General features: G+C 41.7%; 2 protein-coding genes across 2 annotated transcripts in view; both read right to left on the bottom strand.

The window, feature by feature from the left end:
- LOC308163781 (tudor domain-containing protein 5-like) overlaps nt 1-11,465 on the bottom strand; it is a gene marked incomplete at both ends in the record, with an annotated part of 19,000 nt that extends 7,535 nt beyond the window's left edge. Inside the window, 15 exons of the mRNA XM_080537969.1 lie at nt 396-548; nt 697-773; nt 1,050-1,154; nt 1,482-1,610; nt 1,890-2,090; nt 2,240-2,306; nt 2,688-2,897; nt 4,847-5,064; nt 6,849-7,051; nt 7,549-7,711; nt 8,051-8,107; nt 8,277-8,360; nt 8,745-8,935; nt 10,305-10,817; nt 11,237-11,465. Coding sequence (XP_080394095.1) covers nt 396-548; nt 697-773; nt 1,050-1,154; nt 1,482-1,610; nt 1,890-2,090; nt 2,240-2,306; nt 2,688-2,897; nt 4,847-5,064; nt 6,849-7,051; nt 7,549-7,711; nt 8,051-8,107; nt 8,277-8,360; nt 8,745-8,935; nt 10,305-10,817; nt 11,237-11,465 — 2,600 coding nt within the window. The remainder of the gene's footprint in view (nt 1-395; nt 549-696; nt 774-1,049; nt 1,155-1,481; nt 1,611-1,889; nt 2,091-2,239; nt 2,307-2,687; nt 2,898-4,846; nt 5,065-6,848; nt 7,052-7,548; nt 7,712-8,050; nt 8,108-8,276; nt 8,361-8,744; nt 8,936-10,304; nt 10,818-11,236) is intronic.
- A 44,440-nt stretch (nt 11,466-55,905) lies between these two features.
- Nucleotides 55,906-133,810, bottom strand: LOC308163780 (tudor domain-containing protein 5-like; the record flags this gene model as incomplete). Its single annotated transcript, XM_080537968.1, has 16 exons — nt 55,906-56,056; nt 122,726-122,878; nt 123,027-123,103; nt 123,380-123,484; nt 123,819-123,947; nt 124,241-124,441; nt 124,593-124,659; nt 125,041-125,250; nt 127,212-127,429; nt 129,194-129,396; nt 129,894-130,056; nt 130,392-130,448; nt 130,618-130,701; nt 131,086-131,276; nt 132,644-133,156; nt 133,582-133,810. The coding sequence occupies 16 exons, from the start codon at nt 133,808-133,810 to the stop codon at nt 55,906-55,908; spliced, it is 2,751 nt and encodes a 916-aa protein (XP_080394094.1).
- Between the last annotated feature and the right edge of the window lie 10,369 nt (nt 133,811-144,179).

Genomic DNA, 144,179 nt, shown 5'->3' with positions numbered 1-144,179 from the left:
GTGACAGTAGTGTGTTATGGTGTTGGTCTGTGACAGTAGTGTGTTATGCTGTTGGTCTATGACAGTAGTGTGTTATGGTGTTGGTCTGTGACAGTAGTGTGTTAAGGTGTTGGTCTATGACAGTAGTGTGTTAAGGTGTTGGTCTATGACAGTAGTGTGTTAAGGTGTTGGTCTATGACAGTAGTGTGTTAAGGTGTTGGTCTGTGACAGTAGTGTGTTAAGGTGTTGGTCTGTGACAGTAGTGTGTTAAGGTGTTGGTCTATGACAGTAGTGTGTTAAGGTGTTGGTCTGTGACAGTAGTGTGTTAAGGTGTTGGTCTGTGACAGTAGTGTGTTAAGGTGTTGGTCTATGACAGCGGTATGTTAAGGTGTTGGTCTGTGGTTGAGGTAGCCAACCTCTGGGCTCCAGACTGGGCCGTCTCAGCTAGCCGTCTCTCCAGGTTCTGGATCTTCTCCAGCGCTGCCTGGAGGGCCTCCTCCGCTTTCAGGGCCCTGACCTCTGAACTCTGGGCACCGACCTCTGAACTCTGGGCATGGACCTCAACCCCACTGACACACACACAGAAATACACGCTCACACACACAGTCTTGAAACCATACATGTCAACAAATGTGGAAGTACCATAATAATAATAATCTTGACATCATCATAAACAAACAGACATGCTGCATAAAAGTAATAAAAGTAATAACTCACAGATCCATCACGGTGGCCAAGGCATCAAAGGCTGTCTGAGTGCTGTCAGTGTGTGGACAGACAACCATCTCCTCAGCCTGACACAACAAACACACAAGTAAAAAAATAAAAAAATAATATGTTTTTAGGGCATTTCTGCTTTATTAGGATAGAGACAGTAGAGATTGACAGGAAGTATGGGTGAGAGAGAGGGGGGGGATGACTTGCAGCTGTCGATGGCCGGAATTGGACCAAGGACATGGCGATGATATGGCATGGATGGTTGACTTACTTATAATAGACATGCTTTATCTATTGTACACAATCTAACTCTTGTTCAATCCGAGGGCGTGATACAGGGTCAGAGGTCATACCTGGGCCTTGAAGTTGGCCTGTGTCACCCCGATGAACTCCAGCTCTGGGAGGTCAGGCAGCTGCTTCACTTCTTTTTCATTGCTCCCAACAGCAGGGTCTGCAGCCTAAAACACATCAGGGTTCGACAGTAACGCTTTTTTACTTGTCCGGAGCAAGTAAAACATTCGCCGGGTTTGTTTGCGCGAGCCCGACGACGCTGCTGGATCCTGGATATTTTTACCTGTGTGCAGGAAGAACAACAGACGGCGCAGGCGCCAGACTAGACTACATGATCGTGAGTGAAGATATTATCAAAGCGGATGGGTGATCGACAGGCGCGTGCGCTTTGATAATATCTTCACTCCACGATCATTAGTCTGCTACAATGAGAGTGTGATGTGTGTGTGTGTGTGTGTGTGTACTGTTAGAATTGGGAAAGGGGAGCTCCTCACCTGGGGTGTGGCAGGGGTTTGGGTGCAGGGCTCTGGGGTTTGGCCCACCACGTCCATGTCTACTTCCATCCCTTCAACAAACACACCCTCGCCCAGATACAGGGTCACAGGGTTGAACTGGTCACACAGCTGAAAGAAGAAATACGTTTGACACAACAAATGGATGGATGCAATGGATCATTGTTGTTGAATGGGATATATACAGTACATGTATAAGCAAGTGTATGTGTGTGTGTGTGTGTGTAAATGGTAAATGGACTGCACTTATATAGCGCCTTTTTTGCTGCTCCAAAGCACTTTACAACGGCCTCTCATTCACACACACATTCACACACCAATGGCGGCAAGCTGCCATGCAAGGCACTGGCCCGCTCACTGGGAGCAATTTTGTGTGTGTACATTACTGACCTCTGAGTTGACTGCAGAGGGACAGGAGAGCCCGTGGCCCTGGCTCTGCAGGACACTGTGAATGTACACGTCCTCCTCCGTGTCTGTCTCACACAGGAAGACCTGCAGGAAGTCTGCGTGGTAGCTGTGCAGAGCTGCCCACAGGAGGCGCTCACAGCACAGCTTCCGGAAGGAGCTGGTAGCGTTCAAACTCCAACTGCCCTGGAACACCAAAACACAGGCTTTTAATATGGAATGGGAGATAAGAGTGCTATCTGGAAGTCAATGGGACTATGGGAGCAATACAATGTTAAAAGCTTGGGGAGATTGGTGGTCAATAACAGTGATATGAGATGTGTGTGGAGCCTTACACCCATAGGCTTGATTCCACTGAGTGATGAGGGGACCGCTTGGGCCGGGAGCTCAGAGTAACAAGACCTTGGGGTGAGAAAGCAGAGAGATGTAGGGGGACAACAGCAAAACAGACAAGGAGGCCTAACACTTGTCGTTAAAATGACTGTCACATTTACAGGACATTGATTTTACACTACAATATGTGGCAAGAAGCGGTCTCCCACAAAAAACCCAAAACATTTTAGTCTAGCCGTAGTCAGCGACGAAAACTTTGACTGAGACTGCACTGGAATGTTTTTATCAACTGGAACTGGACTGGAACTAAGAAACATGGAGGTGACTTCTTCATCTAAACACCAATGACTAAAAGTGACTAAAAAGCCTGCCAATATTAACACTGGTCTAGTGAAACCTGCCCATTGACTTTCATTGCTCTCTGTCTGAACTGGACCAGAAGAAGCCTACTTGAGGAACTTGAGGCTGGTCCTGTCCACAGTGGTGAGGTCCCCGAAGTCCACGTAGTACACCTCCACCTGGGTCTGGCTGAGGACGCGGTGGATGACGACCCGGTAGAACCACTCGTCTCTGGGAGCCACGCAGCACACCTGGCCCTGACGCACGAAACGTGAGGGAAGGGAGTACCGCTCCGACACCTCGAGATAGGTGTAGCAACTCCTAAGAGGAAGAGGCGTTTCCCACAAACTCTGACATCATCTTGCAACTCGTTACATTACATTTTGGGCATTTAGCAGCAGACGTCTTTAACCAAAGCGAACTGACAACAAATAGATTTGTCTAAGTAAGTGAATCATATATCCATCAGTCATGGTAAGAAAACATAATCTATGCTAGGACCAGGAGCCATTGGCAGTCGCAATGCTAGAATAATTTTTTCTTTCTTTTTTATTCTATTCATGGTTCTATGTTACCACTCCAGATACAGGAATCTGACCGGATCATATGTGTGGTGGCCTGGGAAAACCCGTCGGATGTCGCTGGCGTTCGTGGCAAAGAGCAAAAATAGATGGAAATGTCCTATTTCTGCGATTTTGATATTATGTGGTATTCTAGTACTTTGAACTATTATGGTGAATAAACATTTTAAGAAAACAAAAGAGAAAGTATTTATTTTTATGTTTTTGTGGTGGGTAGTTTGCTAGCGAAACAACGTCACGTGTCTCATTCTCAGTTAAGCAACGCACGCACACATGAGCGAAAGGAGAGACGATACTTCCACCTGTGTTATTGCCAGTTTACTGATGCTCACAATAAGCATAAAGTAATAAAATCTTAACTAGAAGACACACAAATGGATCTGTCCCTCGCATACCGACGAGGCGAGCAGACTAACACCGCATCACAAGCAGACAAACGAGACCGGCCGATCTGCATAGGCTCCTCCCCCGACCCGGAGGAGAAAGGGGTCGGGGGCAGCATGGGGGCAGCATTTCTCACCTTTCACTTTTTTTGACATGATACATTAAAATGCTCATAACTTTTTTTAAATAAAGGGCTATCTCAGTCATTCAACCAGTTATGAATAGCTGAGAACTTCTAATTTATGGAAATATTAAAAAATGAAAATGTCAAAATGCCACCATGTGAAGGGTTTTCCCAGGCCACCACACATATGGTTACGTTCCAGGTCACCTAGGGGCTGCACAGATCAGCATTGTGCTTGCTGCTACTGTACATGTGGTTGCCTGAGATGTTAAGACTCAAGGTATTGTGAGATCTGATAATCTGCAGCATGACTACAATGAAGGCAACCATTGACTCTATATTCATTTCCCATTCCCAATGGGAAATTAAAGTAGAGTCAAAAAGTAGGGCTTTGGGGAGGGCCAGGGAGATCATGGCTGACCCCGCACACCCAGGCCACAGCCTCTTCGCCCCGCTCCCCTCAGGCAGGAGGTCACTAAAGACTGTGAAGGCCCGACACGCACACAGCTTTTTCCCCACGGCCATCCGGCTCCTAAATGCTGCTGCTGGTGTCCCCCCCCCCCTTGCACTATGATCAGGGGTGCAAACTGGTGATGGCCCAAAAAGGTGAAAACATTTTTGGGTGGCTAACCTTTGAATAGCGCTAGCACTAATGGTGTTAAATAGATACCGCTAGCACTAACGGTGGTCTAACAATGATGCATGTGTAAGTAGCGGCAGCCCTGACCTCAACACCTGCAGAATTACTTCGAAAACAGTTTACTGTGACTGTGTTCTCTATGCTGTCTGGAACTGTACCTAGCTCCCTGAAGCAAAACGTTATTTCAACTGCAGCAGAGTTTAGCAGACAGGGAGATTAGCTAGCTTGTGCATCATGTGACATGGATGAGACTTAGACCCCCCCCACCACACCCAAAACATTTTTTTGCAGATCTACACAATTCACATGGATGACCTATTTTGAGATAAAAATGGCTAATTTAGCAGAAAGGTGACAAGTTTGCACCCCTGAATGATGTTGGTTTGCACTGTCTTGTCCTGTCTTGCACCTGTCCTGTTGTAAACTGCGCTCCACTGTCCCAAACCAAATTCCTAACATGTTCACATGTCATGGCAATAAAGTCTTCTAATTCTGATTCAGTCATGTTTCCTCCCCGGTCTAAGCGGCACAGTCTCCTCACCTCATCTCCACCATAATGCTCTCCAGGGCGCGGGCCTCCCGGGTCTCGTGGAAGCGGATGTAGAAGTTACTGGGTGACTCCACGTGCTCCACCAGCACGGCTATCACCTCCCTAGGGTCCCTGGGCGTGGGCGCCCTCAGGCCCTGGCCCCGCAGGGCGTCCAGAGGAACCATACCTGCCATACACCGTACCTGCAGGGGAGGGAACTTGGCCACCATCTAGAGGAGGGAGAAACACACAGCCATGAGTGTCCACAAACACACACACACACATGAATGTGCGTGTAGACACACACACACACACACACGCACACGTACACACACACACATTTTTATTGTCACCACAAAGACACTTTGTGGATTGAATGGGTTGTCCTTGAACATTTACAATCACCAAAGAAGATGTACAGGAGGTGATCAAAGATGTACAGAAATCAAACAACATCTATTCTTGTGAAATGCGTTTCGGTTTCAGCCTCAATTGTCTAGTATGTATTTGGTCCAGCTGCCCCCAGGGGAAACAGAAGCTACGGACTGACCTTGAACAAAAGGGCAAGTAGGACCAGTTACTCTTCTTAGACCAGAGTCAGATCGTGAGTTTAGAACGATAAGGTTCTATCTCCGTTTAGGGTGGTTCCGAGATATTGAGCGTCAAAGTTTTTACATTCCATTATGTTTTGTGAGATGGAACCTTTGTATTTTATTAATTACTAGGGGTGTAACGGATCACGGATAATCCGAGATCCGTACGGATCGCCCCCCACGGTTCGGCACGCATGTGTACCGCGGATCAATTGCAAAATGTAACCAAGTAATAATATTACTTAATATTAGTTAATATCCCTTGTAAATCACAATGTAGAGTTGCCATGAAAAGATAGACGCGACAGTTGCGTGCTTTGTTTTACTCTAAAGCGCAATGATAGGTTGATAATGCAAAAAAAAATCTAGAACAACAAGGCTGCGTTCGTAAATTCGCTCTGGAATCTGATCAGCATTCATGGAACGCCTCTTGTCCAATCAAATTACTTGGTCCCTTTATGACGTCGGACCCAGTGTGCTCTCCGGCGCTCTCAGAGCAAATTTACGAACGCAGCCCAAGTGTTCATGGCGAGTCCTGCTAATGTTGGCGACAGAGAAGAACTCGAAATGCCTCCCTCGTCATTTAAATCCCATGTATGGGAGCACTTTGGCTTTGCTATCAATTATAACAATGAGGGACTGTGTTATTGGAAGTGTGGTCGATAAAAAAGTTACGGTGTTTAAGCGTTGTGCAACGAGAAAGTCGTACGAGCATGGCCACCCATTTGCCGTGACATCACCCTGGTGTGTTGATGGGAGGCACGAAAAAGTCAGCTTGACAACTTCTTATAATGTAGCCAATTTTTTCATACCATGTTTAAAGTAAGGTTTCACTTTATTATTTAGTTAAAAGTGGCATAAAACATGTTTATTTGTCTGCTTTAAAGAGCCCAGTGATTCACTGCTGCAACCAGGTGCCTCCTCCCTCTCTCCTACTGCATCATTTAAGTTGAATGTGTGTTTCTGTTTAATATGTAGCCTAATGTTTGAGTGTAGAATATGTTATGTATATGTATATATATATATACACACACACACATATATATATATATATATATATATATATATATACCAGTTTTGACATCTTGAATGTTGTTGGGTTTTACACAGTAAAAGTGGTGTTTTTACAGAATTCGAGGAAAAAGCTTTTTATTTTTATTTTTATGTTTTGTGTTGATCCGAAAAATGATCCGATCCGTGACTCAAAAACCGTGACACGATCCGATCCGTGAGTTAGGTGATCCGTTACACCCCTATTAATTACGAACTAAAAAATGTCAACATTTCATGTCAACACAGGCATTAATAAACACCCAATGGATCAGATTATGTAAAAAACTCAATTTTGGTTATAAAACCTTATAATTCTAACGTCACGACCTGTCTTCTCAGACCCGAGTCAGACGGGTCTCTTCTCTCACCTGTTGGAAGGTGGTGGTGGTGATGCGGAGGTCTGTCTCTGACATCAAGTCGTTGTCGGCGGCGGCCTCTCCGTCCTCCCCGTCCTCCTCCTCTCTGCGCCCCTCCCAGGGCGACTCCCCAGAGCTGAAGTAATAGCCCTGGCTGGAGGGGTTCAGCCGGTCACCCTGCTCAGCATCGCCGGGGGTGTCGGGCTCTACAGCCCCTGGCCAAAAACATCACATCAACAAACCTATGGACCTTTGGGGACAGAGCCTTCAGCGTGGCTGCACCTACCCTCTGGAACTCCCTCCCCATAGTGATCCGCAATGCCCCCACCCTGGACTCTCTGTTCTCCAAGGCCTTTGGCCCCTAGTCACTGTTTCAGTTTTGTTTTGTCCTGTTTTTGTCTGTCTGATCATTCCCTTGAATTGTAAAGTGTCCTTGGGGTTTCTGAAAGGCGCTATATAAATTAAAGTTATTATTATTATCAGGGTGCTGCGTTTATAGAATGCCATGAGCTATAAGATACAGTACTCAGTTCTGCCCCTCCTCTTCAAATGACCCTTCCCCCAATGGGACAAATGGCTGTGAACTCTCAATAATGTGGGAACGCAATGGTATTAGCTGAATAGAATAGATAGGATGCATTTTTTACATTTTAACCATTTAGCAGACGCTTTTATCCAAAGTAACAATACAAATTGAAACCATCGAGCTGACCTGGTTGCGTGTGGCCGGTGTGTTTGGTGTCGGTGATCATCCAGTGGGGGCCCTCTTCCCCTGCCATAGGCCGCAGATACAGCGTGTCGCTCAGCGCACCAACCATCTCCGTCACGCTCAGGAAGCCACTCTGGGCCACCGGGAGCTCCTCCCCAAACATCCTCTGTTGACCAGGGGGAAATGGTAAATGGTAAATGGACTGCACTTATATAGCACCTTTTTTGCTGCTCCAAAGCGCTTTACAACGGCCTCTCATTCACACATTCACACCCATTCACACACCAATAGCGGCAAGCTACCATGCAAGGCGCCGGCCCGCTCACTGGGAGCAATTTTGGGGTTCAGTGTCTTGCCCAAGGACACTTCGAAATGTGGCCAGCCGGGGATCGAACCGCAGATCTGCCAACTTTGTGATCATTAGGCGGCGACTCTACCTCCTGTGCCACAGCCGCTCCGTAAAGTAGAGTGGAATATGTGTAACAAAGGAAACTAGTATAATTACCTTGTATTCGGCATGAAGATCATGTATTGATATCCCTTCACTGTTCTGAGCAACAACCTAGAAAGAAGGAATCTTCACTGTCACCATCATGTGTGACTAGAACATTAGGAGTTTTCAATGATTTCGGTATCCACCCATAAAGGGGCAACTCAATAGTCTGGCTCCTGACTCATTTACTTAAACGAATGTATTGATTGTAAGTCGCTTTGGGAAGATGTAAACTGACCTGGCGAAGGTTGGCCTTCAGCTCCTCACTGACGGTGCCCGCATGGCCGTTCTCCAGGATACGCTGCCTGAGCTTCTCCTCCAGCTGCATCGTGGCCAATCAAACACAACACATTCACTAGTGGTGATTGGGTGAGTTCCCATTCATATAAATGTGAAGTGCAACGAGACCAATAATCATATCTCATTAAATGTTCTTCACAAAAAAACATGACTTCTAGTAGGAGTGAACTCTACAAGCATTTAAAGTAATGTTCAGGGGTGCAAACTGGTGATGGCCTAAAAAGGTGACAACATTTATTTTTTGCCTGAAAATGAAGAAAATTATCAACATGGTCGATTCACATGGATTTACTATTTTGTGGTAAAAACCGCTAATTTAGCAGAAAGGTGACAAGTTTGCACCCCTGAATGTTACAGTTTCACATACAGAACATTTACTATGAGGTAAAAAGAGAAACAGACTCACTTTTATGACACATTTTTCAAATAGCTGCCCCTGTTGGATGAGCTGTGGCTCAGGTTGTGTCAATTCCATGTCCTGGTGAATTCCATGTCCCCCATGGTCCTGGTGTCCCCCTGAGCTGTTAGGGACAGTGTCCTCAGGACCAGAGGCCATGTGATTCTGTACTGGAGTACCAGAGGGTTTTTCCACAGGAGCTGAAGACAGACAAAATGTTACATTAGTCACAACCAATACCAGATCACTACTGTTTACATTTTACAGTTACACCCATTTACATTTTAACCATTTAGCAGTTAAATTGTATAATAATGAAAATACCACCGCTCATCCGTGATCAGACTTAGCTGAGGTGCTGGAATTGAAGAGTATCAATAAAGTGCAAAAAAAACAGCATCCGTCCGCACACTCAAATCTGTGCAAATAAACCGTAGTTTATTGCACAAACTTTCAGTCATAAACCTTCTTCAGGCATAAAGCAGACAATTTCCCAAATTTCGGCATAAAGCATAAAGCAGACAATTTCCCAAATTTCGTTGTTTGGTACCTGTACTATATCAATGACAATAAAGACCATTCATTCATTCATTCAATTGAATGCAGTGGTATAAAGGCTTCAAACAACATCACTTAATTAGCCAATGCACAACATCTGTGTCAAATATTTCACCTAGTGGCTAGGCATCATGGGAATTGTAGTCCTAGATTTAGTGGACTACAAAAACATGTGTTCATGAGACAGGAAACACCTAAAAGTACATGAAATATTTACAATATATACTTAACAGAACAAAAAACAATTGAGAAATGCTACAAACATGCAGACATCAGGCAGTAGCCATCATATAGCATAGAACATAGTGTCTAAAGTCATTTATTCATAGCACAACACATGTAGAAATACTCATTCAAGCCTAGGCGTTGTAAACGTTCTAGGGTGTGGATCCAAAAAAGCTCTCTGGCATAACCTCCTGTCCGAGGGGTAATTTGCTCTATGCCGCCTGAACCATTTAGCAGTTACCATTTACCACTTAATTAGAGTTTACAGGGACAGTCTCCCTGGAGAAAGTTAGGGCTAAGTAACGTACTGAAGGGCACACTAGTGGTGGTGTTCCCAGGCGAGTCCAACTTATAGCCATGTATAGTTAAAGGTATAAAACAGGGATACTGAATGATAGCATGCCCATGGACACAAGTGCTAAATGTAGTCCTGCTCAGAAAAAAGCCTTCACATCAGGTGCCTCAAACGCATACATGTAAAGAAAAAGTAAATGTTAAAAAGAAAACGTGAGTTTAGAATTATACAGTTCTATCTCCGTTTAGGGTAGTTCAGAGATAATAATGAGCGTCAAAGTTTTTACATTCCATTATGTTTTGTGAGATGGAACTTTTGTATTTTATGAATTACTAACTCAAAAATGTCAACATTTTAAAAATAACACCACACAGGCATTAATAAACACCTAATGGATCAGATTATGTAAAAAACTCAATTTTGACCAAAAATGGAGATAGAACCTCATAATTCTAACGTCACGATCTGTCTACACTGTAGTACCAACCCACCTGTGTCTACCGCTGTCAAGGGGGTCAGCTGTGGTCGAGGTGGCTTTATCTGCCCCGTCCTCACCGCCGTCCCCCCACGCGATGCCATCAGCGCCCCACCCTGCGACGCCGTCAGCCCCATCGCAGGTGGCGCCACCTTCAGGGTCAGCAGGGAGCCCGTCCGGCTCTGCTTGATCGCCACCAGGTCCGCCGCGGCTGCCAGCATCTCCGCGACGGAGTAGAAGCCGAGGTTGAAGACGCGCAGCGGGTGGCCGAAGCGGCGGGCGAAGCCGTCCTGCAGCTCCGACAGGCCCATGGGCCCCGGGGCGAGCAGCTGCCGCAGCTGTGAGCGCAGCTGAGCGGGCAGGGCCGGGGGGGCGTGGCCCCGCCGGGGGAGGGGGCTGGCGGGGAACAGTTGTTTCCTGTAGTGCGGGGAGAAGAAGCCCATACCGCCCCTGTGTGGTTTGTTGGTCTTAGGGACACGCTGCCGGGCCACCATCTCCCCTATGCGTCGGGTGCTTTCGTCCATAACCGCTGCAGAGGGACCAAGGGATGGGAGGGAGGGGAAGAAAAAGCGAGGCAAAGAGTTGGGTTGGAATAAAGTAGTATTTTCGTGCATACGTGTGTAATTTTACTCTGTGCAGGTCATAGTACTAAAATGGTAATGGTAAATGGACTGCACTTATAGCAACTTTTTTGCTGCTCCAAAACGCTTTACAACAGCCTCTCATTCACACATTCACACACACACATTCACACACCAATGGCGGCAAGCTGCCATGCAAGGCGCCGGCCCGCTCACTGGGAGCAATTTTGGGGTTCAGTGTCTTGCCCAAGGACACTTCGACATGTGGCCAACCGGGGCTCAAACCGCCGATCTGCCAACCTTGTGATCATTAGACGGCGACTCTACCTCCTGCGCCACAGCCGCACCACTACTAGACTGGGCTTACCTTTCAACACCAAGCTGCCGTCTTCCAAAAAGTCCATCTTCACCACGTCAGGCATCTCCTTGATCATGTCCATCACGCTGTGGAAGCCGAGGGACCTCAGAGGCAGCGGATGGCCCACGATGCAGAGGTAGTCCCGTCTCAGGTCGTCCGGGGACAGGCCTAACTTGGACGAGTTGAGCACGGAGCGAACATCCTTCTTCAGGCCCCACAGTAGCTGGTCTTGGGTCATCATTATTAATGCCTGTGTGGTGTTATTTTTATAATGTTGACATTTTTGAGTTAGTAATTAATAAAATACAAAGGTTCCATCTCACAAAACATAATGGAATGTAAAAACGTTGACGCTCAATATCTCTGAACGACCCTAAGCGGAGATAGAACCTTCTCATTCTAAACGGAGATAGAACCTTCTCATTCTAAACGGAGATAGAACCTTCTCATTCTAAACGGAGATAGAACCTTATCATTCTAAACGGAGATAGAACCATATCATTCTAAACTGAGATAGAACCTTATCATTCTAAACGGAGATAGAACCTTCTCATTCTAAACGGAGATAGAACCGTATCATTCTAAACGGAGATAGAACCTTCTCATTCTAAACGGAGATAGAACCATATCATTCTAAACGGAGATAGAACCTCATCATTCTAAACGGAGATAGAACCTCATCATTCTAAACGGAGATAGAACCTCATCATTCTAAACGGAGATAGAACCATATCATTCTAAACGGAGATAGAACCTCATCATTCTAAACGGAGATAGAACCTTATCATTCTAAACGGAGATAGAACCTCATCATTCTAAACGGAGATAGAACCATATCATTCTAAACGGAGATAGAACCTCATCATTCTAAACGGAGATAGAACCTTATCATTCTAAACGGAGATAGAACCTCATCATTCTAAACGGAGATAGAACCTCATCATTCTAAACGGAGATAGAACCATATCATTCTAAACGGAGATAGAACCTTCTCATTCTAAACTCACGAGATAAGTACAAACCTAGTAAGACCATAGACATTTCAAAAATGTTAGTGACAAAATGAAAGCCACGTTTCTTAGGCTGCTAGCTAGTAACTACTCACGCCCAGTTTTTATTTTAAGGAGCAAGTTCAAGTTGGAAAAGAAAGTTATCTATTAATGTTGCTGGCGAATAATAGTGTCTTCTATGGATACAATGCAGTTAGCGAAGTCTGTTATTATTCACGAGAGAGGAGTAAATAACATCAACTAAAGACTAAAGATGTATTTAGGTTTCTAAGTCGCTGTTATCACACTTGAGCTAGTAGCCTAGCCTAGCATTTCAATTGACTTCAGCTAGCGAGCTAATTAGCTACTATGACGCGTCTGTTTTATCAACATTGTACGACAGTTACAGCTTGTAGAATACTTACTAAGCTGTCTATTAATATACAGGTTATTCATTTAGAATCGTCTACGTTCAGACAAATTAGATCATCGTTAATATTATTATTATTTACCTTAGAAAGAGAGGTTAGATACAGAAGAATGAAGTCTGGAAGTGGAGTCTTCAATCAGCAACGCGCGTGCAGGTGTCAATCAGGCATCACGTGCAGGCAGGGGCGCCGCTAGGGTGGGTGGGTAAATTAGGACGATTCTAAGGGCCCATCACTGACAGGGGCCGAAGAGAATCATATTTTAAAATATATTATATTTATAATAATATTATTATTATTATTATCATAAGGAAGTTAATGTAGCCGACTTCAAATTATAATTCTATGTATTAAAAAAAGTCACAAAAGAAACAAACTGGAGTTTTGTTTCTCTTATGTTTGACAAAATTAAGCCTTATTATTTACCCCCCTCTATTTATTCATTGCATGGTTCAGTCCACCGTTAATCAGCAGCGCACGTGCAGGTGTTAATCAGACATCACGTGGTGCCACGCAGCAGACTGACGTCATTATCACGTTGATTTCAGTCATGACCAGATATATACTCCTCAAAAAAAAGTTTGGAAACGTTATGTCTTGTAAGGATCATGCATTCGTGGAATGAGCAACACAGATAAACGTGTGGGTAGCGCCCCCCCCCAAAAAATTGCCAAAATCCCCTGCAATATGTGGCATAGTTGTGGCATGCAAAGTCATAGCATTTTTGGTCAGGGACTTTTTGAGCTATTTGACCAAAGCCAGGAAAAGAATAAGAAGAAGTAAACCACCAATAACAATACTACTACGTAGTAGGAATAATAATAATAATATAATTTGTATAATGATTCTAACTGGATTTGATTCCCCAATCAATTGTAATGTAAAAATAAATTACTTTTACTGAGTTTGGGGCCATAATGATAATCAATTACTTTCTTTAGAGGGACATGGAGGTCAATAACTAGTAATTTAAGTGTGTGTGGGAGAGGATGTGTGTCTTTCCTGGTCTGAAAACAGAGAAGAACTTACATCAGCAACAAACGTCTGAGTCTGCACATTCCCATGACGGGCACTGTGACTCCCAAGACATTTACAATACAGTTTTTTACGGTCGCTAAGTCGCAGTGTTCAATACTGAAGTCACAGAGTCACAACTCTTCATACAGTCAGCAAAGCAGAAGTCCATGTGGACCAAACTGCGACTCTTACTCTGTGATTTGTGCATTGCTTTCATACAGAATGCATTCAATGACCACGTTCTCCAAAACCCATAACACTTCTCTCATTCAAACTCCCCCACCTGCAAAACACTATGTATTTGCAACACATTTTTCCAATGTTAACATACTGTGTTCAAAACAGTGAAGAACACATTCAAAACAGAATGATTTGGTGCATTTTTGCAGTAATCATATTCCTATCATATATGACAGAAAGCTCGCAATAAACTGTTTTTTGCACAGTGTTTGAGTGTGCAGATGCTGTTATTTTGCACTCTATTGATACTCTTCAGTTCCAGCACCTCAGCAAAGTCTGATAAGGGATGAGCGGTGGTATTTTCACTATTTGCAGTAATCATTTTGAAATGTCTAGAAAATATTAGCAGAATATATACAATGAAATGAAATAGACTAGTTGCATTGCCAGGGAAGACATGAGATGTGACCAGATGCAGAACAGAGGGTGGACCAAAAATCTCAGGAGTGAGACATTTTTGGTGTGATTGCTATTGTATTGTAGCCCTGGAATTTCTTTTTTTTCTTTTTTGTTTGAACTTTGTGAGCATTTTCCACAAGTAAATGTAGTGTAAATGTATCACTAATGATAAAACCTCCGATGCTAATACTTTATTCCTGAGGGAACTTGCCTTTGGATTTGTTATGGAAAAGAGAAGAGACAATCCCAAGGATGAAGATTTGCCAGCTGAATGGATTTGCTGCTTTTCCTTAGTGCTATTTCTTTCTTCCCCCCCCCCCCCACACACACACACACACACACTTACACACACACACACACTTACACACACACACACACACACACACACACAGCCAAACCCACACACACAGCAAATAAATTAAAACAAATGACAGCCTTTGAGAGTCAAACAACATAACCCACAAAGTAGCCCGCAAAGACAAGAGTTTGACAGCCTCACAACCACAACAGATGTTGTTCCAAAGGGAGTGCGCTTTCTGTTGAGCAGGCACTGTTGAACACACATGAATGAAACTGAAGAGCCATTGGAAAATGTCATTAAGTTAGACTGTTAAATAAGCTTCAGAAATGCAATCATTGAGATTTATTCCTTGACATTTAATCCAGCCAAATTTTGACAAAGAACATAAAAAGTTGCCGGAAGCTAAATCACACAGTGAATAAAAAGGACCAACTTCATTGTGCCTAAACATAAAAAGATCAGCTGATATTGATCCATAATTTGGACAAGTGCCACGTTATTGACAGGAAGACAAAATATGTTAGGCTGACCATGTTAGGCATATTCCACCTAGCATACTTAATGAAAATGCAATGAGTCATTATGGAGGAATACCACATGGGAAGAGCCACACAGAACAGTGTCATGAACAGTGCTAACAGAAGGACACCAGTCCCTGCAGCCCCCCAAAGGCAACTCTCTGTTGGTGCAACTTAAGCTCCTGGCCGTCACAATGGCAGATGGGGTAAACCATGCCATGACGTGGAAAATAGACATCTTGTGTTTTTAATGGCAAAGAAGACTTCAAGCAAGACTATGCGGTCTGCCAAACTCACCAAAAGTGAAGCAGAGGCAAGTGTTGAAGAATTCTACCATGCCAGCCCACTCAGTGTGAACGCCGGTGTAAAAGCAATATTGAAATGGTATCATATAACCAAACTGATTTTATAATTTTAGTATAGTACTTTCATTTGCAATAACAGACACAGTCATGTTTAATTACTGATAACATTTTATTTATTTTTTAAAACATTTTTTATTTAAATTTCTGTAAACTGGATTAAACTGAAACTGTAGGCGTGACAAACTGAATGACGTCAAATTGGCATGACATAAGCTGAATCTTATGTTTGCGTACATCCCCTATAATAGGGGCCCGATTACAGGCACCTCTGGGACATGAGGATGCCTCTAAGGGTGGGGGTGCAAACATGTTTGTGAGGGTGGTAGGATGTCTGTAAACTGGAGGTATGTCTGTAGTGGAGGGGGCAGAGGGAGCTGCTGAACTACAGCTGTCTGCATCAGAGTCTCAGAGCCCAACATCACCCTGATCTGGAGCCTGCAGAGGTGAGAGAGAGAGGGCAGAGACACTACACACACACACACACACACACACACACACACACACACACACACACACACACAGACACAGACACAGACACACATATGTGGCTGTTATATACTCGCCAAATAGACCACTAGCCCATACCACCTAAAAACAAGTGAACTACATAATTGGCAGTTCATGAGAATACACACGTGAAATGTGAGAGATGAAAGCACAAGTAATGCGATGGAACCAGACACAGATTCTACCCAAAGTTGCTCGTTATTATTCGGAAAAAAGCTATGATTGACATGTCTGTGCGTCAGCCATTATGTTTCTTCAAATCGATTCATATCATTGTTGATGGCCACAAAATAAAAATGCCCATTTTGTTTGCAACATAGGACACTCAACTCACGATTCGATACGATTTTTCTTTTTAAGTCATTTTTTCTGAGTGGGGCAGTCCCACTCATATTTCTAATTTTATTGGACAGATATAGTGAAGACAGACAGGAAAGTAAGATACATATAAAGATAATGACATCTCTGTACACCTCTACTATCAGGGTAGAGTGTTGGGATCAGGGCAATATGCAATTGGGCAGCTATATTCTGTTTTACACTTGACATGTGTCTTACCTTGGTGTGAGCGTGGAGTCCAGGTGTTCTGTGTCCGTCGCTGGTCAAGTATGTCTAATAGCGGCCGCGGCAGAGTCGACCAATTCTGAAACTCCAGGAAGTAACTTAGCACCTCAGGATCCGCCTTCTTCAGCCTGAAACCAATCAAACACAACAGACGATGTAAAGCAGTGACATTAGCTTATAAGAGTTTGTGTGTGTGTGTGTGTGTGTGTGTTTCTTACATGATGGGCTGCAGGAAAAGGGAGGGCTCCAGTCCTGCCTGCAATAGAGCGGGAAGCCAGTAGAGAGCCGTCTGTAAGCCTGCGTTCAGCGCCACATACAACAGCTTACTCAACTCCTCTGGCGTGAACATGCTTCTGCTCTTCTCCTCTGGTCCGGATATGTTGATGCTCTTACTCAACTGCTCTGGTCTGGAGATACTCCTTTGCTGGATTATTTGCTGCAGCTGCTCGGGTTTGGTGCAAATGGCATATATCCATACCTTCTCATTTAAACTTGCCCCCGCAGCTAACAACAACCGGACAGATTCACTGAGACAGAGAGAGAGAGAGAGACACAGAGAGGGAGAGAGAGAGAGAGAGAGAGAGAGAGAGAGAGAGAGAGACACAGAGAGAGAGAGAGAGAGAGAGAGAGAGAGAGAGAGAGAGAGAGAGAGATGAGGGTAAAGGTAAGACTGGTGGAGTGCAAGGGAAGTGTGTGTGTGTGAGTAATCAATCCATGTCACTCATAGTGTGTGTGTGTGTGTGTGTGTGTGTGTGTGTGTGTGTGTACCAGTTATGTCTGCGTCCGAGGGCGCAGCATAGGGGTGACTCATAGCCAAAGACAGAGTTAGCGTTCTGGCCGTCTGGGCTGAAGCCCTCTCTCAGCAGCAGCTCCACAGCGTGGCTCTGTCCATTCAACACAGCCATGTACAACGGACTCACTGAAGACTCTCCACGGTCACATGCACGATCCGTCACAGTAATAAGCTTGGCTAGGATACTGCAAAGACAAAGACAAAAACACCCACCGACCCACCGACCCACCCACCCACACCACACACACACACACACACACACACACACACACACACACACACCCACACCCACACACACACAAACACACCCACACACCCACACACATGTGAGAAGATGCCATGTTTCTTTGAGTAGGAGAAAATATGTTTCAAATGCATGTTTGCATACCTGATGTGTCCGAACTGCGCTGCGGCGTGGATGGGGAGCCGTGGCCATTCGCGCTGGCAGGCTAGGTTTGGGTCAGCACCGTGGGTGAGGAGAACATCCACACAACCCTCATGCCCTCCTTGAGAGGCTACCATCAAGGGCGTAGCCAAGTCCCATGCCTGGGCATTAACATTCGCACCTACAACCAAGACATATATTAATATGCAATATATCACAGTATTTATAGGCAGTATATTGGCTCCCATAATATTTATATATATATATATATATATATATATATATATATATATACATATATATATATACATACATACATACATAGCATTGGATGCTTATCTTTCATCTTTTTTGTCGTGTAAACAACTGTAATGATTATGCACATGAAAAATATAAACAACTCCACCAGTAAGCCATCACACACAAGCAGCCATTTACAAAAAGCATACAGATGCAGAGCTGTGTACCTGCATCAATGAGGATTTGCAGGCATTCCTGCTGTCCGTACCGTGCAGCTACAAACAAGGGTGTGATCTTGTAGTTGTCATACACTTCAAGAATACACTTGCCCGCCAGGATACACACAATCTCCCTGTAACCCTGAGGAGAGAGTGGGAGTGAATTTCTGTGTGTGTGTGTGTGTGTGTGTGTGTGTGTGTGTGTGTGTGTGTGTGTACCTTGTAGGCAGCTTGGTGTAAGCAGGTCCATCTTGAATCATGTGTTCCATTGACCTCTGCCCCCTTCCTGACCAGCAACTGTACAACCTCCTTATGCCCACCATCTATAGCTATTCACAAATATACACAATGACATTGAGTAATCAAGCCTCATAGGGTGTGTGTGTGTGTGTGTGTGTGTGTGTGTGTGTGTGTGTGTGTGTGTGTGTGTGTGTTACCTGTGTAGAGAGGACAGGACAGGTCAGTGGTTGGCTGGTTGAGGTTGGCACCTGCTCTGAGGAGGAGTCTGACCACTCCTAGGTGTCCATGTTGTGAGGCCAGGTACAGAGCAGACTCACCCTCGTGTGTTACAGAGGCAACATAGTCACAATGACCGCGGGAGGAACCTGCTGCTCAGAGTCAACGGAGAGAGGGAATCTTAGGTGAGAGTGCACAAGGTCTACAGTCACAACAATAGGGAAGATTGAGAGGGGGAGTAAATATCGTGGCATGTTTCAACTACCTAATTTGGCACCGTCCCCTTCATCCTCTCTATTTCACCAGAGCATAAATGGCTAAAGTGACAATGTAAATATTCCATTGTAACACCAAGCATGCAGACAGCCATCATCGCAAAGCTCTCCCACTAATTTCTCACCTGCAGCCCTGAGGAGCACACGTACACACGCCGTTGCACCGAGCGCCGCAGCATCGTGGAGCGCGTTCCAGCCACGGTTGTCTCTACTGTCCACGCTGAGGCCCCTCTGGATCAGAGAACGCACCAGGTCGTAACACTCAGTTAAGTCCATCCTATCACCCTCAACCAAGTCTGAAATAAGAGAGGAGAGGTGGTGAAGTGGAGAAAGAGGAGATGGAGAGAGAGAGAGAGCGATGACAGGAGGGTTCAGAGAAGCAAGGAATGCAGGCTATGATAAAACAGACAGGGGTAATGATGATCGCTCAATTATACGTTTCCACACTATTCGTAAACTGTGAACACCTCATGTCATGTCCAATTCAATTCTGGTATCTGACTGATATAAGAACTACTTGGTTAGGTAGCCAGATGGCGAGCAGGCTAGGTGTGCGGTTCAATGATTGTCGCTTGAGCTCAATACAACAAGGCAATCACGTCTCTCGTAGAAGGTGGCTTATAGCAATGCAATACTTATTTCAGAGTTGTAATAAAAAGGAATTCATGTTAAATCAACGTGGGTTTACCATATGAATCCAGTTATGCAAAGTGAAGTGTTTGCCAGTCCTGTTTATTTGGCAACATCAACAAAACAAAACACAGATGTAGCCGCCCAATTTCAACAACTTCCGTATAATGTCACATGGTAGTTTAGGACCAATCAGAGCGTCTGCTTAGACCCTCCCCTTTTTACCTAATATGAACTCCGGCAGGCACGGGTTCACGTTCAAACTGTTTTATTTATCTGAATGTGCAAACAAAATGATGGTTATCCACACTAGGAGCAACAAAGACCTGGTCTTTAAATTGAAACATAGTGAAACTGACTGATAGGGAGACTGTGACGAAATGGACAATGTAGGAATTGGATAAATCCAGAAGGTGGCAGTAGTGCAACGCGAAGGATGCAAGCTGCCGTTAAACCCAACAGAAGAAGAAGAAGAAGGAACCGGATGTGAAACAAAGATGGTGGATCAGTAAACGTACACAGTGCTGAGACCGAAGACAACACGAGTCATTTATTAAGTTTATAACTGTGCCAGAGGGCAAACATTACAACATGTTCATTTTTTACACAACGACTGGGAAAGCGACACTAGCTTGAACAACAACGGAGGCGCCGACCTGACGGTAGGAGTTGCAAGTGTTGCTGTGAGGTAGCTTTGTTAGCTTCCGTCACTCACAGTGTTACCTCACAGCCTCGCCTAACCGCTGTTAAATTGCTGCTGTGTGTAAATGTGCTGCGTTATATTACAACATATTACATTATTATGATGATGTTACTACATGTTCACAGTGTAGCGAGGCAGCTGGCTAGCAGGCTGTGTTGGGACACAGAGCGTTAGCTAGCAGGCTAGCAGCGCTGCTCGGGGGGACGGGCTCGAGTACACAGGTACAAGAAAATCCGCCACAAGAGTCTAATCATTCTTAAACTTTGTAATACCCTCATACCATTTTCATATCATTTAATAAACAGAGATTAATATATTCAATAAAGTTTTTTTTTATATGAACATTTTCCTTATTTTTACTTCATAAAGGGGTTTGGACATCAACATTGCATGTCACGTCATTGGGCCAATTGCTTTTGGTCCCTTGAAAAGGAGGGGGCCACGTATTAAAGAGCTGTAATTTCTAAACCCTTCCTCCAATTTGGATGTGAATACCCTCAAATTAAAGAGGGTATTTGAGAGTCATATTCATTCTATAACTGTAACGTGAATATGTTTTGGTAAACAGCTAAAATAACAACAATTCTGTCAGTCCAAATATATATATATATATATATATATATATATATATATATATATATATATATATATATATATATATATATATATATGCACCTAACAGTAGCTTGGCCACTGTTTTCCAATTCTGGTAAAAAAATAAATAAAAAAGTATAATGTTTTGATGAAATTCCGTCACTGTTTTAATATTTTGATCATCTGTGTTGGTAGGATTCCCTGCACTGTTAACTCTCCATCTGGGCAGTGAGATGGATGCTTCTGCTTATTCAGTGTCAGAGAGCCAGAGGACACACCTTGGGTCCTCTGATGCAGAGACAGAAGGACAGAACCACCGGAAGGACAATCTTATTAGGCTCCAGCCACCACCACTACCACCACCTCCCACCCACAGTAGGAACCATCACTCTCCCAACATTAAAGAAGAGTACGACACACCGTGGGATAGGTTTTTACGGGACTACATCAAAAACCAAAAGGCCAAAGATGAGATGCTCAGCACAAATGCCTCAGGGCAAGATGCACATGCTCTTAAAGAGGGGCATCGACTCTCTGAAGCACCGAATGACATGGATAGTGACAGTAACGCCAGTTCAGAGGTCAAGACTAGAGGTCAAGAGGTCAAGATCGAAGAGTGCTATGGTAGGAATTCCTCTCAACAAAGGCCAACCACAGGCCGCGCTAGGGCGGACCAATCACATCCTGGATGTGAGTCAGGTGGTCACAAGAGCAGCTCAGTGATTGGATTACAGGAACAGCAGAGAAGGACAGCGGCAGGGCAAATCTCTGGGCAAACGAAACATGGTTGTGGTCATGACGAGTGCTACGTCCAGTGTGGGAAGAAATTAAACATGGCGGATATTGTGACAATACAGCAGCAAATTAGAAGACGAGAGCAACACCATTGTGCTCCAACTGATCAGTAAGTCACACACATGCTGTGAATCCTGTCCACAAGTATTGTGTTCAATAATTCACCATAGGGTGCCAGGTGTCAAGTATGCAAATGGTGGTCATTGAATTGATATGATGAATCATACTGCCAGTTACATGACTAATAAGTCGATTTGTAATTGAATTAGCTCAGTAACACATTTCAACAGCAGCTAAACAGTTGGTAATTAAAGGGCAGAACTATAAGCACATCTAATAGATGAATGTCATGTATGATATCGCAGCAAGCTAGCTTGAAAGGGAGCTGCCAGTCAAGCGTGCAAAGTCCACGCCCATACAGCCCTCGGAACTGTCTGACCAGGAAGTTGAGCCTAACAAGAAGCTTATTTCCATTTATTTTGTGTTAACATTTTTCCTGGAAACAAAATACAATTGGAACCATTTAATGTCTACTTTCCAGACCCTTTAATTACAACAAATGAAATCAGTAATCCATGTCCATTTGCAGGACGTGTCCTGTCAGTCTAAATGGGAGTTCAGTGAACTGTTTGTCTGTCATTTCTAATCGACCCTGCGTTGTTTGTGCCTCCAGTGTTTCTAGCCGCAGGTCCTCTTCAGCTCATGTAACCATGTATGAACCAGAATGCACCGAGTCCCCCGGATCTGGCTGTGGTTCTCCAGCCCTGAAAAGCCCACAGTGGGGTCCAGAGATGGTGGCAGTGAAGCTGGAGGAAGAAGATGTAGAGGAGTATGGTGTGATGGTAAAAGAAGAGGATGGAGGAGACCAAATGAGAGAGGAGGGAGTGATGGTAAAAGAAGAGGACAGAGGAAGAGTGGAGATGAAAGACAGTGAGGTGGATGGTAAGTCTTTGTTATTGGTGAGTGTAATTGCCCTGTTGTAAAGTCAGTGCTACCAGTGTATGGAAGCATATAGTGGACTTAATTCAAATGTTAATGCAATTTGAGATTGCAATTGCTTGTTCCACTTTTGCACGCATTCTTTCGGTCAATATTCAAAATCAAATGCAATCATATGATTTGCATTTTAATTTTCATGTAGCTGGTATGCAAGTTCATTCTGAAAAAAGTTCATTCTGAACTGAAAATTACTATGCAATCCCACAATAGCATTTTCCACTTTTTCCTGCATTACTTGAGTCAATATGACAATTGTAATGCAATAATGTGATTAGCGTTTGCATTTCCATGTTCTAGTAAACACATCCGCTTCGTAGCTGACAACATTCAAATGTTGACCATTTCATGCAATAATGGTATTGCATGAAACACACACGCTTATAGGCTAATATATTAGAATATATTATTCAAATGATCCCATTCTCATATTCTACCGGCCTGTCAGTCATTCTCTGATGCTCATGACAGAATAGAACTAATAATTGAAAATGTAGCTGAATTCTCTGCGATCATGAATAATGATAATCAGACTACATGCACAATCACTTCACTTCTACTAATACGGCTGGTTAGCTTCCGGTCCAGCGCTGTTCCCCACCAGCTGTTTACAGGAGCTCCGCAGAGTGTAACGGACGTTACGGACAAGCTTTTTCACAGCGGACAGTCAACCAGCTGTTTTCAGTAGCATGTATTCTGTCAAATTAAATTATTAATATTATTTGCTTTAGCTCTCGACTTTGGAAGTACAGAATGCCTGAGAGCCTTATATTGCATTATATTTTGAATGGTCATCTGGTGCCTGTATATTGTGTAATCCTTTACATAAATAATGACATTTCCACCATAAATTGATGCAGAAAAGGCACAAATTGGTGGAGGGGTGGGAGCCACCCCTCCTAAATTTCGTTGTTTGGTACCTGTACTGTAGCAATGACAAATAAAGTCCATTCCATTCCATATCAATTCACCAGAATGCAAGAAATTAAGTGTTTGATGCTCGTGTGAGGACCCCCAGACAGCCCCGCTTCATGGGTCCCCCCGATGTCAAACGCCTGTGGTACCACCTCCGCCTCATTTTGAGCCAGGAAAAACCCTGTAAACATACCGTAACAAAAGCTTTGGCTAGCTAAGCAGGGCTTGACGCTTACCTTTTCCCCAGGTAGCACTGTGCTACCATGTTGAAAAATTTGGTAGCACACCAAGAATTTCAATAGCACAATGAAAATTGCCAATGAAAAAAGACAATTTTCGTATGACGACAACAAATGATCATAATCATAACATATAAAAATGATCATAACCGGCTCTTGGCCGTAATAAAAATGGAGACTCACACAATGTAAAGGGGAAGTAAGAATATTAATTTCAGTTGGCCCACGGTTCGGTATGAGTGAAGCAAGTGAAGTGACAAAGAAAAACTATGAATGGGGATTTTCTCTGTAAAGCCTGGTACACACATAAAGATAATCTGGCTGATTTCCCTCCTTCCGACCAAGGACAGCAAATGCCCGATTATCGGATGGCTCTAAAGATTATCCTACAAGATTATCCTGTGGTGTGAGGTGTTTTAAGATTCAATTTCTCCCGACAATCTGCTCGGAAAGTGGTCGGGCCGACAATCGTAAATATTAAACGTGTTCAATGTTTACGATCAAAAGTCCTCTTGTGTGTGGGCAACTCCCGACTCCTGACAACTCTCGAGCAGGGTTGCCAGATGGGCTAGTTTTTTTTTGTGGAATTAGTGGTTTTAGACTGGTTATCCTAGAGAGTGTCAATCCCATCTGGCAACCCTGCTCCCGAGTCCGATTGTGTCGTGGATGGAATGTAGCCAATCATTTTGATTGAGAATTGATTGAGAATGTTTATTTTGGTCCCCTATACAATTCACAATACAGATATAAGAAAATGTACATAGTCACAATTTATAACATCAGGGCCAAAAAGGTGTAGGCTGAAGCCGTGGCTTATTGCACCTACCCTTGTTACATGTATGCATGTCCCCCCATGAATGCATAGTCAAAACATTGAAACTTTTATAAACAGAATGTCACTTACGCATGTCAACAAAAAGTTCAAAAAATAAAATAAAAATACCAAACAAAAACTATATTTAAACCTCTGTTTTATACTTGTTAATCATCTTATTTTTAAATAATTTTTTAAATCCTTTTAATGTACTACACATTTTCATTTCCTTTTCAAAAGTATTCCATAAATTAACTCCTTTAACTGTTATACATCTTTGTTTTGCATTTGTTCTAATCTTTGTTTTCATAAACATACATATTCCTCTGAGTTCATAATTACTCTGTCTAACTTGAAATAGTCTCTGGATACAGTCTGGAAGCATCTTATTTTTTACTTTATACATGACTTGTGCCATTTTGAAGTCCACCAATTCTTTAAATTTGAGATCATAGGTGTTTATGAATAATTTGTTAGTTGGTTCTTGATAGGCAGCTCTGTTTATAATTCGTATAGCTCTTTTCTGTAGTAAATAAATTGGATTTGTGATTGTTTTGTATGTGTTTCCCCACACTTCCACACAGTAGGTTATGTATGGAACTATTAGAGAGCGGTACAATATGTGTAATGAATTTGGATTAAGTATGTCTTTTGTTTTATGCAGTATTGCAATAGACTTTGATATTTTAGTCTTTAAGTAGTTTATGTGTGTTTTCCAACATAGTTTGTGGTCTATAACAACTCCCAAAAATTTGTTTTCATAAACTCTTTCAATTTCAACATTATCTATCTTGATTTGTACTTGATTATTTATTTTTCGATTTCCAAATATCATAAGTTTAGTTTTTTCTAAGTTCAATGACAACTTGTTTGTGTCAAACCATCGTTTTATAGTTTTTAGTTCCGTTTCCACTGTATCCAGAAGCTGCTCCAAATCTTTGCCAGAACAAAATAAATTAGTATCATCTGCAAACAAAACAAAATTTAACAACTTGGACACATTGCAAATATCATTGATGTATAGAATAAACAGCTTTGGACCCAGCACTGAACCTTGTGGGACCCCACATGTGACCCTTAGCAGTTCAGATTTATCATTGTTTATTTGTACATACTGGTGTCTATTATCAAGATAGTTTCTAATCCATAAATTTGCTAACCCTCTAATTCCATATCTATCAAGTTTTCTTATTAATAATCTATGATCAATAGTATCAAATGCTTTCTTTAGATCTATGAATATCCCTACAGTATAATCTTTACTTTCAATTTTTGTGGATATTTTTTCAATCAATTCCATCACTGCCATTGTAGTGGATCGATTTGCTCTAAATCCAAATTGATGGTCACTCAGTAGGTTTTGTTTTTCTATAAAATCGTCCAGTCTTACTACAAACAGTTTTTCTAATATTTTTGAGAACTGAGGAAGGAGAGAAATTGGTCTATAATTGGAGAAACTGTGCTTGTTTCCATTTTTGTAGATAGGAATGACCTTTGCTAATTTCATTTGGTTGGGAAATATGCCGGTTTGAAATGATTGGTTACAGATATGAGTCAGTGGCTTTGCAATATATTCTATAATATTTTTTACTAGTCTCATATCTATGTCATTACAATCTGTAGATTTTTTATTCTTAAATTTGGTTACCACATCAATCAGTTCCTTCTCTTCAATTTTCTTCAGAAATATGGTGTTGGTGTTTATATCAATAATATCTTCGTCTACACCGTCCTTCGTTATCGGGTCCACAATTTCATTTGCTAAGTTATAGCCAACATTGACAAAGTAATCATATCATATCACGTTTGATCACGCAATATTTCTGGCTTGGGGAACGAGACTCTAGACTGTCGTAACGACAGATCTTTATTAGGGATACACAATATGCATTTTTTCTAACCGATACCGATAACCGATGTTTACCCGCTTCCCTGTGGCCGATAACCGATATCATAAGCGATATGAGAACAGATATAATTTCACATTTGATAACCTGTAGTTCATGCACACCTGAAGGTAAGAAAGGCTGTCATCCAGGAAACCGGAAATAAATGCTGCTAACAGCTAGCGGCTAACAAAGCACAGCACTACGAAAGTTTCAACTGTATTTTAATAACATCACAACATGCTGATAGAACATCAACATGCTAAAAACACATAACTACACATAATTAGATGATCACACAGTCCTTGCTTTTGAACACGTCCTAAAACGAAAGTATATTTACAAGCCATGTAAACCGATAGCCGATTACCGATAGCCTCCGGACAACAATAACAATGAATCAATTCCTCAAAGTATACATATTAAGAGAGCTATTTATAGCGGTTTCACGTATGCGAGTGGTGTAGCCCATATATGCATTGTGCGCATATTATGTGCATATACGACACGCGTGAAGCATTTCTGCGACACGCGTTTCTGTTAACTGTTTTCGTTCCCTCATCGCTGTATTCAATGCCAAAATCATATTCCTTCCATACAGCGTGCTTGCAATGGTGAATCTTCAGGTGACTTATGAGATTCGTTGTGTTGTAACTCGTAGACCTTTGCCCTCCTTTCCGAACTTTTGCCGAACATGTATTGCAAATTGCAAACGCACTATCTGCCTCAGAAACTCTGAAAAATGTCCACACCGGGGAAGCCATGTTTCGCTCTCGTCTCTACTTTGCGTGGCTGTACGCAGGCGCAGCATCATGAGCGTGACAACCGGAACTGGAAATATTTCTGGCTTCATATTATCGGCTCTATATCGGCTAAAATGTAATAAAACGATAAATATTTAATAACATTAATTTCCCATAAATATCGGCGCCGATAATATCGTGCATCCCTAATCTTTATGTATGTGGTGTGCTGTATTGGGAATATCGGCGCACACCACACACACAATGGAATCAGTATCCTCATCCTCCTGGACCTCTCTGCTGCCTTCGACACCGTCTCCCACACCATCCTCCTCAACCGCCTCTCCACCCACCTGGGTGTCACTGGTACAGCCCTCTCCTGGTTCACATCATACCTCTCCAACAGGGAACAGTTTGTCTCCATCCACGGCTCAAGCTCCCCCCCAGCCCCAGTCAACCAAGGCGTCCCGCAAGGCTCTGTACTCGGACAGATCCTCCGTCGTCACGGCTTTAACTACCACTGCTACGCCGACGATACCCAAATCTACCTCAGCTCCACCCCATCCTCTCCGCTCCCCCCCCAGTCCCTCATCAACTGCCTGTTCGAAATAAAAACCTGGATGACATCTAACCTCCTTGTAGCACCCTATAATGTAATAATTTCCTGATAATGTAATAACACCTGATAATGTAATAAAATGTCCACTTAACTCCATCGGAAATGTAATAAAACCCAATAATGTAATAATTGACCAATAATGTAATAAAATAACCTGACTGATATTGTAATAACATTTTTACTGATAATGTAATACCTTATTACATTATTGGGAATTTCTTACACTTTCAGGTGGGTCTTTTTTGTTTTTAAACTGATAATGTAATACTTGACAGATAATGTAATACTATGTTCATTTTCAATCCAGAAAAAAATCCTTTTTTTTTTAAGAATCTAAGACTGTTGTATACACTGGATTTAAGAATCCAAGAATCTTATTTACACTGGATTTAAGAATCTAAGAATCTTATTAACACTGGATTTAAGAATCTAAGAATCTTATTTACACTGGATTTGAAATAACAGAATGACTACTGGGTTAAATGACAGACTTGCATATGTGCAGAGGAAGATGATGAAAGTGATATAATAACAATTTATGAGGGGATATGTAGGCCTATGTTTGTGTCAGGTGTCATGTAAGTGTGTATGTAGGTGTTGAATGAATGAATGCATATGGACAGTGGGTGCGGAAAGTATTCAGACCCCTTCAGTTTTCCCACATTTTGTTGTATTATAGAATCAATTTAAAATGGATTAAATTAAAATAATTTGCCATCAATCCACACACAATACCCCAGAATCACAACATGAAATCAAAAAATCTACAAAATTGTACTAAACGTAATGCTTTGTAGTAAAACCAAATAAACACATTTCCTGCAAAACACAATTATGGATACGAGAGAGATTATTTTTTACATTAAGGGATTATTTTTTGCCATTCGGTTATAGTCCAATTTTGTAGAGTGACTGGCATGATGTTGTCCCATCGGCTGTGCTTTTACCCCTCCACCATTCAACTTTTTTGTAAGTCTCCCCAGGCCTCAGGGTCACATTCCTGAGCAGTTTTGTTACTCTCCATTTTCTCAATGTTTTATGGCAACCTGATCTACACAGAGTCTCATTGACTCCTATGCAAATTAGAAACCCTATAAAAACAAATATGTTAATTCCAAAAAACTTATGGAGTCATTTGTTGATGACATTTTTGCATTTTAGCTTTTAGAGTGTCATAGCAAAGGGTCTGAATACTTTGTACATGGGGGGTTTCTAGTATTTCAATTTTAAAAAGTTTACTAACATTTAAAAAAACTGATTTCCTGTTGTGATTCTGGGGTATTGTGTGTGGATTGATGGCAAATTATGTTAATTTAATCCATTTTAAATTGAGGTTATAATACAACGAAATGTGGAAAAACGGAAGGGGTCTGAATACTTTCCGCACCCACTGTATACCCTCCTCAAATGAAGAGTTACCAAAGGTTTTGTTCATGTCCCTGAGTAATCTGCACATATGCAAGTCTGTCATTTAACCCAGTAGTCATTCTGTTATTTCAAATCCAGTGTAAATAAGATTCTTAGATTCTTAAATCCAGTGTATACAACAGTCTTAGATTCTTAAAAAACAAATTGTAGAACTCTGGATTGAAAATGAACATAGTATTACATTATCTGTCAAGTATTACATTACCTGAAAGTGTAATAAATTCCCAATAATGTAATAAGGTATTACATTATCAGTAAAAATGTTATTACAATATCAGTCAGGTTATTTTATTACATTATTGGTCAATTATTACATTATTAGGTGAAGTGGACATTTTATTACATTATCAGGTGTTATTACATTATCAGGAAATTATTACATTATAGGGCTTACACTCCTTAAACTCAACAGTAAGAAAACAGAGCTCATGGTTGTGGCACCCAAGGCGCTGCTACGGAAAGTTGGGGACTTCGACGGCTGCTCCATCTCCCCATCCTCCGAAGTCCGTAACCTGGGCGTCATCCTGGACTCCACCCTCTCCTTCCAGTCCCACATAAAATCCTTCACCAAATCCGCCTTCTTCCACCTCAGAAACATCTCCAGACTACAACCTTCCCTCACTGACTCCGTTGCCGAAACCCTCATTCACGCCTTCGTCACCTCCCGTCTGGACTATTGTAATGGAGTCCTGTTCGGTGTTCCCAACAAAGCCCTGGACAGGCTCCAGTACGTGCAGAACTCAGTTGCCAGGGTCCTCATCCACACCAAGCCCTGGCAGCACATCACCTCCACCCTCATTCACCTCCACTGGCTCCCGGTCAAGTCCTGCATCACTTACAAAATCCTCCTCCTCACCTACAAATCCCTCCACGCCTGCGCCCCCCAGTACCTCACTGACCTCCCCCAGCATACCCCTTCCCGGAGCCTGCGGTCCGCAGACATGGGCCTGCTATCCACCGCCCGCACCAACCTACAGACCTTTGGGGACAGAGCCTTCAGCGTGGCCGCACGAACTCTCTGGAACTCCCTCCCCTGATAGAGCTTTCACACCGGCAAAGAACCGTGCCGGTAGTCTGGAACCGGCCGGCGCGTTCAGACCGAAGCTCAATTGGTTCGGAACCTGAAAAGTTGGTTCGCAGCGGGCACCAAAAAATAGTGGTTCTCAAGCGCGAACCAAAACGTAGAACAGTCACGTCGTCAGTGGGTGTGTCCTATTCTAGGCTGCAGAGACCAGCAAGGAGGAAGTAGACAAAATGTAATCTAATCTAAATCTAATCATTAGTGATCAAAAACAATATCAAAAGTCTCATTATTCTCTCTATCTTCCTCACATGCTCAGCAAACAAACACACACGCACACGCGCGCGGACATGCGCGAACGCGAATTTCGTAAGCCATTTCTATTCCAGTAACGGAGCAGCTGATTAGTAAAAGAATGCATATAGAAAGTGTCTTTTGTTTTGTTTCACAGAAAATTGTGTTTATTTCAGATACTGTAGTGGAAGATATTATCCTCTTTTCCAGTGATGTAGCCGCCATCTAGTTGTGAAATGTTTGTTTATCCCGCCCCTTCATCACCCAGCGTTGATGACGCGGATGGTTCTGGTTACACTGGTATGAACGCGGGCTCGTTCGCCAGACAGCACCAACGTTCAGAGGTTTCCCAACGCGAACGCGAACCGGCACGGTTCTTTGCCGGTGTGAAAGCCCTAACAGTGATCCGCAATGCCCCCACCCTGGACTCGTTCAAATTAGCCCTCAAAACACATCTGTTCTCCAAGGCCTTTGGCCCCTAGTACATTTTTCAGTTTTGCTTTGTTTGTTTTCTGTTCTGTCTGTCTGATCATTCCCTTGAATTGTAAAGCGTCCTTGGGTTTTTTGAAAGGCGCTATATAAATTAAAGTTATTATTATTATTATTATTATTATCTTTCGACGCAACATGGGCTAAAATTACAGGAATGCCATGTTGCCACGCTGGCACAAATATACTGTGCTAATAATGTTAGCGCCGCGCAGGCAGGCTTAGCATATTTATTTATTTGTATTCATTTAATCTTTATTTAACCAGAAGGTCCCTTGCGATTAAAATCAATTTTTCGAGGCAGACCTGGCCAACAGCACAACAGTTCAAGTACAAGTTTACACAATTGGAGAATAAAACATAATAAAAACAGACAAGGGACGAGAGATAAATATGATAGAAAATCCATTTTAGGAATAGCAACTGTCTACTAGCACTCTACTGCACTCTACTGCACTCTACTGTCACACAATTAATCAGAGTTTTGAACTCCCCCAGGGAGATGAGATTATTAACACTACAACAGCCATGGGTGGGGTCATTTGACCTAGTAAGTAAAAAAATAATTAAACTCACCTTTTCAGGACCCACCTTTCATGACTTTCCCTAGATGCGTTCTACCACCCAGTATCCTTACATTTTTAAATCTACCTTGTATAAAGCTCTTTCTACAACAGGGTTTACCCAAGTTACATACGCAATAGTGATAGGATATTGTATGTCTATGTACAGACAATTATGAATGATGGACTGTACAGTAGGTCTCCCAGTTGAGTGTTGCACGCTATAGCTACCGCAGCAAAGTAATTGCAACAACCTACATTTGATTATGTCTGTAATCGTCAACGAATTTCCATGCAACATGGAACAAATAAAATTCCATTTATAATACAGTATATCATGTAATCAAGTGTATTTTTGCAGCTTGATAATGTATTTGATAGTGAGTGAGTGTGTGTGTGTGTGTGTGTGTGTGTGTGTGTGTGTGTGTGTGTGTGTGTGTGTGTGTGTGTGTGTGTGTGTGTGTCTGACATGGGTTTCAAACGATTTCCCCGGTACCTCCCTGCTCCAACATGACAGGTTGTCGGGTCAACAAGGTTCGGGAAGTAAGCCTGTTCCGCTAGATAGTATAGGTATGTAGATAGTATCGGCATGTAGATAGTATAGGCATGTAGATAGTATAGGTATACTTGATCTTGATGTATACCTTATCCAGTGTTTTTTCTCCTCTTGTTGCACATTTAACATGCTGATAGAACTTCGGTAGTACTACCTTCAGTTCAGCATCAATCAATCAGTGGCAGAGGAAATTCATTCGTGGCGGCCCGCCTTTAGCGCTTTGAATTGCCCCTGTTGTATCAAATGTGCTATACAAATCAACTTGCCTTGCCTAAACGTATATATTAAAATTAAACTTGCCTATGTAACCCTGTATATGTTCCTATTTTTACAGACCAGCAGAGCTCCAACCCAGGTTCAGACAGCGAGCCCAGCTCCACCACACCAGGAAACCATAAACAACACAGGAGCTCAAGGCGGAAGAATCACCATAAAACACACCCACAGACTAATGCAGGAGTCCTGAAGAACCATCAGAGAATACACACCGGAGAGAAACCATACCACTGCTCCCAGTGTGGGAAGAGTTTCAGTGGAGCAGGAGACCTGAAGACGCACCAGAGAATACACACAGGAGAGAAACCATACCAGTGCTCCCAGTGTGGGAAGAGTTTCAGTCAAGCAGGAACCCTAAAGGATCATCAGAGAATACACACAGGAGAGAAACCATACCAGTGCTCCCAGTGTGGGAAGAGTTTCAGTCGAGCAGAAAGCCTAAAGATACACCAGAGAATGCATAGAGGAGAGAAACCATACCACTGCTCCCAGTGTGGGAAGAGTTTCATTGATGCCGGTCACCTGAAGATACACCAGAGAATACACACCGGAGAGAAACCATACCAGTGCTCCCAGTGTGGGAAGAGTTTCAGTCAAGCAGGAACCCTAAAGGATCATCAGAGAATACACACAGGAGAGAAACCATACCAGTGCTCCCAGTGTGGGAAGAGTTTTAGTCGAGCAGAAAGCCTAAAGATACACCAGAGAATGCATAGAGGAGAGAAACCATACCACTGCTCCCAGTGTGGGAAGAGTTTCATTGATGCCGGTCACCTGAAGATACACCAGAGAATACACACAGGAGAGAAACCATACCAGTGCTCCCAGTGTGGGAAGAGTTTCAGTCAAGCAGGAGACCTGACGAGGCACCAGAGATTACACACAGGAGAGAAACCATACCAGTGCTCCCAGTGTGGGAAGAGTTTTAGTCGAGCAGAAAACCTAAAGATACACCAGAGAATACACACAGGAGAGAAACCATACCACTGCTCCCAGTGTGGGAATAGTTTCAGTGTAGCAGGACACCTGAAGTCGCACCAGAGAATACACACAGGAGAGAAACCATACCAGTGCTCCCAGTGTGGGAAGAGTTTCAGTCAAGCAGGAACCCTAAAGATACACCAGAGAATACATGCTTAACGTAGTACACCAGAGAACTATGCTTAACGTAGTTTTTCTATTTTTTAAGTAACTGTTTGATTAATGTGGATAGGCTCTTTGTCCATACAAAGCTTTTGCCGTGCATATAGTATGATATGCATTGTATATTTTGTGACTTGCATTTACAAATAAATACATTTATCTAAGTAAGTGAATTGTCTATCAATCAGCATCACAAGACAAAAACATCTCTGCTAGGGCCAGGGGCCATTGGCAGTCATAATGCTGGAGGAAGGAAGATTTGTTTAATGATTACAGTAGAGAAACTGTACAGGGGGGTTTGGGCAGGGTCCCACACTAAGGCTTGTTAGTGCATTTTATGTTCGGACAAGTGAAATTCCTCCTGCAATTGTCTGACGAATGTAAAAACAAAAAGAAATCAATGTGATGGCAGCTGGTGTTTGGAGCTACAGGCGCAGAATATAAAGTGGTCAAATCGGTCGTCAAACTATTTATGACCTAAAAGTCCGATTTTCAGGGGTTTTTACAACACACAACAAAGTTTTGAAGTACCCACTCAATATGTTTTAAAACAGTTTCACGATAATTATATTTGTGTACTTGATCAGCAAAATAAGCTTTTTTTCAGCCTGATTTCTCCCGGCTTGGGGGAGGGGGTGAATGGTTTCATTGTTTTGTCCAAAAAATCTACCTTTGCACTCGATCAAATGTCAGGACCCTCCTTTCATGACTTTTCCTAGATATGTGCGTTCTACCACCCAGCATCTTTACATTTTCAAAATCGAGTTAGTATTAAGCTGAGTTGTGTATTTGCCTTGGAATTCGGCTGCCATCTTTTTCTCCAAGGCTGCAATTATCTTTTATATCAGCAGAGGTAGCAAGGGGACACACACTGTGCTCAAACTTCAGGCTTCAGTGCTGAATTAGATACAGTCGATAAGACTGATAAGTATGTAACATAATGTGTTTATATATAGGCTATATATAGCAATAGGGATACATAAGATATGCGTCTTTGAGCCTCGGAAAAGCGCTATATAAATTTAATGAATTATTATTATTATGTACATTTACAGTTACATTTTTGGCATTTAGCAGACGCCTTATTCCAAAGCGACTTACAATATACATTTGAATACCAAGCATGTGAATCAGCAATCCACCATTCGTTGCAGGAAGAGTAATCTAGCTCGGGCCCGGGGCCACTGATAGAAGGAAAAACCTTCTCCCTATCGCCTTCTGCTAAAACATTTTATTTTATTTTATTTTTTTACTGGAGAAACAACCAGTACAAGGGGGGCAATAGAAGTTCTTAGGGACACAGAAGAGGGGAAAGCGGGTGTCTTTAGGAGACGTAGTGGTGAGGGTCAGAAGATGTCTCAGGAGGAGCAGTTAAGATGTAACCTGAAGAGATAGGTCTTCAGTCTACGACGGAAGATGGGTAGTGACTCTGCCGTTCTGACAGCCGTGGGGAGCTCATTCCACCAGCGGGGAGCCAGTGTTGTGAAGAGACGTGATCGGGCAGCCCGACTGCTGTGTAGAGGAGGTGGGGCCAGTTATGTATATGTACAGATAGTTATGAAAATGATAAACTGTACAGTTTGTACTATCCAACTGTATAAACTGTACAGTTTGTACTATCCAAGTTCCATGCAATAGTGATGAGATATTATGATATGTGTAGCCTATGTACAGTTATGAATGATACACTGCACAGTATGTACCTATCAAGTTGTGTGGTGCATGCATAGCTACCGCAGCAAAGTAATTGCAGTAGTCTACGTTTGATTATGCATGTACTCACCAACGAATATTATATAACAAACGGATATTTATGATATTGTATATAATGTCTTTTTTGTATATCACTGTAGAACACGGTGCTAGACCACTGGACCACCTCAGGCCACCAGTAATAACCATAATTGTGGATTACTATTTACAATTAGTAGTCTCCTGATCTCGCTACATTTTGAGACGAGTCTATAACTACTTTTGTTTCAGCCCATTCTTGCCTATAGACAACTTTACAATCATTCATAGTGAGTTTATTCACCCAATCAAGTAAAGATGAATAATACTGCCCTTCACCTTATTATCAGATGTTCAGTTATGATTAGACCTGTGTCGGCAATGATAATAATACACAACAGGCAAGACGGTTGTACCATAGATATACGGTACGCAGATTAATATTTGTAGATTCGTTTTCGAACATTAGATAGGCCTAGTTGATTTTGGCAACATTGTAGTAGCCAATTGCAGAGTGTATTAATTATGTTGTTTGTTTGAATCCTCACTGTGTTCATGTTATAATGTTTAGTGAACGAACAATTGTTGGGTGTTTGCCACAAATCGGAATTCTCTTGCTGTGAAATGTGTACATCAAATAACATGATGTCAGCGATCTACTAGAACTGGAGCGGGACGACTGCAATGTACCATATATATCTGCCATATCATACAGTTTTATATTGAAAAATATGATGGTAAATAAATACATGTGGGACCGATGTATGATATGGCAGAGGTGTGGTGTGTATCAGTGTGTCTCGTTCCAGCGAGTCAACTCGTGTTGACTCAATAAGACATTATGCGCTCTGCGCTGCGGGCTACATTTGATTATGTAATCATCAACGAATATTATATAACGAACGGATATGTATAATAGGCCTACAGTATATAATGTATTATTATTTTTATTCTGAGCAGTCCCACTCATAATAAAATACTGATGTTCTCATAATATAATTATAGATATAGCCTAGCTAAATCGTGTAGACTGCTATGGAGGCATATTGAAACATATTATGATAAATAGGCTACATGTGGGATGGAGGTAAGGTGTGGGATGGCAGATATATGTATGATATGTTATGGCAGTTTCTCGCGCCTGTCCCGTTCTGTTGTTCAAAGAATATAATATAAAACGTTAACTTTACTCTCATTACTCTCATGCACCGTGGGCTCTCGGAAAGCTGCGCATTGTTCATATTATGTATGAAAATAATGCAATAGGCTACATAGGAATAAGTGTGTTCATATGCAAACATACTCAATGGGATGTAATTAGTAGGCCATTGTTTATCAAGGATGAATCCTGACAATTGAATGCCATTTGAGATCGAGACTCTGTAGCCTAATAGTGATAATGAGTTCAATCTGTAAACTGTTATCATCTCAATAGGACGGCCAATGTAACGCATTGTTTTTTGATTTTGCATTCCTTGTTTCGTGGTAAACTAATCTCTTTCTGATCGTCCCGTTCACAAAAACCTAAGGTGCCTAAGTCACGTAATATGGCGAAATAAATGTTCGATCAGACAATACAAGATATATTGAAAAATATGATGATGAATACATGTGGGATGGAGGTACAGGGATGATATGTGGCATGTCCGCTCGCCAACTAAAGCCCATTCTTGCCTATAGACAACTGTACAATCATTCATATTGAGTTATTCACCCAATAAAGTAAAGATGAATAATACTGCCCTTCACCTTATTATCAGATGTTCATAGACCTGTGTCGGCAATGATAATAATACACAACAGGCAAGACGGTTGTACCATAGATATACGCAGATTAATATTTGTAGATTCGTTTTCGAACATTAGATAGGCCTAGTTGATTTTGGCAACATTGTACATTGTAGTAGCCAATTGTCTGCTCGCCAACTAAAGCACTTGGTTATAAACATACTAGGCTCTGTTTCTAACAAGTGGGCTTCTAACAAAATCACTGTATGGGACAACTCGTTTCTAAAAAGTGAGTTACAATCACTTGATGTAGGCCTAATGGTTGATGGGGAGGGTTGATGATGGCTCTCGATCGTTTCCGATCAACAAAGACAAAGACATCGGGTTTCCCCTGCTCCACCACGTCCCAACGGTGTGCTTCTGTAACCATTTTCTCCTCCTTGTTGCATTAAAAAAAATCAAGACTCGCTCCTCTCAGGAGACCACTATTTATAAATAATAATCCACAGATATGCACAGTCACAGTGCTACATGAAAATATCTAGCCACACACCACATATCATACCTCCGCCCTATGTATTTATCATCATATTTCTCAATATAAAACGGAGGTACGATATATGGCAGATATATGTATGGTATATTATGGCAGTTTCTGGCGCCTGTCCCGTTCTGTTCAAAGAATATTATATAAAACGCATCACATGTTTGTCATTGTGTGAACATTTTTCTGTAGTGAAGAACCTTGGTTCAATCTGGAGCTGATCAACTCCGGACGGCAATAGCTCGTTGTGGGTGCAATTGTGCAAGAATAACACTATTTACAGCGCTGTCATTTATTGCTATATTTATTACTGTTATATATAAATGTGAATATTACAGATACCTGGTCAACACAGCTTGGGATTCCAAGGAAATTACATGGAACTATGTGTGCCGCCATTGGTGTGTGAATGTGTGTGTGAATGGGTGAATGAGAGGCCGTTGTAAAGCGCTTTGGAGCAGCTTTGGAGCAGCAAAAAAGGCGCTATATAAGTGCAGTCCATTTACCCTTTACCATTTGTGAAAGGGACAACATTGCAATATATATTACAGTTATTTTTTAATAATGATAATCAACTTTCATTCGTTAGTAATGTAAACTCCCGCAGTCTCGATCAATCTCCTAGATCAATCTCCTCTCCACTTACGTTACATCTACAATGGCATGCATACGTTATTATATTATATATAATTATATATATATGTGTTCCTTTTCAGCTGACTCTCTGCTCTGTCCCCGCTTCTCTGGAACTTTATGCATTTTTAGAGGTAGTGTCTTGTCATTTTCTCTTCTTGTGTGACATCGCCATCCAGCGATTTTTGTGCGTCAGTACACACTCCCCCATTGTGAAGAGTGGTCGTGTGATTCGACACCTCTTCGCGCTAAAAGTAGGTAAAAAAACGTCGCTGTTCTAGTGTTAAGCCAAGGACACTGTTTAGTTTTAGGCCTATTGGAAGGCAACCATATGTAAATAAATAGCCTAATGTCTCACAATGTGGAATCTGAACAATCAAAGAATGTGTGATGACAATTTATACTTACTTTTTTCAATAAAGTGCAAAGGCTTTTTTCTCATTGACATTTTATTGTACAGATCTTTCTTTCAAAACTCAAAACATACCTGAATAAAAAATGGCACAGCAACAAAACTGGCATAAATCAAGGTCAACATTCTTGTGTATCTTCAAAAGCAGTTTCACTCATCAATAACACGGTGAACCTGAATACAAAATGGCACAGCCATAAAACTGGCATAAAACAAGGTCAACATTTCAACAAGTATCTTCAAAAGCAGTGCAACTGTATGAAAAAAAACAACGCTAACAAATAGTGTAAAGTAATTGTAAACAACAAATATAGTAAACAGTAGTGCAGATTTTGTAAACGCCTTGAATTACATGTCAATTGTCAGAGTCGCATAGCCTCTGAGTAAAAGATGGCTGAGGAACCTGAGGTGGCATCGGTATCGGTATCGGTAGATCTTGAGGAAAAAAATCGGTGATCGGTATCGGCCCCAAAAATCCAGATCGGAGCATCCCTAGTGGCATGTACTGAAGGTGGTGTGGTAGGGGTTGTGTTGGTGCCAAGGTGTGTGGGTGAGATGCATACATTGCTGCTGCTGCTGGATTATATGAAGTTGGTGATCTAATGTTAATTTCAGAGTCCTGGGCATCATACAGCAGTGTCATGATGTTTCTTTTGACCCTTGTTTTGATTGATAGGTCTTTTATTTGCCTAAGTTCAGTTGCAACCTGATTTCCAAATGAAGCCTCTGGATCATCGCGCTGCTTGGCACCGATAGCCAGGACTTTTGACGACATCTGCTTTAAGGTAGCAAGCGAGAAAAAAGTGTAATATGCCATCAAATGCTACATTCACAAGGTGACCGTGCAGACATGTGAAAGAAGTGTTTTGTGGTTCATGAGAGCTCTTGCTATTGTGTAGATTTTATACCAAGTGATGTTCTTTGAAATGCATCACTTTGTGTGACATCTCAGCAAAAACAAGAGATATCCCTTGAACCACAGAACGCTTGTTTCACATGTCCACACAGTCACCTCATGCAGAACACAGAGGTATAGGCCTATGTTACTTACGGTGGTCTCACTTGGGCGGTGGACAACATGTTTTTTGAGGAAGTCCATGATCCTCAAAAGCCAAGACTGCCTGGGTGTTGGATTCTTGGTCCCACTCCCACTTGCCTGTGGTTTCAGCAGACGTGTATATTGGGTCCTCAAAGATGTGGCCCTGGTCTTCACCTCCTCAACTGAAAAGAAAAAGAAAAACATTACAAGAGGTATTGTCATTGTATTTGCATACATGAGCGTTATGAACATAATTATGTTCCATCATCAGCCAAGTGCTCATTTCAAACAGAAGAATGGACAATTGGGGCACAGACATTTCTTTTAATGCACACGCTCCCTTGCCCTCCCTCCCTACCTCTGTCTCTCCCTCCTCCATCTCTCTCCCTCCCCCTCCCTCTCTCCCCCCCTCCCTCCCTCTTCCCCCCTCCCTCCCTCTTCCCCTCTCACTCCCTCTCTCCCCCCTCCCTCCCTCCCTCTCTCCCCCTCTCCCCCCCTCCCTCCCTCTTCCCCTCTCACTCCCTCTCTCCCCCCCTCCCTCCCTCTCCCCCTCTTCCCCTCTCACTCCCTCTCTCCCCCCTCCCTCCCTCCCACTCCATCCCTTTTTCTCCCTCTCTATATTGATTGTTTAATAATATTGTTGTTAGCTGTTACAGCTGGACTTTATTTTCATGCAAGCTGGGGTGGATAGCTGACATGTCAACTGTTGTTTTCATAGATCTAGATGTAGAGGTGGACATGTCTGACAAATGTAATAGTGATACAATTTCTCCAACCCTGCGGGCAGGCTCAAATAGCCTACTGCTCACGTGAAGCTATAGACTAGTGTTTAGCGAGTTTCGCTAGCTAGCTTGTTAGCTCACCTGGTTGTTGTAGGATCGTAGCAATTTCTCTCCAGCTCTTCTCTTTTTCGAGACGGTTGTGGTAGTCTGGGCAAGACAAGTCGAACAGGCACTGATGGTCCTGCCACAGTTCAATGAGCCTTCCTTCCATCTGTTCACTCCACCGAGCGCTGACAACTTTTTTCTGGTCGGCGACAGCTAAATCGGGGTTAAAATCGTCTAGTGTGTACTCGGCTTTAGCAGTTGGTAAAAGAACAGGATTAAAACAAAAATATCAGCAATAACATCGTGCTCTGTAGCAAGCACAATTACAACCCAACTGAAGCCACAATACTGGGACCATTCGTGACTGACAGTCAGTCAAAATACTAGGTGAATATGTAATAAACTTGGATTTCATGCATTTCAAGTGGCATCTTTGTAATCATTACGATGTAGTCATGTCTAAGAGGCAGACAAGGCTTCCCTTTAACTCCCAGAGGCTACGACTATGCTATGTCCTGTGCCTGGAGGACGAGGGTGTTACAATGACCTGCATCTCTGCCTCCCCCCACCTGTCTCTAAAGCAGAGAGAGAGGGGGAGAGAGAGACAGAGACAGAGACAGAGAGAGAGAGAGACAGAGAGAGAGAGAGAGAGACAGAGAGAGACAGAGAGAGAGAGATTGAGAGAGACACAGACAGACACATTAGCAGTGGTAGGCAGCTTACATATGATGCCAGCAACCCTCCAGTCACCACCAGCTCACATGACCTGCTGACCGATGGTGACCTGGCCTGACCGAGACTACCTGCTGTCACCATGGTGAGGAAAGGAGAAGAGGGTTATATCAATAGGCCGTCCCTGAATGTAAATCATCCCTCACTCTCGCATACCCTCCTTTCTGTCTCTCTCTCTCTCTCTCTCTCTCTCTCTCTCTCTCTCTCTCTCTCTCTCTCTCTTTACCTGAGGGTTTAGTCCCAGTCCCTCTCTTGGAGTCTGGAGGGTGGAAGATGTCTGCGTTGGCATAGATCTCATCCTCCATCTCCATGGTCCACCACAGTCTCAATGTTCACATGACTCTGCCAGGTGATCCGTGCAGCAGTCTTCTCATTGGAGAGACTGAGAGAGATACCCCAGTGAGACTTGTTATATAGGACTGGAGTCTGACAAGGCAGGCAGAGAATGTGATTGGCTGTTGGTAAGATATGGTAATCAGATGCGTCTGACCTAACACAACCCCCCAACCCCCCTCACCACCAGCTCAAGGGAAGTAAGAATAGAGATGTTGAGAACCTGTGGTTATATACCGTATGTGCAACTCAAAAAATTCGAATATCATGCAAAAGTTCATTTATTTCAGTAATTCAACTTAAAGGGTTAAACTTAGATATTATATAGACTCATTACATGCAAAGCGAGATATTTAAAGCCTTTATTTGTTATACATTTGATGATTATGGCTTACAGCTTATGAAAACCCCAAATTAAATATCTCAGAAATGTTTAATATTACATGAAATCAATAAGAAAAGGATTTTAAATACAGAAATGTCAGCCCTCTGAAAAGTATAATCATGCATATGTACAATGCAATGAGTCTATATAATATTTAAGTTTAACCCTTTAAGTTGAATTACTGAAATGAATGGACTTTTGCACGATATTCTATTTTTTTGAGTTGCACCTGTATACATGTGTAGATTGTGACAGCAGCTCTGACACACGGACACTGTGGTCCCCTGCAGTACTATTTTGGCATTCCACTCTTCCACTAGTGCTTCTAGTGATACTAGTTCACTTCATGAAATGGAACCACTTCTGCAGATTCTGACACTTAAAAGTACAGCAAAACAGAAGTCCAGATAATGTTATGGTCTGGACTTCTGTTTTGCTGTGCTGTTTTAAGGCCAGAATTTGTCAGCGCACTGACGGCACTTGGGACTCATTGTCCCGTCTTGACGACTGCAACGCACTCCTGGCCGGGCTCCCCGCCTCCGCCATCAGACCTCTGCAGCTCATCCAGAACGCTGCTGCCCGTCTGGTGTTCAACCTCCCCAAATGTTCTCATGTCACCCCCCTCCTTCGCACCCTGCACTGGCTCCCGATAGCAGCTTGCATCAGAAGTAACAGCTGCAACCAAACTTCCTTCCTTCCAAAGTATACATTTCCACACTCACTGTCCCACAGTCATTGACACATCATCACATCACTCTCTATCTGTTGTCATCAGCTTTCGAGTAGTTTTTCTAAAGTATTTATTAATGTTTAGGGTTTATAGGAGGCAGACAAACAAGGGACAGGTGACACAAATTCTAATTTGGTGCAGAGAAAATGATTAAATTGTGATACATTGATTTTATCCTTCGGTTGAAAATGCATTGATCTGAATGAGTACATGGACAGGCAAGAACATAATACAATACTGTGTCAGACTGAAGCAATAACAGTGAGATTAGACGATAGACAATTATTCCATCACCTTCCATCTGATACAAAACCCCAGGTTCAAAGGTCACATATGGAGTTAAAACTTGACTGATTACATGTTTAAAAGCATGTTCTTACTTTTTGACTCATTTCATGCATAATTGTTGTAAGGTCACTTTTACAGGATGTATCAGCTAAAGTGCATAACAACCAACAAATACTTGGCAACAGATTATACAAGACGAGTACAATTATAGAACCTTTAATTGAAGGTACTACACCCCTCCTCCACCCCTCCTACACCTCTACTCCTCCTCTCCTCCTCTCCTCCTCCACCAATCCTCCACCCCTCCTCCACCTCTACCGCTACACCTCTCCTACACCCCTACTACAACATCCCTTATTGGGGAAGGGTCCCAGTAGGGCCCCCAGCCTCCCCCGGACCCTGAGGTGGGAGAGGGGGTTGACTAGGTGGCAGAGGGGGCTGTGGGGGGGTCGACTCCCAGGAGCTGGCGGGTGGAGGACTCCCAGTCCCGGCCGAACTCCAGCCTGCTGCAGACACACGGGTACTGACGGTCCGCCCAGGAGGCCCAGTCCACCGCCCGCCTCACCGCCAGCCAGCACTCTGACCTGGGGACACACACACACACACACACACACACACGCAGACGCACACAGACGCAGACACACACACACACGCACGCACACGCCAGGGTTTCCGTTAACCGGTAATTACCGGTCTTTGTCCGGTAAAATTTGTTGAAGTCCGACAAATTGAAAACTCGTCGGACATAATGTCCGGTGAAAATAATTCCCTCTAAGCACAATTTGAATACAATTCGCTAAAGTTCACATTCTGATTCCTTCTATTTTAAAAAATCCCCGTATTCTCCAGTGTGCCTGTAACCGAATTAAAACTGCGGACCGAAGTCGCCATGTCTCCGCCGCCGACTGTCACTTCCACGATTTTTTCACACGCTGTCACACGTCACACGCTGCCGGTATCCAATCGTAAATCATCCAATCCCCGTTCTCTACAGACGACGCGAAATGATAAGGTGTCTCTCACCGAGTGCTGAGGGCGGGATGATTCAAACAAACCAGGAAGTGGATTATTCCGTCCGTTCGTGTTTGTGCCGCAGGTCGCGTCCGCTGTCTGCGTCTCTGTAAATGTTTTAGCCTACTCGGACCGCGAAGAGCTGGATGAAACGTAAGGATACAGTTGGATACAAGGCCGTTGGGAATGTCATACGCTTGCACCGGAGCTGGGGAGAGAGCAGGAGCTGCTCATCTTAAGCAGCGCGGGTAACCCGACACCACTAAGCCTATCGGACTGACAGACTGTTAAAAACTGTAAGTCTTGCGTTCGTTGTGTGGGACCGGGGTGAAGAGTGAAACTGTTTGGATACAATTGACTGTGATTGAGCTGAACTGAACTTTTGGGGATTTGATGAACTGTTGAATTGACTGTGATTGAGCTGAACTGAACTTTTGGGGATTTGATGAACTGTTGAATTGATTGTGAATCAGTGGACTGAGCATTTTTGAGTTTGTGAACTGGACACTCCCAAGTTACTGCTGGTTGCATATTTGAGCAAAATGTTATACATCTAGACATTGTGGTATTTCTTTATATACGTGTCCCTGCCTGCCTATCAATCGTTTCTCAATAAACAGTTATGTTCTCCTCATTAATAATAATAATAATAATTCATTGGATTTATATAGCGCTTTTCCGAGGCTCAAAGACGCTGACAATATGGGAAGAACGGAAAACAGAAACAACAAGCAACAGATAACATGAGCACATAGAACACAGAGGTAACGAACGGGGAAGGTTGTATGCATGTCCAGGGGGGGGGCGGGGGTGGCAGGGATGGGGGAGATGGCTAGGGGTAGGGGAGGCTGTAGGCGTGGGAGAACAGGTAGGTTTTGAGGTGGGATTTAAAAGTGAGGAGTGAGGGTGAGTCTCTGAGTGGTTGAGGGAGAGAGTTCCAGAGGCGGGGTGCAGCTCGTGAAAAGGCACGGTGACCGAAGCCTTTGAGTTTTGAGGGTGGGACAGTGAGGGGAACAATGGATGAGGATCGGAGGGTACGGGTAGGGCGGTGGGGGAGAAGGAGGTCAGTCAGGTAAGGGGGGGCCAGGCTATGGAGGGCTTTGTATGTGAGGATGAGGACTTTGAATTGAATACGTTCTTTGATGGGGAGCCAGTGGAGAGAGTGGAGGACAGGAGTGATGTGGTCACGGGAGCGGGTGTTTGAGAGGAGGCGTGCAGCAGAGTTTTGGACCATCTGGAGTCTATGGAGGGAGCGGGAGGTGATGCCGGTGAGTAGGGAGTTGCAGTAGTCGAGGCGGGAGGAGATGAAGGCGTGGATGAGGGATTCAGCAGCGGGGGGGGAGAGGCAGTGTCTGATTTTTGCAATGTTTCGGAGGTGGAAGTAGGATGTCTTGACAATGGAACTGACGTGGGGATCGAATGAGAGGGTGGGGTCCAGGATGAAGCCGAGGTTGCGAGCCAGGGGGGAGGGGGTGATGGTAGTGTCGTCAATGGTGAGTGTGATGGGTCCGGTTTTATTGAGGGTGGATTTGGTGCCGATGAGGATGACTTCGGTCTTGTCACTGTTCAGTTTGAGGAAGTTGTGTGTGAGCCAGGTTTTTATTGCGGAGATGCAGGTTTCGATGTGAGTGAGGGGTGGGTTCTGGGTGGAGTTTGTGGTGATGTAAATCTGTGTGTCATCAGCGTAGCAGTGGAAGTCCAGGTTGAATTGGCGGATGATGTGACCGAGGGGGAGTGTGTAGCAGGGGGCCGAGGACTGAGCCTTGTGGGACCCCCTGTGTGACAGAGGAGGAGGAGGAGGTGTGACCGGACAGGGAGATGAACTGGTGTCTGTTGGTGAGGTAGGAGGTGAGCCAGTCCAGGGCGGTGCCCTCAACACCCAGTTGGCGCAGCCTTTGAAGGAGGATGGAGTGGGGCACTGTGTCGAAGGCTGCGCTCAGGTCTAGTAGAACTAGGATGTTGAGGGCACCTGAGTCTGCAGAGGTGAGGAGATCGTTGATTACTTTGACCAGGGCTGTTTCGGTGCTGTGATGTGGGCGGAAGCCAGATTGAAGGGGTTCATACAGTTTGTTGGATTGGAGGTGGGAGTGAAGTTGGGCAGCGACAACGCGCTCTAGGGTTTTGGAGAGGAATGGTAGGTTGGAGATGGGGCGGTAGTTGGAGAGATTGGCTGGGTCAAGAGTGGGCTTTTTGAGAATGGGGGTGACAGCGGCAAGTTTGTAGCTTGAGGGAACGTGGCCTTGGGATAGTGACTGATTGAAGAGGGCAGTGAGGTGGGGGATGAGGGCAGGGAGGCAGGCCTTGGTCAGGGTGGTAGGGAGGGGGTCGAGGGAGCAGGTGGTTGTTTTGGAGGCGGTGATGATAGTAGTGATGAGGGAGGAGTCAATAGGGGAGAAAGTAGTGAGAGGAGTAGGGGGAGGGTAGTCAGGAGGGGGGAAGATGACAGCAGGGGGGGCGGGGGTGGTGGAGTTGGAGATGGAGGCAGTCAGTGAGCTATTGATGTGGGAGATCTTGCTGTTGAAGGCGTGGAGAAAGGAGTTGCAGAGGTCAGGGGAGGAAGTTGTGTTGTTGTCCGGGGGTTGGAGTAGTGTCTTGACAGTGGAGAAGAGGGTGCAGGGGTTTCGATTGGAGGTGTTGATGAGGGTGGAGTAGTAGGCAGATTTGGCAGCTTGGAGTGCGTCACGGTAGGAGGAGATATGTTGCTTGTAGACTTCGGCATGGACAGTGAGGTGGGTTCTATTGTGTAGTCGTTCAAGTTGGCGGCCGGTCTGTTTCATGGTGCGTAGTTCAGGGGTGTACCAGGGGGAGGAGGTGGTGAAGGAGACAGTGATGGTTTTCAAGGGGGCCAGTGAGTCAAGGGAGTCAGAGAGAATGGAGTTGAGTAAGGTGGCATAGTCTTCCGGGTTGGTGGGAGTGGAGTCAGTGGGGAGGGCAGAAGATATGGACTGGGATAGAGTGAGTGGGTTGACAGATTTTATGTTACGGAAGGAGATGGTGCGTTTGATGGGGTGGCGCGGTAGGGGCAGGGGGGCAGAGAAGAGGATGCAGTGGTGGTCAGAGAGTGGGAAAGGAAGAGGGTGGGGGTTGGATATGGGTAGGGAGGCAGAGCAGACAAGGTCGAGTGTGTGGCCTTTTACATGGGTGGGGAAGTTGATGTGCTGGGTGAGGTGGAAACAATCAAGGAGAGAGAGGAAATCAGAGGTGAGGTTGGAGTTGGGTTGGTCGACATGGATATTAAAGTCACCGGTGAGTAAGAGACGGGTAGAAAGGGAAGAGGCAATGGTGAGGAGTTCAGAGAGATCAGACAGAAAAGAGGGGTGTGGCCTCGGTGGGCGGTAGAGTAGGAGTGCAGTTATGGAGTTGGGGAGTGAAAAAGCGAGGTATTCGAAGGATGACATGGGTGGGAGGTTGAGGTCCAGTACAGTGACAGTTAGGGTGAGTTTGTGGAGAGCAGCGAGACCACCCCCTCGCTTGGAGAGGCGGGGTTTAGCGATGTAGGTGTAATTAGGGGGGGTGGCCTGGTTGAGTGAGTAGTAGTCCGAGGGTTGCTGCCAGGTTTCAGTGAGGAGAAGTATGTCCAGGTTGTTGTCCAGTATCAGTTCAGATATGACAGGGGATTTGTTGGAGAGAGAGCGAGTGTTCAATAGTGCAAGGGAGATGGATGGGGGAGCAGGAGGGAGAGAGCGGAGGTTTGAGGGGTCGGCGGTGCGGTGTGGGGTGATGACAGGTGAGCGAGAGTTAGTCCAAAATGAGGGGATGTTTGTGCCTTCAGGGTGGTGTAGAGTCCGGTGTCGATGTTGCTGGGAGCCTCGGTGGATGTAGCGGCGGCGGCGGAGAATGCCTGCCTTGGTGGCGGCGGTGGCAGCAGCAGCAGTGAGGCGATGGTTATGGTTCAGTGAGTGAAGGTCAGTGGCAGTATAGGTGAGTATGGTGGGCGGGGGTCCAGGGCAAAACGATAGGAGCAGCAGGAGGGTGAGTCCAAGTTGGAGATGAAACCAGAGTACAGGTGGGAGCAGTTCAGTGGATAGGTTGGGAGTGGCTAGTAGTTGGTGGGCAGTGAGTTGTGTAAACATGGCAGTGGACCAGAGTGACAGCGTGGTGTTGTTGTTGTTGTTGTTGTTGTCATCTGTATTGCCAGCCTGGGACTGAACCCACGCGGCCAGCCAGCCTAGCCGTGCCATGCCAGCGACCAAAACCTGCAGTAGTGAGTGAAGGCCGGGAAGGACTGACACTCACCTGCGGAGATGGCAACCCCCGAACCGGGGAGGGAGTGGTGGCTACCTCCCGGAACGGGGGTAGTAGCACAGCACGGCCAGGCTAGCGATGTCTGAGAGCGGCGCGCAGCGGGTCGGTCAGCAACACAAAGCCGGGGGACAGGAACGATGAGGCGGTGAATACTGCAGTCCGGTAGAGGAGGAGATGGATACTGTAATCCGGTAGTGGAGGCAGTGAGAGGCGGGAGGTGGCGGGTGGGAAAGCAGCGGAGGTCGGCGAAGAGTCAAAAATACTTGGAAAAGAAAAGAAGAAAAATAAAAAGCGGAGACCTCCGGGGGAAGACGGGCACACAAAACAAGGTAGACGGCGAAAACAAGAAACCAGGACAGGATACAAAAAGACAGGATACAAAAAAGACAAGACCGGGTGACAGAAGCGGCAGTCACAGCGCTTGACGCCAGCGTGCTCTGAACCCGGAAACAGCAAACAGCTACGGCAAACGCAACAGGACAATTTCGCAATCTTTGCCTCTATATAAAATATCTGCATGGGTTAGGGTGATTATTTCACTTCAGCTGTCTATTAAGTGTTGGTATGGTATAATGTGTTATTATGCTCTTATAATATTCCATAAAATTCATGCATTTGGACATTTCTAATCTAGCAACCTCCACGAGGATGAGCTTTAGCAGCGAACTCTGAGATGTGAGGGATCCCGCAACGAGAGTATTTGTCAGAAGTGACGGAGGTCAGGGAGGCCAGCATTAACCTCTAGGAGCCCATCTTTGTGCAGGGCATTAGTCACCGAGGGGAGGGGGGATGTCCTGGCTGTAATAGATTATTGACCAGCGCTCAGCGGCCTCAGCACACCATGTGGTCCTAGTGCTGCTGCTGACCTCTTCATCACAGATGGAGGGACCCACCTGCAGTCCAGAGGCAGGGTTGGTTGAGACTGGACCACACACTCCTCTATACCGCATACCAGTAGATATACCACAGAGAGGTAGCTCGTTCTCCTCAGAATGGACTAGAAGGTTGCTGAATTTGACATTTCCAAATGCATGAACTTGATGGAATAGTGTGATAACAGATTCCTTGGTTTCTACATTTTCTAAAGGTAGGCTATGCTGTAGTCTGAATTATTCACTAGGAGCAGAATAGAGAAGTAGAGTAGTATTCCATATTTGATTACAAAATTGTTAAGAGGACAAAGACCTGAAGGCACAAAGCAATATTCAATCAAAACTACAAAATAGAATTGTTGGCTCATCAAATTGAAAGTGCTAGGGAAAACAACATTGCATCCATGAACTACCTAATTAAGGGGAGGCAATTTCTCTCTCGCTCTGAGTTGAGCTCAGAATCTTTAATTGAAATGAAAACGAATACAACTACGAGAATACAACACCACAAACAGGAGGGGAGGAGTGTATTTGTGTTCTCAACAGATGGTAACCAATGGATTCAAGTCATATGTTCAGGGTCAGTTCACAGGACTTATTTTATTAATATTTAATACTTGGATCGGTAAGACACAGATGATATTTTGAGCCCATATGGAACAAAAGCTAATTCAAATTTTATTGCAGTACCAAAACTAGTAAAACTTAGCCAAAATAGTACAGAAAACTATAATAACAAGGATTACAAAACATCCCTTTAAGAGGCAAAAGGAAATAAAGCAACATAATGGACAAATTGACTTATCCCCCCAAAACATAACAGCATCTACAAACCATTGGCAATATCATCTGTCCCCTGTTTTTGGCTCAGCAAGGGATTTTTAATTGTTTGATAATTCATCTTGGAGCACTAATTTACCCCCTACTGTTAGCGTTGTATGTTCGACCATTTTGTGAAACATTCCACAGAATTTTAAATGAGCTGGTGGCATATAAAGTCTCTCTTCCGGGGAAAGCACCTATTTATGGACATGTTTGTTTGCCTTTCCATCAACATTAACCCTTTGGGCAAAGAATGCCCATATGCTGTCTTTTCTGAACATTTTACGAAAGTCCTTGTAAATGCTACTTTCATTTCTATTGTGCTGCATAGGCCGATTCTTCTTTTCCTACACTGATCAAAACAAATAATATGAATAACTATACATGTTCAACATTACTGCAACATATTTGTATTTATCTCATGTCTTAATTAACCAATTTAATCTTTCTGATCAGCCAAATGTAGTAGTATGTTTTGTCCCGTACCACACAGCAATGTCAACCTTGTACACCTGTTGTTTCTCTATTCTTCTACGGCTCACCTCACAACACAACGAGTTTCCCCATCTCTTCCCCCTTCAGTTATTTGAATGGTCACTGTTTCATTCATCAAGGACGTCTATCGTTATTTTGTATCCATTCTCATCAAACCCCAAAAAGCAGATCAACCGCACTAGAAGGATGCTTCTCTGGGTCAATAAACATACACCATGTTCCATTGTCTGAAGGCACTCTAATTAGAGGTCAATACATATAGATGTCAGAGTTGTCTGCAGAAACCAAATGGTGCTTCCAATGTGCAGTTGTGAGTAAGCCCCCCCACACACGCCTGAGCAGAGGCCTGAGAGTCTGGAGCCATCGGAGCTGGGCACATGACATTGACTGGTGGAGGTCTTCACCATTTAACTGGGGCTGCCTGCTGAGGTTTGCCTCCTCGGCAGACCTATAAGAGTGGGTAAGTGGTGGCGATGAGACACTGTCCCCTGTGCCTCCTTCAGCGCCATTCCCTTTCAATTGAAACAGAGTTCTGCAAATAAATGCCACATTCTGAGCCTGAAAATGCAGGAAAGTTGTTTTTCACATAAGCACCCGTTGGGGGATTGCAAAAAGCAGCACACCCGATCTGCTTTATTTTTGTGTGTGATCTGTATGGTAACGGGCCGCAGAGAGAAAGAGACAAAGCCCAGGGTCACACCGTTTTCACTTAGCTTGTCTTTACATGGTGCTCCTTTATCGGGCTACTGAGGTAAGTCATAGTTTTAGCATCTCATCTCCTCAGATGTGAGACACATTTTGTTGTGACCCAAAATCTGATTTAACGCAACCTCTACTTGTGCTCCCAATAATACTACCTTCTTTGAGAACAACCCACACAACAATTCACAGAAATAGAATGAAAACACGGCAAGCAATCCTGACTTTTGCCGTCGCAGAGATGGTGAAACTCGCACCTCTGGCTTATAAAAGCATAAAGCCTGTTATTTTGATGCAATGTCCCTGTCGGTATCAACACACATTGTTGTACCCCCTGTTCACTAGGTTTAAATGGTATCTCCCCTAAAGATTAATTGGAGCTGGAATAAAAGAAAATGGCTCCCAAGGGGTGCCCCACTGTTTGTTATTCATGTTGGTCTGAAAACGGCAACAGTAAATCCTCTAAATTGTTGTTAAGCTGGGGTGTATTAACATATGTGTGCTATTTTCATGGAGTGACAGACCCCTTGGATCAACTGGGGACTATTGATCCTGTAGCACTCCATTTCAAGTTAATTGTGCTTGAAATGAGGTGCACACACTCAAGCATACCTGCATTGGGAACCCTTTATTTATTTATATTTGTCAGGCTCCTGATGTCAGATAAACAGAAAATATTCAATGCATGTCTTATTTGGTTTCAGTCAAAAAAGCAAGTTCTGCTGTAGTATGTGCTGGAGGAGGTTGAGACAGATTGAAATAGACCGTCACTTTCCAGAAAGCAGTTTCCTGTCATGAGATATAGGCTAATACCCTAGATAAACAAAGCATACATTTGAACAATATCACATGTCATATTGACCGAAATAATACAATTAATTCATATTGCCAGTAAAAAAATAAATTAAAAAAAGAATACATTTTTAAACCAAGTTTTTTCAGTGGATAAAGAACCCATATGAATATCCTATAGTATGTGAACACCCTCTCCCCCATGGACTTGTATGGTTTTGCTATTGAAGGTGTCTTACAGCTCTTCTGCGATAGGAGGAGGGGTAAGTGAACCTGGCTGTAATATTTCAGGACAGGGTTGGGGTGCAACCTGGCCTCTTCATGACCCCTATTCCCTCCGACACTAACAAAGCGGGCTCCGGGGTAACCAGGCATGAAGAACCCAGCAGAAACGTAGAGAGGAGAGGCTAAAAATGCCAAGAACTCCTCAGCAGACATCCCACTTGCCCTTCAGCGTGATCATGTGCCAGATTATGACTCCAAATAAGCTGCTCAGTCAACAAATCATTTATCTCCTTCAAGAAAAGCAGGCTAAAGTGAATAAGAGAATAAAGGTTGAAGAGCAATAAATCTAGTGAAGGAGATATTTAAGCTATGAGATATATACTATACAAGAGGCAATGTAATGTGATGGCAATGAAACATCTGTTCAAAAGTGTAGGAAACAAAATAAGGTAATATTGGAAGGCAGGATACGTTCCCCTTACATTATTATGTGAGCAGTACAAAGTATTTTTCCAACATTGAAAAATTGCATTGCCTATTCCACAAGGGAGGACATTTTGACACATGCACAACAGCGGAAGGAGCTGATGAACTTCTCATTTAGTCACATTTAAAGGAAAATCTATCAATTAACTACATGACTATGTGTCATGTCATAGAACTAGATAAAAGAGGAACTCCTAGATTAAATGTTTAATGTTTCAATCCCACCACAATCCCAGACACGGAGAGAACCAGTGACAGTAGAGGCTGAGACTCTATCAGAGAGAAACATGACTGCTCCCTCCTCTGGACCCAAGGCCTATCTGCAGGGAGATAGCATTAGCTAGGCTAACTCTTCTCTTCTCTGCGTGAGCCCCATTTACTGAATAATCACCTCCCTCATGTAGGGGCCAGTTTGTTTATAAGCCTATTCTGTTATAATAATAGATATAAATAAGTGAAAGTGTGTAATGGGTCGCATTAAACAGGCAGGCATATTGAGGCAGGATTTAATTTGCATGCCAGATTAGCTTGCTATTGGTGGGGGCAGTGCCTTAGGGCACCCTATTCATTAATAGGATCTAGTCCTCCTTAAATCCATTAAGTCAATTGAACCCATACATAATCTGATTTTGAATACACCATGAAAATGGTGAACTGGTAGCCCCTGTTCTCGGGAGGTCCTGATCATTGCCTGCGGAAAGTTGGTGAGACTGCTCATGGAGGAAGCATCCAGCCTCTCAAATAACCAGGGGAAGGGAGATTACTAGGTCAAACAAACGAAAATATAGGTTATATTCAAAATGGACGGACAATCATAACATACTATGCTGAATGAATTTAGCACTTAAGAAACCGACCCTAGACCTGGATACCCTCGCAAACTACAGACCCATTTCTAACCTCCCGTTCCTCTCCAAGGTCCTGGAGAAAATAGTCGCCACCCAACTCCAACATCACCTCAGCAGCAATAACATTGCAGAAAAATTCCAGTCTGGTTTCCGCTCCGCCCATAGCACTGAAACAGCACTGGTCAGGGTGACAAACGACATTCTCATGGCAGCCGATGCCGGCTCTCCTTCTCTCCTCATCCTCCTGGACCTCACAGCCGCCTTTGACACCGTCGACCACACCATCCTCCTAGACCGCCTTCACTCCACTATCGGACTCTGCTACACTGTTCTGGACTGGTTCACATCCTATCTTTCCGAACGCACCGAGTGCATCTCCTTGGGAGGTGCAAAGTCCCGGACCCAGCCTGTCACCTGTGGTGTCCCCCAAGGATCCGTACTCGGACCCACCCTCTTCACCCTGTACATGTTACCCCTCGGCTGTGTCATCAGCAAGCATGGTATCCCCTACCATTGCTATGCTGACGACACACAACTCTACATTAAACTGGACCCAACCCCTCAGTCAACCTCATCTGCACTCACCATCTGCCTGGAGGAGATAAAGGCGTGGATGAGAGTTAACTTCCTTCAATTAAATAGCTGCAAAACAGAAGCCATCCTCATCGGCACCCCTCACCAGGTTAAATCATCCCCCATAACAAGCATCACTTTCTCTGGACAGGTTATCCCTCTGTCATCCGTCGTCACCAACCTTGGTGTTCGAATGGACCCCCACCTCAACTACGAGGCCCACATTAAACACATATCCAAAACGTCATTCTTCCACCTTAGAAATATAGCAAAACTCCGCCCCACCCTGTCTTTGCCCGATGCCGAGAAGTTAGTCCATGCCTTTGTCTCCTCCAGGCTCGACTACTGCAACGCACTTCTCATCGGGATCCCTAGCAAGAGCCTTCAGAAGCTCCAGTACATTCAGAACAGCGCTGCTAGGATCCTGATGAGAGTGCGCAAATACGATCACATCACACCCATCCTCCACTCACTACACTGGCTTCCCATCTCCTCTCGGATCATTTACAACATCTCACTGTTAACTCATCAATGCATTCACGGCAACGCACCCCCTTACCTCAAGGACCTGGTCAAATCCCACAGCCCCTCCACTCGCACTCTCCGCTCATCAAATGCAAACCTCCTCAAACCCACCAAAACCCACCTCCGCTCCATGGGAGACCGGGCCTTCTGCTCCATCGCCCCCGAACTGTGGAACGCCCTCCCTGCCCACCTGAGAGCACCACAGTCGGTCGACTCTTTTAAGAGCGGACTTAAGACTCATCTTTTTAACAAAGCGTTCCAGTAGCCAGATTTGTATTTTTTTTTTCTTTTGTTTTATGCCACAGTGTCTTTTTAACCTTTCTGCTTTTGATGTTTTTAGTGATCTTTATTGTGTTGTGCTGTTTTTGTTTCTTTTATTGACTGTAGCACTTTGAGATTCTTGAAATGTAAAGTGCTTTATAAATAAAATCCATTATTATTAAAAAAAAAAATATCATACCAAATACTTCTACTACAATCATTTAAACAACGGTGCTTTCTCAACCCTCACCATGGCTTGTCTCCGACACTGACGTAGACGACATATTTTTTTTATTTTTATATATATATATATATATAGCTTTTAATTTGAAACAGAGAGCGGAAGTGTTGATAAAAAATAAAAATAAAAAAGACATATTTACATTGAAACTGTAGTGTATGTTGCTGGTATGATGTCTTTCTTTCTTTCTTAATTCTTTTTTTTCTTCTTTTTTTTTCTCTTTTATTACTGATAACATTTTATTTTTTTAAAAACATTTTTTATTTAAATTTCTTTATTTTCAAATATGAATGACATTTTAAAATGTATGGACATCTTTGTACATTGTGTTGCAATCTTCTTATGTCAAATGTGGATTAGAAAAGACAAATGTCAAAACAAAAAATAACTCAATGCTACCATCTTGTGTTAAGTTTAGGTCAACCTTAAAGTTGTGCATTACACATTTAGTGCTAAGACAGCTTGCCATCATTCCTACAAACTCACCTCACAGCGCATTGTTGACAGATTGCAGTTCATTGACAGTTAAGTCTGCGTGCAGCATGGGTTCCAGTCTTTCCATTTTCTTATTGCAGTATAAGTAGTTACTGAAGACCGACAAGTTACCATTGTTGCTCCTGCCTGTCCGCATTTCATCAAACCATAAAGAAATGCAGCTGTCATAGCACTGAATGAGGTGAAACTGTAGGCGTGACAAACTGAATGACGTCAAATTGGCATGACATAAGCTGAATCTTATGTTTGCGTACATCCCCTATAATAGGGGCCCGATTACAGGCACCTCTGGGACATGAGGATGCCTCTAAGGGTGGGGGTGCAAACATGTTTGTGAGGGTGGTAGGATGTCTGTAAACTGGAGGTATGTCTGTAGTGGAGGGGGCAGAGGGAGCTGCTGAACTACAGCTGTCTGATGCATCAGAGTCTCAGAGCCCAACATCACCCTGATCTGGAGCCTGCAGAGGTGAGAGAGAGAGGGCAGAGACACTTGGTGTGAGGTCAGCCCAGGACCAGGGGTCCCCAGTCTACAGAGGTCCTGAGGACCAGGGGACCCCAGCCTACAGAGGTCCTGAGGACCAGGGGGACCAGGGGTCCCCAGCCTACAGAGGTCCTGAGGACCAGGGGACCCCAGCCTACAGATCAGCCGTGTGTGTGCGCGTGTGCATGCGCAGGGGTGATGAGTGAGCTGCGTAATCTCATGACCCATGTTGCTGACCAGGGGCCAGGCACTTACGGAAGGCAGTGGCAGCACCCATCTGACCTTACTTGCAGGAATTACCGATCCCGATTTGGTAATGAAACCCCATTGTTCTCCCTGGATGATTGGCAGTACCAGAACAAATTAATTAAAATTAAGCCCTACTTAAGCCCCAGGACCAGGGGTCCCCAGCCTACAGAGGTCCTGAGGACCAGGGGACCCCAGCCTACAGAGGTCCTGGGGACCAGGGGGACCGGGGTCCCCAGCCTACAGAGGTCCTGAGGACCAGGGGACTCCAGCCTACAGAGGTCCTGAGGACCAGGGGTCCCCAGCATACAGAGGTCCTTAGGACCAGGGGACCCCAGCCTACAGAGGTCCTTAGGACCAGGGGTCCCCAGCCTACAGATCAGCCGTGTGTGTGTGTGCGCATGTGGACTGTTGTTCTTTGTTCAGAAAAAAAAAAAAAAAAAAAGGGAAATAATGCAATGTTGTAATGCTATTGTTAATGTTTGGGATTGTTATTGTCAATGGAATTGCAGACGGAGATGCAAGCATGTCATTTGCAAACAGCTAAAGGAAAGGAGATGTTACATATAGGCATTATGTTAGTAGCCTGTGTTACAGGGACACCTAGGGGTGACCTGATAATGTTGCATGTAAGACCCGGATGTTGTATGTGGGCGTGCGCGGGAGGAACCGCAGTTTAATAAAAGTCAGTTTTGGGTCGCTCCACGCCAAAAAATCTCACTCCAAACTTTTGGTGAAACTTGGCAGCCCTGCAGATTCACCCAAGATGGCCGCCAGCATAACAACACAACCAGACTCACCTAAGATGGCCGCCAGCCTCACAACACAACCAGACTCAACTAAGATGGTCGCCAGCCTTACAACACAACCAGACTCAACTAAGATGGCCGCCAGCCTAACAACACAACCAGACAAACCTAAGATGGCCGCCAGTCTTACAGCACAGCCAGACTCACCTATGATGGCCGCCAGCCTTACAACACAACCAGACTCACTTAAGATGGCCGCCAGCCTTACAACACAACCAGACTCACTTAAGATGGCCGCCAGCCTTACAACACAACCAGACTCACCTAAGATGGCCGCCAGCCTTACAAACACTCTCCAAGTATATCCAGCTGCGGACATCACGCCTATCACCCGGACGCTTGATGGACCATATTTGGTTGGAGTGGTTGGAGCGCGTCATCATACCGCGCCTGCATATTTGCATATTGCGCCTGCATATTTGCATAGACTACGTCATCGCCTTACGACGGTATGTTTTTTTCAAATCATTTATGCAAGAAATGTTTATACTAAGGATAGTTGATTGTTGAAGTGACTGGATGAAAAGGTAATTTTGTGGCTTATATGCCTTGTTGTGATTTTAATAGATAGCTGGAACTCAGCCATATGTTTAACGTACCATTTTCTAGCATTGACTAATTTTAGATGCACTTGAATTCTACAGGGAAAGGTTTTCATTGCTGACCTTCATGTAACCGCAACGTGGGTCCAGCCCAGGGGCGGACTGGGATCAAAAAACAGCCCTGGCATTTGCGACACAACAGCCCTATTTCCAAACCCAACACGCAACACGGATTGTTAACATATATAAAGCTTGAGATAACCAGACTGACTAGAATCCAATGTAGACATTTGGAACACATAACACACGCAACTGACACACACTACAATCGCTGATGAATTCAGAGTGCCGACAACAATCCACAGTGACTGACTTAACCTGAACTGTGGCATCTATCTTAGCCAAAAGGACCTTGAGGTCCAGTTAAGCCTAATAGCTTACGTTAATATAGACTCGGTGTAGCTAAATGAAGCTGCTCTGACACGGAATACAATAACGTTAGCAAAAAAAAGCTACAGTTACATGAACCATCACATGTATGAGCCTAAACAATACACCAGCCACAGTGCATATTACATTTAGCTTCACCAAAGCAGAAAAAGAGCACTGCACAGCCACAGTGTAATAAATGTGTTTTACCTTCATGTAATTAGCAGACTACTAAGTAGTTTGTTTTTCTCTACAACCCTGTCAACCATTCTCTCCCTCGTCGTCTCCCTCTACCACAAGTTCAATGTTAGTCCTAGTGCTAGTTGAGGAGTGTTGCTGGCACCTGCTTGCTTCGCAAACAGATTTCTTTCTTATATTCTATTCTTCTTCTTCTACTCGAGTTATCTAGCTTTGCGTAGCAACGAGTTGATCATGAGAAAATTCGTTAGGCCCTGCCCTGGGCATACGCGCAGATCTGCACGGACGACCCGGGCCGATATAAAATGTTTTGGGCCGCGGTCTGCTGAAATAAGTTATTTTCAATTAAAATCACCAGAGACAAAATTACAAATATGTTATTCATTTATTTTTTATATAATACATTCTGAGCGGCCCAGAGTCTCGCGGCCCTCCTGGCATTTGCCAGGCTTGCCCGATGGCCAGTCCGCCACTGGTCCAGCCCCACAACTGTGATCCCATGAGCCATTTCCCAGTAAGTCAAATGATTGAGCCGGTATTTGAATAAGATAAACAGCTATGTAGACAACATTGTATCCAGCATTACAATTGGCATGCCCTTCCAAACAGACAAACAGACTGAAGAACTGCTTCTACCACAGGGCCGTCAAGGCCCTGAACACAGCAAAGGCCTAAGTTCTGGACGGATTGTATGGCAGCTAGTGCTGAGGCACAAACATGTACATTTCAAGCCTGCAAACTGTGACACTTTAAATAACGTAAAAAAAATAATTTTGTGCAATATGACAACCCTAGTTGACTATCTGTGCAGTATAGTACAGTGGATTGTGTACATAGCTTTTATTTATGTAAACCAGCTCCTTACCTTCTTGTGATTTTATTCTTTTTCTAAAAGTGTTTTTTTTCCCCCTTTCCTAACACCAGGGGAGCCACCCCTCCTAAATTTCGTTGTTTGGTACCTGTACTGTAGCAATGACAATAAAGTCCATTCATTCATTCATTCATTCATTCATTCATGGGACATCAGCACATTAGCTGTGTTGGTCCTAAATACCTTCTTTTTTTTTAAAAACTTGATTTCATCAAGGTAAATTAAATGGTTTCCTAACACTAAGCCAAAAAAACACTACATGTATGAGAAAGGACTTCATCAAATTATCATGTAATTCATAATCATGCACACCCCAGTTAAGTGTTGGATAAAAATGATAAATGCAGTACATGGTTTTGAACAGGAACATGCTGATCAGAAGGATGCCCTTATCCTTCCACTGTGGGTTCCAGGCCACTTTGTCCTGTGTGTAAGTGTACTATACCCATATATACAGCCCGTTCCAAATTATTATGCAAATTATATTTTTCTCAGATTTTCCTAAATAGTCGATGCAAATGACAATCAGTATAATTTTCAAGTCATCAACCGTTAGAGTATAATTCAAATTTTATTGAACAAACCTCCCAATGATAACAGTATTTTTTTTAAAAATAAAAAACTCAAAATCCACTGTTCCAAATTATTATGCACAACAGAGTTTCAAAACATTTTATAGGTTGTAAAGAACTAAAAATGGTAATTTGATGAATTTACGGTTAGGAGGTCATATTAGGAGGTCATATTTACTGAAATCAAAAGCTATTTCAAACAAAAACGTCTTAACAGGTCAAGTTACATGTTAACATAGGACCCCTTCTTTGATATCACCTTCACAATTCTTGCATCCATTGAACTTGTGAGTTTTTGGACAGTTTCTGCTTGAATTTCTTTGCAGGATGCCAGAATAGCCTCCCAGAGCTGCTGTTTTGATGTGAACTGCCTCCCACCCTCATATATATTTTGCTTGAGGATGCTCCAAAGGTTCTCAATAGGGTTGAGGTCAGGGGAAGATGGGGGCCACACCATGAGTTTCTCTCCTTTTATGCCTATAGCAGCCAATGACACAGAGGTATTCTTTGCAGCATGACATCCTGCATTGTCATGCATGAAGATGATTTTGCTACGGAAGGCACGGTTCTACTTTTTGTACCACGGAAGAAAGTGGTCAGTCAGAAACTCTACATACTTTGCCGAGGTCATTTTCACACCTTCAGGGACCTTAAAAGGGCCTACCAGCTCTTTCCCCATGATTCCGGCCCAAAACATGACTCCGCCACCTCCTTGCTGACGTCGCAGCCTTGTTGGGACATGGTGGCCATCCACCAACCATCCACTACTCCATCCATCTGTGTTACATAAATAAAGGCTATGTACACTATCCACTATACTATACTGTACAGATAAAACACTGTGCTGTACTCTATGCTATGCTATACCTATTCTAACATTTCCTATTTCTCTGCAACCTTATGTACCCTAGGGTTGTCATATTGCACATAGTGTTATTGCACATTCATTTAAAGTGTCGCAGTTTGCAGGCTTGAAATGTACACATTTGTGCCTCAGCACTACACCTGATTTTTCAATCCAGCAGCTGCCATCAATCCGTCCATCCGTTTCCCAGTAAGTCAAATGATTGAGCCGGTATTTGAATAAGATAAACAGCTATGTAGACAACATTGTATCCAGCATTACAATTGGCATGCCCTTCATGGGACATCAGCACATTAGCTGTGTTGGTCCTAAATACTTTTTTTTATTTTTAAACTTGATTTCATCAAGGTAAATTAAATGGTTTCCTAACACTAAGCCAAAAAAACACTACATGTATGAGAAAGGACTTCATCAAATTATCATGTAATTCATAATCATGCACACCCCAGTTAAGTGTTGGATAAAAATGATAAATGCAGTACATGGTTTTGAACAGGAACATGCTGATCAGAAGGATGCCCTTATCCTTCCACTGTGGGTTCCAGGCCACTTTGTCCTGTGTGTAAGTGTACTATACCCATTTATACAGCCCGTTCCAAATTATTATGCAAATGATATTTTTCTCAGATTTTCCTAAATAGTCGATGCAAATGACAATCAGTATAATTTTCAAGTCATCAACCGTTAGAGTATAATTCAAATTGTATTGAACAAACCTCCCAATGATAACAGTATTTTTTTTTTAAATAAAAAAACTCAAAATCCACTGTTCCAAATTATTATGCACAACAGAGTTTCAAAACATTTTATAGGTTGTAAAGAACTACAAATGGTAATTTGATGAATTTAGGGTTAGGAGGTCATATTAGGAGGTCATATTTACTGAAATCAAAAGCTATTTTAAACAAAAACATCTTAACAGGTCAAGTTACATGTTAACATAGGACCCCTTCTTTGATATCACCTTCACAATTCTTGCATCCATTGAACTTGTGAGTTTTTGGACAGTTTCTGCTTGAATTTCTTTGCAAGATGCCAGAATAGCCTCCCAGAGCTGCTGTTTTGATGTGAACTGCCTCCCACCCTCATATATATTTTGCTTGAGGATGCTCCAAAGGTTCTCAATAGGGTTGAGGTCAGGGGAAGATGGGGGCCACACCATGAGTTTCTCTCCTTTTATGCCTATAGCAGCCAATGACACAGAGGTATTCTTTGCAGCATGACATCCTGCATTGTCATGCATGAAGATGATTTTGCTACGGAAGGCACGGTTCTACTTTTTGTACCACGGAAGAAAGTGGTCAGTCAGAAACTCTACATACTTTGCCGAGGTCATTTTCACACCTTCAGGGACCTTAAAAGGGCCTACCAGCTCTCTCCCCATGATTCCGGCCCAAAACATGACTCCGCCACCTCCTTGCTGACGTCGCAGCCTTGTTGGGACATGGTGGCCATCCACCAACCATCCACTACTCCATCCATCTGTGTTACATAAATAAAGGCTATGTACACTATCCACTATACTATACTGTACAGATAAAACACTGTGCTGTACTCTATGCTATGCTATACCTATTCTAACATTTCCTATTTCTCTGCAACCTTATGTACCCTAGGGTTGTCATATTGCACATAGTGTTATTGCACATTCATTTAAAGTGTCGCAGTTTGCAGGCTTGAAATGTACACATTTGTGCCTCAGCACAACACCTGATTTTTCAATCCAGCAGCTGCCATCAATCTGTCCATCCGTTTCCCAGTAAGTCAAATGATTGAGCCGGTATTTGAATAAGATAAACAGCTATGTAGACAACATTGTATCCAGCATTACAATTGGCATGCCCTTCATGGGACATCAGCACATTAGCTGTGTTGGTCCTAAATACCTTCTTTTTTTTTTAAACTTGATTTCATCAAGGTAAATTAAATGGTTTCCTAACACTAAGCCAAAAAAACACTACATGTATGAGAAAGGACTTCATCAAATTATCATGTAATTCATAATCATGCACACCCCAGTTAAGTGTTGGATAAAAATGATAAATGCAGTACATGGTTTTGAACAGGAACATGCTGATCAGAAGGATGCCCTTATCCTTCCACTGTGGGTTCCAGGCCACTTTGTCCTGTGTGTAAGTGTACTATACCCATATATACAGCCCGTTCCAAATTATTATGCAAATGATATTTTTCTCAGATTTTCCTAAATAGTCGATGCAAATGACAATCAGTATAATTTTCAAGTCATCAACCGTTAGAGTATAATTCAAATTGTATTGAACAAACCTCCCAATGATAACAGTATTTTTTTTTTAAATAAAAAACTCAAAATCCACTGTTCCAAATTATTATGCACAACAGAGTTTCAAAACATTTTATAGGTTGTAAAGAACTACAAATGGTAATTTGATGAATTTAGGGTTAGGAGGTCATATTAGGAGGTCATATTTACTGAAATCAAAAGCTATTTCAAACAAAAACATCTTAACAGGTCAAGTTACATGTTAACATAGGACCCCTTCTTTGATATCACCTTCACAATTCTTGCATCCATTGAACTTGTGAGTTTTTGGACAGTTTCTGCTTGAATTTCTTTGCAGGATGCCAGAATAGCCTCCCAGAGCTGCTGTTTTGATGTGAACTGCCTCCCACCCTCATATATATTTTGCTTGAGGATGCTCCAAAGGTTCTCAATAGGGTTGAGGTCAGGGGAAGATGGGGGCCACACCATGAGTTTCTCTCCTTTTATGCCTATAGCAGCCAATGACACAGAGGTATTCTTTGCAGCATGACATCCTGCATTGTCATGCATGAAGATGATTTTGCTACGGAAGGCACGGTTCTACTTTTTGTACCACGGAAGAAAGTGGTCAGTCAGAAACTCTACATACTTTGCCGAGGTCATTTTCACACCTTCAGGGACCTTAAAAGGGCCTACCAGCTCTCTCCCCATGATTCCGGCCCAAAACATGACTCCGCCACCTCCTTGCTGACGTCGCAGCCTTGTTGGGACATGGTGCCATCCACCAACCATCCACTACTCCATCCATCTGTGTTACATAAATAAAGGCTATGTACACTATCCACTATACTATACTGTACAGATAAAACACTGTGCTGTACTCTATGCTATGCTATACCTATTCTAACATTTCCTATTTCTCTGCAACCTTATGTACCCTAAGGTTGTCATATTGCACATAGTGTTATTGCACATTCATTTAAAGTGTCGCAGTTTGCAGGCTTGAAATGTACACATTTGTGCCTCAGCACTACACCTGATTTTTCAATCCAGCAGCTGCCATCAATCCGTCCATCCGTTTCCCAGTAAGTCAAATGATTGAGCCGGTATTTGAATAAGATAAACAGCTATGTAGACAACATTGTATCCAGCATTACAATTGGCATGCCCTTCATGGGACATCAGCACATTAGCTGTGTTGGTCCTAAATACCTTCTTTTTTTTAAAAACTTGATTTCATCAAGGTAAATTAAATGGTTTCCTAACACTAAGCCAAAAAAACACTACATGTATGAGAAAGGACTTCATCAAATTATCATGTAATTCATAATCATGCACACCCCAGTTAAGTGTTGGATAAAAATGATAAATGCAGTACATGGTTTTGAACAGGAACATGCTGATCAGAAGGATGCCCTTATCCTTCCACTGTGGGTTCCAGGCCACTTTGTCCTGTGTGTAAGTGTACTATACCCATATATACAGCCCGTTCCAAATTATTATGCAAATTATATTTTTCTCAGATTTTCCTAAATAGTCGATGCAAATGACAATCAGTATAATTTTCAAGTCATCAACCGTTAGAGTATAATTCAAATTTTATTGAACAAACCTCCCAATGATAACAGTATTTTTTTTTTAAATAAAAAAACTCAAAATCCACTGTTCCAAATTATTATGCACAACAGAGTTTCAAAACATTTTATAGGTTGTAAAGAACTACAAATGGTAATTTGATGAATTTAGGGTTAGGAGGTCATATTAGGAGGTCATATTTACTGAAATCAAAAGCTATTTCAAACAAAAACATCTTAACAGGTCAAGTTACATGTTAACATAGGACCCCTTCTTTGATATCACCTTCACAATTCTTGCATCCATTGAACTTGTGAGTTTTTGGACAGTTTCTGCTTGAATTTCTTTGCAGGATGCCAGAATAGCCTCCCAGAGCTGCTGTTTTGATGTGAACTGCCTCCCACCCTCATATATATTTTGCTTGAGGATGCTCCAAAGGTTCTCAATAGGGTTGAGGTCAGGGGAAGATGGGGGCCACACCATGAGTTTCTCTCCTTTTATGCCTATAGCAGCCAATGACACAGAGGTATTCTTTGCAGCATGACATCCTGCATTGTCATGCATGAAGATGATTTTGCTACGGAAGGCACGGTTCTACTTTTTGTACCACGGAAGAAAGTGGTCAGTCAGAAACTCTACATACTTTGCCGAGGTCATTTTCACACCTTCAGGGACCTTAAAAGGGCCTACCAGCTCTTTCCCCATGATTCCGGCCCAAAACATGACTCCGCCACCTCCTTGCTGACGTCGCAGCCTTGTTGGGACATGGTGGCCATCCACCAACCATCCACTACTCCATCCATCTGTGTTACATAAATAAAGGCTATGTACACTATCCACTATACTATACTGTACAGATAAAACACTGTGCTGTACTCTATGCTATGCTATACCTATTCTAACATTTCCTATTTCTCTGCAACCTTATGTACCCTAGGGTTGTCATATTGCACATAGTGTTATTGCACATTCATTTAAAGTGTCGCAGTTTGCAGGCTTGAAATGTACACATTTGTGCCTCAGCACTACACCTGATTTTTCAATCCAGCAGCTGCCATCAATCCGTCCATCCGTTTCCCAGTAAGTCAAATGATTGAGCCGGTATTTGAATAAGATAAACAGCTATGTAGACAACATTGTATCCAGCATTACAATTGGCATGCCCTTCATGGGACATCAGCACATTAGCTGTGTTGGTCCTAAATACTTTTTTTTATTTTTAAACTTGATTTCATCAAGGTAAATTAAATGGTTTCCTAACACTAAGCCAAAAAAACACTACATGTATGAGAAAGGACTTCATCAAATTATCATGTAATTCATAATCATGCACACCCCAGTTAAGTGTTGGATAAAAATGATAAATGCAGTACATGGTTTTGAACAGGAACATGATGATCAGAAGGATGCCCTTATCCTTCCACTGTGGGTTCCAGGCCACTTTGTCCTGTGTGTAAGTGTACTATACCCATATATACAGCCCGTTCCAAATTATTATGCAAATGATATTTTTCTCAGATTTTCCTAAATAGTCGATGCAAATGACAATCAGTATAATTTTCAAGTCATCAACCGTTAGAGTATAATTCAAATTGTATTGAACAAACCTCCCAATGATAACAGTATTTTTTTTTTAAATAAAAAACTCAAAATCCACTGTTCCAAATTATTATGCACAACAGAGTTTCAAAACATTTTATAGGTTGTAAAGAACTACAAATGGTAATTTGATGAATTTAGGGTTAGGAGGTCATATTAGGAGGTCATATTTACTGAAATCAAAAGCTATTTCAAACAAAAACATCTTAACAGGTCAAGTTACATGTTAACATAGGACCCCTTCTTTGATATCACCTTCACAATTCTTGCATCCATTGAACTTGTGAGTTTTTGGACAGTTTCTGCTTGAATTTCTTTGCAGGATGCCAGAATAGCCTCCCAGAGCTGCTGTTTTGATGTGAACTGCCTCCCACCCTCATATATATTTTGCTTGAGGATGCTCCAAAGGTTCTCAATAGGGTTGAGGTCAGGGGAAGATGGGGGCCACACCATGAGTTTCTCTCCTTTTATGCCTATAGCAGCCAATGACACAGAGGTATTCTTTGCAGCATGACATCCTGCATTGTCATGCATGAAGATGATTTTGCTACGGAAGGCACGGTTCTACTTTTTGTACCACGGAAGAAAGTGGTCAGTCAGAAACTCTACATACTTTGCCGAGGTCATTTTCACACCTTCAGGGACCTTAAAAGGGCCTACCAGCTCTCTCCCCATGATTCCGGCCCAAAACATGACTCCGCCACCTCCTTGCTGACGTCGCAGCCTTGTTGGGACATGGTGGCCATCCACCAACCATCCACTACTCCATCCATCTGTGTTACATAAATAAAGGCTATGTACACTATCCACTATACTATACTGTACAGATAAAACACTGTGCTGTACTCTATGCTATGCTATACCTATTCTAACATTTCCTATTTCTCTGCAACCTTATGTACCCTAGGGTTGTCATATTGCACATAGTGTTATTGCACATTCATTTAAAGTGTCGCAGTTTGCAGGCTTGAAATGTACACATTTGTGCCTCAGCACAACATCTGATTTTTCAATCCAGCAGCTGCCATCAATCTGTCCATCCGTTTCCCAGTAAGTCAAATGATTGAGCCGGTATTTGAATAAGATAAACAGCTATGTAGACAACATTGTATCCAGCATTACAATTGGCATGCCCTTCATGGGACATCAGCACATTAGCTGTGTTGGTCCTAAATACCTTCTTTTTTTTTTAAACTTGATTTCATCAAGGTAAATTAAATGGTTTCCTAACACTAAGCCAAAAAAACACTACATGTATGAGAAAGGACTTCATCAAATTATCATGTAATTCATAATCATGCACACCCCAGTTAAGTGTTGGATAAAAATGATAAATGCAGTACATGGTTTTGAACAGGAACATGCTGATCAGAAGGATGCCCTTATCCTTCCACTGTGGGTTCCAGGCCACTTTGTCCTGTGTGTAAGTGTACTATACCCATATATACAGCCCGTTCCAAATTATTATGCAAATGATATTTTTCTCAGATTTTCCTAAATAGTCGATGCAAATGACAATCAGTATAATTTTCAAGTCATCAACCGTTAGAGTATAATTCAAATTTTATTGAACAAACCTCCCAATGATAACAGTATTTTTAAAAAAAATAAAAAACTCAAAATCCACTGTTCCAAATTATTATGCACAACAGAGTTTCAAAACATTTTATAGGTTGTAAAGAACTACAAATGGTAATTTGATGAATTTAGGGTTAGGAGGTCATATTAGGAGGTCATATTTACTGAAATCAAAAGCTATTTCAAACAAAAACATCTTAACAGGTCAAGTTACATGTTAACATAGGACCCCTTCTTTGATATCACCTTCACAATTCTTGCATCCATTGAACTTGTGAGTTTTTGGACAGTTTCTGCTTGAATTTCTTTGCAGGATGCCAGAATAGCCTCCCAGAGCTGCTGTTTTGATGTGAACTACCTCCCACCCTCATATATATTTTGCTTGAGGATGCTCCAAAGGTTCTCAATAGGGTTGAGGTCAGGGGAAGATGGGGGCCACACCATGAGTTTCTCTCCTTTTATGCCTATAGCAGCCAATGACACAGAGGTATTCTTTGCAGCATGACATCCTGCATTGTCATGCATGAAGATGATTTTGCTACGGAAGGCACGGTTCTACTTTTTGTACCACGGAAGAAAGTGGTCAGTCAGAAACTCTACATACTTTGCCGAGGTCATTTTCACACCTTCAGGGACCTTAAAAGGGCCTACCAGCTCTCTCCCCATGATTCCGGCCCAAAACATGACTCCGCCACCTCCTTGCTGACGTCGCAGCCTTGTTGGGACATGGTGCCATCCACCAACCATCCACTACTCCATCCATCTGTGTTACATAAATAAAGGCTATGTACACTATCCACTATACTATACTGTACAGATAAAACACTGTGCTGTACTCTATGCTATGCTATACCTATTCTAACATTTCCTATTTCTCTGCAACCTTATGTACCCTAAGGTTGTCATATTGCACATAGTGTTATTGCACATTCATTTAAAGTGTCGCAGTTTGCAGGCTTGAAATGTACACATTTGTGCCTCAGCACTACACCTGATTTTTCAATCCAGCAGCTGCCATCAATCCGTCCATCCGTTTCCCAGTAAGTCAAATGATTGAGCCGGTATTTGAATAAGATAAACAGCTATGTAGACAACATTGTATCCAGCATTACAATTGGCATGCCCTTCATGGGACATCAGCACATTAGCTGTGTTGGTCCTAAATACCTTCTTTTTTTTTTAAAACTTGATTTCATCAAGGTAAATTAAATGGTTTCCTAACACTAAGCCAAAAAAACACTACATGTATGAGAAAGGACTTCATCAAATTATCATGTAATTCATAATCATGCACACCCCAGTTAAGTGTTGGATAAAAATGATAAATGCAGTACATGGTTTTGAACAGGAACATGCTGATCAGAAGGATGCCCTTATCCTTCCACTGTGGGTTCCAGGCCACTTTGTCCTGTGTGTAAGTGTACTATACCCATATATACAGCCCGTTCCAAATTATTATGCAAATGATATTTTTCTCAGATTTTCCTAAATAGTCGATGCAAATGACAATCAGTATAATTTTCAAGTCATCAACCGTTAGAGTATAATTCAAATTTTATTGAACAAACCTCCCAATGATAACAGTATTTTTTTTTTAAATAAAAAACTCAAAATCCACTGTTCCAAATTATTATGCACAACAGAGTTTCAAAACATTTTATAGGTTGTAAAGAACTACAAATGGTAATTTGATGAATTTAGGGTTAGGAGGTCATATTAGGAGGTCATATTTACTGAAATCAAAAGCTATTTCAAACAAAAACATCTTAACAGGTCAAGTTACATGTTAACATAGGACCCCTTCTTTGATATCACCTTCACAATTCTTGCATCCATTGAACTTGTGAGTTTTTGGACAGTTTCTGCTTGAATTTCTTTGCAGGATGCCAGAATAGCCTCCCAGAGCTGCTGTTTTTATGTGAACTGCCTCTCACCCTCATATATATTGTGCTTGAGGATGCTCCAAAGGTTCTCAATTGGGTTGAGGTCAGGGGAAGATGGGGGCCACACCATGAGTTTCTCTCCTTTTATGCCTATAGCAGCCAATGACACAGAGGTATTCTTTGCAGCATGACATCCTGCATTGTCATGCATGAAGATGATTTTGCTACGGAAGGCACGGTTCTACCTTTTGTACCACGGAAGAAAGTGGTCAGTCAGAAACTCTACATACTTTGCCGAGGTCATTTTCACACCTTCAGGGACCTTAAACGGGCCTACCAGCTCTCTCCCCATGATCCCGGCCCAAAACATGACTCCGCCACCTCCTTGCTGACGTCGCAGCCTTGTTGGGACATGGTGGCCATCCACCAACCATCCACTACTCCATCCATCTGTGTTACATAAATAAAGGCTATGTACACTATCCACTATACTATACTGTACAGATAAAACACTGTGCTGTACTCTATGCTATGCTATACCTATTCTAACATTTCCTATTTCTCTGCAACCTTATGTACCCTAGGGTTGTCATATTGCACATAGTGTTATTGCACATTCATTTAAAGTGTCGCAGTTTGCAGGCTTGAAATGTACACATTTGTGCCTCAGCACTACACCTGATTTTTCAATCCAGCAGCTGCCATCAATCCGTCCATCCGTTTCCCAGTAAGTCAAATGATTGAGCCGGTATTTGAATAAGATAAACAGCTATGTAGACAACATTGTATCCAGCATTACAATTGGCATGCCCTTCATGGGACATCAGCACATTAGCTGTGTTGGTCCTAAATACCTTCTTTTTTTTTTTAAACTTGATTTCATCAAGGTAAATTAAATGGTTTCCTAACACTAAGCCAAAAAAACACTACATGTATGAGAAAGGACTTCATCAAATTATCATGTAATTCATAATCATGCACACCCCAGTTAAGTGTTGGATAAAAATGATAAATGCAGTACATGGTTTTGAACAGGAACATGCTGATCAGAAGGATGCCCTTATCCTTCCACTGTGGGTTCCAGGCCACTTTGTCCTGTGTGTAAGTGTACTATACCCATATATACAGCCCGTTCCAAATTATTATGCAAATGATATTTTTCTCAGATTTTCCTAAATAGTCGATGCAAATGACAATCAGTATAATTTTCAAGTCATCAACCGTTAGAGTATAATTCAAATTTTATTGAACAAACCTCCCAATGATAACAGTATTTTTTTTTTAAATAAAAAAACTCAAAATCCACTGTTCCAAATTATTATGCACAACAGAGTTTCAAAACATTTTATAGGTTGTAAAGAACTACAAATGGTAATTTGATGAATTTAGGGTTAGGAGGTCATATTAGGAGGTCATATTTACTGAAATCAAAAGCTATTTCAAACAAAAACATCTTAACAGGTCAAGTTACATGTTAACATAGGACCCCTTCTTTGATATCACCTTCACAATTCTTGCATCCATTGAACTTGTGAGTTTTTGGACAGTTTCTGCTTGAATTTCTTTGCAGGATGCCAGAATAGCCTCCCAGAGCTGCTGTTTTGATGTGAACTGCCTCCCACCCTCATATATATTTTGCTTGAGGATGCTCCAAAGGTTCTCAATAGGGTTGAGGTCAGGGGAAGATGGGGGCCACACCATGAGTTTCTCTCCTTTTATGCCTATAGCAGCCAATGACACAGAGGTATTCTTTGCAGCATGACATCCTGCATTGTCATGCATGAAGATGATTTTGCTACGGAAGGCACGGTTCTACTTTTTGTACCACGGAAGAAAGTGGTCAGTCAGAAACTCTACATACTTTGCCGAGGTCATTTTCACACCTTCAGGGACCTTAAAAGGGCCTACCAGCTCTCTCCCCATGATTCCGGCCCAAAACATGACTCCGCCACCTCCTTGCTGACGTCGCAGCCTTTTTGGGACATGGTGGCCATCCACCAACCATCCACTACTCCATCCATCTGTGTTACATAAATAAAGGCTATGTACACTATCCACTATACTATACTGTACAGATAAAACACTGTGCTGTACTCTATGCTATGCTATACCTATTCTAACATTTCCTATTTCTCTGCAACCTTATGTACCCTAGGGTTGTCATATTGCACATAGTGTTATTGCACATTCATTTAAAGTGTCGCAGTTTGCAGGCTTGAAATGTACACATTTGTGCCTCAGCACAACACCTGATTTTTCAATCCAGCAGCTGCCATCAATCTGTCCATCCGTTTCCCAGTAAGTCAAATGATTGAGCCGGTATTTGAATAAGATAAACAGCTATGTAGACAACATTGTATCCAGCATTACAATTGGCATGCCCTTCATGGGACATCAGCACATTAGCTGTGTTGGTCCTAAATACCTTCTTTTTTTTTTAAACTTGATTTCATCAAGGTAAATTAAATGGTTTCCTAACACTAAGCCAAAAAAACACTACATGTATGAGAAAGGACTTCATCAAATTATCATGTAATTCATAATCATGCACACCCCAGTTAAGTGTTGGATAAAAATGATAAATGCAGTACATGGTTTTGAACAGGAACATGCTGATCAGAAGGATGCCCTTATCCTTCCACTGTGGGTTCCAGGCCACTTTGTCCTGTGTGTAAGTGTACTATACCCATATATACAGCCCGTTCCAAATTATTATGCAAATGATATTTTTCTCAGATTTTCCTAAATAGTCGATGCAAATGACAATCAGTATAATTTTCAAGTCATCAACCGTTAGAGTATAATTCAAATTTTATTGAACAAACCTCCCAATGATAACAGTATTTTTTTTTTAAATAAAAAACTCAAAATCCACTGTTCCAAATTATTATGCACAACAGAGTTTCAAAACATTTTATAGGTTGTAAAGAACTACAAATGGTAATTTGATGAATTTAGGGTTAGGAGGTCATATTAGGAGGTCATATTTACTGAAATCAAAAGCTATTTCAAACAAAAACATCTTAACAGGTCAAGTTACATGTTAACATAGGACCCCTTCTTTGATATCACCTTCACAATTCTTGCATCCATTGAACTTGTGAGTTTTTGGACAGTTTCTGCTTGAATTTCTTTGCAGGATGCCAGAATAGCCTCCCAGAGCTGCTGTTTTTATGTGAACTGCCTCTCACCCTCATATATATTTTGCTTGAGGATGCTCCAAAGGTTCTCAATTGGGTTGAGGTCAGGGGAAGATGGGGGCCACACCATGAGTTTCTCTCCTTTTATGCCTATAGCAGCCAATGACACAGAGGTATTCTTTGCAGCATGACATCCTGCATTGTCATGCATGAAGATGATTTTGCTACGGAAGGCACGGTTCTACCTTTTGTACCACGGAAGAAAGTGGTCAGTCAGAAACTCTACATACTTTGCCGAGGTCATTTTCACACCTTCAGGGACCTTAAACGGGCCTACCAGCTCTCTCCCCATGATCCCGGCCCAAAACATGACTCCGCCACCTCCTTGCTGACGTCGCAGCCTTGTTGGGACATGGTGGCCATCCACCAACCATCCACTACTCCATCCATCTGTGTTACATAAATAAAGGCTATGTACACTATCCACTATACTATACTGTACAGATAAAACACTGTGCTGTACTCTATGCTATGCTATACCTATTCTAACATTTCCTATTTCTCTGCAACCTTATGTACCCTAGGGTTGTCATATTGCACATAGTGTTATTGCACATTCATTTAAAGTGTCGCAGTTTGCAGGCTTGAAATGTACACATTTGTGCCTCAGCACTACACCTGATTTTTCAATCCAGCAGCTGCCATCAATCCGTCCATCCGTTTCCCAGTAAGTCAAATGATTGAGCCGGTATTTGAATAAGATAAACAGCTATGTAGACAACATTGTATCCAGCATTACAATTGGCATGCCCTTCATGGGACATCAGCACATTAGCTGTGTTGGTCCTAAATACCTTCTTTTTTTTTTTAAACTTGATTTCATCAAGGTAAATTAAATGGTTTCCTAACACTAAGCCAAAAAAACACTACATGTATGAGAAAGGACTTCATCAAATGATCATGTAATTCATAATCATGCACACCCCAGTTAAGTGTTGGATAAAAATGATAAATGCAGTACATGGTTTTGAACAGGAACATGCTGATCAGAAGGATGCCCTTATCCTTCCACTGTGGGTTCCAGGCCACTTTGTCCTGTGTGTAAGTGTACTATACCCATATATACAGCCCGTTCCAAATTATTATGCAAATGATATTTTTCTCAGATTTTCCTAAATAGTCGATGCAAATGACAATCAGTATAATTTTCAAGTCATCAACCGTTAGAGTATAATTCAAATTTTATTGAACAAACCTCCCAATGATAACAGTATTTTTTTTTTAAATAAAAAAACTCAAAATCCACTGTTCCAAATTATTATGCACAACAGAGTTTCAAAACATTTTATAGGTTGTAAAGAACTACAAATGGTAATTTGATGAATTTAGGGTTAGGAGGTCATATTAGGAGGTCATATTTACTGAAATCAAAAGCTATTTCAAACAAAAACATCTTAACAGGTCAAGTTACATGTTAACATAGGACCCCTTCTTTGATATCACCTTCACAATTCTTGCATCCATTGAACTTGTGAGTTTTTGGACAGTTTCTGCTTGAATTTCTTTGCAGGATGCCAGAATAGCCTCCCAGAGCTGCTGTTTTGATGTGAACTGCCTCCCACCCTCATATATATTTTGCTTGAGGATGCTCCAAAGGTTCTCAATAGGGTTGAGGTCAGGGGAAGATGGGGGCCACACCATGAGTTTCTCTCCTTTTATGCCTATAGCAGCCAATGACACAGAGGTATTCTTTGCAGCATGACATCCTGCATTGTCATGCATGAAGATGATTTTGCTACGGAAGGCACGGTTCTACTTTTTGTACCACGGAAGAAAGTGGTCAGTCAGAAACTCTACATACTTTGCCGAGGTCATTTTCACACCTTCAGGGACCTTAAAAGGGCCTACCAGCTCTCTCCCCATGATTCCGGCCCAAAACATGACTCCGCCACCTCCTTGCTGACGTCGCAGCCTTTTTGGGACATGGTGGCCATCCACCAACCATCCACTACTCCATCCATCTGTGTTACATAAATAAAGGCTATGTACACTATCCACTATACTATACTGTACAGATAAAACACTGTGCTGTACTCTATGCTATGCTATACCTATTCTAACATTTCCTATTTCTCTGCAACCTTATGTACCCTAGGGTTGTCATATTGCACATAGTGTTATTGCACATTCATTTAAAGTGTCGCAGTTTGCAGGCTTGAAATGTACACATTTGTGCCTCAGCACAACACCTGATTTTTCAATCCAGCAGCTGCCATCAATCTGTCCATCCGTTTCCCAGTAAGTCAAATGATTGAGCCGGTATTTGAATAAGATAAACAGCTATGTAGACAACATTGTATCCAGCATTACAATTGGCATGCCCTTCATGGGACATCAGCACATTAGCTGTGTTGGTCCTAAATACCTTCTTTTTTTTTTAAACTTGATTTCATCAAGGTAAATTAAATGGTTTCCTAACACTAAGCCAAAAAAACACTACATGTATGAGAAAGGACTTCATCAAATTATCATGTAATTCATAATCATGCACACCCCAGTTAAGTGTTGGATAAAAATGATAAATGCAGTACATGGTTTTGAACAGGAACATGCTGATCAGAAGGATGCCCTTATCCTTCCACTGTGGGTTCCAGGCCACTTTGTCCTGTGTGTAAGTGTACTATACCCATATATACAGCCCGTTCCAAATTATTATGCAAATGATATTTTTCTCAGATTTTCCTAAATAGTCGATGCAAATGACAATCAGTATAATTTTCAAGTCATCAACCGTTAGAGTATAATTCAAATTTTATTGAACAAACCTCCCAATGATAACAGTATTTTTAAAAAAAATAAAAAACTCAAAATCCACTGTTCCAAATTATTATGCACAACAGAGTTTCAAAACATTTTATAGGTTGTAAAGAACTACAAATGGTAATTTGATGAATTTAGGGTTAGGAGGTCATATTAGGAGGTCATATTTACTGAAATCAAAAGCTATTTCAAACAAAAACATCTTAACAGGTCAAGTTACATGTTAACATAGGACCCCTTCTTTGATATCACCTTCACAATTCTTGCATCCATTGAACTTGTGAGTTTTTGGACAGTTTCTGCTTGAATTTCTTTGCAGGATGCCAGAATAGCCTCCCAGAGCTGCTGTTTTGATGTGAACTACCTCCCACCCTCATATATATTTTGCTTGAGGATGCTCCAAAGGTTCTCAATAGGGTTGAGGTCAGGGGAAGATGGGGGCCACACCATGAGTTTCTCTCCTTTTATGCCTATAGCAGCCAATGACACAGAGGTATTCTTTGCAGCATGACATCCTGCATTGTCATGCATGAAGATGATTTTGCTACGGAAGGCACGGTTCTACTTTTTGTACCACGGAAGAAAGTGGTCAGTCAGAAACTCTACATACTTTGCCGAGGTCATTTTCACACCTTCAGGGACCTTAAAAGGGCCTACCAGCTCTCTCCCCATGATTCCGGCCCAAAACATGACTCCGCCACCTCCTTGCTGACGTCGCAGCCTTGTTGGGACATGGTGCCATCCACCAACCATCCACTACTCCATCCATCTGTGTTACATAAATAAAGGCTATGTACACTATCCACTATACTATACTGTACAGATAAAACACTGTGCTGTACTCTATGCTATGCTATACCTATTCTAACATTTCCTATTTCTCTGCAACCTTATGTACCCTAAGGTTGTCATATTGCACATAGTGTTATTGCACATTCATTTAAAGTGTCGCAGTTTGCAGGCTTGAAATGTACACATTTGTGCCTCAGCACTACACCTGATTTTTCAATCCAGCAGCTGCCATCAATCCGTCCATCCGTTTCCCAGTAAGTCAAATGATTGAGCCGGTATTTGAATAAGATAAACAGCTATGTAGACAACATTGTATCCAGCATTACAATTGGCATGCCCTTCATGGGACATCAGCACATTAGCTGTGTTGGTCCTAAATACCTTCTTTTTTTTTTTAAACTTGATTTCATCAAGGTAAATTAAATGGTTTCCTAACACTAAGCCAAAAAAACACTACATGTATGAGAAAGGACTTCATCAAATTATCATGTAATTCATAATCATGCACACCCCAGTTAAGTGTTGGATAAAAATGATAAATGCAGTACATGGTTTTGAACAGGAACATGCTGATCAGAAGGATGCCCTTATCCTTCCACTGTGGGTTCCAGGCCACTTTGTCCTGTGTGTAAGTGTACTATACCCATATATACAGCCCGTTCCAAATTATTATGCAAATGATATTTTTCTCAGATTTTCCTAAATAGTCGATGCAAATGACAATCAGTATAATTTTCAAGTCATCAACCGTTAGAGTATAATTCAAATTTTATTGAACAAACCTCCCAATGATAACAGTATTTTTTTTTTAAATAAAAAACTCAAAATCCACTGTTCCAAATTATTATGCACAACAGAGTTTCAAAACATTTTATAGGTTGTAAAGAACTACAAATGGTAATTTGATGAATTTAGGGTTAGGAGGTCATATTAGGAGGTCATATTTACTGAAATCAAAAGCTATTTCAAACAAAAACATCTTAACAGGTCAAGTTACATGTTAACATAGGACCCCTTCTTTGATATCACCTTCACAATTCTTGCATCCATTGAACTTGTGAGTTTTTGGACAGTTTCTGCTTGAATTTCTTTGCAGGATGCCAGAATAGCCTCCCAGAGCTGCTGTTTTTATGTGAACTGCCTCTCACCCTCATATATATTTTGCTTGAGGATGCTCCAAAGGTTCTCAATTGGGTTGAGGTCAGGGGAAGATGGGGGCCACACCATGAGTTTCTCTCCTTTTATGCCTATAGCAGCCAATGACACAGAGGTATTCTTTGCAGCATGACATCCTGCATTGTCATGCATGAAGATGATTTTGCTACGGAAGGCACGGTTCTACCTTTTGTACCACGGAAGAAAGTGGTCAGTCAGAAACTCTACATACTTTGCCGAGGTCATTTTCACACCTTCAGGGACCTTAAACGGGCCTACCAGCTCTCTCCCCATGATCCCGGCCCAAAACATGACTCCGCCACCTCCTTGCTGACGTCGCAGCCTTGTTGGGACATGGTGGCCATCCACCAACCATCCACTACTCCATCCATCTGTGTTACATAAATAAAGGCTATGTACACTATCCACTATACTATACTGTACAGATAAAACACTGTGCTGTACTCTATGCTATGCTATACCTATTCTAACATTTCCTATTTCTCTGCAACCTTATGTACCCTAGGGTTGTCATATTGCACATAGTGTTATTGCACATTCATTTAAAGTGTCGCAGTTTGCAGGCTTGAAATGTACACATTTGTGCCTCAGCACTACACCTGATTTTTCAATCCAGCAGCTGCCATCAATCCGTCCATCCGTTTCCCAGTAAGTCAAATGATTGAGCCGGTATTTGAATAAGATAAACAGCTATGTAGACAACATTGTATCCAGCATTACAATTGGCATGCCCTTCATGGGACATCAGCACATTAGCTGTGTTGGTCCTAAATACCTTCTTTTTTTTTTTAAACTTGATTTCATCAAGGTAAATTAAATGGTTTCCTAACACTAAGCCAAAAAAACACTACATGTATGAGAAAGGACTTCATCAAATGATCATGTAATTCATAATCATGCACACCCCAGTTAAGTGTTGGATAAAAATGATAAATGCAGTACATGGTTTTGAACAGGAACATGCTGATCAGAAGGATGCCCTTATCCTTCCACTGTGGGTTCCAGGCCACTTTGTCCTGTGTGTAAGTGTACTATACCCATATATACAGCCCGTTCCAAATTATTATGCAAATGATATTTTTCTCAGATTTTCCTAAATAGTCGATGCAAATGACAATCAGTATAATTTTCAAGTCATCAACCGTTAGAGTATAATTCAAATTTTATTGAACAAACCTCCCAATGATAACAGTATTTTTTTTTTAAATAAAAAACTCAAAATCCACTGTTCCAAATTATTATGCACAACAGAGTTTCAAAACATTTTATAGGTTGTAAAGAACTACAAATGGTAATTTGATGAATTTAGGGTTAGGAGGTCATATTAGGAGGTCATATTTACTGAAATCAAAAGCTATTTCAAACAAAAACATCTTAACAGGTCAAGTTACATGTTAACATAGGACCCCTTCTTTGATATCACCTTCACAATTCTTGCATCCATTGAACTTGTGAGTTTTTGGACAGTTTCTGCTTGAATTTCTTTGCAGGATGCCAGAATAGCCTCCCAGAGCTGCTGTTTTTATGTGAACTGCCTCTCACCCTCATATATATTTTGCTTGAGGATGCTCCAAAGGTTCTCAATTGGGTTGAGGTCAGGGGAAGATGGGGGCCACACCATGAGTTTCTCTCCTTTTATGCCTATAGCAGCCAATGACACAGAGGTATTCTTTGCAGCATGACATCCTGCATTGTCATGCATGAAGATGATTTTGCTACGGAAGGCACGGTTCTACCTTTTGTACCACGGAAGAAAGTGGTCAGTCAGAAACTCTACATACTTTGCCGAGGTCATTTTCACACCTTCAGGGACCTTAAACGGGCCTACCAGCTCTCTCCCCATGATCCCGGCCCAAAACATGACTCCGCCACCTCCTTGCTGACGTCGCAGCCTTGTTGGGACATGGTGGCCATCCACCAACCATCCACTACTCCATCCATCTGTGTTACATAAATAAAGGCTATGTACACTATCCACTATACTATACTGTACAGATAAAACACTGTGCTGTACTCTATGCTATGCTATACCTATTCTAACATTTCCTATTTCTCTGCAACCTTATGTACCCTAGGGTTGTCATATTGCACATAGTGTTATTGCACATTCATTTAAAGTGTCGCAGTTTGCAGGCTTGAAATGTACACATTTGTGCCTCAGCACTACACCTGATTTTTCAATCCAGCAGCTGCCATCAATCCGTCCATCCGTTTCCCAGTAAGTCAAATGATTGAGCCGGTATTTGAATAAGATAAACAGCTATGTAGACAACATTGTATCCAGCATTACAATTGGCATGCCCTTCATGGGACATCAGCACATTAGCTGTGTTGGTCCTAAATACCTTCTTTTTTTTTTTAAACTTGATTTCATCAAGGTAAATTAAATGGTTTCCTAACACTAAGCCAAAAAAACACTACATGTATGAGAAAGGACTTCATCAAATGATCATGTAATTCATAATCATGCACACCCCAGTTAAGTGTTGGATAAAAATGATAAATGCAGTACATGGTTTTGAACAGGAACATGCTGATCAGAAGGATGCCCTTATCCTTCCACTGTGGGTTCCAGGCCACTTTGTCCTGTGTGTAAGTGTACTATACCCATATATACAGCCCGTTCCAAATTATTATGCAAATGATATTTTTCTCAGATTTTCCTAAATAGTCGATGCAAATGACAATCAGTATAATTTTCAAGTCATCAACCGTTAGAGTATAATTCAAATTTTATTGAACAAACCTCCCAATGATAACAGTATTTTTTTTTTAAATAAAAAAACTCAAAATCCACTGTTCCAAATTATTATGCACAACAGAGTTTCAAAACATTTTATAGGTTGTAAAGAACTACAAATGGTAATTTGATGAATTTAGGGTTAGGAGGTCATATTAGGAGGTCATATTTACTGAAATCAAAAGCTATTTCAAACAAAAACATCTTAACAGGTCAAGTTACATGTTAACATAGGACCCCTTCTTTGATATCACCTTCACAATTCTTGCATCCATTGAACTTGTGAGTTTTTGGACAGTTTCTGCTTGAATTTCTTTGCAGGATGCCAGAATAGCCTCCCAGAGCTGCTGTTTTGATGTGAACTGCCTCCCACCCTCATATATATTTTGCTTGAGGATGCTCCAAAGGTTCTCAATAGGGTTGAGGTCAGGGGAAGATGGGGGCCACACCATGAGTTTCTCTCCTTTTATGCCTATAGCAGCCAATGACACAGAGGTATTCTTTGCAGCATGACATCCTGCATTGTCATGCATGAAGATGATTTTGCTACGGAAGGCACGGTTCTACTTTTTGTACCACGGAAGAAAGTGGTCAGTCAGAAACTCTACATACTTTGCCGAGGTCATTTTCACACCTTCAGGGACCTTAAAAGGGCCTACCAGCTCTTTCCCCATGATTCCGGCCCAAAACATGACTCCGCCACCTCCTTGCTGACGTCGCAGCCTTGTTGGGACATGGTGGCCATCCACCAACCATCCACTACTCCATCCATCTGTGTTACATAAATAAAGGCTATGTACACTATCCACTATACTATACTGTACAGATAAAACACTGTGCTGTACTCTATGCTATGCTATACCTATTCTAACATTTCCTATTTCTCTGCAACCTTATGTACCCTAGGGTTGTCATATTGCACATAGTGTTATTGCACATTCATTTAAAGTGTCGCAGTTTGCAGGCTTGAAATGTACACATTTGTGCCTCAGCACTACACCTGATTTTTCAATCCAGCAGCTGCCATCAATCCGTCCATCCGTTTCCCAGTAAGTCAAATGATTGAGCCGGTATTTGAATAAGATAAACAGCTATGTAGACAACATTGTATCCAGCATTACAATTGGCATGCCCTTCATGGGACATCAGCACATTAGCTGTGTTGGTCCTAAATACTTTTTTTTATTTTTAAACTTGATTTCATCAAGGTAAATTAAATGGTTTCCTAACACTAAGCCAAAAAAACACTACATGTATGAGAAAGGACTTCATCAAATTATCATGTAATTCATAATCATGCACACCCCAGTTAAGTGTTGGATAAAAATGATAAATGCAGTACATGGTTTTGAACAGGAACATGCTGATCAGAAGGATGCCCTTATCCTTCCACTGTGGGTTCCAGGCCACTTTGTCCTGTGTGTAAGTGTACTATACCCATATATACAGCCCGTTCCAAATTATTATGCAAATGATATTTTTCTCAGATTTTCCTAAATAGTCGATGCAAATGACAATCAGTATAATTTTCAAGTCATCAACCGTTAGAGTATAATTCAAATTGTATTGAACAAACCTCCCAATGATAACAGTATTTTTTTTTTAAATAAAAAACTCAAAATCCACTGTTCCAAATTATTATGCACAACAGAGTTTCAAAACATTTTATAGGTTGTAAAGAACTATAAATGGTAATTTGATGAATTTAGGGTTAGGAGGTCATATTAGGAGGTCATATTTACTGAAATCAAAAGCTATTTCAAACAAAAACATCTTAACAGGTCAAGTTACATGTTAACATAGGACCCCTTCTTTGATATCACCTTCACAATTCTTGCATCCATTGAACTTGTGAGTTTTTGGACAGTTTCTGCTTGAATTTCTTTGCAGGATGCCAGAATAGCCTCCCAGAGCTGCTGTTTTGATGTGAACTGCCTCCCACCCTCATATATATTTTGCTTGAGGATGCTCCAAAGGTTCTCAATAGGGTTGAGGTCAGGGGAAGATGGGGGCCACACCATGAGTTTCTCTCCTTTTATGCCTATAGCAGCCAATGACACAGAGGTATTCTTTGCAGCATGACATCCTGCATTGTCATGCATGAAGATGATTTTGCTACGGAAGGCACGGTTCTACTTTTTGTACCACGGAAGAAAGTGGTCAGTCAGAAACTCTACATACTTTGCCGAGGTCATTTTCACACCTTCAGGGACCTTAAAAGGGCCTACCAGCTCTCTCCCCATGATTCCGGCCCAAAACATGACTCCGCCACCTCCTTGCTGACGTCGCAGCCTTTTTGGGACATGGTGGCCATCCACCAACCATCCACTACTCCATCCATCTGTGTTACATAAATAAAGGCTATGTACACTATCCACTATACTATACTGTACAGATAAAACACTGTGCTGTACTCTATGCTATGCTATACCTATTCTAACATTTCCTATTTCTCTGCAACCTTATGTACCCTAGGGTTGTCATATTGCACATAGTGTTATTGCACATTCATTTAAAGTGTCGCAGTTTGCAGGCTTGAAATGTACACATTTGTGCCTCAGCACAACACCTGATTTTTCAATCCAGCAGCTGCCATCAATCTGTCCATCCGTTTCCCAGTAAGTCAAATGATTGAGCCGGTATTTGAATAAGATAAACAGCTATGTAGACAACATTGTATCCAGCATTACAATTGGCATGCCCTTCATGGGACATCAGCACATTAGCTGTGTTGGTCCTAAATACCTTCTTTTTTTTTAAAACTTGATTTCATCAAGGTAAATTAAATGGTTTCCTAACACTAAGCCAAAAAAACACTACATGTATGAGAAAGGACTTCATCAAATTATCATGTAATTCATAATCATGCACACCCCAGTTAAGTGTTGGATAAAAATGATAAATGCAGTACATGGTTTTGAACAGGAACATGCTGATCAGAAGGATGCCCTTATCCTTCCACTGTGGGTTCCAGGCCACTTTGTCCTGTGTGTAAGTGTACTATACCCATATATACAGCCCGTTCCAAATTATTATGCAAATGATATTTTTCTCAGATTTTCCTAAATAGTCGATGCAAATGACAATCAGTATACTTTTCAAGTCATCAACCGTTAGAGTATAATTCAAATTTTATTGAACAAACCTCCCAATGATAACAGTATTTTTTTTTTAAATAAAAAACTCAAAATCCACTGTTCCAAATTATTATGCACAACAGAGTTTCAAAACATTTTATAGGTTGTAAAGAACTACAAATGGTAATTTGATGAATTTAGGGTTAGGAGGTCATATTAGGAGGTCATATTTACTGAAATCAAAAGCTATTTCAAACAAAAACATCTTAACAGGTCAAGTTACATGTTAACATAGGACCCCTTCTTTGATATCACCTTCACAATTCTTGCATCCATTGAACTTGTGAGTTTTTGGACAGTTTCTGCTTGAATTTCTTTGCAGGATGCCAGAATAGCCTCCCAGAGCTGCTGTTTTGATGTGAACTACCTCCCACCCTCATATATATTTTGCTTGAGGATGCTCCAAAGGTTCTCAATAGGGTTGAGGTCAGGGGAAGATGGGGGCCACACCATGAGTTTCTCTCCTTTTATGCCTATAGCAGCCAATGACACAGAGGTATTCTTTGCAGCATGACATCCTGCATTGTCATGCATGAAGATGATTTTGCTACGGAAGGCACGGTTCTACTTTTTGTACCACGGAAGAAAGTGGTCAGTCAGAAACTCTACATACTTTGCCGAGGTCATTTTCACACCTTCAGGGACCTTAAAAGGGCCTACCAGCTCTCTCCCCATGATTCCGGCCCAAAACATGACTCCGCCACCTCCTTGCTGACGTCGCAGCCTTGTTGGGACATGGTGCCATCCACCAACCATCCACTACTCCATCCATCTGTGTTACATAAATAAAGGCTATGTACACTATCCACTATACTATACTGTACAGATAAAACACTGTGCTGTACTCTATGCTATGCTATACCTATTCTAACATTTCCTATTTCTCTGCAACCTTATGTACCCTAAGGTTGTCATATTGCACATAGTGTTATTGCACATTCATTTAAAGTGTCGCAGTTTGCAGGCTTGAAATGTACACATTTGTGCCTCAGCACTACACCTGATTTTTCAATCCAGCAGCTGCCATCAATCCGTCCATCCGTTTCCCAGTAAGTCAAATGATTGAGCCGGTATTTGAATAAGATAAACAGCTATGTAGACAACATTGTATCCAGCATTACAATTGGCATGCCCTTCATGGGACATCAGCACATTAGCTGTGTTGGTCCTAAATACCTTCTTTTTTTTAAAAACTTGATTTCATCAAGGTAAATTAAATGGTTTCCTAACACTAAGCCAAAAAAACACTACATGTATGAGAAAGGACTTCATCAAATTATCATGTAATTCATAATCATGCACACCCCAGTTAAGTGTTGGATAAAAATGATAAATGCAGTACATGGTTTTGAACAGGAACATGCTGATCAGAAGGATGCCCTTATCCTTCCACTGTGGGTTCCAGGCCACTTTGTCCTGTGTGTAAGTGTACTATACCCATATATACAGCCCGTTCCAAATTATTATGCAAATGATATTTTTCTCAGATTTTCCTAAATAGTCGATGCAAATGACAATCAGTATAATTTTCAAGTCATCAACCGTTAGAGTATAATTCAAATTTTATTGAACAAACCTCCCAATGATAACAGTATTTTTTTTTTTAAATAAAAAAACTCAAAATCCACTGTTCCAAATTATTATGCACAACAGAGTTTCAAAACATTTTATAGGTTGTAAAGAACTACAAATGGTAATTTGATGAATTTAGGGTTAGGAGGTCATATTAGGAGGTCATATTTACTGAAATCAAAAGCTATTTCAAACAAAAACATCTTAACAGGTCAAGTTACATGTTAACATAGGACCCCTTCTTTGATATCACCTTCACAATTCTTGCATCCATTGAACTTGTGAGTTTTTGGACAGTTTCTGCTTGAATTTCTTTGCAGGATGCCAGAATAGCCTCCCAGAGCTGCTGTTTTGATGTGAACTGCCTCCCACCCTCATATATATTTTGCTTGAGGATGCTCCAAAGGTTCTCAATAGGGTTGAGGTCAGGGGAAGATGGGGGCCACACCATGAGTTTCTCTCCTTTTATGCCTATAGCAGCCAATGACACAGAGGTATTCTTTGCAGCATGACATCCTGCATTGTCATGCATGAAGATGATTTTGCTACGGAAGGCACGGTTCTACTTTTTGTACCACGGAAGAAAGTGGTCAGTCAGAAACTCTACATACTTTGCCGAGGTCATTTTCACACCTTCAGGGACCTTAAAAGGGCCTACCAGCTCTTTCCCCATGATTCCGGCCCAAAACATGACTCCGCCACCTCCTTGCTGACATCGCAGCCTTGTTGGGACATGGTGGCCATCCACCAACCATCCACTACTCCATCCATCTGTGTTACATAAATAAAGGCTATGTACACTATCCACTATACTATACTGTACAGATAAAACACTGTGCTGTACTCTATGCTATGCTATACCTATTCTAACATTTCCTATTTCTCTGCAACCTTATGTACCCTAGGGTTGTCATATTGCACATAGTGTTATTGCACATTCATTTAAAGTGTCGCAGTTTGCAGGCTTGAAATGTACACATTTGTGCCTCAGCACTACACCTGATTTTTCAATCCAGCAGCTGCCATCAATCCGTCCATCCGTTTCCCAGTAAGTCAAATGATTGAGCCGGTATTTGAATAAGATAAACAGCTATGTAGACAACATTGTATCCAGCATTACAATTGGCATGCCCTTCATGGGACATCAGCACATTAGCTGTGTTGGTCCTAAATACTTTTTTTTATTTTTAAACTTGATTTCATCAAGGTAAATTAAATGGTTTCCTAACACTAAGCCAAAAAAACACTACATGTATGAGAAAGGACTTCATCAAATTATCATGTAATTCATAATCATGCACACCCCAGTTAAGTGTTGGATAAAAATGATAAATGCAGTACATGGTTTTGAACAGGAACATGCTGATCAGAAGGATGCCCTTATCCTTCCACTGTGGGTTCCAGGCCACTTTGTCCTGTGTGTAAGTGTACTATACCCATATATACAGCCCGTTCCAAATTATTATGCAAATGATATTTTTCTCAGATTTTCCTAAATAGTCGATGCAAATGACAATCAGTATAATTTTCAAGTCATCAACCGTTAGAGTATAATTCAAATTGTATTGAACAAACCTCCCAATGATAACAGTATTTTTTTTTTAAATAAAAAACTCAAAATCCACTGTTCCAAATTATTATGCACAACAGAGTTTCAAAACATTTTATAGGTTGTAAAGAACTACAAATGGTAATTTGATGAATTTAGGGTTAGGAGGTCATATTAGGAGGTCATATTTACTGAAATCAAAAGCTATTTCAAACAAAAACATCTTAACAGGTCAAGTTACATGTTAACATAGGACCCCTTCTTTGATATCACCTTCACAATTCTTGCATCCATTGAACTTGTGAGTTTTTGGACAGTTTCTGCTTGAATTTCTTTGCAGGATGCCAGAATAGCCTCCCAGAGCTGCTGTTTTGATGTGAACTGCCTCCCACCCTCATATATATTTTGCTTGAGGATGCTCCAATGGTTCTCAATAGGGTTGAGGTCAGGGGAAGATGGGGGCCACACCATGAGTTTCTCTCCTTTTATGCCTATAGCAGCCAATGACACAGAGGTATTCTTTGCAGCATGACATCCTGCATTGTCATGCATGAAGATGATTTTGCTACGGAAGGCACGGTTCTACTTTTTGTACCACGGAAGAAAGTGGTCAGTCAGAAACTCTACATACTTTGCCGAGGTCATTTTCACACCTTCAGGGACCTTAAAAGGGCCTACCAGCTCTCTCCCCATGATTCCGGCCCAAAACATGACTCCGCCACCTCCTTGCTGACGTCGCAGCCTTGTTGGGACATGGTGGCCATCCACCAACCATCCACTACTCCATCCATCTGTGTTACATAAATAAAGGCTATGTACACTATCCACTATACTATACTGTACAGATAAAACACTGTGCTGTACTCTATGCTATGCTATACCTATTCTAACATTTCCTATTTCTCTGCAACCTTATGTACCCTAGGGTTGTCATATTGCACATAGTGTTATTGCACATTCATTTAAAGTGTCGCAGTTTGCAGGCTTGAAATGTACACATTTGTGCCTCAGCACAACATCTGATTTTTCAATCCAGCAGCTGCCATCAATCTGTCCATCCGTTTCCCAGTAAGTCAAATGATTGAGCCGGTATTTGAATAAGATAAACAGCTATGTAGACAACATTGTATCCAGCATTACAATTGGCATGCCCTTCATGGGACATCAGCACATTAGCTGTGTTGGTCCTAAATACCTTCTTTTTTTTTTAAACTTGATTTCATCAAGGTAAATTAAATGGTTTCCTAACACTAAGCCAAAAAAACACTACATGTATGAGAAAGGACTTCATCAAATTATCATGTAATTCATAATCATGCACACCCCAGTTAAGTGTTGGATAAAAATGATAAATGCAGTACATGGTTTTGAACAGGAACATGCTGATCAGAAGGATGCCCTTATCCTTCCACTGTGGGTTCCAGGCCACTTTGTCCTGTGTGTAAGTGTACTATACCCATATATACAGCCCGTTCCAAATTATTATGCAAATGATATTTTTCTCAGATTTTCCTAAATAGTCGATGCAAATGACAATCAGTATAATTTTCAAGTCATCAACCGTTAGAGTATAATTCAAATTTTATTGAACAAACCTCCCAATGATAACAGTATTTTTAAAAAAAATAAAAAACTCAAAATCCACTGTTCCAAATTATTATGCACAACAGAGTTTCAAAACATTTTATAGGTTGTAAAGAACTACAAATGGTAATTTGATGAATTTAGGGTTAGGAGGTCATATTAGGAGGTCATATTTACTGAAATCAAAAGCTATTTCAAACAAAAACATCTTAACAGGTCAAGTTACATGTTAACATAGGACCCCTTCTTTGATATCACCTTCACAATTCTTGCATCCATTGAACTTGTGAGTTTTTGGACAGTTTCTGCTTGAATTTCTTTGCAGGATGCCAGAATAGCCTCCCAGAGCTGCTGTTTTGATGTGAACTGCCTCCCACCCTCATATATATTTTGCTTGAGGATGCTCCAAAGGTTCTCAATAGGGTTGAGGTCAGGGGAAGATGGGGGCCACACCATGAGTTTCTCTCCTTTTATGCCTATAGCAGCCAATGACACAGAGGTATTCTTTGCAGCATGACATCCTGCATTGTCATGCATGAAGATGATTTTGCTACGGAAGGCACGGTTCTACTTTTTGTACCACGGAAGAAAGTGGTCAGTCAGAAACTCTACATACTTTGCCGAGGTCATTTTCACACCTTCAGGGACCTTAAAAGGGCCTACCAGCTCTCTCCCCATGATTCCGGCCCAAAACATGACTCCGCCACCTCCTTGCTGACGTCGCAGCCTTGTTGGGACATGGTGCCATCCACCAACCATCCACTACTCCATCCATCTGTGTTACATAAATAAAGGCTATGTACACTATCCACTATACTATACTGTACAGATAAAACACTGTGCTGTACTCTATGCTATGCTATACCTATTCTAACATTTCCTATTTCTCTGCAACCTTATGTACCCTAGGGTTGTCATATTGCACATAGTGTTATTGCACATTCATTTAAAGTGTCGCAGTTTGCAGGCTTGAAATGTACACATTTGTGCCTCAGCACTACACCTGATTTTTCAATCCAGCAGCTGCCATCAATCCGTCCATCCGTTTCCCAGTAAGTCAAATGATTGAGCCGGTATTTGAATAAGATAAACAGCTATGTAGACAACATTGTATCCAGCATTACAATTGGCATGCCCTTCATGGGACATCAGCACATTAGCTGTGTTGGTCCTAAATACCTTCTTTTTTTTTTAAACTTGATTTCATCAAGGTAAATTAAATGGTTTCCTAACACTAAGCCAAAAAAACACTACATGTATGAGAAAGGACTTCATCAAATTATCATGTAATTCATAATCATGCACACCCCAGTTAAGTGTTGGATAAAAATGATAAATGCAGTACATGGTTTTGAACAGGAACATGCTGATCAGAAGGATGCCCTTATCCTTCCACTGTGGGTTCCAGGCCACTTTGTCCTGTGTGTAAGTGTACTATACCCATATATACAGCCCGTTCCAAATTATTATGCAAATGATATTTTTCTCAGATTTTCCTAAATAGTCGATGCAAATGACAATCAGTATAATTTTCAAGTCATCAACCGTTAGAGTATAATTCAAATTTTATTGAACAAACCTCCCAATGATAACAGTATTTTTTTTTTTAAATAAAAAACTCAAAATCCACTGTTCCAAATTATTATGCACAACAGAGTTTCAAAACATTGTATAGGTTGTAAAGAACTACAAATGGTAATTTGATGAATTTAGGGTTAGGAGGTCATATTAGGAGGTCATATTTACTGAAATCAAAAGCTATTTCAAACAAAAACATCTTAACAGGTCAAGTTACATGTTAACATAGGACCCCTTCTTTGATATCACCTTCACAATTCTTGCATCCATTGAACTTGTGAGTTTTTGGACAGTTTCTGCTTGAATTTCTTTGCAGGATGCCAGAATAGCCTCCCAGAGCTGCTGTTTTGATGTGAACTGCCTCCCACCCTCATATATATTTTGCTTGAGGATGCTCCAAAGGTTCTCAATAGGGTTGAGGTCAGGGGAAGATGGGGGCCACACCATGAGTTTCTCTCCTTTTATGCCTATAGCAGCCAATGACACAGAGGTATTCTTTGCAGCATGACATCCTGCATTGTCATGCATGAAGATGATTTTGCTACGGAAGGCACGGTTCTACTTTTTGTACCACGGAAGAAAGTGGTCAGTCAGAAACTCTACATACTTTGCCGAGGTCATTTTCACACCTTCAGGGACCTTAAAAGGGCCTACCAGCTCTCTCCCCATGATTCCGGCCCAAAACATGACTCCGCCACCTCCTTGCTGACGTCGCAGCCTTGTTGGGACATGGTGGCCATCCACCAACCATCCACTACTCCATCCATCTGTGTTACATAAATAAAGGCTATGTACACTATCCACTATACTATACTGTACAGATAAAACACTGTGCTGTACTCTATGCTATGCTATACCTATTCTAACATTTCCTATTTCTCTGCAACCTTATGTACCCTAGGGTTGTCATATTGCACATAGTGTTATTGCACATTCATTTAAAGTGTCGCAGTTTGCAGGCTTGAAATGTACACATTTGTGCCTCAGCACAACACCTGATTTTTCAATCCAGCAGCTGCCATCAATCTGTCCATCCGTTTCCCAGTAAGTCAAATGATTGAGCCGGTATTTGAATAAGATAAACAGCTATGTAGACAACATTGTATCCAGCATTACAATTGGCATGCCCTTCATGGGACATCAGCACATTAGCTGTGTTGGTCCTAAATACCTTCTTTTTTTTTAAAACTTGATTTCATCAAGGTAAATTAAATGGTTTCCTAACACTAAGCCAAAAAAACACTACATGTATGAGAAAGGACTTCATCAAATTATCATGTAATTCATAATCATGCACACCCCAGTTAAGTGTTGGATAAAAATGATAAATGCAGTACATGGTTTTGAACAGGAACATGCTGATCAGAAGGATGCCCTTATCCTTCCACTGTGGGTTCCAGGCCACTTTGTCCTGTGTGTAAGTGTACTATACCCATATATACAGCCCGTTCCAAATTATTATGCAAATGATATTTTTCTCAGATTTTCCTAAATAGTCGATGCAAATGACAATCAGTATAATTTTCAAGTCATCAACCGTTAGAGTATAATTCAAATTTTATTGAACAAACCTCCCAATGATAACAGTATTTTTTAAAAAAATAAAAAACTCAAAATCCACTGTTCCAAATTATTATGCACAACAGAGTTTCAAAACATTTTATAGGTTGTAAAGAACTACAAATGGTAATTTGATGAATTTAGGGTTAGGAGGTCATATTAGGAGGTCATATTTACTGAAATCAAAAGCTATTTCAAACAAAAACATCTTAACAGGTCAAGTTACATGTTAACATAGGACCCCTTCTTTGATATCACCTTCACAATTCTTGCATCCATTGAACTTGTGAGTTTTTGGACAGTTTCTGCTTGAATTTCTTTGCAGGATGCCAGAATAGCCTCCCAGAGCTGGTGTTTTGATGTGAACTGCCTCCCACCCTCATATATATTTTGCTTGAGGATGCTCCAAAGGTTCTCAATAGGGTTGAGGTCAGGGGAAGATGGGGGCCACACCATGAGTTTCTCTCCTTTTATGCCTATAGCAGCCAATGACACAGAGGTATTCTTTGCAGCATGACATCCTGCATTGTCATGCATGAAGATGATTTTGCTACGGAAGGCACGGTTCTACTTTTTGTACCACGGAAGAAAGTGGTCAGTCAGAAACTCTACATACTTTGCCGAGGTCATTTTCACACCTTCAGGGACCTTAAAAGGGCCTACCAGCTCTCTCCCCATGATTCCGGCCCAAAACATGACTCCGCCACCTCCTTGCTGACGTCGCAGCCTTGTTGGGACATGGTGCCATCCACCAACCATCCACTACTCCATCCATCTGTGTTACATAAATAAAGGCTATGTACACTATCCACTATACTATACTGTACAGATAAAACACTGTGCTGTACTCTATGCTATGCTATACCTATTCTAACATTTCCTATTTCTCTGCAACCTTATGTACCCTAAGGTTGTCATATTGCACATAGTGTTATTGCACATTCATTTAAAGTGTCGCAGTTTGCAGGCTTGAAATGTACACATTTGTGCCTCAGCACTACACCTGATTTTTCAATCCAGCAGCTGCCATCAATCCGTCCATCCGTTTCCCAGTAAGTCAAATGATTGAGCCGGTATTTGAATAAGATAAACAGCTATGTAGACAACATTGTATCCAGCATTACAATTGGCATGCCCTTCATGGGACATCAGCACATTAGCTGTGTTGGTCCTAAATACCTTCTTTTTTTTTTTAAACTTGATTTCATCAAGGTAAATTAAATGGTTTCCTAACACTAAGCCAAAAAAACACTACATGTATGAGAAAGGACTTCATCAAATTATCATGTAATTCATAATCATGCACACCCCAGTTAAGTGTTGGATAAAAATGATAAATGCAGTACATGGTTTTGAACAGGAACATGCTGATCAGAAGGATGCCCTTATCCTTCCACTGTGGGTTCCAGGCCACTTTGTCCTGTGTGTAAGTGTACTATACCCATATATACAGCCCGTTCCAAATTATTATGCAAATGATATTTTTCTCAGATTTTCCTAAATAGTCGATGCAAATGACAATCAGTATAATTTTCAAGTCATCAACCGTTAGAGTATAATTCAAATTTTATTGAACAAACCTCCCAATGATAACAGTATTTTTTAAAAAAATAAAAAACTCAAAATCCACTGTTCCAAATTATTATGCACAACAGAGTTTCAAAACATTTTATAGGTTGTAAAGAACTACAAATGGTAATTTGATGAATTTAGGGTTAGGAGGTCATATTAGGAGGTCATATTTACTGAAATCAAAAGCTATTTCAAACAAAAACATCTTAACAGGTCAAGTTACATGTTAACATAGGACCCCTTCTTTGATATCACCTTCACAATTCTTGCATCCATTGAACTTGTGAGTTTTTGGACAGTTTCTGCTTGAATTTCTTTGCAGGATGCCAGAATAGCCTCCCAGAGCTGGTGTTTTGATGTGAACTGCCTCCCACCCTCATATATATTTTGCTTGAGGATGCTCCAAAGGTTCTCAATAGGGTTGAGGTCAGGGGAAGATGGGGGCCACACCATGAGTTTCTCTCCTTTTATGCCTATAGCAGCCAATGACACAGAGGTATTCTTTGCAGCATGACATCCTGCATTGTCATGCATGAAGATGATTTTGCTACGGAAGGCACGGTTCTACTTTTTGTACCACGGAAGAAAGTGGTCAGTCAGAAACTCTACATACTTTGCCGAGGTCATTTTCACACCTTCAGGGACCTTAAAAGGGCCTACCAGCTCTCTCCCCATGATTCCGGCCCAAAACATGACTCCGCCACCTCCTTGCTGACGTCGCAGCCTTGTTGGGACATGGTGCCATCCACCAACCATCCACTACTCCATCCATCTGTGTTACATAAATAAAGGCTATGTACACTATCCACTATACTATACTGTACAGATAAAACACTGTGCTGTACTCTATGCTATGCTATACCTATTCTAACATTTCCTATGTCTCTGCAACCTTATGTACCCTAAGGTTGTCATATTGCACATAGTGTTATTGCACATTCATTTAAAGTGTCGCAGTTTGCAGGCTTGAAATGTACACATTTGTGCCTCAGCACTACACCTGATTTTTCAATCCAGCAGCTGCCATCAATCCGTCCATCCGTTTCCCAGTAAGTCAAATGATTGAGCCGGTATTTGAATAAGATAAACAGCTATGTAGACAACATTGTATCCAGCATTACAATTGGCATGCCCTTCATGGGACATCAGCACATTAGCTGTGTTGGTCCTAAATACCTTCTTTTTTTTAAAAACTTGATTTCATCAAGGTAAATTAAATGGTTTCCTAACACTAAGCCAAAAAAACACTACATGTATGAGAAAGGACTTCATCAAATTATCATGTAATTCATAATCATGCACACCCCAGTTAAGTGTTGGATAAAAATGATAAATGCAGTACATGGTTTTGAACAGGAACATGCTGATCAGAAGGATGCCCTTATCCTTCCACTGTGGGTTCCAGGCCACTTTGTCCTGTGTGTAAGTGTACTATACCCATATATACAGCCCGTTCCAAATTATTATGCAAATGATATTTTTCTCAGATTTTCCTAAATAGTCGATGCAAATGACAATCAGTATAATTTTCAAGTCATCAACCGTTAGAGTATAATTCAAATTTTATTGAACAAACCTCCCAATGATAACAGTATTTTTTTTTTAAATAAAAAAACTCAAAATCCACTGTTCCAAATTATTATGCACAACAGAGTTTCAAAACATTTTATAGGTTGTAAAGAACTACAAATGGTAATTTGATGAATTTAGGGTTAGGAGGTCATATTAGGAGGTCATATTTACTGAAATCAAAAGCTATTTCAAACAAAAACATCTTAACAGGTCAAGTTACATGTTAACATAGGACCCCTTCTTTGATATCACCTTCACAATTCTTGCATCCATTGAACTTGTGAGTTTTTGGACAGTTTCTGCTTGAATTTCTTTGCAGGATGCCAGAATAGCCTCCCAGAGCTGGTGTTTTGATGTGAACTGCCTCCCACCCTCATATATATTTTGCTTGAGGATGCTCCAAAGGTTCTCAATAGGGTTGAGGTCAGGGGAAGATGGGGGCCACACCATGAGTTTCTCTCCTTTTATGCCTATAGCAGCCAATGACACAGAGGTATTCTTTGCAGCATGACATCCTGCATTGTCATGCATGAAGATGATTTTGCTACGGAAGGCACGGTTCTACTTTTTGTACCACGGAAGAAAGTGGTCAGTCAGAAACTCTACATACTTTGCCGAGGTCATTTTCACACCTTCAGGGACCTTAAAAGGGCCTACCAGCTCTTTCCCCATGATTCCGGCCCAAAACATGACTCCGCCACCTCCTTGCTGACGTCGCAGCCTTGTTGGGACATGGTGGCCATCCACCAACCATCCACTACTCCATCCATCTGTGTTACATAAATAAAGGCTATGTACACTATCCACTATACTATACTGTACAGATAAAACACTGTGCTGTACTCTATGCTATGCTATACCTATTCTAACATTTCCTATTTCTCTGCAACCTTATGTACCCTAGGGTTGTCATATTGCACATAGTGTTATTGCACATTCATTTAAAGTGTCGCAGTTTGCAGGCTTGAAATGTACACATTTGTGCCTCAGCACTACACCTGATTTTTCAATCCAGCAGCTGCCATCAATCCGTCCATCCGTTTCCCAGTAAGTCAAATGATTGAGCCGGTATTTGAATAAGATAAACAGCTATGTAGACAACATTGTATCCAGCATTACAATAGGCATGCCCTTCATGGGACATCAGCACATTAGCTGTGTTGGTCCTAAATACTTTTTTTTATTTTTAAACTTGATTTCATCAAGGTAAATTAAATGGTTTCCTAACACTAAGCCAAAAAAACACTACATGTATGAGAAAGGACTTCATCAAATTATCATGTAATTCATAATCATGCACACCCCAGTTAAGTGTTGGATAAAAATGATAAATGCAGTACATGGTTTTGAACAGGAACATGCTGATCAGAAGGATGCCCTTATCCTTCCACTGTGGGTTCCAGGCCACTTTGTCCTGTGTGTAAGTGTACTATACCCATTTATACAGCCCGTTCCAAATTATTATGCAAATGATATTTTTCTCAGATTTTCCTAAATAGTCGATGCAAATGACAATCAGTATAATTTTCAAGTCATCAACCGTTAGAGTATAATTCAAATTGTATTGAACAAACCTCCCAATGATAACAGTATTTTTTTTTTAAATAAAAAAACTCAAAATCCACTGTTCCAAATTATTATGCACAACAGAGTTTCAAAACATTTTATAGGTTGTAAAGAACTACAAATGGTAATTTGATGAATTTAGGGTTAGGAGGTCATATTAGGAGGTCATATTTACTGAAATCAAAAGCTATTTTAAACAAAAACATCTTAACAGGTCAAGTTACATGTTAACATAGGACCCCTTCTTTGATATCACCTTCACAATTCTTGCATCCATTGAACTTGTGAGTTTTTGGACAGTTTCTGCTTGAATTTCTTTGCAGGATGCCAGAATAGCCTCCCAGAGCTGCTGTTTTGATGTGAACTGCCTCCCACCCTCATATATATTTTGCTTGAGGATGCTCCAAAGGTTCTCAATAGGGTTGAGGTCAGGGGAAGATGGGGGCCACACCATGAGTTTCTCTCCTTTTATGCCTATAGCAGCCAATGACACAGAGGTATTCTTTGCAGCATGACATCCTGCATTGTCATGCATGAAGATGATTTTGCTACGGAAGGCACGGTTCTACTTTTTGTACCACGGAAGAAAGTGGTCAGTCAGAAACTCTACATACTTTGCCGAGGTCATTTTCACACCTTCAGGGACCTTAAAAGGGCCTACCAGCTCTCTCCCCATGATTCCGGCCCAAAACATGACTCCGCCACCTCCTTGCTGACGTCGCAGCCTTGTTGGGACATGGTGGCCATCCACCAACCATCCACTACTCCATCCATCTGTGTTACATAAATAAAGGCTATGTACACTATCCACTATACTATACTGTACAGATAAAACACTGTGCTGTACTCTATGCTATGCTATACCTATTCTAACATTTCCTATTTCTCTGCAACCTTATGTACCCTAGGGTTGTCATATTGCACATAGTGTTATTGCACATTCATTTAAAGTGTCGCAGTTTGCAGGCTTGAAATGTACACATTTGTGCCTCAGCACAACACCTGATTTTTCAATCCAGCAGCTGCCATCAATCTGTCCATCCGTTTCCCAGTAAGTCAAATGATTGAGCCGGTATTTGAATAAGATAAACAGCTATGTAGACAACATTGTATCCAGCATTACAATTGGCATGCCCTTCATGGGACATCAGCACATTAGCTGTGTTGGTCCTAAATACCTTCTTTTTTTTTTAAACTTGATTTCATCAAGGTAAATTAAATGGTTTCCTAACACTAAGCCAAAAAAACACTACATGTATGAGAAAGGACTTCATCAAATTATCATGTAATTCATAATCATGCACACCCCAGTTAAGTGTTGGATAAAAATGATAAATGCAGTACATGGTTTTGAACAGGAACATGCTGATCAGAAGGATGCCCTTATCCTTCCACTGTGGGTTCCAGGCCACTTTGTCCTGTGTGTAAGTGTACTATACCCATATATACAGCCCGTTCCAAATTATTATGCAAATGATATTTTTCTCAGATTTTCCTAAATAGTCGATGCAAATGACAATCAGTATAATTTTCAAGTCATCAACCGTTAGAGTATAATTCAAATTTTATTGAACAAACCTCCCAATGATAACAGTATTTTTAAAAAAAATAAAAAACTCAAAATCCACTGTTCCAAATTATTATGCACAACAGAGTTTCAAAACATTTTATAGGTTGTAAAGAACTACAAATGGTAATTTGATGAATTTAGGGTTAGGAGGTCATATTAGGAGGTCATATTTACTGAAATCAAAAGCTATTTCAAACAAAAACATCTTAACAGGTCAAGTTACATGTTAACATAGGACCCCTTCTTTGATATCACCTTCACAATTCTTGCATCCATTGAACTTGTGAGTTTTTGGACAGTTTCTGCTTGAATTTCTTTGCAGGATGCCAGAATAGCCTCCCAGAGCTGGTGTTTTGATGTGAACTGCCTCCCACCCTCATATATATTTTGCTTGAGGATGCTCCAAAGGTTCTCAATAGGGTTGAGGTCAGGGGAAGATGGGGGCCACACCATGAGTTTCTCTCCTTTTATGCCTATAGCAGCCAATGACACAGAGGTATTCTTTGCAGCATGACATCCTGCATTGTCATGCATGAAGATGATTTTGCTACGGAAGGCACGGTTCTACTTTTTGTACCACGGAAGAAAGTGGTCAGTCAGAAACTCTACATACTTTGCCGAGGTCATTTTCACACCTTCAGGGACCTTAAAAGGGCCTACCAGCTCTCTCCCCATGATTCCGGCCCAAAACATGACTCCGCCACCTCCTTGCTGACGTCGCAGCCTTGTTGGGACATGGTGCCATCCACCAACCATCCACTACTCCATCCATCTGTGTTACATAAATAAAGGCTATGTACACTATCCACTATACTATACTGTACAGATAAAACACTGTGCTGTACTCTATGCTATGCTATACCTATTCTAACATTTCCTATTTCTCTGCAACCTTATGTACCCTAAGGTTGTCATATTGCACATAGTGTTATTGCACATTCATTTAAAGTGTCGCAGTTTGCAGGCTTGAAATGTACACATTTGTGCCTCAGCACTACACCTGATTTTTCAATCCAGCAGCTGCCATCAATCCGTCCATCCGTTTCCCAGTAAGTCAAATGATTGAGCCGGTATTTGAATAAGATAAACAGCTATGTAGACAACATTGTATCCAGCATTACAATTGGCATGCCCTTCATGGGACATCAGCACATTAGCTGTGTTGGTCCTAAATACCTTCTTTTTTTTAAAAACTTGATTTCATCAAGGTAAATTAAATGGTTTCCTAACACTAAGCCAAAAAAAACACTACATGTATGAGAAAGGACTTCATCAAATTATCATGTAATTCATAATCATGCACACCCCAGTTAAGTGTTGGATAAAAATGATAAATGCAGTACATGGTTTTGAACAGGAACATGCTGATCAGAAGGATGCCCTTATCCTTCCACTGTGGGTTCCAGGCCACTTTGTCCTGTGTGTAAGTGTACTATACCCATATATACAGCCCGTTCCAAATTATTATGCAAATTATATTTTTCTCAGATTTTCCTAAATAGTCGATGCAAATGACAATCAGTATAATTTTCAAGTCATCAACCGTTAGAGTATAATTCAAATTTTATTGAACAAACCTCCCAATGATAACAGTATTTTTTTTTTAAATAAAAAAACTCAAAATCCACTGTTCCAAATTATTATGCACAACAGAGTTTCAAAACATTTTATAGGTTGTAAAGAACTACAAATGGTAATTTGATGAATTTAGGGTTAGGAGGTCATATTAGGAGGTCATATTTACTGAAATCAAAAGCTATTTCAAACAAAAACATCTTAACAGGTCAAGTTACATGTTAACATAGGACCCCTTCTTTGATATCACCTTCACAATTCTTGCATCCATTGAACTTGTGAGTTTTTGGACAGTTTCTGCTTGAATTTCTTTGCAGGATGCCAGAATAGCCTCCCAGAGCTGCTGTTTTGATGTGAACTGCCTCCCACCCTCATATATATTTTGCTTGAGGATGCTCCAAAGGTTCTCAATAGGGTTGAGGTCAGGGGAAGATGGGGGCCACACCATGAGTTTCTCTCCTTTTATGCCTATAGCAGCCAATGACACAGAGGTATTCTTTGCAGCATGACATCCTGCATTGTCATGCATGAAGATGATTTTGCTACGGAAGGCACGGTTCTACTTTTTGTACCACGGAAGAAAGTGGTCAGTCAGAAACTCTACATACTTTGCCGAGGTCATTTTCACACCTTCAGGGACCTTAAAAGGGCCTACCAGCTCTTTCCCCATGATTCCGGCCCAAAACATGACTCCGCCACCTCCTTGCTGACGTCGCAGCCTTGTTGGGACATGGTGGCCATCCACCAACCATCCACTACTCCATCCATCTGTGTTACATAAATAAAGGCTATGTACACTATCCACTATACTATACTGTACAGATAAAACACTGTGCTGTACTCTATGCTATGCTATACCTATTCTAACATTTCCTATTTCTCTGCAACCTTATGTACCCTAGGGTTGTCATATTGCACATAGTGTTATTGCACATTCATTTAAAGTGTCGCAGTTTGCAGGCTTGAAATGTACACATTTGTGCCTCAGCACTACACCTGATTTTTCAATCCAGCAGCTGCCATCAATCCGTCCATCCGTTTCCCAGTAAGTCAAATGATTGAGCCGGTATTTGAATAAGATAAACAGCTATGTAGACAACATTGTATCCAGCATTACAATTGGCATGCCCTTCATGGGACATCAGCACATTAGCTGTGTTGGTCCTAAATACTTTTTTTTATTTTTAAACTTGATTTCATCAAGGTAAATTAAATGGTTTCCTAACACTAAGCAAAAAAAACACTACATGTATGAGAAAGGACTTCATCAAATTATCATGTAATTCATAATCATGCACACCCCAGTTAAGTGTTGGATAAAAATGATAAATGCAGTACATGGTTTTGAACAGGAACATGCTGATCAGAAGGATGCCCTTATCCTTCCACTGTGGGTTCCAGGCCACTTTGTCCTGTGTGTAAGTGTACTATACCCATATATACAGCCCGTTCCAAATTATTATGCAAATGATATTTTTCTCAGATTTTCCTAAATAGTCGATGCAAATGACAATCAGTATAATTTTCAAGTCATCAACCGTTAGAGTATAATTCAAATTGTATTGAACAAACCTCCCAATGATAACAGTATTTTTTTTTTAAATAAAAAACTCAAAATCCACTGTTCCAAATTATTATGCACAACAGAGTTTCAAAACATTTTATAGGTTGTAAAGAACTACAAATGGTAATTTGATGAATTTAGGGTTAGGAGGTCATATTAGGAGGTCATATTTACTGAAATCAAAAGCTATTTCAAACAAAAACATCTTAACAGGTCAAGTTACATGTTAACATAGGACCCCTTCTTTGATATCACCTTCACAATTCTTGCATCCATTGAACTTGTGAGTTTTTGGACAGTTTCTGCTTGAATTTCTTTGCAGGATGCCAGAATAGCCTCCCAGAGCTGCTGTTTTGATGTGAACTGCCTCCCACCCTCATATATATTTTGCTTGAGGATGCTCCAAAGGTTCTCAATAGGGTTGAGGTCAGGGGAAGATGGGGGCCACACCATGAGTTTCTCTCCTTTTATGCCTATAGCAGCCAATGACACAGAGGTATTCTTTGCAGCATGACATCCTGCATTGTCATGCATCAAGATGATTTTGCTACGGAAGGCACGGTTCTACTTTTTGTACCACGGAAGAAAGTGGTCAGTCAGAAACTCTACATACTTTGCCGAGGTCATTTTCACACCTTCAGGGACCTTAAAAGGGCCTACCAGCTCTCTCCCCATGATTCCGGCCCAAAACATGACTCCGCCACCTCCTTGCTGACGTCGCAGCCTTTTTGGGACATGGTGGCCATCCACCAACCATCCACTACTCCATCCATCTGTGTTACATAAATAAAGGCTATGTACACTATCCACTATACTATACTGTACAGATAAAACACTGTGCTGTACTCTATGCTATGCTATACCTATTCTAACATTTCCTATTTCTCTGCAACCTTATGTACCCTAGGGTTGTCATATTGCACATAGTGTTATTGCACATTCATTTAAAGTGTCGCAGTTTGCAGGCTTGAAATGTACACATTTGTGCCTCAGCACTACACCTGATTTTTCAATCCAGCAGCTGCCATCAATCTGTCCATCCGTTTCCCAGTAAGTCAAATGATTGAGCCGGTATTTGAATAAGATAAACAGCTATGTAGACAACATTGTATCCAGCATTACAATTGGCATGCCCTTCATGGGACATCAGCACATTAGCTGTGTTGGTCCTAAATACCTTCTTTTTTTTTTAAACTTGATTTCATCAAGGTAAATTAAATGGTTTCCTAACACTAAGCCAAAAAAACACTACATGTATGAGAAAGGACTTCATCAAATTATCATGTAATTCATAATCATGCACACCCCAGTTAAGTGTTGGATAAAAATGATAAATGCAGTACATGGTTTTGAACAGGAACATGCTGATCAGAAGGATGCCCTTATCCTTCCACTGTGGGTTCCAGGCCACTTTGTCCTGTGTGTAAGTGTACTATACCCATATATACAGCCCGTTCCAAATTATTATGCAAATGATATTTTTCTCAGATTTTCCTAAATAGTCGATGCAAATGACAATCAGTATAATTTTCAAGTCATCAACCGTTAGAGTATAATTCAAATTTTATTGAACAAACCTCCCAATGATAACAGTATTTTTTTTTTAAATAAAAAACTCAAAATCCACTGTTCCAAATTATTATGCACAACAGAGTTTCAAAACATTTTATAGGTTGTAAAGAACTACAAATGGTAATTTGATGAATTTAGGGTTAGGAGGTCATATTAGGAGGTCATATTTACTGAAATCAAAAGCTATTTCAAACAAAAACATCTTAACAGGTCAAGTTACATGTTAACATAGGACCCCTTCTTTGATATCACCTTCACAATTCTTGCATCCATTGAACTTGTGAGTTTTTGGACAGTTTCTGCTTGAATTTCTTTGCAGGATGCCAGAATAGCCTCCCAGAGCTGCTGTTTTGATGTGAACTACCTCCCACCCTCATATATATTTTGCTTGAGGATGCTCCAAAGGTTCTCAATAGGGTTGAGGTCAGGGGAAGATGGGGGCCACACCATGAGTTTCTCTCCTTTTATGCCTATAGCAGCCAATGACACAGAGGTATTCTTTGCAGCATGACATCCTGCATTGTCATGCATGAAGATGATTTTGCTACGGAAGGCACGGTTCTACTTTTTGTACCACGGAAGAAAGTGGTCAGTCAGAAACTCTACATACTTTGCCGAGGTCATTTTCACACCTTCAGGGACCTTAAAAGGGCCTACCAGCTCTCTCCCCATGATTCCGGCCCAAAACATGACTCCGCCACCTCCTTGCTGACGTCGCAGCCTTGTTGGGACATGGTGCCATCCACCAACCATCCACTACTCCATCCATCTGTGTTACATAAATAAAGGCTATGTACACTATCCACTATACTATACTGTACAGATAAAACACTGTGCTGTACTCTATGCTATGCTATACCTATTCTAACATTTCCTATTTCTCTGCAACCTTATGTACCCTAAGGTTGTCATATTGCACATAGTGTTATTGCACATTCATTTAAAGTGTCGCAGTTTGCAGGCTTGAAATGTACACATTTGTGCCTCAGCACTACACCTGATTTTTCAATCCAGCAGCTGCCATCAATCCGTCCATCCGTTTCCCAGTAAGTCAAATGATTGAGCCGGTATTTGAATAAGATAAACAGCTATGTAGACAACATTGTATCCAGCATTACAATTGGCATGCCCTTCATGGGACATCAGCACATTAGCTGTGTTGGTCCTAAATACCTTCTTTTTTTTAAAAACTTGATTTCATCAAGGTAAATTAAATGGTTTCCTAACACTAAGCCAAAAAAACACTACATGTATGAGAAAGGACTTCATCAAATTATCATGTAATTCATAATCATGCACACCCCAGTTAAGTGTTGGATAAAAATGATAAATGCAGTACATGGTTTTGAACAGGAACATGCTGATCAGAAGGATGCCCTTATCCTTCCACTGTGGGTTCCAGGCCACTTTGTCCTGTGTGTAAGTGTACTATACCCATATATACAGCCCGTTCCAAATTATTATGCAAATGATATTTTTCTCAGATTTTCCTAAATAGTCGATGCAAATGACAATCAGTATAATTTTCAAGTCATCAACCGTTAGAGTATAATTCAAATTTTATTGAACAAACCTCCCAATGATAACAGTATTTTTTTTTTAAATAAAAAAACTCAAAATCCACTGTTCCAAATTATTATGCACAACAGAGTTTCAAAACATTTTATAGGTTGTAAAGAACTACAAATGGTAATTTGATGAATTTAGGGTTAGGAGGTCATATTAGGAGGTCATATTTACTGAAATCAAAAGCTATTTCAAACAAAAACATCTTAACAGGTCAAGTTACATGTTAACATAGGACCCCTTCTTTGATATCACCTTCACAATTCTTGCATCCATTGAACTTGTGAGTTTTTGGACAGTTTCTGCTTGAATTTCTTTGCAGGATGCCAGAATAGCCTCCCAGAGCTGCTGTTTTGATGTGAACTGCCTCCCACCCTCATATATATTTTGCTTGAGGATGCTCCAAAGGTTCTCAATAGGGTTGAGGTCAGGGGAAGATGGGGGCCACACCATGAGTTTCTCTCCTTTTATGCCTATAGCAGCCAATGACACAGAGGTATTCTTTGCAGCATGACATCCTGCATTGTCATGCATGAAGATGATTTTGCTACGGAAGGCACGGTTCTACTTTTTGTACCACGGAAGAAAGTGGTCAGTCAGAAACTCTACATACTTTGCCGAGGTCATTTTCACACCTTCAGGGACCTTAAAAGGGCCTACCAGCTCTTTCCCCATGATTCCGGCCCAAAACATGACTCCGCCACCTCCTTGCTGACGTCGCAGCCTTGTTGGGACATGGTGGCCATCCACCAACCATCCACTACTCCATCCATCTGTGTTACATAAATAAAGGCTATGTACACTATCCACTATACTATACAGATAAAACACTGTGCTGTACTCTATGCTATGCTATACCTATTCTAACATTTCCTATTTCTCTGCAACCTTATGTACCCTAGGGTTGTCATATTGCACATAGTGTTATTGCACATTCATTTAAAGTGTCGCAGTTTGCAGGCTTGAAATGTACACATTTGTGCCTCAGCACTACACCTGATTTTTCAATCCAGCAGCTGCCATCAATCCGTCCATCCGTTTCCCAGTAAGTCAAATGATTGAGCCGGTATTTGAATAAGATAAACAGCTATGTAGACAACATTGTATCCAGCATTACAATTGGCATGCCCTTCATGGGACATCAGCACATTAGCTGTGTTGGTCCTAAATACTTTTTTTTATTTTTAAACTTGATTTCATCAAGGTAAATTAAATGGTTTCCTAACACTAAGCCAAAAAAACACTACATGTATGAGAAAGGACTTCATCAAATTATCATGTAATTCATAATCATGCACACCCCAGTTAAGTGTTGGATAAAAATGATAAATGCAGTACATGGTTTTGAACAGGAACATGCTGATCAGAAGGATGCCCTTATCCTTCCACTGTGGGTTCCAGGCCACTTTGTCCTGTGTGTAAGTGTACTATACCCATATATACAGCCCGTTCCAAATTATTATGCAAATGATATTTTTCTCAGATTTTCCTAAATAGTCGATGCAAATGACAATCAGTATAATTTTCAAGTCATCAACCGTTAGAGTATAATTCAAATTTTATTGAACAAACCTCCCAATGATAACAGTATTTTTAAAAAAAAATAAAAAACTCAAAATCCACTGTTCCAAATTATTATGCACAACAGAGTTTCAAAACATTTTATAGGTTGTAAAGAACTACAAATGGTAATTTGATGAATTTAGGGTTAGGAGGTCATATTAGGAGGTCATATTTACTGAAATCAAAAGCTATTTCAAACAAAAACATCTTAACAGGTCAAGTTACATGTTAACATAGGACCCCTTCTTTGATATCACCTTCACAATTCTTGCATCCATTGAACTTGTGAGTTTTTGGACAGTTTCTGCTTGAATTTCTTTGCAGGATGCCAGAATAGCCTCCCAGAGCTGCTGTTTTGATGTGAACTGCCTCCCACCCTCATATATATTTTGCTTGAGGATGCTCCAAAGGTTCTCAATAGGGTTGAGGTCAGGGGAAGATGGGGGCCACACCATGAGTTTCTCTCCTTTTATGCCTATAGCAGCCAATGACACAGAGGTATTCTTTGCAGCATGACATCCTGCATTGTCATGCATGAAGATGATTTTGCTACGGAAGGCACGGTTCTACTTTTTGTACCACGGAAGAAAGTGGTCAGTCAGAAACTCTACATACTTTGCCGAGGTCATTTTCACACCTTCAGGGACCTTAAAAGGGCCTACCAGCTCTCTCCCCATGATTCCGGCCCAAAACATGACTCCGCCACCTCCTTGCTGACGTCGCAGCCTTGTTGGGACATGGTGCCATCCACCAACCATCCACTACTCCATCCATCTGTGTTACATAAATAAAGGCTATGTACACTATCCACTATACTATACTGTACAGATAAAACACTGTGCTGTACTCTATGCTATGCTATACCTATTCTAACATTTCCTATTTCTCTGCAACCTTATGTACCCTAGGGTTGTCATATTGCACATAGTGTTATTGCACATTCATTTAAAGTGTCGCAGTTTGCAGGCTTGAAATGTACACATTTGTGCCTCAGCACTACACCTGATTTTTCAATCCAGCAGCTGCCATCAATCCGTCCATCCGTTTCCCAGTAAGTCAAATGATTGAGCCGGTATTTGAATAAGATAAACAGCTATGTAGACAACATTGTATCCAGCATTACAATTGGCATGCCCTTCATGGGACATCAGCACATTAGCTGTGTTGGTCCTAAATACCTTCTTTTTTTTTTAAACTTGATTTCATCAAGGTAAATTAAATGGTTTCCTAACACTAAGCCAAAAAAACACTACATGTATGAGAAAGGACTTCATCAAATTATCATGTAATTCATAATCATGCACACCCCAGTTAAGTGTTGGATAAAAATGATAAATGCAGTACATGGTTTTGAACAGGAACATGCTGATCAGAAGGATGCCCTTATCCTTCCACTGTGGGTTCCAGGCCACTTTGTCCTGTGTGTAAGTGTACTATACCCATATATACAGCCCGTTCCAAATTATTATGCAAATGATATTTTTCTCAGATTTTCCTAAATAGTCGATGCAAATGACAATCAGTATAATTTTCAAGTCATCAACCGTTAGAGTATAATTCAAATTTTATTGAACAAACCTCCCAATGATAACAGTATTTTTTTTTTTAAATAAAAAACTCAAAATCCACTGTTCCAAATTATTATGCACAACAGAGTTTCAAAACATTGTATAGGTTGTAAAGAACTACAAATGGTAATTTGATGAATTTAGGGTTAGGAGGTCATATTAGGAGGTCATATTTACTGAAATCAAAAGCTATTTCAAACAAAAACATCTTAACAGGTCAAGTTACATGTTAACATAGGACCCCTTCTTTGATATCACCTTCACAATTCTTGCATCCATTGAACTTGTGAGTTTTTGGACAGTTTCTGCTTGAATTTCTTTGCAGGATGCCAGAATAGCCTCCCAGAGCTGCTGTTTTGATGTGAACTGCCTCCCACCCTCATATATATTTTGCTTGAGGATGCTCCAAAGGTTCTCAATAGGGTTGAGGTCAGGGGAAGATGGGGGCCACACCATGAGTTTCTCTCCTTTTATGCCTATAGCAGCCAATGACACAGAGGTATTCTTTGCAGCATGACATCCTGCATTGTCATGCATGAAGATGATTTTGCTACGGAAGGCACGGTTCTACTTTTTGTACCACGGAAGAAAGTGGTCAGTCAGAAACTCTACATACTTTGCCGAGGTCATTTTCACACCTTCAGGGACCTTAAAAGGGCCTACCAGCTCTCTCCCCATGATTCCGGCCCAAAACATGACTCCGCCACCTCCTTGCTGACGTCGCAGCCTTGTTGGGACATGGTGGCCATCCACCAACCATCCACTACTCCATCCATCTGTGTTACATAAATAAAGGCTATGTACACTATCCACTATACTATACTGTACAGATAAAACACTGTGCTGTACTCTATGCTATGCTATACCTATTCTAACATTTCCTATTTCTCTGCAACCTTATGTACCCTAGGGTTGTCATATTGCACATAGTGTTATTGCACATTCATTTAAAGTGTCGCAGTTTGCAGGCTTGAAATGTACACATTTGTGCCTCAGCACAACACCTGATTTTTCAATCCAGCAGCTGCCATCAATCTGTCCATCCGTTTCCCAGTAAGTCAAATGATTGAGCCGGTATTTGAATAAGATAAACAGCTATGTAGACAACATTGTATCCAGCATTACAATTGGCATGCCCTTCATGGGACATCAGCACATTAGCTGTGTTGGTCCTAAATACCTTCTTTTTTTTTTAAACTTGATTTCATCAAGGTAAATTAAATGGTTTCCTAACACTAAGCCAAAAAAACACTACATGTATGAGAAAGGACTTCATCAAATTATCATGTAATTCATAATCATGCACACCCCAGTTAAGTGTTGGATAAAAATGATAAATGCAGTACATGGTTTTGAACAGGAACATGCTGATCAGAAGGATGCCCTTATCCTTCCACTGTGGGTTCCAGGCCACTTTGTCCTGTGTGTAAGTGTACTATACCCATATATACAGCCCGTTCCAAATTATTATGCAAATGATATTTTTCTCAGATTTTCCTAAATAGTCGATGCAAATGACAATCAGTATAATTTTCAAGTCATCAACCGTTAGAGTATAATTCAAATTTTATTGAACAAACCTCCCAATGATAACAGTATTTTTAAAAAAAATAAAAAACTCAAAATCCACTGTTCCAAATTATTATGCACAACAGAGTTTCAAAACATTTTATAGGTTGTAAAGAACTACAAATGGTAATTTGATGAATTTAGGGTTAGGAGGTCATATTAGGAGGTCATATTTACTGAAATCAAAAGCTATTTCAAACAAAAACATCTTAACAGGTCAAGTTACATGTTAACATAGGACCCCTTCTTTGATATCACCTTCACAATTCTTGCATCCATTGAACTTGTGAGTTTTTGGACAGTTTCTGCTTGAATTTCTTTGCAGGATGCCAGAATAGCCTCCCAGAGCTGGTGTTTTGATGTGAACTGCCTCCCACCCTCATATATATTTTGCTTGAGGATGCTCCAAAGGTTCTCAATAGGGTTGAGGTCAGGGGAAGATGGGGGCCACACCATGAGTTTCTCTCCTTTTATGCCTATAGCAGCCAATGACACAGAGGTATTCTTTGCAGCATGACATCCTGCATTGTCATGCATGAAGATGATTTTGCTACGGAAGGCACGGTTCTACTTTTTGTACCACGGAAGAAAGTGGTCAGTCAGAAACTCTACATACTTTGCCGAGGTCATTTTCACACCTTCAGGGACCTTAAAAGGGCCTACCAGCTCTTTCCCCATGATTCCGGCCCAAAACATGACTCCGCCACCTCCTTGCTGACGTCGCAGCCTTGTTGGGACATGGTGGCCATCCACCAACCATCCACTACTCCATCCATCTGTGTTACATAAATAAAGGCTATGTACACTATCCACTATACTATACTGTACAGATAAAACACTGTGCTGTACTCTATGCTATGCTATACCTATTCTAACATTTCCTATTTCTCTGCAACCTTATGTACCCTAGGGTTGTCATATTGCACATAGTGTTATTGCACATTCATTTAAAGTGTCGCAGTTTGCAGGCTTGAAATGTACACATTTGTGCCTCAGCACTACACCTGATTTTTCAATCCAGCAGCTGCCATCAATCCGTCCATCCGTTTCCCAGTAAGTCAAATGATTGAGCCGGTATTTGAATAAGATAAACAGCTATGTAGACAACATTGTATCCAGCATTACAATTGGCATGCCCTTCATGGGACATCAGCACATTAGCTGTGTTGGTCCTAAATACTTTTTTTTATTTTTAAACTTGATTTCATCAAGGTAAATTAAATGGTTTCCTAACACTAAGCCAAAAAAACACTACATGTATGAGAAAGGACTTCATCAAATTATCATGTAATTCATAATCATGCACACCCCAGTTAAGTGTTGGATAAAAATGATAAATGCAGTACATGGTTTTGAACAGGAACATGCTGATCAGAAGGATGCCCTTATCCTTCCACTGTGGGTTCCAGGCCACTTTGTCCTGTGTGTAAGTGTACTATACCCATATATACAGCCCGTTCCAAATTATTATGCAAATGATATTTTTCTCAGATTTTCCTAAATAGTCGATGCAAATGACAATCAGTATAATTTTCAAGTCATCAACCGTTAGAGTATAATTCAAATTGTATTGAACAAACCTCCCAATGATAACAGTATTTTTTTTTTAAATAAAAAACTCAAAATCCACTGTTCCAAATTATTATGCACAACAGAGTTTCAAAACATTTTATAGGTTGTAAAGAACTACAAATGGTAATTTGATGAATTTAGGGTTAGGAGGTCATATTAGGAGGTCATATTTACTGAAATCAAAAGCTATTTCAAACAAAAACATCTTAACAGGTCAAGTTACATGTTAACATAGGACCCCTTCTTTGATATCACCTTCACAATTCTTGCATCCATTGAACTTGTGAGTTTTTGGACAGTTTCTGCTTGAATTTCTTTGCAGGATGCCAGAATAGCCTCCCAGAGCTGCTGTTTTGATGTGAACTGCCTCCCACCCTCATATATATTTTGCTTGAGGATGCTCCAAAGGTTCTCAATAGGGTTGAGGTCAGGGGAAGATGGGGGCCACACCATGAGTTTCTCTCCTTTTATGCCTATAGCAGCCAATGACACAGAGGTATTCTTTGCAGCATGACATCCTGCATTGTCATGCATGAAGATGATTTTGCTACGGAAGGCACGGTTCTACTTTTTGTACCACGGAAGAAAGTGGTCAGTCAGAAACTCTACATACTTTGCCGAGGTCATTTTCACACCTTCAGGGACCTTAAAAGGGCCTACCAGCTCTCTCCCCATGATTCCGGCCCAAAACATGACTCCGCCACCTCCTTGCTGACGTCGCAGCCTTGTTGGGACATGGTGGCCATCCACCAACCATCCACTACTCCATCCATCTGTGTTACATAAATAAAGGCTATGTACACTATCCACTATACTATACTGTACAGATAAAACACTGTGCTGTACTCTATGCTATGCTATACCTATTCTAACATTTCCTATTTCTCTGCAACCTTATGTACCCTAGGGTTGTCATATTGCACATAGTGTTATTGCACATTCATTTAAAGTGTCGCAGTTTGCAGGCTTGAAATGTACACATTTGTGCCTCAGCACAACATCTGATTTTTCAATCCAGCAGCTGCCATCAATCTGTCCATCCGTTTCCCAGTAAGTCAAATGATTGAGCCGGTATTTGAATAAGATAAACAGCTATGTAGACAACATTGTATCCAGCATTACAATTGGCATGCCCTTCATGGGACATCAGCACATTAGCTGTGTTGGTCCTAAATACCTTCTTTTTTTTTTAAACTTGATTTCATCAAGGTAAATTAAATGGTTTCCTAACACTAAGCCAAAAAAACACTACATGTATGAGAAAGGACTTCATCAAATTATCATGTAATTCATAATCATGCACACCCCAGTTAAGTGTTGGATAAAAATGATAAATGCAGTACATGGTTTTGAACAGGAACATGCTGATCAGAAGGATGCCCTTATCCTTCCACTGTGGGTTCCAGGCCACTTTGTCCTGTGTGTAAGTGTACTATACCCATATATACAGCCCGTTCCAAATTATTATGCAAATGATATTTTTCTCAGATTTTCCTAAATAGTCGATGCAAATGACAATCAGTATAATTTTCAAGTCATCAACCGTTAGAGTATAATTCAAATTTTATTGAACAAACCTCCCAATGATAACAGTATTTTTAAAAAAAATAAAAAAACTCAAAATCCACTGTTCCAAATTATTATGCACAACAGAGTTTCAAAACATTTTATAGGTTGTAAAGAACTACAAATGGTAATTTGATGAATTTAGGGTTAGGAGGTCATATTAGGAGGTCATATTTACTGAAATCAAAAGCTATTTCAAACAAAAACATCTTAACAGGTCAAGTTACATGTTAACATAGGACCCCTTCTTTGATATCACCTTCACAATTCTTGCATCCATTGAACTTGTGAGTTTTTGGACAGTTTCTGCTTGAATTTCTTTGCAGGATGCCAGAATAGCCTCCCAGAGCTGCTGTTTTGATGTGAACTACCTCCCACCCTCATATATATTTTGCTTGAGGATGCTCCAAAGGTTCTCAATAGGGTTGAGGTCAGGGGAAGATGGGGGCCACACCATGAGTTTCTCTCCTTTTATGCCTATAGCAGCCAATGACACAGAGGTATTCTTTGCAGCATGACATCCTGCATTGTCATGCATGAAGATGATTTTGCTACGGAAGGCACGGTTCTACTTTTTGTACCACGGAAGAAAGTGGTCAGTCAGAAACTCTACATACTTTGCCGAGGTCATTTTCACACCTTCAGGGACCTTAAAAGGGCCTACCAGCTCTCTCCCCATGATTCCGGCCCAAAACATGACTCCGCCACCTCCTTGCTGACGTCGCAGCCTTGTTGGGACATGGTGCCATCCACCAACCATCCACTACTCCATCCATCTGTGTTACATAAATAAAGGCTATGTACACTATCCACTATACTATACTGTACAGATAAAACACTGTGCTGTACTCTATGCTATGCTATACCTATTCTAACATTTCCTATTTCTCTGCAACCTTATGTACCCTAAGGTTGTCATATTGCACATAGTGTTATTGCACATTCATTTAAAGTGTCGCAGTTTGCAGGCTTGAAATGTACACATTTGTGCCTCAGCACTACACCTGATTTTTCAATCCAGCAGCTGCCATCAATCCGTCCATCCGTTTCCCAGTAAGTCAAATGATTGAGCCGGTATTTGAATAAGATAAACAGCTATGTAGACAACATTGTATCCAGCATTACAATTGGCATGCCCTTCATGGGACATCAGCACATTAGCTGTGTTGGTCCTAAATACCTTCTTTTTTTTAAAAACTTGATTTCATCAAGGTAAATTAAATGGTTTCCTAACACTAAGCCAAAAAAACACTACATGTATGAGAAAGGACTTCATCAAATTATCATGTAATTCATAATCATGCACACCCCAGTTAAGTGTTGGATAAAAATGATAAATGCAGTACATGGTTTTGAACAGGAACATGCTGATCAGAAGGATGCCCTTATCCTTCCACTGTGGGTTCCAGGCCACTTTGTCCTGTGTGTAAGTGTACTATACCCATATGTACAGCCCGTTCCAAATTATTATGCAAATGATATTTTTCTCAGATTTTCCTAAATAGTCGATGCAAATGACAATCAGTATAATTTTCAAGTCATCAACCGTTAGAGTATAATTCAAATTTTATTGAACAAACCTCCCAATGATAACAGTATTTTTTTTTTAAATAAAAAAACTCAAAATCCACTGTTCCAAATTATTATGCACAACAGAGTTTCAAAACATTTTATAGGTTGTAAAGAACTACAAATGGTAATTTGATGAATTTAGGGTTAGGAGGTCATATTAGGAGGTCATATTTACTGAAATCAAAAGCTATTTCAAACAAAAACATCTTAACAGGTCAAGTTACATGTTAACATAGGACCCCTTCTTTGATATCACCTTCACAATTCTTGCATCCATTGAACTTGTGAGTTTTTGGACAGTTTCTGCTTGAATTTCTTTGCAGGATGCCAGAATAGCCTCCCAGAGCTGCTGTTTTGATGTGAACTGCCTCCCACCCTCATATATATTTTGCTTGAGGATGCTCCAAAGGTTCTCAATAGGGTTGAGGTCAGGGGAAGATGGGGGCCACACCATGAGTTTCTCTCCTTTTATGCCTATAGCAGCCAATGACACAGAGGTATTCTTTGCAGCATGACATCCTGCATTGTCATGCATGAAGATGATTTTGCTACGGAAGGCACGGTTCTACTTTTTGTACCACGGAAGAAAGTGGTCAGTCAGAAACTCTACATACTTTGCCGAGGTCATTTTCACACCTTCAGGGACCTTAAAAGGGCCTACCAGCTCTTTCCCCATGATTCCGGCCCAAAACATGACTCCGCCACCTCCTTGCTGACGTCGCAGCCTTGTTGGGACATGGTGGCCATCCACCAACCATCCACTACTCCATCCATCTGTGTTACATAAATAAAGGCTATGTACACTATCCACTATACTATACTGTACAGATAAAACACTGTGCTGTACTCTATGCTATGCTATACCTATTCTAACATTTCCTATTTCTCTGCAACCTTATGTACCCTAGGGTTGTCATATTGCACATAGTGTTATTGCACATTCATTTAAAGTGTCGCAGTTTGCAGGCTTGAAATGTACACATTTGTGCCTCAGCACTACACCTGATTTTTCAATCCAGCAGCTGCCATCAATCCGTCCATCCGTTTCCCAGTAAGTCAAATGATTGAGCCGGTATTTGAATAAGATAAACAGCTATGTAGACAACATTGTATCCAGCATTACAATTGGCATGCCCTTCATGGGACATCAGCACATTAGCTGTGTTGGTCCTAAATACTTTTTTTTATTTTTAAACTTGATTTCATCAAGGTAAATAAAAAAACTCAAAATCCACTGTTCCAAATTATTATGCACAACAGAGTTTCAAAACATTTTATAGGTTGTAAAGAACTACAAATGGTAATTTGATGAATTTAGGGTTAGGAGGTCATATTAGGAGGTCATATTTACTGAAATCAAAAGCTATTTCAAACAAAAACATCTTAACAGGTCAAGTTACATGTTAACATAGGACCCCTTCTTTGATATCACCTTCACAATTCTTGCATCCATTGAACTTGTGAGTTTTTGGACAGTTTCTGCTTGAATTTCTTTGCAGGATGCCAGAATAGCCTCCCAGAGCTGCTGTTTTTATGTGAACTGCCTCTCACCCTCATATATATTTTGCTTGAGGATGCTCCAAAGGTTCTCAATTGGGTTGAGGTCAGGGGAAGATGGGGGCCACACCATGAGTTTCTCTCCTTTTATGCCTATAGCAGCCAATGACACAGAGGTATTCTTTGCAGCATGACATCCTGCATTGTCATGCATGAAGATGATTTTGCTACGGAAGGCACGGTTCTACCTTTTGTACCACGGAAGAAAGTGGTCAGTCAGAAACTCTACATACTTTGCCGAGGTCATTTTCACACCTTCAGGGACCTTAAACGGGCCTACCAGCTCTCTCCCCATGATCCCGGCCCAAAACATGACTCCGCCACCTCCTTGCTGACGTCGCAGCCTTGTTGGGACATGGTGGCCATCCACCAACCATCCACTACTCCATCCATCTGTGTTACATAAATAAAGGCTATGTACACTATCCACTATACTATACTGTACAGATAAAACACTGTGCTGTACTCTATGCTATGCTATACCTATTCTAACATTTCCTATTTCTCTGCAACCTTATGTACCCTAGGGTTGTCATATTGCACATAGTGTTATTGCACATTCATTTAAAGTGTCGCAGTTTGCAGGCTTGAAATGTACACATTTGTGCCTCAGCACTACACCTGATTTTTCAATCCAGCAGCTGCCATCAATCCGTCCATCCGTTTCCCAGTAAGTCAAATGATTGAGCCGGTATTTGAATAAGATAAACAGCTATGTAGACAACATTGTATCCAGCATTACAATTGGCATGCCCTTCATGGGACATCAGCACATTAGCTGTGTTGGTCCTAAATACCTTCTTTTTTTTTTTAAACTTGATTTCATCAAGGTAAATTAAATGGTTTCCTAACACTAAGCCAAAAAAACACTACATGTATGAGAAAGGACTTCATCAAATGATCATGTAATTCATAATCATGCACACCCCAGTTAAGTGTTGGATAAAAATGATAAATGCAGTACATGGTTTTGAACAGGAACATGCTGATCAGAAGGATGCCCTTATCCTTCCACTGTGGGTTCCAGGCCACTTTGTCCTGTGTGTAAGTGTACTATACCCATATATACAGCCCGTTCCAAATTATTATGCAAATGATATTTTTCTCAGATTTTCCTAAATAGTCGATGCAAATGACAATCAGTATAATTTTCAAGTCATCAACCGTTAGAGTATAATTCAAATTTTATTGAACAAACCTCCCAATGATAACAGTATTTTTTTTTTAAATAAAAAAACTCAAAATCCACTGTTCCAAATTATTATGCACAACAGAGTTTCAAAACATTTTATAGGTTGTAAAGAACTACAAATGGTAATTTGATGAATTTAGGGTTAGGAGGTCATATTAGGAGGTCATATTTACTGAAATCAAAAGCTATTTCAAACAAAAACATCTTAACAGGTCAAGTTACATGTTAACATAGGACCCCTTCTTTGATATCACCTTCACAATTCTTGCATCCATTGAACTTGTGAGTTTTTGGACAGTTTCTGCTTGAATTTCTTTGCAGGATGCCAGAATAGCCTCCCAGAGCTGCTGTTTTGATGTGAACTGCCTCCCACCCTCATATATATTTTGCTTGAGGATGCTCCAAAGGTTCTCAATAGGGTTGAGGTCAGGGGAAGATGGGGGCCACACCATGAGTTTCTCTCCTTTTATGCCTATAGCAGCCAATGACACAGAGGTATTCTTTGCAGCATGACATCATGCATTGTCATGCATGAAGATGATTTTGCTACGGAAGGCACGGTTCTACTTTTTGTACCACGGAAGAAAGTGGTCAGTCAGAAACTCTACATACTTTGCCGAGGTCATTTTCACACCTTCAGGGACCTTAAAAGGGCCTACCAGCTCTTTCCCCATGATTCCAGCCCAAAACATGACTCCGCCACCTCCTTGCTGACGTCGCAGCCTTGTTGGGACATGGTGGCCATCCACCAACCATCCACTACTCCATCCATCTGTGTTACATAAATAAAGGCTATGTACACTATCCACTATACTATACTGTACAGATAAAACACTGTGCTGTACTCTATGCTATGCTATACCTATTCTAACATTTCCTATTTCTCTGCAACCTTATGTACCCTAGGGTTGTCATATTGCACATAGTGTTATTGCACATTCATTTAAAGTGTCGCAGTTTGCAGGCTTGAAATGTACACATTTGTGCCTCAGCACTACACCTGATTTTTCAATCCAGCAGCTGCCATCAATCCGTCCATCCGTTTCCCAGTAAGTCAAATGATTGAGCCGGTATTTGAATAAGATAAACAGCTATGTAGACAACATTGTATCCAGCATTACAATTGGCATGCCCTTCATGGGACATCAGCACATTAGCTGTGTTGGTCCTAAATACTTTTTTTTATTTTTAAACTTGATTTCATCAAGGTAAATTAAATGGTTTCCTAACACTAAGCCAAAAAAACACTACATGTATGAGAAAGGACTTCATCAAATTATCATGTAATTCATAATCATGCACACCCCAGTTAAGTGTTGGATAAAAATGATAAATGCAGTACATGGTTTTGAACAGGAACATGCTGATCAGAAGGATGCCCTTATCCTTCCACTGTGGGTTCCAGGCCACTTTGTCCTGTGTGTAAGTGTACTATACCCATATATACAGCCCGTTCCAAATTATTATGCAAATGATATTTTTCTCAGATTTTCCTAAATAGTCGATGCAAATGACAATCAGTATAATTTTCAAGTCATCAACCGTTAGAGTATAATTCAAATTGTATTGAACAAACCTCCCAATGATAACAGTATTTTTTTTTTAAATAAAAAACTCAAAATCCACTGTTCCAAATTATTATGCACAACAGAGTTTCAAAACATTTTATAGGTTGTAAAGAACTACAAATGGTAATTTGATGAATTTAGGCTTAGGAGGTCATATTAGGAGGTCATATTTACTGAAATCAAAAGCTATTTCAAACAAAAACATCTTAACAGGTCAAGTTACATGTTAACATAGGACCCCTTCTTTGATATCACCTTCACAATTCTTGCATCCATTGAACTTGTGAGTTTTTGGACAGTTTCTGCTTGAATTTCTTTGCAGGATGCCAGAATAGCCTCCCAGAGCTGCTGTTTTGATGTGAACTGCCTCCCACCCTCATATATATTTTGCTTGAGGATGCTCCAAAGGTTCTCAATAGGGTTGAGGTCAGGGGAAGATGGGGGCCACACCATGAGTTTCTCTCCTTTTATGCCTATAGCAGCCAATGACACAGAGGTATTCTTTGCAGCATGACATCCTGCATTGTCATGCATGAAGATGATTTTGCTACGGAAGGCACGGTTCTACTTTTTGTACCACGGAAGAAAGTGGTCAGTCAGAAACTCTACATACTTTGCCGAGGTCATTTTCACACCTTCAGGGACCTTAAAAGGGCCTACCAGCTCTCTCCCCATGATTCCGGCCCAAAACATGACTCCGCCACCTCCTTGCTGACGTCGCAGCCTTTTTGGGACATGGTGGCCATCCACCAACCATCCACTACTCCATCCATCTGTGTTACATAAATAAAGGCTATGTACACTATCCACTATACTATACTGTACAGATAAAACACTGTGCTGTACTCTATGCTATGCTATACCTATTCTAACATTTCCTATTTCTCTGCAACCTTATGTACCCTAGGGTTGTCATATTGCACATAGTGTTATTGCACATTCATTTAAAGTGTCGCAGTTTGCAGGCTTGAAATGTACACATTTGTGCCTCAGCACAACACCTGATTTTTCAATCCAGCAGCTGCCATCAATCTGTCCATCCGTTTCCCAGTAAGTCAAATGATTGAGCCGGTATTTGAATAAGATAAACAGCTATGTAGACAACATTGTATCCAGCATTACAATTGGCATGCCCTTCATGGGACATCAGCACATTAGCTGTGTTGGTCCTAAATACCTTCTTTTTTTTTTAAACTTGATTTCATCAAGGTAAATTAAATGGTTTCCTAACACTAAGCCAAAAAAACACTACATGTATGAGAAAGGACTTCATCAAATTATCATGTAATTCATAATCATGCACACCCCAGTTAAGTGTTGGATAAAAATGATAAATGCAGTACATGGTTTTGAACAGGAACATGCTGATCAGAAGGATGCCCTTATCCTTCCACTGTGGGTTCCAGGCCACTTTGTCCTGTGTGTAAGTGTACTATACCCATATATACAGCCCGTTCCAAATTATTATGCAAATGATATTTTTCTCAGATTTTCCTAAATAGTCGATGCAAATGACAATCAGTATAATTTTCAAGTCATCAACCGTTAGAGTATAATTCAAATTTTATTGAACAAACCTCCCAATGATAACAGTATTTTTTTTTTAAATAAAAAACTCAAAATCCACTGTTCCAAATTATTATGCACAACAGAGTTTCAAAACATTTTATAGGTTGTAAAGAACTACAAATGGTAATTTGATGAATTTAGGGTTAGGAGGTCATATTAGGAGGTCATATTTACTGAAATCAAAAGCTATTTCAAACAAAAACATCTTAACAGGTCAAGTTACATGTTAACATAGGACCCCTTCTTTGATATCACCTTCACAATTCTTGCATCCATTGAACTTGTGAGTTTTTGGACAGTTTCTGCTTGAATTTCTTTGCAGGATGCCAGAATAGCCTCCCAGAGCTGCTGTTTTGATGTGAACTGCCTCCCACCCTCATATATATTTTGCTTGAGGATGCTCCAAAGGTTCTCAATAGGGTTGAGGTCAGGGGAAGATGGGGGCCACACCATGAGTTTCTCTCCTTTTATGCCTATAGCAGCCAATGACACAGAGGTATTCTTTGCAGCATGACATCCTGCATTGTCATGCATGAAGATGATTTTGCTACGGAAGGCACGGTTCTACTTTTTGTACCACGGAAGAAAGTGGTCAGTCAGAAACTCTACATACTTTGCCGAGGTCATTTTCACACCTTCAGGGACCTTAAAAGGGCCTACCAGCTCTCTCCCCATGATTCCGGCCCAAAACATGACTCCGCCACCTCCTTGCTGACGTCGCAGCCTTGTTGGGACATGGTGGCCATCCACCAACCATCCACTACTCCATCCATCTGTGTTACATAAATAAAGGCTATGTACACTATCCACTATACTATACTGTACAGATAAAACACTGTGCTGTACTCTATGCTATACCTATTCTAACATTTCCTATTTCTCTGCAACCTTATGTACCCTAGGGTTGTCATATTGCACATAGTGTTATTGCACATTCATTTAAAGTGTCGCAGTTTGCAGGCTTGAAATGTACACATTTGTGCCTCAGCACTACACCTGATTTTTCAATCCAGCAGCTGCCATCAATCCGTCCATCCGTTTCCCAGTAAATCAAATGATTGAGCCGGTATTTGAATAAGATAAACAGCTATGTAGACAACATTGTATCCAGCATTACAATTGGCATGCCCTTCATGGGACATCAGCACATTAGCTGTGTTGGTCCTAATGTAGGGTGTAAAAGCTTAGCGGTTACAATGGAATGGTTTAGCAATGTGGCTGTATGTTGTTTATAGCAAAGCATAACTTGATATCAATAATCTGACTCCAAGTAATTTAATTGAGGCAAATGAGGCTTTAATAATACGGTGAACTTTTATTAGAACTTTTATTAGTAACAATTAACACATAATTGTTACTTTACAATTAACACATACAAAAAAAAAGATTCTGAGTGGGGCAGAAAGTAAGGAGAAGAATGGAGAGAGGGCATGTCAACAGGGCATGGGCCGGATTAGAACACATGCCGACATGCCTGTGACCAGAACACCAGGTGTCACCACATTCTTGAGACCTTGTCAAAGACCACTGCATTTCGTGACGTTAGAATTATAAGGTTCTATCTCCATTTTTGTCAATTTTGTTTTTTACATAATCTGATCCATTAGGTGTTTATTAATGCCTTCGTGGTGTTGTTTTTAAAATGTTTACATTTTTGAGTTAGTAATTAATCAAATACAAAGGTTCCATCTCACAAAACATAATAATAATAATAATAATAATTCATTAAATTGATATAGGGCTTTTCCGAGGCTCAAAGACGGTGACAATTGAATGTAATAATGGAATGTAAAAACTTTGACGCTCAATATCTCTGAACTACCCTAAACGGAGATAGAACCTTATCATTCTAAACGGAGATAGAACCTTATAATTTTAAACGGAGATAGAACCTTATAATTCTAAACGGAGATAGAACCTCATCATTCTAAACGGAGATAGAACCTTATAATTCTAAACGGAGATAGAACCTTATAATTCTAAACGGAGATAGAACCTTAGAATTCTAAACAGAGATAGAACCTTAGAACATACATTTTTAATACACAATACAATACTTTCAAATATTGTAGTTTCTTGGGCTTGGAGGGTTTGGGACTCGACTCAGGCTTCTGACTCACTACTTTGGGCTCAGGTGTGGCTACCTTCTTTGGGCCTGCCACGACAGATTTCTTGCTCACTGTAATACAAATATACGCGTATGAGTGCACCAAATTCAAACAGTCACTGATTGCATTACAGGGTTCGACAGTAACGCTTTTTTACTTGTAAAACATTCGCCGGGTTTGTTTGCGCGAGCCCAGACGTTGCTGCTAGATCCTGGATATTTTTACCTGTGTGCAGGAAGAACAGACGGCGCAGGCGCCAGACCAGACTAGATGATCCTGAGTGAAGATATTATCAAAGCGTACGGGTGATCGACAGGCGCGTACGCTTTGATAATATCTTCACTCCACGATCATCTAGTCTAGTCTCGCGCCTGCGCCGTCTGTTGTTCTTCCTGCACACAGGTAAACATATCCGGGATCTAGCAGCTTCGTCGGGCTCACGCAAACAAACCCGGCGAATTTGTTACTTGCTCCGGGCAAGTAAAAAAGTGTTACTGTCGAACCCTGTATTATAAGAGGAGAAGGAGAGTGGAGTAAAACCACAGAGTAGAGTACTCTAGATGTCTTCTCTCCTAGGCCTTGTTACTGTGAGTTACAGTAGATCAGTCATAGGCTTCAAGGCCATTAAGTTGAGATGTTTATGCCAATGGGAGGTTGGCACAAAGAGTTGAATTAAGCGTATATTTGAAATTAGGATTCAGGCCTATACAAAACAGCCTGCTCTGGTGGGGGGAAATTATCTTCACAGAAAGATGTATTGTGTTTTTCTACCTGCAATATCACTGTTATGTGTTATGAAGGTGATGTATGTGTGTTAGTATGTACATAATAATTGACGTGTGTTATTGATTTGTCTATGACAGTAGTGTGTTAGGGTGTTGGTCTGTGGCAGTAGTGTGTTGTGGTGTTGGTCTATGACAGTAGTGTGTTAAGGTGTTGGTCTATGACAGTAGTGTGTTAAGGTGTTGGTCTATGACAGTAGTGTGTTACGGTGTTGGTCTGTGACAGTAGTGTGTTAAGGTGTTAGTCTGTGACAGTAGTGTGTTAAGGTGTTGGTCTATGACAGTAGTGTGTTAAGGTGTTGGTCTATGACAGTAGTGTGTTAAGGTGTTGGTCTATGACAGTAGTGTGTTAAGGTGTTGGTCTATGACAGTAGTGTGTTAAGGTGTTGGTCTATGACAGTAGTGTGTTAAGGTGTTGGTCTATGACAGTAGTGTGTTAAGGTGTTGGTCTGTGGCAGTAGTGTGTTAAGGTGTTGGTCTGTGACAGTAGTGTGTTAAGGTGTTGGTCTATGACAGTAGTGTGTTAAGGTGTTGGTCTATGACAGTAGTGTGTTATGGTGTTGGTCTGTGACAGTAGTGTGTTATGGTGTTGGTCTATGACAGTAGTGTGTTATGGTGTTGGTCTGTGACAGTAGTGTGTTAAGGTGTTGGTCTATGACAGTAGTGTGTTAAGGTGTTGGTCTATGACAGTAGTGTGTTAAGGTGTTGGTCTATGACAGTAGTGTGTTAAGGTGTTGGTCTATGACAGTAGTGTGTTAAGGTGTTGGTCTGTGACAGTAGTGTGTTAAGGTGTTGGTCTATGACAGCGGTATGTTAAGGTGTTGGTCTGTGGTTGAGGTAGCCAACCTCTGGGCTCCAGACTGGGCCGTCTCAGCTAGCCGTCTCTCCAGGTTCTGGATCTTCTCCAGCGCTGCCTGGAGGGCCTCCTCCGCTTTCAGGGCCCTGACCTCTGAACTCTGGGCACCGACCTCTGAACTCTGGGCATGGACCTCAACCCCACTGACACACACACAGAAATACACGCTCACACACACAGTCTTGAAACCATACATGTCAACAAATGTGGAAGTACCATAATAATAATAATCTTGACATCATCATAAACAAACAGACATGCTGCATAAAAGTAATAAAAGTAATAACTCACAGATCCATCACGGTGGCCAAGGCATCAAAGGCTGTCTGAGTGCTGTCAGTGTGTGGACAGACAACCATCTCCTCAGCCTGACACAACAAACACACAAGTAAAAAAATAAAAAAATAATATGTTTTTAGGGCATTTCTGCTTTATTAGGATAGAGACAGTAGAGATTGACAGGAAGTATGGGTGAGAGAGAGGGGGGGGATGACTTGCAGCTGTCGATGGCCGGAATTGGACCAAGGACATGGCGATGATATGGCATGGATGGTTGACTTACTTATAATAGACATGCTTTATCTATTGTACACAATCTAACTCTTGTTCAATCCGAGGGCGTGATACAGGGTCAGAGGTCATACCTGGGCCTTGTAGTTGGCCTGTGTCACCCCGATGAACTCCAGCTCTGGGAGGTCAGGCAGCTGCTTCACTTCTTTTTCATTGCTCCCAACAGCAGGGTCTGCAGCCTAAAACACATCAGGGTTCGACAGTAACGCTTTTTTACTTGTCCGGAGCAAGTAAAACATTCGCCGGGTTTGTTTGCGCGAGCCCGACGACGCTGCTGGATCCTGGATATTTTTACCTGTGTACAGGAAGAACAACAGACGGCGCAGGCGCCAGACTAGACTACATGATCGTGAGTGAAGATATTCAAAACAGAAAAAAAGCGGATGGGTGATCGACAGGCGCGTGCGCTTTGATAATATCTTCACTCCACGATCATTAGTCTGCTACAATGAGAGTGTGATGTGTGTGTGTGTGTGTGTGTACTGTTAGAATTGGGAAAGGGGAGCTCCTCACCTGGGGTGTGGCAGGGGTTTGGGTGCAGGGCTCTGGGGTTTGGCCCAATACGTCCATGTCTACTTCCATCCCTTCAACAAACACACCCTCGCCCAGATACAGGGTCACAGGGTTGAACTGGTCACACAGCTGAAAGAAGAAATACGTTTGACACAACAAATGGATGGATGCAATGGATCATTGTTGTTGAATGGGATATATACAGTACATGTATAAGCAAGTGTATGTGTGTGTGTGTGTGTGTGTGTGTGTAAATGGTAAATGGACTGCACTTATATAGCGCCTTTTTTGCTGCTCCAAAGCACTTTACAACGGCCTCTCATTCACACACACATTCACACACCAATGGCGGCAAGCTGCCATGCAAGGCACTGGCCCGCTCAGTGGGAGCAATTTTGTGTGTGTGTGTGTACATTACTGACCTCTGAGTTGACTGCAGAGGGACAGGAGAGCCCGTGGCCCTGGCTCTGCAGGACACTGTGAATGTACACGTCCTCCTCCGTGTCTGTCTCACACAGGAAGACCTGCAGGAAGTCTGCGTGGTAGCTGTGCAGAGCTGCCCACAGGAGGCGCTCACAGCACAGCTTCCGGAAGGAGCTGGTAGCGTTCAAACTCCAACTGCCCTGGAACACCAAAACACAGGCTTTTAATATGGAATGGGAGATAAGAGTGCTATCTGGAAGTCAATGGGACTCTATGGGAGCAATACAATGTTAAAAGCTTGGGGAGATTGGTGGTCAATAACAGTGATATGAGATGTGTGTGGAGCCTTACACCCATAGGCTTGATTCCACTGAGTGATGAGGGGACCGCTTGGGCCGGGAGCTCAGAGTAACAAGACCTTGGGGTGAGAAAGCAGAGAGATGTAGGGGGACAACAGCAAAACAGACAAGGAGGCCTAACACTTGTCGTTAAAATGACTGTCACATTTACAGGACATTGATTTTACACTACAATATGTGGCAAGAAGCGGTCTCCCACAAAAACCCCAAAACATTTTAGTCTAGCCGTAGTCAGCGACGAAAACTTTGACTGAGACTGCACTGGAATGTTTTTATCAACTGGAACTGGACTGGAACTAAGAAACATGGAGGTGACTTCTTCATCTAAACACCAATGACTAAAAGTGACTAAAAATCCTGCCAATATTAACACTGGTCTAGTGAAACCTGCCCATTGACTTTCATTGCTCTCTGTCTGAACTGGACCAGAAGAAGCCTACTTGAGGAACTTGAGGCTGGTCCTGTCCACAGTGGTGAGGTCCCCGAAGTCCACGTAGTACACCTCCACCTGGGTCTGGCTGAGGACGCGGTGGATGACGACCCGGTAGAACCACTCGTCTCTGGGAGCCACGCAGCACACCTGGCCCTGACGCACGAAACGTGAGGGAAGGGAGTACCACTCCGACACCTCGAGATAGGTGTAGCAACTCCTAGGAGGAAGAGGCGTTTCCCACAAACTCTGACATCATCTTGCAACTCGTTACATTACATTTTGGGCATTTAGCAGCAGACGTCTTTAACCAAAGCGAACTGACAACAAATAGATTTGTCTAAGTAAGTGAATCATATATCCATCAGTCATGGTAAGAAAACATAATCTATGCTAGGACCAGGAGCCATTGGCAGTCGCAATGCTAGAATCATTTTTTCTTTCTTTTTTATTCTATTCATGGTTCTATGTTACCACTCCAGATACAGGAATCTGACCTGATCATATGTGTGGTGGCCTGGGAAAACCCGTCGGATGTCGCTGGCGTTCGTTTGTGGCAAAGAGCAAAAATAAATGGAAATGTCCTATTTCGGCGATTTTGATATTATGTGGTATTCTAGTACTTTGAACTATTATGGTGAATAAACATTTTAAGAAAACAAAAGAGAAAGTACTTATTTTTAGGTTTTTGTGGTGGGTAGTTTGCTAGCGAAACAACGTCACGTTGAACGTGTCTCATTCTCAGTTAAGCAACGCACGCACACATGAGCGAAAGGAGAGACGATACTTCCACCTGTGTTATTGCCAGTTTACTGATGCTCACAATAAGCATAAAGTAATAAAATCTTAACTAGAAGACACACAAATGGATCTGTCCCTCGCATACCGACGAGGCGAGCAGACTAACACCGCATCACAAGCAGACAAACGAGACCGGCCGATCTGCATAGGCTCCTCCCCCGACCCGGAGGAGAAAGGGGTCGGGGGCAGCATGGGGGCAGCATTTCTCACCTTTCACTTTTTTTGACATGATACATTAAAATGCTCATAACTTTTTAAAATAAAGGGCTATCTCAGTCATTCAACCAGTTATGAATAGCTGAGAACTTCTAATTTATGGAAATATTAAAAAATGAAAATGTCAAAATGCCACCATGTGAAGGGTTTTCCCAGGCCACCACACATATGGTTACGTTCCAGGTCACCTAGGGGCTGCACAGATCAGCATTGTGCTTGCTGCTACTGTACATGTGGTTGCCTGAGATGTTAAGACTCAAGGTATTGTGAGATCTGATAATCTGCAGCATGACTACAATGAAGGCAACCATTGACTCTATATTCATTTCCCATTCCCAATGGGAAATTAAAGTAGAGTCAAAAAGTAGGGCTTTGGGGAGGGCCAGGGAGATCATGGCTGACCCCGCACACCCAGGCCACAGCCTCTTCGCCCCGCTCCCCTCAGGCAGGAGGTCACTAAAGACTGTGAAGGCCCGACACGCACACAGCTTTTTCCCCACGGCCATCCGGCTCCTAAATGCTGCTGCTGGTGTCCCCCCCCCCCCCTTGCACTATGATCAGGGGTGCAAACTGGTGATGGCCCAAAAAGGTGAAACATTTTTTGGGTGGCTAACCTTTGAATAGCGCTAGCACTAATGGTGTTAAATAGATACCGCTAGCACTAATGGTGGTCTAACAATGATGCATGTGTAAGTAGCGGCAGCCCTGACCTCAACACCTGCAGAATTACTTCGAAAACAGTTTACTGTGACTGTGTTCTCTATGCTGTCTGGAACTGTACCTAGCTCCCTGAAGCAAAACGTTATTTCAACTGCAGCAGAGTTTAGCAGACAGGGAGATTAGCTAGCTTGTGCATCATGTGACATGGATGAGACTTAGACCCCCCCCACCACACCCAAAACATTTTTTTGCAGATCTACACAATTCACATGGATGACCTATTTTGAGATAAAAATGGCTAATTTAGCAGAAAGGTGACAAGTTTGCACCCCTGAATGATGTTGGTTTGCACTGTCTTGTCCTGTCTTGCACCTGTCCTGTTGTAAACTGCGCTCCACTGTCCCAAACCAAATTCCTAACATGTTCACATGTCATGGCAATAAAGTCTTCTAATTCTGATTCAGTCATGTTTCCTCCCCGGTCTAAGCGGCACAGTCTCCTCACCTCATCTCCACCATCATGCTCTCCAGGGCGCGGGCCTCCCGGGTCTCGTGGAAGCGGATGTAGAAGTTACTGGGTGACTCCACGTGCTCCACCAGCACGGCTATCACCTCCCTAGGGTCCCTGGGCGTGGGCGCCCTCAGACCCTGGCCCCGCAGGGCGTCCAGAGGAACCATACCTGCCATACACCGTACCTGCAGGGGAGGGAACTTGGCCACCATCTAGAGGAGGGAGAAACACACAGCCATGAGTGTCCACAAACACACACACACACATGAATGTGCGTGTAGACACACACACACACGCACACGTACACACACACACATTTTTATTGTCACCACAAAGACACTTTGTGGATTGAATGGGTTGTCCTTGAACATTTACAATCACCAAAGAAGATGTACAGGAGGTGATCAAAGATGTACAGAAATCAAACAACATCTATTCTTGTGAAATGCGTTTCGGTTTCAGCCTCAATTGTCTAGTATGTATTTGGTCCAGCTGCCCCCAGGGGAAACAGAAGCTACGGACTGACCTTGAACAAAAGGGCAAGTAGGACCAGTTACTCTTCTTAGACCAGAGTCAGATCGTGAGTTTAGAACGATAAGGTTCTATCTCCGTTTAGGGTGGTTCCGAGATATTGAGCGTCAAAGTTTTTACATTCCATTATGTTTTGTGAGATGGAACCTTTGTATTTTATTAATTACTAGGGGTGTAACGGATCACGGATAATCCGAGATCCGTACGGATCGCCCCCCACGGTTCGGCACGCATGTGTACCGCGGATCAATTGCAAAATGTAACCAAGTAATAATATTACTTAATATTAGTTAATATCCCTTGTAAATCACAATGTAGAGTTGCCATGAAAAGATAGACGCGACAGTTGCGTGCTTTGTTTTACTCTAAAGCGCAATGATAGGTTGATAATGCAAAAAAAAATCTAGAACAACAAGGCTGCGTTCGTAAATTCGCTCTGGAATCTGATCAGCATTCATGGAACGCCTCTTGTCCAATCAAATTACTTGGTCCCTTTATGACGTCGGACCCAGTGTGCTCTCCGGCGCTCTCAGAGCAAATTTACGAACGCAGCCCAAGTGTTCATGGCGAGTCCTGCTAATGTTGGCGACAGAGAAGAACTCGAAATGCCTCCCTCGTCATTTAAATCCCATGTATGGGAGCACTTTGGCTTTGCTATCAATTATAACAATGAGGGACAGTGTTATTGGAAGTGTGGTCGCTAAAAAAGTTACGGTGTTTAAGCGTTGTGCAACGAGAAAGTCGTACGAGCATGGCCACACATTTGCCGTGACATCACCCTGGTGTGTTGATGGGAGGCACGAAAAGGTCAGCTTGACAACTTCTGATAATGTAGCCAATTTTTTCATACCATGTTTAAAGTAAGGTTTCACTTTATTATTTAGTTAAAAGTGGCATAAAACATGTTTATTTGTCTGCTTTAAAGAGCCCAGTGATTCACTGCTGCAACCAGGTGCCTCCTCCCTCTCTCCTACTGCATCATTTAAGTTGAATGTGTGTTTCTGTTTAATATGTAGCCTAATGTTTGAGTGTAGAATATGTTATGTATATGTATATATATACACACACACACATATATATATATATATATATATACCAGTTTTGACATCTTGAATGTTGTTGGGTTTTACACAGTAAAAGTGGTGTTTTTACAGAATTCGAGGAAAAAGCTTTTTATTTTTATTTTTATGTTTTGTGTTGATCCGAAAAATGATCCGATCCGTGACTCAAAAACCGTGACACGATCCGATCCGTGAGTTAGGTGATCCGTTACACCCCTATTAATTACGAACTAAAAAATGTCAACATTTCATGTCAACACAGGCATTAATAAACACCCAATGGATCAGATTATGTAAAAAACTCAATTTTGGTTATAAAACCTTATAATTCTAACGTCACGACCTGTCTTCTCAGACCCGAGTCAGACGGGTCTCTTCTCTCACCTGTTGGAAGGTGGTGGTGGTGATGCGGAGGTCTGTCTCTGACATCAAGTCGTTGTCGGCGGCGGCCTCTCCGTCCTCCCCGTCCTCCTCCTCTCTGCGCCCCTCCCAGGGCGACTCCCCAGAGCTGAAGTAATAGCCCTGGCTGGAGGGGTTCAGCCGGTCACCCTGCTCAGCATCGCCGGGGGTGTCGGGCTCTACAGCCCCTGGCCAAAAACATCACATCAACAAACCTACGGACCTTTGGGGACAGAGCCTTCAGTGTGGCTGCACCTACCCTCTGGAACTCCCTCCCCATAGTGATCCGCAATGCCCCCACCCTGGACTCTCTGTTCTCCAAGGCCTTTGGCCCCTAGTCACTGTTTCAGTTTTGTTTTGTCCTGTTTTTGTCTGTCTGATCATTCCCTTGAATTGTAAAGTGTCCTTGGGGTTTCTGAAAGGCGCTATATAAATTAAAGTTATTATTATTATCAGGGTGCTGCGTTTATAGAATGCCATGAGCTATAAGATACAGTACTCAGTTCTGCCCCTCCTCTTCAAATGACCCTTCCCCCAATGGGACAAATGGCTGTGAACTCTCAATAATGTGGGAACGCAATGGTATTAGCTGAATAGAATAGATAGGATGCATTTTTTACATTTTAACCATTTAGCAGACGCTTTTATCCAAAGTAACAATACAAATTGAAACCATCGAGCTGACCTGGTTGCGAGTGGCCGGTGTGTTTGGTGTCGGTGATCATCCAGTGGGGGCCCTCTTCCCCTGCCACAGGCCGCAGATACAGCGTGTCGCTCAGCGCACCAACCATCTCCGTCACGCTCAGGAAGCCACTCTGGGCCACCGGGAGCTCCTCCCCAAACATCCTCTGTTGACCAGGGGGAAATGGTAAATGGTAAATGGACTGCACTTATATAGCACCTTTTTTGCTGCTCCAAAACGCTTTACAACGGCCTCTCATTCACACGTTCACACCCATTCACACCCCAATAGCGGCAAGCTACCATGCAAGGCGCCCGCTCACTGGGAGCAATTTTGGGGTTCAGTGTCTTGCCCAAGGACACTTCGAAATGTGGCCAGCCGGGGATCGAACCGCCGATCTGCCAACTTTGTGATCATTAGGCGGCGACTCTACCTCCTGTGCCACAGCCGCTCCGTAAAGTAGAGTGGAATATGTGTAACAAAGGAAACTAGTATAATTACCTTGTATTCGGCATGAAGATCATGTATTGATATCCCTTCACTGTTCTGAGCAACAACCTAGAAAGAAGGAATCTTCACTGTCACCATCATGTGTGACTAGAACATTAGGAGTTTTCAATGATTTCGGTATCCACCCATAAAGGGGCAACTCAATAGTCTGGCTCCTGACTCATTTACTTAAACGAATGTATTGATTGTAAGTCGCTTTGGGAAGATGTAAACTGACCTGGCGAAGGTTGGCCTTCAGCTCCTCACTGACGGTGCCCGCATGGCCGTTCTCCAGGATACGCTGCCTGAGCTTCTCCTCCAGCTGCATCGTGGCCAATCAAACACAACACATTCACTAGTGGTGATTGGGTGAGTTCCCATTCATATAAATGTGAAGTGCAACGAGACCAATAATCATATCTCATTAAATGTTCTTCACAAAAAAACATGACTTCTAGTAGGAGTGAACTCTACAAGCATTTAAAGTAATGTTCAGGGGTGCAAACTGGTGATGGCCTAAAAAGGTGACAACATTTATTTTTTGCCTGAAAATGAAGAAAATTATCAACATGGTCGATTCACATGGATTTACTATTTTGTGGTAAAAACCGCTAATTTAGCAGAAAGGTGACAAGTTTGCACCCCTGAATGTTACAGTTTCACATACAGAACATTTACTATGAGGTAAAAAGAGAAACAGACTCACTTTTATGACACATTTTTCAAATAGCTGCCCCTGTTGGATGAGCTGTGGCTCAGGTTGTGTCAATTCCATGTCCTGGTGAATTCCATGTCCCCCATGGTCCTGGTGTCCCCCTGAGCTGTTAGGGACAGTGTCCTCAGGACCAGAGGCCATGTGATTCTGTACTGGAGTACCAGAGGGTTTTTCCACAGGAGCTGAAGACAGACAAAATGTTACATTAGTCACAACCAATACCAGATCACTACTGTTTACATTTTACAGTTACACCCATTTACATTTTAACCATTTAGCAGTTAAATTGTATAATAATGAAAATACCACCGCTCATCCGTGATCAGACTTAGCTGAGGTGCTGGAATTGAAGAGTATCAATAAAGTGCAAAAAAAACAGCATCCGTCCGCACACTCAAATCTGTGCAAATAAACCGTAGTTTATTGCACAAACTTTCAGTCATAAACCTTCTTCAGGCATAAAGCAGACAATTTCCCAAATTTCGGCATAAAGCATAAAGCAGACAATTTCCCAAATTTCGTTGTTTGGTACCTGTACTATATCAATGACAATAAAGACCATTCATTCATTCATTCAATTGAATGCAGTGGTATAAAGGCTTCAAACAACATCACTTAATTAGCCAATGCACAACATCTGTGTCAAATATTTCACCTAGTGGCTAGGCATCATGGGAATTGTAGTCCTAGATTTAGTGGACTACAAAAAACATGTGTTCATGAGACAGGAAACACCTAAAAGTACATGAAATATTTACAATATATACTTAACAGAACAAAAAACAATAGAGAAATGCTACAAACATGCAGACATCAGGCAGTAGCCATCATATAGCATAGAACATAGTGTCTAAAGTAATTTATTCATAGCACAACACATGTAGAAATACTCATTCAAGCCTAGGCGTTGTAAACGTTCTAGGGTGTGGATCCAAAAAAGCTCTCTGGCATAACCTCCTGTCCGAGGGGTAATTTGCTCTATGCCGCCTGAACCATTTAGCAGTTACCATTTACCACTTAATTAGAGTTTACAGGGACAGTCTCCCTGGAGAAAGTTAGGGCTAAGTAACGTACTGAAGGGCACACTAGTGGTGGTGTTCCCAGGCGAGTCCAACTTATAGCCATGTATAGTTAAAGGTATAAAACAGGGATACTGAATGATAGCATGCCCATGGACACAAGTGCTAAATGTAGTCCTGCTCAGAAAAAAGCCTTCACATCAGGTGCCTCAAACGCATACATGTAAAGAAAAAGTAAATGTTAAAAAGAAAACGTTTAGAATTATACAGTTCTATCTCCGTTTAGGGTAGTTCAGAGATAATAATGAGCGTCAAAGTTTTTACATTCCATTATGTTTTGTGAGATGGAACTTTTGTATTTTATGAATTACTAACTCAAAAATGTCAACATTTTAAAAATAACACCACACAGGCATTAATAAACACCTAATGGATCAGATTATGTAAAAAACTCAATTTTGACCAAAAATGGACCATAATTGACCATAATTCTAACGTCACGATCTGTCTACACTGTAGTACCAACCCACCTGTGTCTACCGCTGTCAAGGGGGTCAGCTGTGGTCGAGGTGGCTTTATCTGCCCCGTCCTCACCGCCGTCCCTCCACGCGATGCCATCAGCGCCCCACCCTGCGACGCCGTCAGCCCCATCGCAGGTGGCGCCACCTTCAGGGTCAGCAGGGAGCCCGTCCGGCTCTGCTTGATCGCCACCAGGTCCGCCGCGGCTGCCAGCATCTCCGCGACGGAGTAGAAGCCGAGGTTGAAGACGCGCAGCGGGTGGCCGAAGCGGTGGGCGAAGCCGTCCAGCAGCTCCGACAGGCCCATGGGCCCCGGGGCGAGCAGCTGCCGCAGCTGTGAGCGCAGCTGAGCGGGCAGGGCCGGGGGGGCGTGGCCCCGCCGGGGGAGGGGGCTGGCGGGGAACAGTTGTTTCCTGTAGTGCGGGGAGAAGAAGCCCATACCGCCCCGGTGTGGTTTGTTGGTCTTAGGGACACGCTGCCGGGCCACCATCTCCCCTATGCGTCGGGTGCTTTCGTCCATAACCGCTGCAGAGGGACCAAGGGATGGGAGGGAGGGAGGGAGGGGAAGAAAAAGCGAGGCAAAGAGTTGGGTTGGAATAAAGTAGTATTTTCGTGCATACGTGTGTAATTTTACTCTGTGCAGGTCATAGTACTAAAATGGTAATGGTAAATGGACTGCACTTATAGCAACTTTTTTGCTGCTCCAAAACGCTTTACAACAGCCTCTCATTCACACATTCACACACACATTCACACACCAATGGCGGCAAGCTGCCATGCAAGGCGCCGGCCCGCTCACTGGGAGCAATTTTGGGGTTCAGTGTCTTGCCCAAGGACACTTCGACATGTGGCCAACCGGGGCTCAAACCGCCGATCTGCCAACCTTGTGATCATTAGACGGCGACTCTACCTCCTGCGCCACAGCCGCACCACTACTAGACTGGGCTTACCTTTCAACACCAAGCTGCCGTCTTCCAAAAAGTCCATCTTCACCACGTCAGGCATCTCCTTGATCATGTCCATCACGCTGTGGAAGCCGAGGGACCTCAGAGGCAGCGGATGGCCCACGATGCAGAGGTAGTCCCGTCTCAGGTCGTCCGGGGACAGGCCTAACTTGGACGAGTTGAGCACGGAGCGAACATCCTTCTTCAGGCCCCACAGTAGCTGGTCTTGGGTCATCATTATTAATGCCTGTGTGGTGTTATTTTTATAATGTTGACATTTTTGAGTTAGTAATTAATAAAATACAAAGGTTCCATCTCACAAAACATAATGGAATGTAAAAACGTTGACGCTCAATATCTCTGAACGACCCTAAGCGGATAGAACCTTCTCATTCTAAACGGAGATAGAACCTTCTCATTCTAAACGGAGATAGAACCTTCTCATTCTAAACGGAGATAGAACCTCATCATTCTAAACGGAGATAGAACCTTATCATTCTAAACTGAGATAGAACCTTATCATTCTAAACGGAGATAGAACCTTCTCATTCTAAACGGAGATAGAACCTCATCATTCTAAACGGAGATAGAACCTCATCATTCTAAACGGAGATAGAACCTTATCATTCTAAACTGAGATAGAACCTTCTCATTCTAAACGGAGATAGAACCTTATCATTCTAAACGGAGATAGAACCTCATCATTCTAAACGGAGATAGAACCTTATCATTCTAAACTGAGATAGAACCTTATCATTCTAAACGGAGATAGAACCTTCTCATTCTAAACGGAGATAGAACCTCATCATTCTAAACGGAGATAGAACCTTATCATTCTAAACGGAGATAGAACCTTCTCATTCTAAACGGAGATAGAACCTCATCATTCTAAACGGAGATAGAACCTCATCATTCTAAACGGAGATAGAACCTTATCATTCTAAACGGAGATAGAACCTTATCATTCTAAACGGAGATAGAACCTTATCATTCTAAACGGAGATAGAACCTTATCATTCTAAACGGAGATAGAACCTCATCATTCTAAACGGAGATAGAACCATATCATTCTAAACGGAGATAGAACCTCATCATTCTAAACGGAGATAGAACCATATCATTCTAAACGGAGATAGAACCTCATCATTCTAAACGGAGATAGAACCTTCTCATTCTAAACTCACGAGATAAGTACAAACCTAGTAACGACATTTCGAAAATGTTATAGTGACAAAATGAAAGCCACGTTTCTTAGGCTGCTAGCTAGTAACTACTCACGCCCAGTTTTTATTTTAAGGAGCAAGTTCAAGTTGGAAAAGAAAGTTATCTATTAATGTTGCTGGCGAATAATAGTGTCTTCTATGGATACAATGCAGTTAGCGAAGTCTATTATTATTCACGAGAGAGGAGTAAATAACATCAACTAAAGACTAAAGATGTATTTAGGTTTCTAAGTCGCTGTTATCACACTTGAGCTAGTAGCCTAGCCTAGCATTTCAATTGACTTCAGCTAGCGAGCTAATTAGCTACTATGACGCATCTGTTTTATCAACATTGTACGACAGTTACAGCTTGTAGAATACTTACTAAGCTGTCTATTAATATACAGGTTATTCATTTAGAATCGTCTACGTTCAGACAAATTAGATCATCGTTAATATTATTATTATTTACCTTAGAAAGAGAGGTTAGATACAGAAGAATGAAGTCTGGAAATGGAGTCTTCAATCAGCAACGCGCGTGCAGGTGTCAATCAGGCATCACGTGCAGGCAGGGGCGCCGCTAGGGTGGGTGGGTAAATTAGGACGATTCTAAGGGCCCATCACTGACAGGGGCCGAAGAGAATCATATTTTAAAATATATTATATTTATAATAATATTATTATTAATTCTATGTATTAAAAAAAGTCACAAAAGAAACAAACTGGAGTTTTGTTTCTCTTATGTTTGACAAAATTAAGCCTTATTATTTACCCCCCTCTATTTATTCATTGCATGGTTCAGTCCACCGTTAATCAGCAGCGCACGTGCAGGTGTTAATCAGACATCACGTGGTGCCACGCAGCAGACTGACGTCATTATCACGTTGATTTCAGTCATGACCAGATATATACTCCTCAAAAAAAAGTTTGGAAACGTTATGTCTTGTAAGGATCATGCATTCGTGGAATGAGCAACACAGATAAACGTGTGGGTAGCGCCCCCCCCCCCCAAAAAAATTTGCCAAAATCCCCTGCAATATGTGGCATAGTTGTGGCATGCAAAGTCATAGCATTTTTGGTCAGGGACTTTTTGAGCTATTTGACCAAAGCCAGGAAAAGAAGAAGAAGAAGTAAACCACCAATAACAATACTACTACGTAGTAGGAATAATAATAATAATATAATTTGTATAATGATTCTAACTGGATTTGATTCCCCAATCAATTGTAATGTAAAAATAAATTACTTTTACTGAGTTTGGGGCCATAATGATAATCAATTACTTTCTTTAGAGGGACATGGAGGTCAATAACTAGTAATTAAAGTGTGTGTGGGAGAGGATGTGTGTCTTTCCTGGTCTGAAAACAGAGAAGAACTTACATCAGCAACAAACGTCTGAGTCTATACATTCCCATGACGGGCACTGTGACTCCCAAGACATTTACAATACAGTTTTTTACGGTCGCTAAGTCGCAGTGTTCAATACTGAAGTCACAGAGTCACAACTCTTTATACAGTCAGCAAAGCAGAAGTCCATGTGGACCAAACTGCGACTCTTACTCTGTGATTTGTGCATTGCTTTCATACAGAATGCATTCAATGACCACGTTCTCCAAAACCCATAACACTTCTCTCATTCAAACTCCCCCACCTGCAAAACACTATGTATTTGCAACACATTTTTCCAATGTTAACATACTGTGTTCAAAACAGTGAAGAACACATTCAAAACAGAATGATTTGGTGCATTTTTGCAGTAATCATATTCCTATCATATATGACAGAAAGCTCGCAATAAACTGTTTTTTGCACAGTGTTTGAGTGTGCAGATGCTGTTATTTTGCACTCTATTGATACTCTTCAGTTCCAGCATCTCAGCAAAGTCTGATAAGGGATGAGCGGTGGTATTTTCACTATTTGCAGTAATCATTTTGAAATGTCTAGAAAATATTAGCAGAATATATACAATGAAATGAAATAGACTAGTTGCATTGCCAGGGAAGACATGAGATGTGACCAGATGCAGAACAGAGGGTGGACCAAAAATCTCAGGAGTGAGACATTTTAGGTGTGATTGCTATTGTATTGTAGCCCTGGAATTTCTTTTTTTTCTTTTTTGTTTGAACTTTGTGAGCATTTTCCACAAGTAAATGTAGTGTAAATGTATCACTAATGATAAAACCTCCAATGCTAATACTTTATTCCTGAGGGAACTTGCCTTTGGATTTGTTATGGAAAAGAGAAGAGACAATCCCAAGGATGAAGATTTGCCAGCTGAATGGATTTGCTGCTTTTCCTTAGTGCTATTTCTTTCTTCCCCCCCCCCCCCCACACACACACACACTTACACACTTTCACACAAGAGCCATTGGAAAATGTCATTAAGTTAGACTGTTAAATAATAGAACTAACAGTTGGAATATGACACTGGTGATACGTCACCCTCATGAAAACATATATCGTTTGCCTAACTTTTACAATCAAAATAGTTTGTTTATTCAAGTTAAATTGGACCAGTATGGGGACCACTGTCCAGCATGAAAAGTATGTCTACTACACATGACCTTTCTTCACTCTTAAATGTCACATTTCTTAATCATTTGAACACTGTATCACACTCACCCCACAATGCTTATCAAATCGAGCAAACAACATATCAAATAAGCTCAATCCAAAAAAGAAACAACTGTCATACAATAGCAATAGAATAAATGACACTTCTAAGTGATTTTCCTCTACGTGACTTTAGGCATATTCCACCTAGCATACTTAATGAAAATGCAATGAGTCATTATGGAGGAATAAAGCTTAAGCGTACAGTGGGCTTCCTGTATAGATTTAAATCTTGCTTTTCCTTGGCTTCCAGAAAACGTCTTGTCTCCGCCCTTTTCCTTTCACAACTGGATTATGGTGACACAGTATATAGGTTTGCTTCTCTGTCCACTTTATCCAAGCTAGACCCCCTGTATCATTCGGTTCTAAGATACATCACCAATAGTGCCTTCAGGACCCATCACTGTACACTGTATAGTCTGGTTGGATGGCCATCTCTTTCTGTCAGAAGGCTCCAACACTGGTACACTCTTGTGTTTAAAATCATCTCTGGCTTCTTACCGAATTATCTGCGCCTGAAGTTCATCCCTATACCGAGTGGCTCGGGTCTCAGGTCTCGTAGATGGCTACAATACAAGGTGCCACTTATCATGAACAATGTTGGAAGGGCAAGCTTGTCTTATTATGGCCCTTGGTCTTGGAATGACCTACAGACTACTTTTAAATTAGAGGCCCTTATTTCCATAAGTATCTTCAAGCGTAGATTAAAGGATGTGGTCACCGCTCGCTGTACCTGCTTTGGTTAGACTTCTCAATGTTTTAATCACCTTGTAAATACCCCTACCATTGTTTGTCTATTGTATTGTTGCCACTGTCTTATGTCCTGTCTTGTTATTTGAACTGTTTTTTAAGCTACTATTTTGACCCTGTCTTGGCCAGGTCTCTCTTGTAAAAGAGGTTTTAACCTCAATGTGACTTCCTGGTAAAATAAAGTTTTTTAAAAAAAAATATATATATATACCACATGGGAAGAGCCACACAGAACAGCGTCATGAACAGTGCTAACAGAAGGACACCGGTCCCTGCAGCCCCCCAAAGGCAACTCTCTGTTGGTGCAACTTAAGCTCCTGGCCGTCACAATGGCAGATGGGGTAAACCATGCCATGACGTGGAAAATAGACCTCTTGTGTTTTTAATGGCAAAGAAGACTTCAAGCGAGACTATGCTGCGGTCTGCTGCCAAACTCACCAAAAGTGAAGCAGAGGCAAGTGTTGAACAATTGTACCATGCCAGCCCACTCAGTGTGAACGCCGGTGTAAAAGCAATATTGAAATGGTATCCTATAACCAAACTGATTTTATCATTTTAGTATAGTACTTTCATTTGCAATAACAGACACAGTCATGTTTAATTACTGATAACATTTTATTTAACACAGACACAGACACAGACACATATGTGGCTGTTATATACTCGCCAAATAGACCACTAGCCCATACCACCTAAAAACAAGTGAACTACATCATTGGCAGTTCATGAGAATACACACGTGAAATGTGAGAGATGAAAGCACAAGTAATGCCATGGAACCAGACACAGATTCTACCTGTCAAAGTCGCTCGTTGACTGAACGTCTTCAAGTAGGTGATTTGCTTTTCCGTCTCCCAGCTCTGTCACAGTGGCTCAGTGTGTTAAGTCGCTTAACCCTAACACTGTGTCAATTCATTAATTAATTAATTCATTTTAATTTAAATTAATTTTCTAGCGGTGTGGCTTCAGGCGGGATTTGAACTCACGACCTTCCGATCACAAGTCCAACTCACTATCCACTAGACCACCACTACCCTGTCTGTGTTCTAACCCTATAGTACTTTCATTTGCAATAACAGACACAGTCATGTTTAATTACTGATAACATTTTATTTAAAAATAAAACATTTTTTATTTAAATTTCTTTCTTTTCAAATATGAATGACCACGTTTGCGTACATCCCCTATAATAGGGGCCTAATTACAGGCACCTCTGGGACATGAGGATGCCTCTAAGGGTGGGGGTGCAAACATGTTTGTGAGGGTGGTAGGATGTCTGTAAACTGGAGGTATGTCTGTAGTGGAGGGGGCAGAGGGAGCTGCTGAACTACAGCTGTCTGCATCAGAGTCTCAGAGCCCAACATCACCCTGATCTGGAGCCTGCAGAGGTGAGAGAGAGAGGGCAGAGACACTACACACACACACACACACACACACACACACACACACACACACACAGACACACACACACACACACACACACACACACACACACACATACACATACACATACACACATACACATACACATACACATACACATACACATACACATACACATACACATACACATACACATACACATACACATACACACACACACGCACAGACACAGACACAGACACAGACACACACACACACACACACACACACACACACACACACACACACACACACACACACACACACACACAGACACAGACACAGACACAGACACAGACACATATGTGGCTGTTATATACTCGCCAAATAGACCACTAGCCCATACCACCTAAAAACAAGTGAACTACATAATTGGCAGTTCATGAGAATACACACGTGAAATGTGAGAGATGAAAGCACAAGTAATGCGATGGAACCAGACACAGATTCTACCCAAAGTTGCTCGTTATTATTCGGAAAAAAGCTATGATTGACATGTCTGTGCGTCAGCCATTATGTTTCTTCAAATCGATTCATATCATTGTTGATGGCCACAAAATAAAAATGCCCATTTTGTTTGCAACATAGGACACTCAACTCACGATTCGATACGATTTTTCTTTTTAAGTCATTTTTTCTGAGTGGGGCAGTCCCACTCATATTTCTAATTTTATTGGACAGATATAGTGAAGACAGACAGGAAAGTAAGATACATATACAGATAATGACATCTCTGTACGGGGTAACAAAGAAAATAACCTGTCATTTTTTGTTGCTGTCTCTTCACACAGAACCTTTTTATTTGTGTTCTGTTTCCCTCCTGGCGGTAGAAGCGCACCATTTCTGTTGTTCCTACTCCTCAACTATACACACGCTGCTGGTTAGCAGTGATTGGGGACTGGGAGTGACACTGTTCCCCTTTGCTCTCTATTTAAGGCACCAGCAAACAGTAGGAGGGGAGAGTGGTTTGGGAACGAGGGTTACGTACAACGAGACAGAGAGCGACAACGAGACAGAGAGCGACAACGAGACAGAGAGTGACAACAAGACAGAGAGCGACAACAAGACAGAGAGCGACAACTAGACGACCACCAGACGAAAACCTGCTGAGTACCAGAGGGACCTGCGACGTTGGAACGAGAGAACACCTGATACACGCCACAATGCAAAAAGTTAATCTAAGTAAGTAATATCTTAAAGTTTAAATATCTTAAATCAAGGCAATATAAGCTTGTTTTCTGTCTGACTGCACCAGTTTTAAGATATCTCTTACTTGTTTTAAGACAATCTTGGCAAGTGAAATTTTCCTGTTCTGTTGGCAGATAATTTTGCTTATTCTAAGTAATATTTCCCCTATTTTTATTGCTTTTTTTCTTGTTTTTGAGAGCTGACTTTTTGGCGCCGAGCTGTGGTCCCGAGCAGAGGGACGACTGGCCACCAACAGAGCTGTCTGTGTCTGACCACTGGGGGTTGTGATTCCAGAGGCCTGTTGGGAAACTTGGGAGGGTGCAGCCAGCGCCCTTCCCAAAGTTAAGTGACTTTTAGTTTGCTTACTTTGGAGGTTGAGGGCTAACCCTACTGTCTAGCATAGCTGAGAGCCAATTGATGGACTGTGGACTGTGTGGTTGCCTGTCACTCGTGCAACCTGCTGAGTCACTCTTTCCTGTCCTCAGCTCAGTGATTGGAGCCACGCTGGGTCGTGAGGATGCGCCGGACCTCCCCATAGGCGACGGGGTACAGTCTGGAGTCAACCCTGGGCGGAGCCCCGGTCAAGAGTTTATCGTACTATCCTATCCCATCGGACCCTGCTGTTTTTAAAGAGCCTTTTATACTGTTCCTGGTCTCTGACATCACTTATAAGATACACACCGGCTAGACCCCTACGGTCTAGTGGCACTTTTCCTTGGTGCACAGGTTTTTTACCCTTGCGTCCTTTTGACGAAGCTATCACTGGAACCTGGACACTGGACACAACACTGAACACTACACTACACTGGACACTGAACATCTGTCATTACGTGAAGCGCATTGAGTCGCATCTTGTGAGAAATGCGCTATACAAATAAAACTTGAATTGATTTGATCCCTTGTACACTTTTTTGGGCATTTGTGTTGCAACACACCTGTACATTGTGCACTCTACCCTAGGCCCTTATTTTACTCTAGACAGAAGGGTCGTAACACTTGTTATTAATTCCATTAGGTATACCTCAAACTTTCTTGCAGTTCTGGTGTTTGCATTTTACATATTCTAAATATATATATATATATATATATATATATATATATCTACATGTCGCACTGGATGGGGTTAGTGCTGTTGACTCATCAGAAAGTAAAGACTAATTCACAGAGTGTATGAAGATTCCAGTAAGGGTTTTGTGAAGGAGCCCTAGTGCTGTTGACTCATCAGAAATAGAATGTTTTATTTAGCTCATCAGTGGGCACTCAGCACCATGGACACCTCCAGCCCAGCACCTTGCACCACGGTTCCTGCCCTGCTTTCCTGCCCTGCTCCATGGATTACAACGATGATCGCCTGACCCTTGCCTGACTCCACCAAGTCCTTTGCCTGACCCCTCAAACCTGTTTGACCTAATAAAGTCCCACACCTGGGGTCATTGACATTCTTTTATTTATATACAGTTAGGTCTGGAAGTATTTGGACAGTGACACAATTTCCATAATTTGGGCTCTGTATGCCACCACAAAGGATTTGAAATGAAACAATCAAGATGTAATTGAAGTGCATACTTTAGGCTTTAATTCAAGGGGTTGAACAAATTGAACAAAAATATTGTATGAAACATTTAGGAATTGCAACCATTTTTATACACAGTCCCCTATTTTCAGGAGCTCAAAAGTAATTGGACAAATTAACAATCATACAGTACAGGCCAAAAGTTTGGACACACCTTCTCATTCAATGCGTTTCCTTTATTTTCATGACTATTTGGTACATTGTAGATTCTCACTGAAGGCATCAAAACTATGAATGAACACATAGGAATTATGTATTTAACAATAAAGTGTGAAATAACTCTGAAAAATATGTCTTATATTTTAGATTCCTCAAAGTAGCCACCCTTTGCTTTTTTGTTGTTAATAAAATATATAATAATAATATTTAATATAATATGTGTTAATAATAATATGTTATTATATATATATATTTTTTATTAATACTTATTCATTTTGCACATGTATATGTATAGGCCTGGCTGATTTAGAAAACATAAAATAAAATTAGCAAAAGAAATCTTTTTAAATTGGTATCCGATTAATCGATTAATCGGCAGATTAATCGATTATTAAAATAATCGTTAGTTGCAGCCCTACTGTACATTAAGGGGGTGTGTCTGTACATTTAGGGGGTTTGTCTGTCCATTTAGGTGTGTGTCTATCCATGAAGGGGTGTGTCTGTCCATTTAGGGGTGTGTCTATCCATTTAGGGGTGTGTCTATCCATGAAGGGGTGTGTCTGTACATTTAGGGGGGGTGTCTATCCATTTAGGGGTGTGTCTGTCCGTGAAGGGGTGTGTCTGTACATTTAGGGGGTGTGTCTGTACATTTAGGGGGTTTGTCTGTCCATTTAGGGGTGTGTCTATCCATGAAGGGGTGTGTCTGTACAGTTAGGGGGTGTGTCTATCCATTTAGGGGGGTGTCTGTCCATTTAGGGGTGTATGTGTACATTTAGGGGGTGTGTCTATCCATTTAGGGGTGTGTCTGTCCATTTAGGGGTGTGTGTGTACATGAAGGGGTGTGTCTGTCCATTTAGGGGTGTGTCTATCCATGAAGGGGTGTGTCTGTCCATGAAGGAGTGTGTCTGTCCATTTAGGGGGGTGTCTGTCCATTTAGGGGTGTGTCTGTCCATTTAGGGGTGTGTCTATCCATTTAGGGGTGTGTCTATCCATGAAGGGGTGTGTCTGTCCATGAAGGGGTGTGTCTGTCCATTTAGGGGTGTGTCTGTCCATTTAGCGGGTGTGTCTATCCATTTAGGGGTGTGTCTGTACATTTAGGGGGGTGTCTATCCATGAAGGGGTGTGTCTGTCCATGAAGGGGTGTGTCTGTCCATGAAGGGGTGTGTCTGTCCATTTAGGGGGGTGTCTGTCCATTTAGGGGTGTGTCTGTCCATTTAGGGGTGTGTCTATCCATTTAGGGGTGTGTCTATCCATGAAGGGGTGTGTCTGTCCATGAAGGGGTGTGTCTGTCCATTTAGGGGTGTGTCTGTCCATTTAGCGGGTGTGTCTATCTATTTAGGGGTGTGTGTGTACATTTAGGGGGTGTGTCTATCCATTTAGGGGGTGTGTCTGTACATTTAGGGGGGTGTCTGTACATTTAGGGGGTGTGTCTGTCCATTTAGGGGTGTGTCTATCCATGAAGGGGTGTGTCTGTCCATGAAGGGGTGTGTCTGTCCATGAAGGGGTGTGTCTGTCCATGAAGGGGTGTGTCTGTCCGTGTCCTACCTGCTGCAGGCTGGCTGAGCCCAGGTCCTGGGCCTGTGCAGGGAGGCTGGTCCTCAGCTGACCCATGTCCTGCAGCTCCGACCTCAGGCTCTGGAACACCTCCACGGCCTCCTCCGAGCTGGAGCAGAACACCAGCTGGTCCCGCTGTCCTG

Source organism: Nansenia antarctica (assembly GCF_963989245.1).
Source record: "Nansenia antarctica genome assembly, chromosome: 8".
Taxonomy (NCBI): Eukaryota; Metazoa; Chordata; class Actinopteri; order Argentiniformes; family Microstomatidae; genus Nansenia; species Nansenia antarctica.
The sequence above is the reverse complement of the archived record's forward strand: the minus strand, read 5'-3'. Positions and strand labels throughout refer to the sequence as shown.